General features: G+C 43.2%; 6 protein-coding genes and 1 pseudogene across 6 annotated transcripts; 3 read left to right on the forward strand and 4 right to left on the reverse strand.

The window, feature by feature from the left end:
* Nucleotides 1-5,018: 5,018 nt before the first annotated feature.
* On the reverse strand, nucleotides 5,019-10,358 carry Defb116 (defensin beta 116). The gene is made up of 2 exons (XM_046433036.1): nucleotides 10,292-10,358; nucleotides 5,019-5,236 (listed from the first exon to the last, which is right to left on the reverse strand). Exons 1-2 carry the CDS (start codon nucleotides 10,356-10,358, stop codon nucleotides 5,019-5,021), a joined length of 285 nt encoding a protein of 94 aa, XP_046288992.1.
* A 14,458-nt stretch (nucleotides 10,359-24,816) lies between these two features.
* Nucleotides 24,817-27,355, forward strand: LOC131423788 (endogenous retrovirus group K member 113 Gag polyprotein-like). The gene is made up of 2 exons (XM_058575577.1): nucleotides 24,817-26,762; nucleotides 27,170-27,355. The coding sequence occupies exon 1, from the start codon at nucleotides 25,050-25,052 to the stop codon at nucleotides 25,992-25,994; it is 945 nt and encodes a 314-aa protein (XP_058431560.1). The 5' UTR covers nucleotides 24,817-25,049; the 3' UTR covers nucleotides 25,995-26,762; nucleotides 27,170-27,355.
* A 14,211-nt stretch (nucleotides 27,356-41,566) lies between these two features.
* On the forward strand, nucleotides 41,567-45,801 carry Defb118 (defensin beta 118). The gene is made up of 2 exons (XM_046433037.2): nucleotides 41,567-41,624; nucleotides 45,298-45,801. Exons 1-2 carry the CDS (start codon nucleotides 41,567-41,569, stop codon nucleotides 45,477-45,479), a joined length of 240 nt encoding a protein of 79 aa, XP_046288993.1. The 3' UTR covers nucleotides 45,480-45,801.
* Nucleotides 45,802-55,944: 10,143 nt separating this feature from the next.
* LOC124085387 (beta-defensin 119) lies at nucleotides 55,945-63,035 on the reverse strand. The gene is made up of 3 exons (XM_058575441.1): nucleotides 62,920-63,035; nucleotides 61,900-61,955; nucleotides 55,945-56,207 (listed from the first exon to the last, which is right to left on the reverse strand). Exons 1-3 carry the CDS (start codon nucleotides 63,033-63,035, stop codon nucleotides 56,014-56,016), a joined length of 366 nt encoding a protein of 121 aa, XP_058431424.1. The 3' UTR covers nucleotides 55,945-56,013.
* Nucleotides 63,036-65,049: 2,014 nt separating this feature from the next.
* Defb119 (defensin beta 119) lies at nucleotides 65,050-81,139 on the reverse strand. The gene is made up of 8 exons (XM_046433835.2): nucleotides 81,111-81,139; nucleotides 79,386-79,469; nucleotides 70,366-70,493; nucleotides 69,356-69,431; nucleotides 67,982-68,088; nucleotides 66,820-67,832; nucleotides 66,423-66,605; nucleotides 65,050-65,324 (listed from the first exon to the last, which is right to left on the reverse strand). Exons 7-8 carry the CDS (start codon nucleotides 66,478-66,480, stop codon nucleotides 65,080-65,082), a joined length of 303 nt encoding a protein of 100 aa, XP_046289791.1. The 5' UTR covers nucleotides 66,481-66,605; nucleotides 66,820-67,832; nucleotides 67,982-68,088; nucleotides 69,356-69,431; nucleotides 70,366-70,493; nucleotides 79,386-79,469; nucleotides 81,111-81,139; the 3' UTR covers nucleotides 65,050-65,079.
* Defb121 (defensin beta 121) lies at nucleotides 79,221-81,228 on the reverse strand. Its single transcript, XM_046433834.1, has 2 exons — nucleotides 81,111-81,228; nucleotides 79,221-79,469 (listed from the first exon to the last, which is right to left on the reverse strand). The coding sequence occupies exons 1-2, from the start codon at nucleotides 81,226-81,228 to the stop codon at nucleotides 79,309-79,311; spliced, it is 279 nt and encodes a 92-aa protein (XP_046289790.1). The 3' UTR covers nucleotides 79,221-79,308.
* A 13,650-nt stretch (nucleotides 81,229-94,878) lies between these two features.
* Nucleotides 94,879-99,475, forward strand: LOC131423764 (palmitoyltransferase ZDHHC19-like; annotated as a pseudogene).
* Nucleotides 99,476-125,110: the final 25,635 nt, after the last annotated feature.

Below are 125,110 nucleotides of genomic sequence, written 5' to 3' on the forward strand. Positions count from 1 at the left end.
AGACGGATCAATCTGACTGTATTAATAGCAAAATGATCCATCCTATGAGGCGACCCTGACCTTAGGTTCCAATACTTCAGCGGTTCTTGATCTGTGACTTGCTTGTTTCAGGCCCAAATTATGATCTTACAGGCCCAAGCACTAGTCATCTAAAAACAGTTTATAGAATCTTATTTCAAACTAAGATATTTGCCATTTTTCTGCTTTTCTCGCAAAAAAGTTACCAGATCGAAAATATAAATTCTGCACATTTTATGCTTTTATTGTTACGTGTCTTTACTGTGATGAAGTATAAAGTATAAATCATAATATGAAGATGCTAACATAAAAAAGTGACACATGAAAATATTAAATAAACAAAGGGCAATAATTGCATTAAACTCATGAATGATGAAGAAGCCAGTAAGATATTCTGACTGTTTTTCAGAGGAGAAGTGATGATATAAATGATCAAAAGGATTCTGGGACCAATTTGCAAACCGATGTAAACCTGTTTAACATCCCAAAGGACAAGGACATGCAAAGATACTGTCCTGCCAGATGGAAAACGAGGGGATTCAACTGCATTGATTCCACCGTGTCCCTGTGCAGCGTTAAGTATGGGGACAGTTTGCACGCTCTTCAGACTTTTTTTAAGACATCAGTTTTTTAACTTGTAATCTACCTATAGAAACTTTCAAAATAGCCTAGTGAGTGTCAAATTGCTCAAAGGTGTGCAGCCCTAGTGGAATAATATAATCCTAGGAAGATCGCTAGAATTTGTCCAGCATTCTATTAAAAAGACACCTAACTATCTTTTATTTATATTTTTAACTTATTTTCAAATTTGGGGTTCTTTTTCTTAGCAATTGTTTACTAGGACTGGTCCCTTTCCAAACATCATTTTAGTTAAAAACTTAGAATGCATACTTAATGCTTTTATTTGGGGATGATGCTTTATTGTATAGATAAAGGAATAAATCCCTTTAAATAAATAAAGATGTATAAATAAAGATAGATAAAGGGATTTATTGTGAAAACAAAACCAAATTTTATCTATAGAATAAAGATTACCTGACATGTTAACACAGAATTTCTTAATGTTGCAAGTATTTAATGTTAGAGCTTGTTAGAGATAATAAATAATCAGTCAAAATAAAATAAATTCCTCTTATTTCCTTACCATTTCTAATCCTAAAGATAATCTGAGGGGAGAATTCTCTACTGTTCTATTTTATGTTTTGGTCAGCAGAAGAGGCTTTTTTTTTTTTTTGCGGTGCCAGGGATTGAATCCAGAGCCTAGAACAGCTAGACAAATGCTCTACCACTGAGCTACATCCTCAGACCTTTTAATTTTGAGACAGGGTCTCACTAAGTCACCTGGGTCTGGCCTTGAACTTGCAATCCTTCTGCCTCCACCTCCTACGTAGCTGGGATTACCAGTGTACAAGACAATGCCTGGGTTAATTTCTATAGAGTTCATTTGGTGAAATGTCATTGGTATATTTGACCCAAGTAGAATAGCTTGTATTTATTATTATTTCTAGGGTGTGTTCTTTTATACACTAAGAAATTTTAAAAAGAATGCTTTCAGGGCTCACTCTTATATTGAGGCAATTTAATAGACTTTATAGAATCTCCATTAAAAAAAATTGGAGGTATACAAAACTCTGGGACCAGGTTGGTTTTCAATTGTGAAAACAAAACCAAATGTTTTTCTTCTTTCTCTGTCTCTCTCTTTCTTCTGTTCTCCCCTCCCTCCCTTTTGCTCTCCCACCTCCCTCTCCCTCCCTCTCTTTCTTTCTAGTGGGCTGTAAAACCCACTATCTGAAAAGGCTTTGAGGGTCTTTTTTTCCCTTTGAGGTTCATTAATGTTTTTTCAATCTCTCAAAGGCTTACCTGCAAAGGAGAGATAGAATTTTTATTTTCTTTGTGAGTCTCTTTTTTCCCCCATAAATATCATGACTGCTTTCTGGCCCAAGAGGTAGATTTCTAGATTTTTCTTTTAAATATTTTGGGACATCCTACCCTCAGGATAAAGCAGGAAATCATACCACTAGTTGGGGGGTTATCGCTGGTCACCAATTACAAATCTTATCAGGTGATACCACAGGAGTCTAAAATAAGCCAAGCAGATGTGACTTTTTTTTTCTTGACCATTTGACAAGATGCCACAGAGTTTGGTGTAATTCAACAAAAGTGACCTGATTTTCCTCAGGTGTAAGTGATCGGCCTCAGTTACTAATCTCTACTGAGGTGCAAGGGTTGCTGAGCTTGAGGGTGGGGTTAGGCTCTCCCTGGGGAGTAGAAGGTGGCCACAGAAGAGGATCTGAAAGCAAAGCCATGTGTGAACTCGGTTCACATCCTGTACTCCACCTCCATCTTCCCAGCCTCTCACAAACTATGCCAAATCGTTTTGCAAGACTGATCAGACTCAAACTTTGTAAACATACATTTGCCATTTAGTAGAACTGTTTTTTCAGGAAGGAAGGAGAAGATGCCCATCAGCCAGGAACTGAGAACCAATTTATTTCTATTGCTTAACACACCCAAATCAAAGGATTTATATGACTTAACATGCCCTCAAATCTCTGTGGAATTTGTACTGAGCCATGCGTGGTGGTGCCTGTGATCCAGCAACTCAGGAGGCTAAGGCAGGAGGATCTCAAGTTCAAGGCTAGTCTCAGTAACTTAGTGAGATCCTGAGCAACTTGGTAAGACCCTGTCTCTAAATAAAGCATAAAAAGGGCTGGGGATGTGGCTCAGTGGTGAAGCGCCCCTGGGTTCCGTCTCTGGTGAAAAACAAAAGATTTGTGTTGGATGAGGCATGGAGAAAGTGAACTTGAGAAGGAAAAAGTGACGCTCCGTTGGAGAGAAGAAGATAGACCTTATGAAATAGCAAACCTCTAAGATGCTATTTGGTATAAGTTCTGATAGCAATCAAAATGTGTATTTTTTTTCAAAAGGGAATCACATGATTTGTTGAGGAGAACATGACATCAGCAGGTCCCTAAAGGAACAAAAATGTACATTTGAGGGAGTAAAACAATCAGCTGAGATTTTTCATGTTCTCTGGAGCGAGTCCTCTATTTTTAATCACACAAATGCCAATTGCATCATTAAGTTGAGATTAGTTTAAGAGGAGGGGCAAAAGCACATTTGATGGTTTTGCCTTGATGACATGAGGAAAGTTGGGGGGATACAAGTGACTTTCACAAGTGTCTGAACTGAGCCACAGGACAAACTGTAGATGCTAAATACTAGGGAAGAGAAGATGATAAAAGGCTGACGGAACAGATTTAGGGTTCAGGTGAGGCATTTTGTGTATGAGATGGCTAAGATATCCCAGAGAACATAATAAATACATAATTCAATACTTGAGTCTGGACCTCAAAGGTGCGATCTGGACTGAATAGAGGAAGACAGATTGTGCTCAAGATTGCAGAGCTGCTGGGCAGTGATTCAGGAGAGGGACAAATCCTTCCAACTCTATATTCACGGGTCTTCGTCTGACACGTGGATACCAGGGAAGTGGAATTTGTGCTTTAAACCTGGAGTCCCAGTCATCTTTCCTGACTGCTGTGCAGAACCCAGAACCAATATCTTATTCTCAATATTAAATCATATTTCTTTTTATCATGTGACTTGTGCCAGCAAATTTCTGTGTCCTGCCCTGAAACCCAGCTTCTGCTAAGCCCTCGCCCTCTGCCCCATCGGTGTGTCTGAATGTCAGTGAGTCTCAAAGATGTAAACAGAATTAAACTTTACCACCAGATTGCTAAACCACATGCAAAATAAAAGGCAACTGCGTATTCTGGTACATGTCCTTTGATCTGTTGGCTTGGACTGGGAATGTCCATTGTCTAATAATGAGCAATGTGAGGGTGAGGAAGGGAGAGAGAGAGGAAGAGAGAGAGAGAGAGAGAGAGAGAAACAATGACCGTAAATATCAAGGAGCAGATGGCAGAAGAAATTCTAAAAATAACTAAGAAAGAGCACCCAGAAGTCAAGGCAAATAAGAACTTAAGAAAGGACCAAGAAATGGTAGCAAAGTCAATGTTAAAATGCAAAGAATGGCCTTGGGATGTGGCTCAGCAGTAGAGCACTCGCCTCACACGTTCGAGACCCTGGGTTTGATCCTCAGCACCACATAAAAATAAATAAGTGAAATAAAGATATTGTGTCCAACTACTATTAAAAAATAAATATCAAAAAAATGCAAAGAATGCTTACATTTTTCAATATGGGAGGCAGTGGTAACCGAAACCAAGGCCATTTCAGTGGCGTGATCATCACAAAACCCAGATTTCTCTTAGTTGAGGCGAGCCTGAGGCGAGCCTGGGAATCTAGAACTTTGAGACCTTACTTAAGAACAACAGTTCTAGAAGTTCATAGTCAAAGAGATGGAAAATGCAACATTAGCTACAGAAGAAGAGCCACCTTGACAGTGGCATGTCACTCATGCAGGTGTGTGGGTGTGTATACAGTTTCTTTGCTGAAAAATACCCCCACAATTCCTGACACTTAACCAGAATTTAACACAGGGTGACTGGGTAAAAACCCATTTATTCTACTTTCGACAGCTGTAGCAGAAAGTTTTACCCTAATTTGCCCAACAGATTCCTGCAGTCGGTTCTATCCATCCATCCCGTTCGGTTCCTCTGGAGATCACTGCACCGTACCAAACACACCATGTTAGTTCTCTGGATACCAAAGGCACCTCTGTCCCCAGCTGATGTTTTCTCAGAGGATTTGAATTCATGGCCCATCTGTGCACTAGACTCAGTCCAGATGTCACCTCCCCTTTGCAACCTCAGCAGAGAGGAGACCCCTTTCTTTCTCAGCACCTCTGCACCCACCGAGCTGTCCCAGGGCCCCTTCCTCTCCTCATGTCTTCCCAGCTCCCAGCCTAACCTCTCCTGCCGGCCATAACTGCTCCCAGGTGAAAGACACACACGGGAAAGGGAATGCATTTTTATGGGCAGGGGTTGCAGGATGGGGGAGGAATGACTACAACAAGCGGGAGACGTTGTTGATCTTCAACTTGGAGCGGAGCTGGACGTGTTTGTAACTGGCGAGCTGGAGTTGGAGTCAGAATTGGTTAAATACGTAGAGATTTTCAGGCAGCACTTGAGGTCGGGGAGGCAGGAGAGGTACTGAATTTCGTCGTTGCCGCAGGCGTCTCTGCACTTGCCTCCTCGGTAAAGCTCACACGGATTCCAGTGCTCCTTCTTGTTGTTGGATCTGAACGGGCCGCCTGGGAAAGACAGCCACGGTCAGTTTCTGGGAAGCAGTGAGGAAACGTGAGCAAGAGAGAACAAGCCCTCAGCACATTAAGTCACAGGACTGGAGTCAAAACCACCTGCATCAACCAGGGGCTCAGCCACTTACTAGCGCCATCCTTGATGAGATAATAATAGAGCCAAGTTCCTAAAGCTTTTGTGATGGCTAAATTAGCAGATACAGAAAGCTCAGAAAGGCCTCTGGTATATAATAATTAGATATTAGGTGGTGTTGATAGGAATGTCTTTCCTGAGGGTCCAACGCTTCAGTGACTGTCACTGTGAGCCCATGTGGGACACATTCCAAAGTTCCTATAGGGATGAGATCTCTTTACACACAGCTCATCAGAGACACCAGGGTCAACTCAGAGACAGGACACACATATCTGAACCCTTAAGCATGCAGATCTTTACGCTTTGAAACACAGGCACAAACACGGTCCACACACGTCTCTTTTTCTATATTGGCCCCAAAGAAACAGGTCCTAGGCAACACAAGCAGGGCAGTAGTGCATACGGGATCCCAGGCACAAGTCAGCTCTTTCCACAGATTCAATTCACAAATAAATGAAGTGTTTACACATGTGTTTACCCTACAGACCTCTACCATGTGCCTTCCATATATGGCTACAGCACCAGGCTTGATGGCGCACGCCTGTAATCCCATCGGTTCGGGAGGCTGAGGCAGGAGGATCGCGAGTTCAAAGCCAGCCTCAGCAAAAGCAAGGCACTAAGTAACTCAGTGAGATCCTGTCTCTAAACAAAATACAAAATAGGGCTTTGGACATGACTCAGTGGTCTAGCCCCCTGAGTCCAATCCCCAGTACCCGCCCCCACCAAAAAAAGAAAAAGAAAATCCATATATGGCTAAAGCCCACCCTGACAGCAACATGTCACTCGTGCAGGTTGTGTGTGTGTGTGTGTGTGTATATACAGGTTCTTTGCTGAAAAATACCCACACAATTCCTGACACTTAACCAGAATTTAATAAATACTAGTCACCAATGGTATTAGTTAGCTCTTCTTTTCCAAAGACAAAGGAGCTATTAGAAAGTGATATTAACCATCTATTACGGTATGATACAGAATCTACTATGTATCGGATATTTTACAAATGATATCTCACTAAACCCACATAAAACCCTGCTATAATCTCCACTGTTTAGATAAAGACCCTAAGGTTCAAAGAGAGACTCTTTTCTGTCCATATTCCCACAGCTCATACTCGACCAAGCCAGTATTCAAGTCCCGGCCCACATGCATCAAGCCCAGGTCCTTTCCTTTGTGACACATTCCTTCTCTATGAGAGGATTTCATAGGTAGCGTCTCCCTGCGTCATGTCTCAAAGACCCGGGGCCTTCTACAGCTTGTTCAACAGACAATCCCAAATCCTCAGTTCAGTATTCAAGGACTCTTCCAAACATCCCCCCATCTGTCACCCCCACAGCCATCATCAACACTGACTCTGTGCCAGGCCACCCCATTTCTAACCACACTGAGGGCTCCAGTTAATAAATAAATTGATTCACTATTAACATTTAAAAAAGTGGGACAGAGAAAGTTTGATGTTATTACCTGCATGGAAAGAGGAGCCCTGTGCCAATGTTTTCAAATTCAGGGGAAGTTGGAGAACAGGAAGGGAAATAAAGAAGAAAAGAAAAATGCCTTGGTGGTGCCATAACATTTGGGTGCTGGTATATATATATAAACTGCCCCCCAAATCCAGAGGAGGCACTGGATTATTACATCAGCAGCCCACTGGTTAATCAGAGGGAATAAAAAATGGCACCCGTCACTCCTTCTCCACCATCAGGGTACCTCTGTGTGTCCCACCTTGATCCTCGCCCCCATTATGGGGCCTGCTCTTTGTGTCCCCCTCTCTTTGTTCACAGGAAAAGATCTGCAAGGGTCCTTCTTAGAGTGACACCCATGTTCTTCTGGCTGCCACCTGACCTGGGGGACTTCCCCCATCTCCCAAAGACACAGACTGGAAGTGAGGACACACAAGATCTCCTCTATGAGGTTACCAGAGGGACAGGTAGGGACACTGAAGATCTGGCAAGCTACCCTTCCCTTAACCCCTCCACATGGCAGTCCCCAGAGGATTATATCTACAGTGGTATAAAAAAAACTTTTTAAATAAAGTTTTTGTCATAAAATTGTATCACTTCTCACTCCTATGTCATTTCTAACCCATTTCTACATTGTCCTGCATGGCCACAGATTTCAACACCCACGTGGTAGTAACAGCACCTTGGTGATCCCTTCATCTTCAGATGGAGGTCACAGGAGACCTGTCTCACATCCCAGCATGGTCCCTGCTCCTCTGTCCCATGTTCAGTTTTAGCTCCCTGAACTCAGTATCCCCGTGTGAGGAAGGGGAAAGGGAGAGTTCGCACCAGATCAGAAAATCTCAGCTGTGTTTGAGAAGGAGGGGGTCAATACTTGGTGCTGTGTGATGATCTAGGGAATTTTTAAGGATACTCACACGGTGTCTCTAGAATTTCTGATTCAGTCAGCCTTCGAAGAGGCCAGAGTAAGGCTGCTTTGCAAGAGGTCCTCAGAAAACACTCTGGGCTTCTGCTTGAACGAGAGCCACATCCTGCGGGGCCTTCTTACATTCAGCCATAGACATTGCCCAGTGGAAGTGTTTTAGTAGCAAATTAAACTATCATAAACCAACCAACCAAACAAACAAACAAACAAAAGATATGCCCTGGGCCTTCCTAACTACTCTGTCTGGGCCCCTGACCAATGTGAGACATCATTTCTGTGCTCCCTGGGCACCCAGACATGATCCTGCCCCATCCATGTATGTTTGTGAAGCCATCTATATATCCACTCATTTAATAGACATTCATTAAAATTAACTCTATAAAAAGCATTCCACTCAATATGGGGAATACATCGATTTAAAGGACAGAAATTTGGCATTCAATCAATTCAATTTCATATGCATATGTTTGGGCTGATGAAAGGGGGGGAAAATGACTTTGATTGCCCTGGTAGAAAAGATTGTCCAGAACAGTGCCTGCCCATAAATTCTACCAGGTGATAGTCGTATGTAGTTATTAAGGAAGCGACACCGTGTTCCGCTTTTGAAGTGTGGAACACTGCCTTCATTTTTGTGGTGTTTTTTTTTTTTCAGATCCACCTGTGGTATCTACACTCGTCCAACGTGGAACTGAGTTTACTGAGCCTGAGAATAAGTGTCCCTCCATAAGGGGATGGGAGAAGGCGAGACCTGTGTGGGGAGGAGGACACAAAGCAGGAGGAAGGAGGAAGGTTGAGGGAGAAGAAAGTGGAGGAGTTTAAAAAAAGAAGGAAAGAAAAAGAAAACCTCTGAACTCACTTCAGGAAAGCAGCAGCCTGGGTTTCCCCAGGGCAGGGCTGAGGCTGCTCCCATACCTTCCTCTACATGCCACGGTTGGAGAGGACACTGGAGGACATTGCAGCTACTTGATTTCACTTATCTTCACTTCCTACAGTTGTTCTTCAGTTTCCCCCGGAAATCACACTGGAGAAACTTCCTCAGAATTAGAAAATAATGCTGGATAGTTTCCATCCAGAGTTTACACTTCCTATTTATTTTTTAAAGAAATGTTTTATTGGGCGTGGTGATGCACACCTGTAATCCCAGCCAATCAGGAGGCTGAGGCAGGAGGATCACAAGTTCCAGGCCAGCCTCAGCAACTTCGAAAAACCCTATCTCAAAATAAAAATTTAAAATGGCCGGGAATGTGGCTCAGTGATTAAGTGTCTCTGGGTTCAATCCCTCATGCCAAAAAAATTTTTTTTATTGAAGTGCAATTGATATGCCAAAAAATATCTGTGCAGATTTAATTTATACATCTTGATGAGTTTGGAGATAAATATTCACCCACGAAACCATCTTCACTATCTAATACCATAAACCCATCCATCACTTCCAAATGTTTTCTCTTGTCCTCTTATTTATTATTTTTTGTTCACCAAATCTTGTGTTAAGATCTACTCTCTTGGGAAATTTTAAACATACCGTACAGTACTGTCAACTATAAAGCTATGTTGTACAGTAGATTCTGAGCACATATACACAAAAGCCACCCTCCCCAATGAGTGCTGTAGGGATATCTACCAAATTGGCCCCTTATCTTATACCACACACAAAAATCAACTTGAAATATATCAGACTTATAAGACCGGAAACTCTAAGAAGAAAACATAAAGGAAAAGCTTCCTGACATTGGTCTCAGATGATTTCTTGGATATGACCTTAAAAGCACAGGCAACAAAGATAAACGGGATAAATAGGATATATATATATATATATATATATATATATATATCTTCTGCACACCCAAGGAAATTATACAAAAAGGAAAAAAAAAGCAGCCTCAAAATGGGAGAAAATATTTGCAAATTATGTATCTGATAAAGATACATAATATTCTCCCCATTTTGATAGCCATAGACCTGCTAAGATGAATTCAACTTTCTTACTCAAGCTAAACCACCCCAAAACCCAGGATAAGCAGCCCCGACCAAGATCAGCCCCGCAGAGACCCTGCCTAAGACACTTGTATCAAACACCCAACTTCAATTCCAGCCTTTCTCTTCTGATGACACCCAAGGCCCAATGACAAAACATAACACAAACACAACACCATGAAAACCACTCAATGCCAAGCCACTCTCCACTCTCCACCTGCCCTTCGTCCCTCCCACAGCTCCCCAGCTTGTACCCCATCTCTCACGCCTAGACCACGAATCAAGCTCCATCCCAATGACAGCTCTACCTAAAGTGACCCATGCTTTGATTCTCCACTGGGCCGAGAACACCAGGAACCACCACCCCCTAGATCTGCCTTGGCCGAGAAGAACCAGAGGAGACGTCAACACGTGATGAGCCTTGGGGACAACACCTGCAACCTGAGGCCAGAGAAGCCTTAAGTGGTACCTACTACACGTGAGTTGGAGTCACCTCAGAGGCCACCAAGATGCCAACACTACAGGCAAGACCCCAGAACCTTTGAGCAGGTCTGAGTTACCTGGAGACTTTTGAACCAGAGTAAAAAGGATGGCAATGGTCATTAAATAGGGCTTCATGACTGACATGTCCCAGGAAAACAGAGGGCAGCGTTGCAGGTGACTGAATAGGAATCACTGTAGCTGGACAGTGTTCTGTCTTTATTAGTTTTGGAAAAGGGCCAGGATTGTGTGCAGTGAACTAAAAGGGATAGAGACAGTCAGTCAGTCAAGCAGAAGGACGACATGGGTCACACATCTCAGCTGCACACACTTTTTTTTTATTAGAGCCTTATAGTTATATGTAGTAGTTGGCTTTTTCCCAACAGACTCATGCATGCATGGGGTTCGATTTCAGTTCATGACCCTCCCCTTTTCCCTCCCCCTCCCATTCTCCTTCCTCTACTCCACTTGACTTCCTTTTCTCATCTATTAAATTATATTTGTTTGATTCTTTATATTATCCTATCTTTCCCTCTCCATCTCCTTTATTTTACTCTAACTTGCACATATGAAAGAAAAGATTTGACCTTTGATTTTTGTGAGTCTGGCTTATTTCACTTAGCATGATGTCTTTCATTTCCATCCATTTACCAGCAAATGCCATAATTTCATTCTTTTTTATGGCTTAATCCATAAAAAAAAGAATGAAATCAATCCATTCATCTATTAATGGGCATCTGGTTCGAATTCAAAATCTAGCTATTATGAATTGTGCTGCTGTAAACATTGAGGTAGCTACATCACTGTAGTATGCTGATTTTAAATCTTTGGGGAAAGTACCAAGGAGGGGGATAGCTGTGTCATGTGGTGATTCTATCCCTGTTGTTTTGAGGACTCTCCATACTGCTTTCCAGAGTGGTTGGACTAGTCTGCAGTCCCACCAACAATGTACGAGTGCACGTTTTCTCCCACAACCTCTCCAGCATTTATTATAGTTCATATTCTTGATTATTGCCATTCTGACTGGAGTGAGATAAAATCTTAGTGTAGTTTTGATTTGCATTTCCCTGGTTGCTAAAGCTGTTGAACATTTTTTTTTCATATATGTGTTAGTCACTTGTGTTTCTTATTTTGAGAAGTTTCTGTTTAGTTCTTTGTTCATTGATTGAGATTGATTTCGTTATTTGTTTTTGATTTTGTTTGTTTGTTTGTTTGTTTTTGGTGTTTTTTGAGTTCTTTGTGTATTTTGGATATTAATCTCCTCTCAGAGGAGGAACTGGCCAAGGTTTTTCTCCCATTCTGTAGACTCTCTTCATGCTCTTAATTGTTTCCTTTGCTGTGCAGAAGCTTTTTAGTTTGGTGCATTTCACTTATTGATTCTTGGTTTTATTTCTTGCCCTTTGGGGGTCTTGTTAAGGAAGTCAGTGCCTGCACCTTTATAATGGAGTGTTGAGCTACATGATGGTTGTTCTTCTAGCAGTTGTAAAGATCCTGGCCTAGCTCCTAAGTCTTTGATCCACTTCATTTGACTTTCATGCAGGGTGACAGAGAGGGGTCTAATATAATTTTTCTATACATAGCTATTCAGTTTTCCCAGTCAGCTGCACACTCCGAATTGCGGAGATTTCCCAGCAACACAGGGGCCAAAGTAGGCCTGCCCTCCCAGGGAGAACCAGAGGCAAGTTACCACCAGTTGGCACTTTGTGTGACATAAATCTGAATGAATGCATGATTCAGCAAGCAAGCAATGAGAAAATTAGTGACATAAGGAAAAGGATGACATAAAAACATGAGAAAGTCGAACAATCCTTCGTGGAGCAGACACACAAAAGAAAAAGAAAAAAAGAACCAAGCCTTATCAATATAAACCAAAAAAAACCACAAAGGTAAACAAAAATAAAAGAAATAAAGGATATGGGATACAACCAGGAAAATTTTACCAAAATAATAGGAGTAAGACCTTACCTATTAATAATGCCCTTGGGTGTAAATGAATTAAATTCCTCAATTAAAAGATTTACCCTGGCTGAATGTATTTAAGAAAAAATAAGACCCGATATTACAAGGAACTGGTTTCAGCAATAAAGACACACAAAGACTTCAGGTGAAAGAACAGAAAAAGATATTCCACATAAAGAGAAGCCAAAAGTGAGCAAGAGTAGCTGTGCTTATCTCGGGTCAAATAGACTTCAGGTCAAACACTGTCAAAAGAGAGGTCATTATATAATGATAAAGAAATCAATTCAACAAGAGGAAGTAACAATTTAAAATATATGTGCACTCAATGCCAGGGCCCCCAATTATATAAAGAAACATTATTAGACCTAAAGGGAGAGATAGACCTCAAAACAACCTACTTGGAAATTTAAATGCCCCACTTTCAGAAATTGATAGTGAATCCAGACAGAAAATCAACAAAGAAACACAGAATTAAACTATACTAGACCAAATGGACCCTACATTTACAGAACATTTCATCCAACAGTTACAGATTTTACATTCTCATCAGCAAGTGGAACATTCCTCAAGACAGACCATATTGTAGGACATAAATAAGTCTCAGTGAATTTTACAAAATAAAAATCATGGCATGCATCTTTTCTGACCACAATGGACTAAAACTAAAAATAAAGAAGAGGAATTTTAGAAACTACAAAAACATAGAAATTAAATGTTGCTGATGACCAATGAGTCAAAGAATAAATCAAAAGGGAAATTAAGGAATTTCTTGAAACAAATGAAATAAAACATGGAAATAAAACATGCTAAAACCTATGGGATAGGGTAAAAGCCATATTTAGAAGGAATTTATAGCAATAAGTACCTACATTTTAAAAAGGAAGAAAGAGAAAAAGAGCAGCATTGAATGCCCAGAAATAACTTGACACATCTCTCCCATCTGATTTCTGTCAAAGATGCTAAGAACATTCACTGGAAAAAGGACAGTCTTTAAAACAATTGACTAGGAAGAAAGAGTGTTCATATGCAGAAAAGTAAAGCTAGCTTCTATCTCTCACAAATTAAAAAAGTCAAATGGATGAAACACTTAACACCTGAGACTATAAAACTACTAGAAGAAAACAGTGAAAATACTTCAGGATATTGGAATGGGCAAGGATAATATAAAACCCCAAAAGCTCTGGAAACAAAGCCAAAAATAGACAAATGGAATTACATCAAAGGAGACAATCACCAGAGTAGAGAGATACTGTACAGAATGGCAGAGGATATTTTTAAACTATATATTTTTACAGGATTAATATTCAGACTCGAAAAGGAACTCAAAAAACAATAGCAAATGAAAAAGAAGAACAAAAGATAAAAAAAAACCACCCAAACCCAATTTAAATATGGGCTAAACAGATATTTCTCAAAAGAAGTCATATAAATGGCAAGAGATAGGTGGAAAAACTGCTGAACATCACTAATCATCAGGGAAATGCAAATTGAAACCACAATCAGCTATGACATCATTGCAGTAAGAATGGTTATTATCAAAATCACCAAAGATAACAAGTACTGATGAGGATGTGGAGAAAAGGGAACAGTTTCACCCTGTTGGTAGAAATGTACATTAGTACAGTTATTATGGAAAATAATATAGAGGTGCCTCAAAACATTAAAAATAAAACCATTATCCAGGAATCCCTCTACTACTGGGTATATGGCCAAAAAAAAAAAAAAAAAGCATAATGCTGAAGAGACATCTGCACTCCATGTTTATTGTAGCACTAAGCATACTAGCAAAGAAATGGAATCAACCTAAGTGTCCACTAACAGATAAATGGATAAAGAAAATGTGGTTCATATACACAATGGAATACTATGTAGCCATTAAAAGAAATGAAATCCTGTCGATTGCAACAATGTGGATGGAACTAGAGATCATTACATTAAGAAAAATAAGCCAGACACACAAAGAAAAGTAACATATGATCTCACTTATATATAGAAAATAGAAAAAAGTGATCTCATAGGAGTTGAGAATAGAATGGTGGTTACCTGAGGCAGGAGAGAGTAGTGGGGAGGAAGGGATGGGGAAAGGATGATCAGTGGGTACTAAATCACAGTTACTTAGGAGTAGGATGCTCTGGTTTGGTATTACACCTGCAGCAGGGTGACTACAAATAACCATCATGTCCAGCGTCTCAAAAGTCTAGAAGAAATGATTTTGAACATTTTCATCATGATAGATTGTTGAGGAGACACATATGGTTAACCTGATTGAAACATTACACAATGTGGACATGTACTGAAACATTGCATGGTACCCTATGGACATGTATCACTTTTAGATGTCAGTTAAAATCAGTAATAAATATATATTTAAAATACTGTATTCTATGTTTGAATTTTGTTAAGAACATAGACTTAAGGGTTCCCACCACCACCCACACAGACACACTCACAAAATGATAACCAATGTGAGGGAATGAGTATGTTAATTAGCTTGGTTTCAGCGATAATTTCAATATATATAAATATATATAATATAGAGAGAAATATATTATATATAATATTTATATATATTATATATAGCATATATATCAAACCATCAGTTTAAATGTATTATATATCTTTGTGTCTCCTAAATATTTTCAATTTCTATTATTGAATTATACCTCAAGAAAGCTAGGTGTGGAAATGGGCAAAGAACTTGAACAGACATTTCCCCAAAGATAAATACATGAGAAAATCTAACAACTTAATCCTCTACCTGAATAGATGAGAAGACTCCTATGATGACCTCAAATGATACAAGCTTAGAGATTTCAAAACCAGTAATAGCAGAATATCTTAACTAATTGAGAAGAGAAAAGAACTTAGCAAACACACCAAAATCTTGTGGTGAATGTTACATTTGTTCAAGGAACTTTATATTCCCCTTGAAATTGGAAAGAAGCTCTTTTTTGGTTTCAAGATGGCAAAATTGGGGCTGGGGCTGGGGCTCAGCGGTAGAGCACTTGCCTAGCACGTGTGAGGCCCTGGGTTCGATCCTCAGCACCACATAAAAACAAATAAACGAAATAAAGGTATTGTGTCCAACTACAACTGAAAAATAAATATACCTTTTTTAAAAGATGGCAAAATAGAGGAGGTCACTTTCCTACCTGCATCATGGGGGACCTTACTGGGAATTAATTCTGGACATTCAAGACAGATGGGGACTCAGAAGGTTGGATACTATACAATAAGGAAGAAATGCCAGCACCACCGCAGCCAGCACCAGCCAAAGCGTCCCTCCACCAGCAGAGTGGACAGATAAGGGAACCCGCATTTTTAGGAGGCCTGTGGCACGTGTAGGTATGGAGAGATCAGAGATCCACAACACTGCCTGACTAACCTGAAAGGCGGCTGCCCACTACCCTTGGGTGGAAAGAAGGCTCATCTCTCACAGCAGCCGGGAGGAGAGAGGAAGGGACCATTCTGCAGCTGTGCCCTGGCCGCCAGCAGCTGTGGGAGCTGATCCCCGGCCAACCTGAGCAGGGCCCAACACACAGGTCAGACAAACCCACACTGCATGACAGAGAGAGTGCCTGAGTGACAAGGAGAACATCAAACGCAGAGGAGGGTTTGCCACGTGGTTGTGGAAACCCACCTGGCTCCCCCCTTCCCCTTGAGTCTGGTGGCTCCAAGCGCCAGCTGGGAGATACATGAAAGGGCGGGGTCAGGAGTGATTGAGTTTTGGAGACTGAGCCCCACAGACCAGGAAATGTGGGGTTCATGAGTGACAGAGAGGACACAGGATTGGTTCCTCTTCTGCACAAGTGGAACCCATGGCAGGTTCCTGGGGTGCAGTCCCCCAGTGTGGACCTGCAAATGCTGGGCCCTGGAGGTGCTCTGATTTAAATCTTTAGAACAATCCCCATTCAACAAAGAACCTGGAGCCTATCTAGGCCTAAACCTCCAGGAGCCCCGCCCCTCCAGGAGCCCCGCCCCTCCAGGAGCCCCGCCCCCAAGGAGCCCCACCCCACCTCCTCCCATACTCCAGCGACCCCACCCTCAGGGTGGAGGAAGACACCACACTCAAGCCCACCCCACCAAACACTGCTGAGAAGAGAAGTTTGTGAACTCCAGTAGAAGCAATTCTTTTTTCCTCCTGTGTAATTGTGACCTTAATGGGTCATGGACACTTATATATGTTTGTTTCTTTTTTAATCATTTCTGGCACTTTTTGAAGTCAGTTATTTTTCGTGTGTCAGTATTTGAGGGCTTGGGTTTTGATTAGGATATTTTGGTTTGGTTTTATATTATTTTATTATTATTGTTTATTTTAAAAATTGTATTTATTTGTTTATTTGTTAATTTTTATTTTACCTATTTTTTCTCTCGCTTATTTCCCTTGATTCAAATTCTCTCTTCACTTCTGTTGACAACTAAAGTGTACTGTTCTCTTTTTCACTCTTCCTTTAATTTTTTACTTCTATTTTCTCTCCTCCTCCCTCATAATCATTACACCCTACATCTCTCTGTTCTCTCCTGTAAACCATTCAAGATTGCTAACCTTTGCCAACTTATTGATTTACTTTGGGCAGTAACTAAAAACATCATTTCTGTTTATTGTGACAATTAACATTGTATAGTCATAGCAGGAACTACTTGGCTTAATACTATATACTTTTTGCATTGATTGTTATTATTTGTCTCCCCCTAAACAATGGGGTACTGGAAACCCTCAGGGATACTACAAGTACATAGTGTAGAAACACTATTGCTTCAGACCCATATGGTTAGATGGGTGGACACACAAACAACATGAAAAAGCAAGGGAACAATCCACTCCAAACAAACCAAAATACTTCAACAACAGAATCCACCGATACCACAGTGGGAGAAATGTCAGAGAAGGTGTTTAGAAAGGGCATAGTTAAACTGATCTGTGAGGTAAAGGATGGTGTAAGGGGTCAAATCAGAAAGAAAATACAGAAAGTGAAAGACACTTCAATAAAGAGAGAGGGATTCTGAAAAAAAACCCCATCAAATGGAAATCTTCAAAATGAAAGAATCAGTAAACCAAATTAATAATTCAATGGAGAGCATCACCAACAGACTAGAGCAGCTGAAAAATAGTTTCAGGCAGCAAAGACAAAATATATAATCTTGAAAATAATGTTGACCATGGAGAAAAAAATGTAAAAAGACCATAAAGAGAACTTCAAAGAAACAAATATAAGATAACATGAAAAGACCAAATTTAAGATTTATCTAGATAGATGAAGGCTTGGAGATACAAACCAAAGGAATGCACAATCTTTTCAACGAAATAATATATAGAAAATTTACCAAGCTTTAGGAATGAAATGGAAAATCAAATACAGGACCCCAAATATACAAAATTACAATAGACCCACACCAAGGCACATTATTGTGAAAATGCCAACATACAAAATAAATATAAAATTTTAAATGCTGCCAGAGATAGATGACAGGCCATATTTAGAGGGAAACCAATCCATATCTCAGCTGATTTCTCAACTCAGACCCTAAAAGTTTGGAGGTCTCAGAATAATATATACTAGGGGCTGGGGATGTGGCTCAAGTGGTAGCGTGCTCGCCTGGCATGCATGCAGCCCGGGTTCGATCCTCAGCACCACATACAAACAAAGATGTTGTGTCCACCAAAAAATAAATAAATAAATATTAAAAAAAAGAATAATATATACTAACCTCTGAAAGAAAATGGATGTGAACCAAGAATACTATATCCAGCAAAATTAAACTTCAGAATTGATGATGAAGTAAAAACCTTCCATGATAAACAAAGGTTGAAAGAATTCACAACTAGAAAGCCTTCACTTTAAAACATAATCAGTAAAATATTTCATGAAAAAGAAAAAATTTTTAAAAAATTTAAAAATTTAAAAATTTTTTTGAAAATTATAATTTCAACCAGCAAAGGGAGGAACTATACAGGAAGAATAGTCAATTAAAGGGTAAACTAAGTTAAAAAAATAGAAATAAATCAAAATGGCAGGGAATAAAAGTCATTTCTTAATAATAACATTGAACGTAAATGGTCTAAACTCATCAATCGAAAGACATAGACTGGCAGATTGGATTTAAAACTAAGACCCAATCATATGCTGTCTCTAAGAGACTCACCTCATAGGCAGAGATATTTACAGAACAAAAATGAAAGGATGAGAAAAAAACATATTATTCACATGAATCTTATAAATAAGCAGGGATTTCTATTCTCATATCAGATCAAGTGGACTTCAAGCCAAAGTTAATCAGAAGAGACAAAGAAGGTCATTTCATACTGCTCAAGGGAATTATACATCAACAAGATATAAGAATCATAAATATTTATGCTGCAAACATAAATATTTATGCTGCAAACATAAATTCTTCTCAATTTTAAGAATAAAATAGACCACAACACAATAATACTGGGTGGCTTTAACATACCTCTCTCATCACTGGGTAGATCTTCCAAACAAAAACTAAATAAAGAAGCCATAGAACTAAAAAATACAATTAATAATTTAGACTTAACAGACATGTATATAATATTTCATCCATCAATGACTAAATACCCTTTCTTCTCAGCAGTAAATGGATCATTTTCTTTTTTAGAAATTTGTGCATTTATTCTAATTTGTTATACATGATAGCAGAATGCATTTTGATTCATAGTACACATATAGAGCACAATTTTTCATGTCTCTGGTTGTACACAAAGTAGAGTCACACCCTTCATGTCTTCATACGTGTACTTAGAGTAATGATGTCCTTTTCACTCCATCATTTTTCTACCCCCACACCCCCTCCCCATGGATCATTTTCTAAAATAAGCCATATCCTAGGCCACAAAGTAACTCCTAGCAAATAAAAAAAATAGAGATAATACCTTGCATTCTGTCCAATCATAATGGAATGAAATTAGAAATCAATGATAAAATGAAAAATAGAAGTTATTATAACACTCAATACTAAATAATATGCTATTGAGTGGCCAATGGATAGCAGAAGAAATCAGGGATGAAGTAAAAAAAAATAGTTACAGGTAACTGAAAACAGTGACAGAACATATCAAATTCTCTGGGACACTACTAAGGCAGTTATAAGAGGAAAGTTCATAGCATTGAGCTCATTCATTAAAAGAACAGAAAGTCATGAAATAAATTACCTAACATTACATCTCCAAGTCCTAGAAAAAGAAGAACAAATCAATACCCAAAACAGTAGGAGACAGGAAATAATTAAAACCAGAGCTGAAATAAATGAAATTGAAACAAAAATTTAAAAATTTAAAAATCAACAAAAAGTTGGTTCTTTAAAAAAATGTATAAAATTGATAAATCCCTAGCCAATCTAAATAAGCAAAAAAGGGAAAAAAAACTCAAATTACTAAAATCCTTTGTGAAAAAGGAAATAACCATGATGAACTGAAATACAGGCAATAATCTAATAAAATAGAAAATCTTGAAGACATCAACAAATTTCAAGAACTTGAAGACAGAGCCTACAGAATGGGAGAAAATCTGTGCTACCTGCACCTCAGATAGAGCATTAGTGTCCAGGATATATAAAGAACTCAAAAAACCTAACACCAATAAAACAAATAACCCAATCAATAAATGGGCAAAGGAACTGAACAGGCATTTCATAGAAGAAATATGAATGATCAATCAATGTATAAAAAATTCAGCATCTCTAGCAATTCGAGCAATGCAAATTAAAACCACACTGAGATTCCATCTCTAGTCAGAATGGCAATTATCAAGAATAAAAGTAACAATAGATGTTGGCGAGGATGTGGGGGGAAAAGATACACTCTACATTGCCGATGTGACTGCAAATTGGTGCAGGTAATATGGAAAGCAGTATGGAGATTCCTTGGAAAACTTGGAATGGAACCACCATTGGACCTAGTTATCCCACTCCTCAGTATATACCCAAAGAACTTAAAATCAGCATACTACAGGACCACATCAATGTTCATGGCAGCTCAATTCACAATAGCTAAGCTATGGAACCAACCTAGGTGCATATCAACAGAAGAATGGATGAAGAAAATGTGGTACATATGTGCAATGCTGAGTAATGTTCCACTGTGTATGTGGTATGTATATACATGTGCAGCCATAAAGAAAAATCAAATTATGGCATTGCTGGTAAATGGATGGACCTGAGAGACTATCAGGCTAAGTGAAGTAAGCCATTCCCCAAAAAACAAATGCCAAATGTTCTCTTTGATATGTGGATGCTAACACACAACAAGGGGGGATAGGAAGAACAGAAGTTCATTGGAGTGGACAAAGAGGAATGAAAGGAGGGGAGTGGGTGGGAATAGGATAGACAGTAGAATGAACTGGACATAACTCTCCTATGTTTGTGTATGAATACATGACCAGTGAAGCACATTATATATGTACAACCCCAAGAAAGGGACCCTAATTAGAATGTTATACTCCATGAATATTTAATATGTCAAAATACACTCTACTGTCATGTATATCTAAAAAGAACAAATTTTTAAAAGAAAGAAGTTGAAGGAAAACGAGGATTCCCACTAACAGTGCAAATATCCCCTCTAATATTGCAGTGAGAGCCTGGCCCGCTCCATTAGCATAGCACAAGTTGGTTCTTTAGCTCTTTCAAAATTGACCAGGTAATTGAAAGATTTATGGAAACAAATGGACAAAGAACAGCTAAGACATTTAATTTTTTTTTTTTACTTTTCACCTTTTATTGGTGCATTACACATAATGGTGGAATTTGTTGTTACATATTCATAGCGCACACAACATAACAATATAATTTGGACACTATCACTCCCCAGCACTTCCACCCGCCCTCCGCAACCCCCACCCCCTGCTCCCCATTCTCTACTGACCGCCCTTTGATGCCAAGATCATTTTGAAGAACAAAATTATAGAAGTTAAATTTCTGAATACTGAGATTTATCAGAAAGTTATAGTGATTAGGAAGATGTGCTTCTGATGCAAAGATCAGTAAACCAAGAGAACAAAATAGTCTGAAAACAGGACTAGTCCTTCATGATTACGTGAGACCAGAAGCACATGGAGTAGAAGGAGAAAGAGTGATTTTTTCAATAAATGGTTCTTTGTCAGTTGAGTTACAGCAACTGTCTCCTTGAATGACAGGCACCCATCTAGCCTATTTGTTCCATGTCGGTATAGAAGAACACTTATATCCTTCACCCAGTAATACCAATGTTCAGAGTTCATATCTATGCTAGAGTCACCTTTTTAATATATCTTCCTTGAACTTTTTCCTACTACCCTGCCCAACACCTAATTCAGATACAAAGGGCTTGCTTCCCTGGGCTCCTTCCGCCATCGTGTGGCCAGACTATGGAACAACACCCTTGGGAAGGCGTCTTACCAGGCTGATATCCAGGCAGTTTCCATAGCGTCGCGCTGGGTGGTCATCATGCTGGGTGGTCATCATGCTGGGATGGCCCTTACTACTCATAACTCACACCAGCATCAAACTGAAGGAGCGACAATACAGAACACACACTTCACACACGGACCAGCACCAGTGACTGATGGCTGTAGGTCCTGTTGAAGTTACAGTCTACAGACCACAGCTTGGAATTGTAGGCTAAGGCTGAAGTCTGTGGGCCTGATGGCAATATAAATGGACAGCTGTTACTTTCTTTTTAGGTATCTTGACCATTAAACTTAATATTTTATTTTGTTTCAGTTAAAATGACGGCTTATAATTGTATTCCTCCTTTTAAAAATAACTGTCTCACTCTCATGGAATTTTATACTGTCAATTATCTCAAATATGGAGAAGAGGCTTCAGAAATCCTTTTACCTACTTGTCTCTAATACTTCAGACCTACTGATTGGGTGGTTTAAATTTAAATAAAATGGAAAATTTCAAATATTCCCACAGACAGAAATCAATATTACCCAAATATTAAATAAAGTGACTTGAAATGTTACCTACCATTGGAAGAAATTGTTAATTAATCAAACCGAACCTGATTATGCTTAAATTGCATCCTTAAGATTCCAAATGCCCTTTTTTTCTTTTGTACCACTGAGCCACATCCCCAGCCCTTGTTTTATGTTTTATTTGGAGACAGGGTCTCACTAAGTCCTTAGGGCTGCATGAAGTTGGTGAGGCTGGTCTCAAACTTGCAATCCTCCTGCCTCACTCTCCTGAGTTGCTGGGATTATAAGTGTGTGCCACTGTGCCCAGCATCCATTATCTTTTATAGCTGTCAGGGCCTGGTTTAATAAAACTAAAAATAGATGTAAAGATAAGGAAGAAATATCCAAGCCTAAACAGTGGGAGTGGTTTCTCCAAAAATACAAATTATATTGTCCCATTAAAATGAGTCCATCCTGTTTATAAATTAAGAATCCACAGCTTAAGGTCCCTACAAGAGTTAAATGACTCACATCTTTTAGTATAACTACTGTTAACTTGAGTTGATTTTCCTTGTGCACAATGAGCTTTACCATTATGGAGAATTTTTTAAAATATTTTTTTAGTTGTCGATGGACTGTTATTTATTTATATGCAGTTCTGAGGATTGAACCCAATGCCTCACACATTCTAGGCAAGTGCTCCACCACTGAGCCACAACCCCAGCCCCGCCCCCCTTATGGAGAATTTTTACTGAGGGAACAAACTAAGGTCATGGCTGAACTGAGAGAGACATTAACTCTTACATTAGGAGGGCTCAGAAACAAGGCTACACGTATTAACTCTTCTGATTTAGAAATGCTGACAGACCGTGCTTTGAAGCAATTGCAGAAACATATAATTCATATAAAATCAAAATTAGAATTAAATTGGGGGATAATTTGGAACTAAATACCTAAAAATTTTGTTGTAACAAAATATAGATGAAAAATTGCCATAAGCCCTCACCTCTGTACACTAAGGAGAAGTAGCCATTGGACAGGTACAGGATACACTCACTAGTACCAAACCATGGGATGGAACCTAGTTATGGGAAAAATTCAGTACTGGGCATGGAACCATCTATGGAAAAGTTAAAGGCAGTTTTACCTATATAAGGGATGACTCCACTGTAGCTGTGCAATCTGAACACTGGTGTTACAGACTGAAACTCCTGGTGACTGAACCCATATAGCAAACTTGACTGAAGGATGGAAGTGTTCTCCCATACCCACATGGAGCAGATAGGCTAGAGGGTGCCTGTCATTCAGGAGACAGGTGCACAGGTGCTGCGACTCACCTGATGAAGGACCGTTATTGAGAAACCCCTGTTGTGCCCCTGGTCCCCCACTGTGCTCCTTGACTCCTGTAAGCATGAAGAGCTAGTTCTGTTTCCAGACTCCCTTTTTTTCTGATTTATTGATCTTTGTATCAGAAGCACATCTTCCTAATCAATAGGGTTTGCTAATAAATCTCAGTATTGACAAATGTAACGTCTATAATTTTGTTCTTCCAAATGGTCTTGGCTCTTCTTCACCCACTTGTTTCCATAAACCCTTGAGCTAGCGTGTCCATCTCCCCTTCACTGGAGAATCAGCTCTGCTTGCTAATGGCACGGGCCAGGCCCTCTGCTGCGATATTAGTGGGACTCCTTGTTGAAAGGGAGCACCCAGTTCCTTTAATATCTATAACCGTCACCACAAACTTTTGGCATTTAATTTGCAGCATGTGTGGTGAGCTCTTGCCTTTTCTCAATTAGCTATTTGCTATAACTGGTTTTTGAAATTTCTAGGTTTGTCTGTATCATTTGAGGCCACCATAGGAGTCTTTTCATCTGTTCAGGTAGAGAGTTACATTGTTCGATTTTATGGTATAATATCATCTTCGCAGTGTTCTATAATGTATGTTAGCTTAATCTTATTCATTAGTGTTTACTGATATCATCTATCAAAATGGCGTTTTAGAATCTCCCACTTGAATTGTAGGTCCATCTATTCCTTTGTTTATTTCTGACACACTCTCTCTCTCTCTCTCTCTCTCTCTCTCTCTCTATATATATATATATATATATATATATATATATATATATATATATATATTCTATGCTCTGTTGTTAGGTATAAAAATATACTTAGAAACATATTTTTGTAATTAGTTAAACATTTTATCACAATGAATTGATCCATTTGTGGGGGGAACTGAATCCAGAGGTGTTTTATCCCTGAGCTATAACCCCAGAACGGTTTATTTTTCATCTTGAGCCAGGGTCTTACTAAGTTGGCCAGGAACTTGTGCTCCTCCTGCCTCAGGCTCCCAAAGAGCTGGGATTACAAGCAGGCAGGTCTAGAGGTGTGGTGAGCCACTTCTGCCGTTTCTGCAGACTATGGTCGCCATTACAAGATGGCGCTGGCTCAGCTGTGGTCTGTGACAAACAACTCCTTATTTGGGAGAGTTGGCGCATGGTTTTTCACCACCCTATGAGAAAGCTCCACGTGGCAGCTTCGCATTGGAGCTTGAGATGCTTTATTAAGGCTGGGAGGGGCATCCGAGAAGGAGAAGAAGAAATATCAAGGGCCTGAATAAACTGCTGAAAGAAGATTCCTGAGTTGCGTCTTCCTTGCGGGCAAGGGGTCGCGACAAGTGGTGCCGAAACCCGGGAACCAGAACTTTCAGCAGTCAGGGGTGGTGCACCGGTTAGTCCCAGGTAAGTGGGATCCGCGATCAAAGCGGGGTTAGTCCCAGGTAAGTGGGATCCGCGACCAAAGCGGGGCAGCTCCTCTGTAAAGAAAGAGAGAGCATTACATTTTATTGCAGCTGCACTGTGTACTTTCGCTTTTGTTTTCTGTGTTTCTTTTGTTGTTGTGACGACAGGGATGCTCCCCTGTAAAAGGAAGAGAGCGGGGACTTTTGTACTTTCACTTTCTTTATAGCTCTAAAAACATTATGGGCGTTGCTTCTTCAAGCCCTATTTTGTTGGCCCTAGATGTGTTGTTACATTCAAAAGGACTTAAGATAAAGCAGAGTACTTTGCAGATGTTTTTAAGAGAAGCTGATATAGCGGCTCCTTGGTTTGCTTTTTCAGGGAGTCTTATGGTTCCCAGCTGGGACAAATTAGGGAAAGATCTAAATTTCGCTCATGAGCAAGGTACCTTGCAGGGTGGCATTATACCACTTTGGAAGTTAGTTAGAGGATGTATAACAGATGGTAAATGCCAGGAAGCTGTGAGTGAGGGTCAAGCTATTCTTGAGCAACTGCATGAGGAAAAATCTGAAGGATCATGTAGTGAAGTGGCAGAGAGTATTAAAAGTAACAGTAGTGAGAAGGCAAAAGAGCCTGAAGATAAAAATAGGAGAAGGCTCTACCCAGACTTGACCGAATTAAAAACGCCTGAGAACACAAGCGACTCAGAGAGTTCTGAGGACCTTGATATATTGTTACAACAACTACATAAGATAAAAATGAAAAAGAAGAAAAAGGAGACACAGGGCACGCAGGCCTACTGTAAGAAGGGGAAGGGAGTTAACATCGGTCAACAAAACTCTGAGGAGGAGGAGGTAGAATATCTAGAAGAAGATATGGTGCCGATTGCCCCACCTCCGTATGTGGGGGGGAGCCAAGGTTCCGGGAGATCTTTTCATGCACAAGTTTGGAGGACAGTTAATACAGATATGGGACTTGCATACCCTGTATTTCAGGACAATAACAGGGAAAGATATCATGAGCCTTTAGACTTTAAGATAATTAAAACCTTGGCAGAATCTGTCCGCACTTATGGCATAGATGCCGCTTTCACTCTCACTCAGGTGGAGGGACTTACTAGATTTTGCATGACTCCCTCAGATTGGGCTAGTCTAGTCCGCGCTTGTGTTTCCCCAGGGAAATATTAGGAGTCCAAAGTTGGCTGTTTAATGTTTCTGGCAGTACCCAAGACTCAGAGCGAGGTAGGAGGCTTAAAATTTCTACAAATAATTCACAATTATCTAATGCTACATTACCCTCTGCAACAGTCTGTCTCCAATCTCCGTTCCTGTTTCTTTTGGCTAATGATACATTACAGGGGATGCTTAATTGCTCTAATATTACCTGTTATTTGTCTGAGTGTTGGAATGGATCCTGGCCTATGGCAGTGGTTATGAAAATTCCAACTTTTGTCCCGATCCCGGTTACTGCAGATCCAGAGTCATTTCCTATTGTTGAACTGATTAGAGCCCATAGAGATTTTGGAATTACGGCAGCTATAGTGACAGCTATGGCGGTATCTGCTGCTGCAGCAGTTACAGCTGGAGTAGCCATGGCCAGCCAGGTTCAAACTGCTGCCACTATTAATCAGGTTATTCAACAAACATCCACCATACTTAAATCTCAAAGTAAAATTAATCAACACATTTTATCTGGGATTCTGGCTGCTAATCAAAGGATAGATCTACTTCAAGCTCAAGTTGAGGAATTGTCTGATCTAGTACATTTGGGTTGTATTGATCAACGTGCACATTTATGTATAACCTCTGTCAGATTTTATGATTCCAGAAATGCCTCCCGCATCATCGGGGAGTATCTATCCGGAACCTGGTCCATGGAAGCAGAAAACTTGATCCAGTCTCAACTAACTCAGATTGCTGTTTTGAACAGTACCCGTGTCGATCCCGTGACTTTGGGTCAGTTCACCGATTGGATATCTTCTGCTTTTTCCTTCTTCAAAGAGTGGGTGGGGGTAGGCATTTTTGGTGCAATGTGTTGCTTCGGTATGTTTCTCTGTTTGTGGTTTCTCTGTTGCCTTAAGGCCCGCAGTGCTCACGATAAGGCTATGATCATACAAGCTCTTGCAGCTTTAGAAAATGGCAACTCGCCTCAAGTCTGGCTTGCGCATCTTAAACAGTAAACCTTTGACATGGTCGTTACACCCCAAGTTATTATAACATTGCACTGGGATCGACATGACTTTCCTTGTTATTATCTTAGTGTTGGAAAGCCCTTGCACTCTGCGGTCTTACTGCCATTGCACGCAGATGGGTTTCCACACTAGTGCTTTTCTATCGCCTTAAAGTCCGTGCCTTTCTTTCAGGGTGCTGTCAACTTGTTTGTCGTTATAAACAGCCACAGTTCAGCCTCAGCTATCCCCCTTCGTCCACCATCGTCACGATACAGGATGCGAGGCAAGGCACTACACTTGAGTGATCCTTGACGTGGACCTCAAGGAGAGCATGTCCTATTGCATGCGGGTTAGACGCGTCCACGCCCCGCCCCACAAAAAAAGGCGTCGGCTGATATGGCCTCAGGTCTAGGGAAGGGCCCTCCTTAGGACTGAGCCATACTATGCAGCCACTTCTGCACAGTGGGATAGGACCTCTACTCTCGCCTGTATTGTTTTAAGAAAACAGAAAGGGGGAACTGTGGTGAGCCGCTTCTGCCGTTTCTGCAGACTATGGTCGCCATTACAAGATGGCGCTGGCTCAGCTGTGGTCTGTGACAAACAACTCCTTATTTGGGAGAGTTGGCGCATGGTTTTTCACCACCCTATGAGAAAGCTCCACGTGGCAGCTTTGCATTGGGGCTTGAGATGCTTTATTAAGGCTGGGAGGGGCATCCGAGAAGGAGAAAAAAAAAATATCAAGGGCCTGAATAAACTGCTGAAAGAAGATTCCTGAGTTGCGTCTTCCTTGCGGACAAGGGGTCGCGACAGAGAGGCACACCAGGTCTAGAGGCAATGATGCTTTTTCTCTGAAAGTCTATTTTGTCTGGTATTAAATAAAGTAAAGAAAATGGTGTAAGCTGATGGGTATGTTAATTACCTTGATTATGGTAATCATTCCACTATATATATATATGTGTGTGTGTGTGTGTGTGTGTGTGTTTCAAAACATCAATTCATGCAACTTAAATATATATTTTGCTAATTACACCTTAGTAAAGCTGAAAAAATAGATTTCATCATTATTATTCAAAAAATCCATTTGTCTTTTTTGTGTGAAACACAAATGGAATAATGGACAGTTTGGGGGTGATTTACTTTTTAACTGATACATAAAAACATACAAATTGTCCATATTGATGGGTACCATGTGAAGTTCCCATAATGTATATACCATGTTTAAATCAGGGTGAACATATCTGACTTCTCAAACTTCAACATTTCCTTCTGGTGAAAACATTCAAAATCCTTTCTTCTTTTTGAAATATATAGATTATTGTTAAAGAAAAACAGTAAAGGGCTGGGGTAATCATGCTCAAGCCCCAGCACCAAATAAAAATAAAATAAAGGTATTGTGTCCACCTACAACTGAAAAATAAATGTTTAAAGAACAAAGAAAAACATTAAAAATAATCCACTGCCCCTGTTCTCCTGTGGGGAAGGAGTCAGGAAGAACCTCCCACACCTTCAGCTGCGCCAGGCACTGTTGAGACAGAGAAGCCAACAGGTGGGAACAAGAACTGGGGGCAGAAGAAAGGCAGGAAAGCAACGTGGGAAATGACCTGTGTCCACCTCTATGCTAAATAACGGCATGTACAGCAGTTACAGATAGAGCGGTAGAAGGGGAGGTTCGGGAAGGAATAGTGCTGACTCTCCCAAGGTCATGCAGCTCCTGAGAACATGGGAGGGAACAGATCTATCTGAAATCTCGAGCAGAGTCTGTTTTCTTCACAAAGATGGGGTGTAAAATGATACGGTTGTGTCCATATTTTCTTCATGGCCATCATTAATTCAAAGGAGTCCAACATTTGGATTAGATAACAAACTGCTGGGGTCATTTCACTTGATTAGTTCTTGGGAGGAGTGGAAAGGATCCATGATCCCTTTCTGACTTTCTGATCTTTGAGACGAGATAGAAGAGACTGGTGTAATAGATACGACAACCAATCGCAATCACTACTCATCGTGGAAGGGAAGGTTGATTTCACAGGACACCTCGACGGCATCTTCATGAGAATAGTTTTATCACCCTGAATAGTATCTGCTTTTCTAACAGACTGCATAGGAGGAGGGAATGTTTTACTGCTGTTGAGATTTGTTTCACTCACAGTGAGTAGGATGTGTATCTCAAGGAACAATACTGGGATACCAATGATTACTAAGAGTGGGAGGGAGACACAAGTTTAAAATTTATAACACAGTAGAAAAAAAGAGAGAGATTTTAACAAATAAAATATAGGGCAGGTAATTTCATCAGCATTGCATGTGTTCAGAAAGAGGGCAGCTGAGTCTCACCCTGAGAATCAATTTCTGCCATTAGTCTTCTTCCAGCCTCCCAGACAGCACAAGTTTTGGCCACTCTTGCTACCCACAGTTTTCCCCGATGTCCACTGGATCAGAGTGCTCAGCATTGGGTGCTTCCAGAAAAGCCTCAGACTCTCTATCTCACGCTGCACATGGGGGTGCACTTCCTGGAAGCCTTCCCCCAGCTGCTGGAACTGCTGGCAATTCCCAGAGGGAATCGTACTAAAAGAGGCTGCTTATGGGAGGAGAGAAAGAAAGAAAGAAAATTTTTTTAAAAAATAGCAGATAAAGATGCTATTATCAGCCAGGTGCAGTGGTGTGTGCCAGTAATCCCAGCAACTCGGGAGGCTGAGGCAGGAGGATCACAAGTTCAAGGCAGCCTCGCCAACTTAGTGAGGCCCTAAGTAACTTAGCAAGACCCTGTCTCAAAATTAAAAAACAAAAATTGGGCTGGGAATGTGGCTCAGTGGTAAAGCACCTCTGGGTTTCAATCCCCAGTCAAGAAAGAAAGGAAGGAAGGAAGGAAGAAATTATTATCAGAAGAATTTAAAAATAAAAGAAAAAGACTGCCAGATTCATGTGTCAGCCTTGCCCCAGGAGTAACCCTGTACCCAGTGTCTGCTCAAAGAAGGGGTGTGAAGTCTGCCTCCTTGCTTCCACTGGGGAGAACCCCAAACTAGCTGAGGCTTCTGCTGCAATTGGACTCCAATTTCACTTCTCCCTCTGCCCAATCCTGCTTCCTGTGTGCACTGTGGATGCTGGATGATCCTCCCTGTGCAGATCTCAGCCTGTTTTCAGAGACATATCTCTTGGGAAAACGTCTCAGTGGTTCAGAAGGTCAAGAAGCAGCTGTCAGAGAAATGTTCTCAAAGCCCAAAGGCAATGGCAAAGGTCAAGGTGATCAATCAGACAAAGTGGAGAGGAGGGAATAGCCAGGGCATCGGGAGAGGCAAGGAGGGGGTCCTCCAGAACTGGGCCGTGGCACACACCACTGAGATGCTTCACTCTTCCAAGTGTTTGGCCAAACTCCTTTGGCTGAATTATATGGTAGGATCTTGTGGGTTGCTAATGGATTCACCAGGCTGTGTTGGGGGATATGTCTCAAGTATGGGTTTATTTCCTGATGAGAAAATTGTTAGCAGAAAGTGACTATATAGTTACAGGAGAAGGATGGGAAATTGCAATGTAAATTTTTAGGAACAGACAAGAGAAGTCTAAAGCAAGGTCAACAGGGACACTGAATGCTCTCCCACTGGGAGCTTCAGGAGTTGGTTCAGTTGTAGCCGGTGTAGAAGTTGTTAGAAAACTTTGGCATTTTAGTGGCAAGGGAGTCAAGGGGATGGCGAGTCTGCAGCTGTCCACGTAACTTTTTTTTTTTTCTGTACCAGGGATTGAACTCCGGGGCACTCGACCACTGAGCCACATCCCCAGCTTTATTTAGAGACAGGGTCTTACTGAGTTGCTGAGTGCCTCGCTGTTGCTGAGGCTGGCTTTGAACTTGAGATCCTCCTGCCTCAGCCTCCTGAGCCTCTGGGATTGCAGGGGTGCGCCACTGCGTTGCTGTGCCCAGCTGTCCAGCTAATTTTAAGAGGCTACTGGGAACTTCCTTGAACTGCCATCACTAAGATGTGGGATATTTCTCCCTGTGCCTAAGAGAAGAATGCAAATTAAGAACAAGATGTTGTTAAATAGATAAAGCACACACTTTCTGACAGTGGGAGGCAGATATCTGAAATAGACCATCCTGGGCCAGACGCCATAATTAGAATTAGCTCTTGGGGAGGCACCTCCCTGTGAAGTTCAGATCAAAATCGAGTGAGGAAATTATGTGAAATTCACGGCCAGGTGTATCCAATGGCATGTCCGCCCGTGTCCGCTGGAGGGCTTGTGATTGTGAAGAAGCCCGGATATATTTCTTTAGAACTTTGAAATAATTTTGCTCAAGACTCTCTGCCACCAGGATTCCTCTTCTCCAGGAGTGGAGAAGTTTAACCACTAATACCTCCTGGGAAAGGCAGGAAAGCATTGTTGGGGGCCAGCTACCTTCAAGAGATGAGAGTATTATGGAAGTCCTTCTGCACACAGCGACTGCACCTGTCTGTCCATGAGGGCATGATGCCACCCTTCTGAAGTACACAGAGTCAACCCGACATTTAGCTGGACCACAGTTTACACGTTCAGAGATCTATCTAAGTAGCTACAAAGGGCCTCTCAATGGAGGTATGGGCCTCTTTCTTCACCTGGACACACTAAAATGAAACTGCTTTTATAATACTGTTGAGTGACACTGAAAGATTCTGAAAAACACTCGGCAAGAATAATTATTACTAAAATGGTCTTTCCTTGTTTCTCTGTGAGTTACATAATCTGTTGATGGCTGTAACTTCTCTAGCTTGGATTAATTAATTTTAATTAATTTGAAGATCAAAATAGTTTGTATCAATAAGAATACATAAGATAAATATCTCTAATCTTTGCCATAATGTCGAATTGTTCTGAAGATCACAGAACAACAATGAGTTTTAGAAAATATATTTGCACTAACTTAAAAGGATAATGAAACCACAGTTCATATACAACACTTTGATAGAGAAACAAGGACATCATATCATATTATGTTCATATGATATAAATGGTGAAACTAACAATCCGTGTCAATGAAGTATTGCCTGGAGTTTACAAGAACCAAATTTATAAAACACCATATATTTAAATTATGACTCAGTTGAAGAGCTATGTTTATATTTACATGTTTCTGCTATAATTACTAGGAATGTGTAAGGAAGGGTAAGGGATTTTTAACTATTTTATAAAACAATAAATAAAAGCCATAGACCCATTAAAAATCTCATATTTATATTTTTACTTCCCACTGAGGTAAATTCAGAGAGTACGTGCAGACTTTAGCTCAAAACTTCATCAAAAAATAGAAATGAAATGTCTCCCCTGCATGGGAGTATTAATGAGAACATGATATAACTACAAAAGTTCTTTCTCAACCAAATAATATCAGAAACTTTACAGAGGAGTTAATAAGCCCTTTTTATGGTTACTCTATAAGCCTAGAGATCATTTGCATCTCTTTTCTTCCTCTTATTGTACTCAGCAGGAACTCTAAGGTCATTTAATTAAAATTAGATTTTCTCTTTTGTCATCCAAAATATATTTTTTTAAAATTTTTGGCTGGAAATGGGAAGTCTGAACAATTCTCTAACTATAAGCAAATAAGATGCTGGAAGTCTCAGACTAATAGTCAACTATTCTGTTTTTATACTCATCCCATGTAGTGTCACACTGGTGAATGCCTTTTATAATTGTAATATTTTTAAGTGGAAAGTATTCATAATAGAAAACAGGAATACAATTAAAATGACTTTTAAGATCTTTGTGAATTTGACAGGTTCTTTATACATTTGTTACTTACGTACATTTTATTTTACTCCCCAAAGAGTATAACATCCCTTCTTCTAATCTTTTGGGGTGTCATTTTCAGCTTACTGCATCACCTATATAATTTTTTTAATTGTATATATTTACACAGTACCCTGTGATGTCTTGATACATTATACTGAAAGAGTATAATAAGATTTCAAAGATTTTTTTAATTCAGTACTTTAATTTCTTCACTTGCAACGAATCTTTTCAAGGAGAAAGATTATATCTCTGAAGCTTATTGAATTTGCATAGTATGTTACAAAATTTGATTCCTGGCTCAGTTCCTCAAGTGCTTGCCACTTCCTAGGCTGGAGAGTTATTTCAATCCCTTTCTTCCAAGAAAAAGAAAGAAAAATAAACTGTTCAGAGAACACACCGGCTGCTCTGAGCTCAGGAATAGAAACTCGACCTCTAGGGGGCAGCAGTTCCCTGACACGGAGCTTGGGTGGTACTTGGAGGCTTTAGTCTCTGGGATCTTTTTGCAGGTCAATACTTGTTCCCAAAGAGTGGAGGCACATTCTGACAGAGGAAGAAATCTCATCTGCCTTGAAGCAGATAAAATTCGAGACTCTTCAACAGTCCAACCCCAAACAGTCATTACAAGAGGACAAAAACAGGTTCCCTTCTCTGACGCCATTACCAGGGCTTCCCAAGTAAAACTCCACCCATACACCTGTGAACGTGCATCAGGCAAAAGCTGCAAATTCACAATCAAAAACTACAACAGTTTAAAAAACAAAAACAAAAAAAAAACCTCAATAACTGTAGATTCCTGGGGAAATTGCTCTTTAGAAGTGTTTGTAAATCCCAAAAGGGAAATAAAACTTACCTCTCTCAACAGCTCAGATTTCTCAGCTCCAAATTCTCTGCTTGGTTTAGCCAGTCTACTGGACAGCATTGTTTAAGAGTTAAAGTCTCTCAACACTTCGTTGAAATAAAAACCAGAAAAATCATCTTATTTGTTTCCTCCATTCGTATGGAAAAATAGAGAAATGCCAATAATTTTCTTCCTCTATAAACAAAGAAAAAAAACATCAGATTTATATCATTGAGAAAACATTTGTCATTTCAGACATTAGGAAGCCAGCTTCTGAAATTTAATGGAATCGAAACAAAAGGACTCAGGAGCCAGCTCCAAGGGCATATACTATCCAAAGCTATGACAATTTGAGCATCAAAAAAGAATATTGATGCTTTGGGTACCAACCAAACTAAAGAAAATCGACTGCAACTTGTCTCTGCCTCTGATTAAAATCCTTAACTCTGGACAAAATACAAGAAGCTGCTGCCTGAGAAACAGAGAAGTGTTAAAAATAGTGTTAGGAATGAAAGCCAAAATCTAAACGATGCCTTTAGAAGGATTTTTCTCAGGATATTTTCCCCCTTTTATCCCCCGGCTTTGATTTAGAGGCAGCCGCAATACAAATTGGACAGGCAACTGGGGACTTCCACTTTTTCTCTGCTCCTGCCCAACCCCAAAGCAGCCCCAGGTGTGAGGCTGCAGGGCAGCTGTGGTAACAAAGGTGCACTCACCTAAGACCCTAATTCTAAAGGCTCATCTTTCTGGGCGAAAGAACCACAGAAAAGAAGATTCTGTGATCCAATAAATAAGGAAGTTCGGGTATTTTTTCTCACCATGTTGCCCCAAAGGTGGCCTAAGTCGTTCATAACTGTGCAGTGGCATAGACAGCTAAAACTTGAAAAACTTTCTAGCCAGAAGACCACCAGGGATCCTTGGGACACATCTAATAGTAGGAGAAATCCCAGAGTGAAGAAATGTTGCGAGCCATCCATGGGCTGTGTGTGAGCTAGGAGCATTTGAGCTAGGAGGGACTGGTCTGCTGTTGCACACTGATTGGGCTGTGCACGCCTTTCCTCTCACTCTGCCCATGATCCCACACAGCACCTGAGATGGTGACTTGCCAAGATGTCAATCAATCTGCTGACCACAAGACATCACCAAGCAAGATTCCACCCTTGAAACCCTATTCCCTGGCTTATTTGGTGGAAAACATTATGTGGAACCTCCTTTGTGTATGTCCCCACTATAAAATAAAAAGAATCTGGGTGCACGCTCTCTTTTCCAGCACTGCCCAGCATGGAGCTGACCCTTGAGGTCACTAAGCAGTCCCACCCTCGACCTTAGAAACTCATGTTCGCATTTTGCTGCATCCAGCTCCTTTGAACTCAGCATCTCGCCAGCCCAGCCAGTTGGCAACGAAGAAACTTGGATAAGAGGATTTGCCAGCACTGTACACGAATTTGCACAAATCCCAGGCTTGCCCACACGCCAAACATATGCAGAAGAGGCCAACGCAGAATAACAAAGTCTTGAAAAGGGCATTTTCCTATAAAGCACTACCCAGTTCCTAGATTAACCTCCACGAAGTGCACATGCAGGACAGATGACCAAAGCAAAGGCTTTGAAAATGGAACTGACCTGGAAGCCATCACCACAGAGGGAAAGACAGGATGTGCAGTTGGAACCCAGGCAGGATGGTTGCCTGTGAAAACAAACAACAACAAAAAAAAAAGATGAAGATTCTCTGGGGAGTTTTAACAGGACCCAGAGTCTCACAATATAGTATTTAAATGCCTACCATGTAATCAAAACTTACCGTCCACACAAAGAACTAGAAAAATGAGAACTATTCTCAAAAGAAACGAGATTACTCAGATGTTGAAATTCTCAGGCAAATATTTTCAAGTATAACCAGGCTCATAAATCTTACAAATGAATGGAAAGATGAACGTTCTCAGAGAAATAAAAAGTATTTTAAATGTAAAGTTTGGAGATGAAAAAAATACATCTGAAGTTAAACATTCTCTGGATAACGAAAATAGAAGAAGGAAAGGGCAGAGGAAACAGTCAATGCATTTAAGAACAGAGCAGTAGAAATTGTCCCGTCTGTGAAACAAATGAGACGGAGAACCGTGGACAGAGCCGCAGGGAGCTGTGGGACAACAGAAAAAGGGCCAACATTCTTGTCATTGGAGGCCTATAAGAACGGAGAAAGTGAATGCTCACAATACATATTTGGAATTTCTCTTGTTCCTGCAAATGCTAATCAAGGTTTAGAGTTGTTGTTTGATTTTCCCGCGGTGTGAAATGATTTGCTGTGTGATGTTGTGACGCATAGATTATCCCCCCCAAACCTATAAATCCTCACTGAACTAAGGGTCAGGACTCACCCCCTGGTTCCGCTGCATCAGAAACAGTTGTGAGCCAGGCTCGAGCTTGCAATAAAGACTCTGTGTGATTGCATTGGATTTGGCTCCTGGAGGTCTACTGGGGGTAGAACCTGGCACGAATCTGGCATTTCAGTATGACAGAGACCTTTCCCTTGGAACCAACAGGAGTTGGTTCATTAAGAAGGGAGGTGGTCTGTAATCCCAGCAGCTCAGGAGGCTGAGGCAGGAGGATTGCGAGTTCAAATCAGCCTGGGGGGAGGGGGGAAGCAAGGCACTAAGCAACTCAGTGAGACTCTGTGTCTAAATAAAATTTTTAAAAAAATAAAGCTGGGGATGTGGCTCAGTGGTCGAGTGCCCAAGTTCAATTCCTAGTACCAACCGCCCCCCCTAAAAAAAAAGAAGGAAGTTGGACATGTGCAGAGGGAGTTAGCCATGTTTGTGTTCCCCAAACTCACTTAGGTCATTTCACCTCGGGGTCTTGGTTCTTGACTTTTTCACTCCCCTTTGTCAGATTTTCATGCGAAGAGGAACGGAGACCTTCTACCAACATTCAACACCAGCTGGTTTGCCTTGTAAAAGAAGAATCTCCAGCTCCAGGTGGGGCTCGAGGAACCTGCAGCTGCAGCTGATGCCAACGGCAGGCTCAGGAGAGACCACGGCCAGAATCACCCAGCTCAGCCCTCAACACCCGACCCACAGAAAAAAACGGAGATATGAGTATCCACTGTCATTTTAAGAAACTAAGATATTGGGGTTAGTTATTATGCAGCAGCGAATGACTGATACACTTGTCGTACCCTGGATATTAGGAGCCTCCGTTTGTAAACCTCAAGCGGAAGGAGAAGGTGCTCCCTGGTGACCCACTGCCATGACTCTGAGAGGAATTTGGCAGGGAGCAGTGATCTTTAGAATCTGCCCATAAACTGGAAGTTAGCACCAGTGCTCTCGTAACTATGCTTGTAACTGATCTTTGCCTCCATAATGGAAAACACTTGTATCTTTGATCATTTATGGAACAATTCTTGTGATTAATCCTCACAGTGAAATAATTATGTGGTTCAGCAAGGAGATGACTGACTCCATGTCACACTGTGGTTAAGGGAAAGTACTCTGGACTCCTCAGAGCCCAGACAAGGGCAGTGAGCAGACAAGGAACTCGCCCTGGGTGGGGGAGGGGGGGGACCCAGTCTCTACTTCAAAAAGTTGAAGGTACAAAGTAGGGAGAGGTGGACCAAGGGCCCAGCAGAAGCAGAAGGTGATGGTGTCAGGAGACCAAGGGGGAATATTGCCTTGGGGAAAAAAATGAAGTTTCTCTTTTCTTTAAAAGGATGAGTATTCCACAGAAAGTACATCACAGTGATTAAGACCAAAGTTGATGTCGCACAGACTTGGGTCTGAATCTGGCTCTGCCACTTCTTAACTAAGGATCAGTTGTGGTCATTCATCTGCTTTAGATGCCCCAAATGTGCATCAATTTATGTTTGAGTGAACCCCTTTATGAGACTGAGTAAGAGAGCATATCTCCCTCTCTGAAGACAGAAAGACCATAATTTTGCTTCCCAGACTCACTAGGACAAGGACATGTGACCTGCAGTCCCAGGGTTTTCTCTGCTCAAGATCCCAGTTCCAGGATCAACTCGCCCATGGCTCATGGGCCCTCATCAGTATTTGTGGAGTTATTTTCTGTGGTTAGCAGTTCCCCCAAAGGGTCATGGAGTACAGACAAAAACAATTTTACTCCTACTACATCCTCTTTGAAGTGAAACTAATAGAAGAATCAGATGAAAATTTAAATTTTTGTCATAAGACTTTCAAGGAAGTAAAATTGGAACACACAAAAAAGACTTTCTGGAACTCAAAGCAGTATGATCAGTTTAAAATTGTATTCAGGAAATGAACAAAAGATTATCTGTAATAACAACTAAATTGATGATCAATCAGATGAAATGGAAGAGATATTTCATCATGGGAAAGAAAAGACAACGAAATGAGAACTGTTTGCTAGGAGACTATTTCCTGCTCTTTCCTCACACTCTGATGAGAGGACTTCTGCACACCCCAAGAAGAAAAAGTATTTTCAAGAATGCTGCCACACCACCTCTCAAATAATGAGCTCAAGAATTCGAAAAGAAACATGCAACGTTGCAATTAGAGACACACTAGAAGAAAAATTCTCAGAACTGAAAAAAAGCGTGTTTTAGATGGAAAGGATTCACCAAAATCCAGGCATACCCATGAGAAAAAGCACATATCCAGACACCAATCAGTTTTCAAAAAAATTTACATTCCCTGAATAAAAAGGCAATATCAGGATTTCCAGGAACATGACCAAAGAGGTGAATCGATCTCAGCAATGAAAACAATAAAACACTGATGAAAGAAATTGAAGAGGACACACACACACACACACACAATGGACTTTCCACGTTTATGGAATGGAAGAATCAATATTGCTAAAATGGATGTGTTGGGGGATCTCATGAAGAGGGAAGGGAGACCAAGAGAGTAGAGGAAAGGGACTGGGGAAGGGAGGGAAATATTGTTAAAATGTCTATACTACCCAAAAATCAAAATTTCAATGACATTCTTCACAGAAAAAGAAAGAAAAAAATCTAAAATTTATATGGAAACACGCACACACACACACACACACACAAAATCAAAGCAATCTTGAGTGAAAAGAGCCAAGCAGGAGACGTGAAGCTGCCTGACTTGAAAGCATACTACAAATTTATAGTAATCAAAACAGCATGACACCCACATCAAAACAGACATATAGACCAAGGGAACAGAGCAGGGAGCTCAGGAATAAACCCACCCACCACACTCAACCGATCCTCCCCAAGGTGCTATGAACACAGGCTGGTTAGGGTCAGTGATGGGAAAATTGGATAAGCACAGTGCAGAAGAATGAAAATAGACCCCTGCAGATCACAAAGTACAAGAATATGAACTCCAAATGCATCAAAGGCTTCGATATAAGACCCGAACTATGAAAGTACTAGAAGAAAACAGGAGAAGAAGAGAGTCTGGAGGTTGAAAGTGAAGGATAGAATGTTGCGTGAGTTGATCTGGCACAAAAGGATCTCACTCATATGTGGAGTATAAAATAGTTGATCTCATAGAAGTTAAGAGTAAAATCGTTTCCAGAAGCAGGGGAGCTTAGCAGGCAGGGAGGGGTGATGACAGGTTGGTCAAAGGATACTCAGTTACAGTTAGATAAAAGTAAGCAAGTGTTGGTGTTCAGGTGCACAGGAGTGGGGCTACAGATAACAATAATGTACCCTACACTTCAAAAAGGTGAGAAGAAAGGACTTTGAATACTTTTACCACAAAAATAAATGAAATGGTAAATGTTTGAGGAAGTAGATATGCTTGCCCTGATTTGAAATTTACATATATATATATATATATATATATATATATATATATACACACACACACACACACACACACATACTAAAGCATCATGTGCACTCCAGAAATACATATAATTTTATGTGATTAAAAATTTTCCTAGGGCTGGGATTGTGGCTCAGCAGTAGAGAGCTCGCCTACCACTTGCAAGGCCCTGGGTTCGATCCTCAGCACCACATAAAAATAAATAAAATAAGATATTGTGTCCAACTACAACTAAGAAAAATTTTTTAAAAAAATTTAATTCCTAAAATATAGAAGAAACATAAAAGAAACTTACAGTCAAAAGATACAAGACACTAATAAAGGAAAGAGGATCCAACCGGCATCAGACTCCTCATCTGCAATTCTGACAGTTGGAAGTCCAGTACAATAATTTGTATAGACTATTGAAAGGGCTGCCAATGTTGGGACAGATTCGGAGCCAGAGAACAACTCCTCTGTTAACCAACACTGAGAGTGGAAGTGGGACTCAAGGGGAAGACAAGTGGAATGTTAGGTAAAATCATATGTCAAAATCCACACAGAGGGCTGGGGCTGTAGCTCAGTGGCAGAGCGCTTGCCTAGCATGTGTGAGGCCCTGGATTTGATCCTCAGTGCCACCTAAAAATAAATAAAATAAAGGCATTCTGTCCATCTACAAGTACAAAAAAAAATGGCTGGTGTCACCTACATCTAGGTGGTAACACAAAAATTTTAAAAAATGCACAAAGAAACCTCAACAGTCATAAAAATTATGCACTGCAAAATAAATCAACAAAATAAGCGTGTAAATAAAAACTACTAGAAAGAAATACAAGGAGAACTGGATTAGCTATGTAATCCTATCTGGGGAATTTTAACACAGCTCTCTGAATAGTTCATACTTCAAATAAATAGAAAATAAATGATACTATTGGGATTTAATTAAAAGGATGAAAAAGCTTAATTGAATAGAAGACTTTTGTCCCAGATCATATCAAAGGTCCTGATTCTTTGGTAAAAAGAAAGGATTACTAAATTCCCCAAACTAAAGGCGAACAGGTCCTAGTTTTTTGTTTGTTTGTTTGTACCAGGGTCATACCCAGGAGCTCTTAACCCCTGAACCACATCCCCATCCCTTTCTATGTTTCATTTTAAGACAGGGTCTCACTAAGTTACTTAGGGTCTCACTAGGTTGCTGAGGCTGGCGTTGAACTTGTGATCTCCTGTCTCAGCCTGGTTGTGATTACAGGCGTGAGTCACTGTGCCCAGCAAGGTCCTAGAATTTGATAGTCATCCATTAATACTAGAAACTAACCATGAAATGAGAAATCAATCAATCAATCACCTAGAAACTTCTCCAGAACAAGAAAATTGGGCACTTCCTCTACAGCTGTATTAGTACTTCTGAGGCCAAGAAGGATGTGGGCAGAGGTTGTGTGGCTCGTTCTGCAAGGGCTGATCACAGGGTGAACAGGGAGCCAGGGAGAGGCAAGACTGAGGTAGACCGAAGTGACCTCGGGTCCAGAGTCGGTCCTGTGTGTGGGTGGCTCCTCTACTGGCTATGCCCTCTCCCTGGATGCCTTTTGTTGAGCAGCAACGCTGTTATACTTCTCTACCCTGGGAGGTGGGCATTTCTGATGGTATCTGTCCCCAACTCTCCTGCCTGCTAGTCCTTCCCCTTCTTTCGACCTAGGGTTCTCATCTATAAAACAAGGTCTGACCTACTTAATTCCAAAGACCCTGATTATAAGAGTCCCCAGGATTATGCATTGTATAAAAAAATGTGTTCATTCTCTTCATTGAAATATTTCTTCTTGAGCCCCATAAGTTTAACCTCCTAGCCCTTGAAACAGTCGAGAGACTGTTTCTGCCCCCCTACCCCACCAGGAGTCTTCAGTTGGTCCCAAAGCAGCGTGAGAAGTGTTAGGACAGAGAGGAAGGGGTCTTGAGCAGAATGATCTCAACACACCCATGGGGGCAAGGAGGGGGCAGGAAGCCTTCCTAACATTGCAGGTGCTCTGTACACACTAGGAGAGAGCTAGAATAGCGTGCTGAGCGGTGAATCATCAGTTAGTGCTACTGGCCAAAGGACCCACATTCCTTTATACCTCTCTGCATTGCTCATTACCCATGGCTACCCTCTGGACTCCACCCCCTAGAACAAATAAAAACCTGAGTCCAGAGCGCCACTGCAGAAGGTTCTGGACTTCTGCATCTGCCGCATCCTTCTCCAAGACCATGAAATGCGGGCTGCTGACTCTTATTGTGGTTTTGGTCCTGTTCCAGATGTTCCCAGGTAAACAGAACCAAGGAAGCCAGAAAAGAGAACAGGTTGGGGAGCTTCATATCTTTCCACTGCTTAGACGGGGTTTGCTGGGGTGGCTGAAGTCGGCATGATCATAGCAGAATGCTTTCCTCTCAGGACAGACCCGAGTCCCTATGTTGGGAGTACATCTGGCCCACAGACCTGGAGCCATGGAATAGGGCAGTGTTTTCTGAGAAATCCCTTTGGTATCTGACTGCTTCCCTTGGTACTTGGCATCAGTCAGTGTCCCAGTGACCCAACTGAGAGGCTGCTCTACCTCAGCAGGTTTTCGATCTCTACCAGATGGTGAGCCCTGAGCCTTTCTTAGACATTAAGTTCTGTTATTGCTTCCTACAAAACCCCCATTCTCCTATTCTGGGATGAAAGTATCTTCGGGACAGTCATGTGGAAGAAAGTACAGACTTTTCTGTTCCTCTCTAATCAAAAAAAGTCTGTGATTTTGTTAATGATTTATAATAAGATTTCATAAACAAATTGTCAGAGCTTTGAAACTGTTTATAAAGACCTAAAGACCTCTATGATTTTTTAAACAAGGTATTATTCCCCTACTTCTGAAATCTAAAACCTTTTCTTTATGTATATATAAATCCATATAAACATGTATATACCTATAGTTTTAACCAAAAATAAAAGGTAATTATACTTTATGTTCAAAAGGTTTTTAATTCAGCAGTTATGTGCTTGACATCTTCCTTGTCAGTACATAGAAATCTGCCTCATTGCTTCTAGAAGTCATTTGCTATTCTATTAGATAGGTAGATCATAATTTATATATCTAATATCCACTTAAGGTAAAATGGGACCTTTCCAACTTGCACACTTGGGCAAAAATTTCTAAATAAGTTCATAGAAGTCAACTTGTTAGGAAAAGAGTAAGATTGTAATTTTGGTTTTCATAAGCATCTTTTCTAAGTGTCCTTTGAGTCATACATACCTGGAAGAAATCAATTGCTTTCCAGAGCAAATGAGCTTTAGAAAACTCAAATGAACATTTGTTTATACAAACTCAAAAGCATCTGGGTTATGTCAACTTCTCAACTATAATATTATTGTGAAAGGGAAAAAAATACTTTGAATGGTGAAGGAAAAGAACTTTGAAGCTAGAATGTTATATCCATCACACTGCTTTTTAAATATAGGGACATAACAAAAATATTCTCAAGCATATAACATCTCTAAGGTTTGTCACACAAAGATCCATTTTGTAAACTTTCATGGAGAAAGAACTCAGATCAAAAGAGAAAAAAAATCCAGAAGGCTGCTGGAAAAGGTGTGATGGGTAAGAATTATCAATTATTTCTAATTTTATAGTTGACTTTAAATCTAGGCTAGAGGGCTAGAGATGCAGTTTAGTGGTGAAGTAATAGAGGGCAAGGGGTAGTGTGGAAGGGCCCAGCACCACAAAAAGAACAAAAAACACAACCAAACATACACACACACACACAACACTAAACTAGACTAGAAAGAAGGATAAATGATTCCATAATTGCTCATAAGTTTCAGATAATCAACATGGTCAGAAGAGAATGATCAAGACTCACTGAAGAGAAAGCCAACAATATGACCACCACTGCTCAAGTAGTTTGTGAAGGGGTGAGATGTAATCATGGAAAAGTTTCAGAAATCAGTCATAGCCCAGGGCTTTGCACAATTGCTTATGGTATAAAAATAAAAATAAAATCAGTACACTTTAAGCCAATCAAGGGAACCCTTATTCAGCTAATTGAAAGTAGTAAACAAGTAAATAAAATTATAATAGAAGACAAAATTACAGAAATAAGTATTTTTAATTTTAATTTTAATTACAATAAATATAATCGAGTTAAGTTTACCAATAAAAGCTCACACTCTTTAATGAGCTAAAGAAAGCTCAAATTATATGCTGCTTAAAAGACACAGACATATTTGATATTTAAAAACTATGGAAATATTAAAATAGTAAAGTGCCATTTTAGGCAAATATTATCTAATAGAAATCTGGAGTATCATTTCCCAGTGTATTTATTTCACATTTCTTTAATTAAAGGACACGCCTTTACAAAATTCATTCTGTGCAGTTTTGATTTGCGTTTCTCTAATTGTCAGAGATGTTGAACATTTTTTCATATATTTGTTGACCGATTATTTCTTCTGTGAAGTGTCTGTTCAGTTCTTCAGCCCCATTTATTGATTCGGTTATTTGGGGGTTTTTGTGTTAAGTTTTTTGAGTTCTTTATGTATTCTGGAGATTAGTGCTCCATCTGAGGTGCAGGTGGCAAAGATTTTCTCCCATTCTGTAGGCTCTCTCTTCACACTCTGGATTGTTTGCTTCTTTTTTTGTGTGTGTGTGTGTTTGTGTGTGTGTGTGTGTTGCTGGGGATTGAACCCAGGGCCTTGTGCATGCGAGGCAAGCACTCTACCAACTGAGCTACATCCCCAGCCCCTGAATTATTTTCTTTGCCGTGAAGAAGTGTTTTAGTTTGGTACTATCCCATTTACTGAGTCTTGATTTTATTTCTTGCGCTCTAGGAGTCTTGTTAAGGAAGTTGGTTTCTCAGCTGACATGATGGAGAGTTGGCCTACATTTTCTAGTCCTGTCTATCTAAGAGAAAACAAACAAAAAAATTTCATATCAAAATCAACAGCCACATGGAGATAGATAGATGGTTGCTGGACACTTAAGTAATGAAGCCTTTAAAAGTAAAACTTGTTGGTTGCCCTGACTCCATATTATGACTTACTCATAGGTTTTCTGTAAAATTACCCAAACATCTTTCACAAATCTTTCTCAAAAATGAAACAAAACATATCCAGCTACTCATGGGGATGTTTCCTCCTCAGATTCTTTCAACTAATTGGTTGAGAGTTTATTAATGAGTAGATATCATCTAAAGATATTCCAGGCTTTATTTATGAGGCACTGATTGTCCCAACCAGCAACATCAGCACCCTCTGGGATCCCATTAGCAAAGTTAATTTCCACATCTACTGAATTAGAAACTCTGGGGCTGGAACTCCGTGATTTGTATTTTAACAAGCTCACCGGAGAGGCTCTCATGCTTGTTCAGGGATGAGAACCAGTAAATAATCCACTATAGCTGTGTTTCTGAAGTCTGTAGCTAAAAAACAGAACCCCCCCCCAAAAAAAAACACTTTTTTTTTAGAATTATAATTGATACACAAAACGCTGTATATAGTTAGTGTATAAGACTGGGTGAGTCTGGAGAGAAGTATTCACACATAACTATTACAAGTTATGCCATCTACCTGTCCATGTCCTCTAGAAGATTCCTCCTGCGTAGACCAATTGCTCTAAGTATATTTTAAGTGAAAATTGTAGGCCCAACTTAAATTGAAATCCCTGGGTCTGTGGTTCAGCAAATGCAAAGAACTCAGCTGAGATGAAATTGAATGAGCCTATTTTGAACAACTAATTTGACGTGATCATTATCACTTCTCACCCAATAACCCAAGTTCCCTGTTAGCTAGCAAGTTTCTTTCGACAATGATGGTGAGATGTTTGGAGATGCGCCAGACCTTCCTTCATTCACATAATCTCCCTTAACCAGCAAGCACAGGGCTGTTGGGAGTATGGTCACCCCAACATCACGATGATGAGCACCAACAGCTTGAGCTAATTCACTGCCTCTGTTGCTCTTCTCAGTCCACAGGAGCCAAAAATCTTGCTGGGTCATAAAAGGACACTGCAGGAAAAACTGCAGATCTGGTGAACAGGTGAAGAAGCCATGTAAACATGGTAACTATTGCTGTGTTCCCAGCAAGACAGATTCTCAACTGCACAGACCCACCAAGGAGACCCCACCCATGGTGCTGATGATTTCGTAGTAACTATCCAAGATGAGTAGAGAAGGAAGTAAACAACTAGGGTTAGTCTTTCAAACAGTTTGTCTGTAAAAGGAAGAAGAGGGTTGAGATGTCAAAGAGGGCCACGAGTGTGCCACCATCTGCATGACTTTGGGTGACTTGAGGAAAGATAACACGTTTCCAAGGACAAAAAGACTTAAATGTTGTTAAATTCAGTCCTGTCTAATGCAAATCATCTTTGCACAAGTATCACCACTCCTGTGGACAAACTCTGTAAGTAGATTATGCGGGGGCTGCAGAAAGAAGACCAATCATTTAACTGCGTATCTGTGTTGAAAACCTCATGTGGCCCACCTTAACGACCTGTGATAAAAATGAATGAGGAAGAAAAGAACCATCCCTGCTCCCACATCTTGAATCCCAGACCCATGTTTTTTACTATGGGGGAAAAAAAACAAAAACACCATACATTAGAATCTAGACCTGAACATATCTTCAGGTTATGCTTATTAAAAGTAGCAAAGTCTTGAAATTATTTGGGGGTGTAAATTATGTCTTCATAGGTCTGGCTTTGTAACTGTCACTCTGGGGCATGTTGAAATCTGACTCTAGAGGAATTTAGCAGCAAACTCAGGGCAGACTACATTAGGGTCTGCAGGCAACGGAAAGCTACTCAGACATAAGAGACGGGCTCCTAAACAATAAAGATTCTAAATTATCAGTTCCATCTGATTCCACACATTTGTCAAGTGTCAGGACCCAGTCCTTCCTAATCAATACTTTAATTTTGACATGATCAAATGTGTAAGTCTGTGAACTAACCTGAAGTTGAAATCTACAAACTGCACAATTAATTGCGGAGTCTGATTTTCAACGAGCCTGAAATGAAAGTTTTTGATTATGACTTCTGTTGAGAGATTAAAGCCTTGATTTTGTTGGGTTTATTCTGTGAGTTCTCTCCATTGTTTCCAAACACCATCACACCCCAGGGGCTTGGGAGTCATCTTTCCTACCATAACTATCCAGTTCTGGACTCTGTTTGGACCCCAAGAACTTGTGTTAGTAACTCAGTCTCAAGCAACAACAATAGTGATTGAATTAATTATGATACCATTGCATGCCATGAATTACCAATGTATCACTTGTCCATTGGAAGGTAACACAAACCTCACATGTGAGGGTCTATTCCCATTATCACTCCTGATACCAAGTTATTACACAGTCAGAACCCCCCCACAGACACACACACAAGGCATTTTGACCAAGATTTTATACATTGGTTTATCAGCTGTTGGAGGACAAACAGAGCAAAAGAGAACCCCCAGGTAGCCCAAGAAGACAAATGCAGGGAGTAGCTACCACCTCAGAGTTGACAGGAGGAGTTTGAAGTCACCATGACCTAGGAGCTCAGAGGACAGAGGCTGCAAAGGTGGGCCTCTTCTTTCAGACAAGGGGTGATCCTCGCATGTTACAGATTCTTTTTTTAATATTTATTTTTTAGGTGTAGATGGACACAATGCCTTTATTTTATTTATTTATATGTGGTGCTGAGCATTGAACCAGGGCCCCACACACGCTAGGCAAGTGCTCCACCGCTGAGCCTCAATCCCAGCCCTGTTACAGATTCTTATAAAGAGGCACCAGGGTGGAAATTTATTCGAGTATTAAAACAACAACAACAACAACAACTAGAGACTAAAAGTATTTGCTGCTCCTGGGGCAAACAGCCACCCTGAGACAAAGTTCCAGTGCTGGAGTGATAGAAGGACACAGGGTATAGGAGGGCAGTGAGCTCTCCCTTCCTGATCCACCCCTGGTGCCTCTCATAGAACAGAAGGCCAGATGGCAGAGTGCCTGGGAGATGTGTGCAGAGTCCTAGCCCCGGAACCCAGAAGGAAGAAGTTGAGAGATGGTGGGTAAATGATCAGCCTGTGTGCCCACAAGACGGGGCCACATCTAGAGGAAAGCATTTGGAATGGAAAAGCAATTAAACCTGTGCAACTGCTATAGTCTCCATGGTCCACTGAATTCATGGTCAAATCTCCCAGTAATGAACAACCATGAAGGCCCCGGGGCCAAGAGAAATTCATTTCACACAGATTGAAGTCCCTACCAGCCACAAAACCTGAACCTTCCATCAGCTATTGGGCGCCTTCCTTGAGGTGAACCAAGGGTGGCGTTCCATGGAATAAGATCAACCTGCACCTGAGACTGAATTCACACCTGCGCTGCAGCCCGAGGCAAATTCTGCCAACCACCGACATCCTGTCAGGACAAGGAGTTGTTGTAGTTCTTGGTGGCACACATTAGGGCACACGTCCATGAAAAGTCTGAGCGATCCTGATTCAAGATGGCAGATCGGAGGCACCCAGCACTTGTCTAAGCAGGTGCCTCTCTTCTCCATGAGATAGAATCCAAACCACTGGAACGTCACACCTGGTTCACCTGAAGCTAGACACCCAATCGCTGAGAATCCCAGGCAGTGGGGTCTCCATAAGGGAACAGAGGAAGCTTCCCCTTTGAAAACCTGTGGTTGGGGGAGTCTGCAGTGGGGTTGTGGGTGATTGAGCAGTCCTTTGTGATTTTGCCTGGGAGTTCTCACAACCAGAGTTGTGGGTGGGGGGTTGTGCAGGGCCTGTTGCCACCACTGCCACTACCCCAGCACAGAGAGTCACGACTTCCTAGCCTCTCCCCATCCTCAGAGTGAGCAGCACAAAAGATGACAGAATCCTTGACCCATCACAGCTCCCCTTCCCCACGTCAGTGGCCTTAGAGTGCACAGCACAAAGGGCCCCAGAGGGAGCTCATGCCACACAATTGCATGCCATGTAGCTTGGTGACACACTGCAGTGTCTGTGTCTCCTGGGATCTTGGAGTACACAGCCCAAATAACTGAGCCAATCTTTGCCTGGTGTCATAGTTTGGATACGAGGTGTCCCCCAAAACCTCCTGTGTGAATGCACAAATGACCAGAGGTGAAAGGATTAGCTGTGAGAGTTGTACCCTACTTAGTGGATTAATCCATTGGATGGATTAACAATTTGAAAGGACAAGTGTACTAGGTGGTAACTGTAGGCAGGTGGGGCGTGGCTGGAGGAAGGAGGTCTCCAGGAATGTGTCTGTCCACCTGGCTCCTCCTCTGTCTGCTTCCTGGCTGCCGGGAGAGGAGCCACTTTCCTCCACCTTGCCCTCTCCCCACTGCAGGCAAAGAGCAATGGAGTCAGCTGACCATGCAGAACCCCAGCCTCTGCTCTCCCCAAAGGATGCACTGTCTAAGCAGATATGGAAAGAAGCTCTCATTGGCTTAGGGTGCAAACATCCAGCCTCACCTGCACAATTGAGCACCTTGGTAGCCAGGACGTTTTTATTTCTAATAATACTTTTTTCATTATTGCTGTTTTTATTTGCATATATGTTTCCCCCCTCCTCCTCCTTTTTATATTTTTCTATTAAATGACTTTTTAATTAATCAATTGTAATTAATCATCTGTGCAATTTTATTAACCTATGTTTATTTGCTGTTTATTCCAAAATTTCCAGAAGAATACTTATGTATATCCAGACAAAATTCTTTTTTTGTTTTGTTTTGTTTTAGAAGTTTTATTGAGAGCTGGTAAGTAAAATTGTGTAACTTTATTTCGTTTTTTTTTAATGTTTCTGATTATATTTAATTTTGTTTTCTTTTTCCTTCTTTTTTTCTGCTTTACCTTCTCCTTCTTTCTGACTTTTTTATTCTTTTCTTAATTTTTAATTTTTTTATTCTTTATTTTTCCTGGTTTTACTTATTTTATTTTATTTTGGTAGTGGAGATTGAACTCAGAGGCACTCAACCCCTAAGCCACATCCCCAGCCCTACTTTGTATTTTATTTAGAGACAGGATCTCACTGAGTTGCTTACCACCTCTCTGTTGCTGAGGCTGGCTTTAAACTTGTGATCCTCCTGTCTCAGCCTCCAGAGCCACTGGGATTACAGATGTGTGCCACCATGCCCAGCTACTCATTTTATTTTTATTATTATCATTTTTTAACCTTTTAGTTTATTCTGCATTGTTTTTATCCCTTCCTTTTCTGTTGTTGATGTTGTGGTAATTGTGTTGTTGTTATTGTTGTTGTTGTTGAACATGGACACAATATCTTTATTGTACTTATTTATTTATTTTATGTGGTGCTGAGGACTGAACCCAGTGCCTCATGAGTGCAAGGCAAGCACTCTACCACTGAGCCACAACCCCTGTGATTGTGGGTTTTATTTGATTTTTTAACAAGTTTTTTTTTTAACAAGTTTTAAAACATTTTTCTATTCTTTTTTAATTTTTTCTTTTTAGTTGTACATGACAGTATTTTTTGGTTTTTATTTTATTCCTTTATCTGGCTTTTTGTTGTTGTTGTTGCTGTCATTGCCAGTTTTCTTCTTTCTGTGTGGTGATGGGGATGGAGCCCAGCACTTCAAGCACATTGGGTGGGTGCTCTGCCAACGGAGCTCCATTTCCAGGACAGCTCAGAGACTGCACCTGATTTCAGCCATAACCAGCACCACTCAAACTTTGGTGGATACTTTAATTTAAAGAATACAGGAGATAAAAGCCTTCAATCACTGACCCTTGCCCGAGTAAGCACGGTTGGAAGGAATCCTGTAGTCCTAATACTGAACATTCACCCCCATAGCACCAACAGAAAGAAATAATAAACTGGTCATGGATACCACATCTCTGAGGACCTCAATAGGTGGTTCCATTCCCTACCAGACTGTACATTACGGACAAGATTGAAGGAGTAATCACAAAGGGTATAGCCCATGTGTCCTGCTGTTTACATCTGCCTGAATTGCCAGAGGGACCCCACTCTCTGAAGACCTGCAGAGAACTCAGGTCCATTAGGCTCCAACACAGTATGCATTGTGTCAAAACCCACTAATCACAACCAAAGCAGTCACAGGAAAACATTACGAAGTCCAATTGTAATTAGCCTCAATAATGCACAACGAACTATGTCCAGGGCACATCAACAAGAGAAGACTGCGTACTAAAAGGCCCTCACGTAAGAGTGGAAAAGCTATCCATCCTAACAGGTGTGAAAATCTTAACAAAGAAATACAAAAAATGAGGCAAATGCTATGAACATTGATGTGGCTATGTCAGTATAGTATGCTGATTTTAAGTCCTTTGGGTCTATGCTGAGGAGTGGGGTAACAGGATCAAATGGTGGTTCCATTCCAAGTTTTCTGAGGAATCTCCACACTGCTTTCCATATTGGCTGCACCAATTTGCAGTCCCACCAGCAATGTATGAGTGTGCCTTTTCCCCACATCCTCACCAACACTTATTGTTACTTGCATTCTTGATCATTGCCATTCTGACTGGAGCGAGATGAAATCTCCATGTAGTTTTAATTTGCCTTTCTCTAATTGCTAGTGACATTGAACCTTTTCTCATACTATTTGCTGACCATTCGTATTTCTTCTTCTGTGCCCGTGCCAGCACAGACTACTTTGAAGTAAGCATCAAAGACGGAGTGGGTGAAGAATCTGACAGAAGACTGGGAACTCAAGACCCCGTCCCAAAAGTTCATCCTCCCCCATGACTTTTCAGATGTCACCCACACATCTTCAGAACCATGGACGGTGTCATGTACAGAAGGCATTGAAAACACCAGGTATCCACCCTCAGCCCAACCCAGGTGTAATTCCAGATGAACACATCTGTGCAAAGAAGCTGATTTCCAATTATAAATTCTTCAATATTCTTCTTGAATTATTGAGTAATTTCCACAAGAAGATTTAGCCCATCTCTAGCGTTTGCTGCTGACTTATCTATAGCCTTAATCACTTAGTTAAGTTCTGACACTGACATTTCCATGTGTCCTCTGTCCTTCCAACAAGTGTTTTGGGACACCAGGGCACATTCCTTGTGTTAGTCTTATCATCCAAAGGGATGATGGCATAAGTGGTCAGAATTTTTATCAGAATTCTAAGTCTTTGCATTTATGAGAACAGCCACCAGGATGCCAAAAGCTTTCTTTACCGAGCAGCAGATATTTCAACATGAAAGCATCCAATTCCTACTAACCTTGGCCTTGAAGCCCTGTTTTTTCTCTCGCTGTAGGAAATTGGCTGCCCTGGGTATAAGCTATAAGATTTCCTTTATTAGCCCCAGTTGCTTCAAGATTGGAATAGAAGCAATTGAAAGGCTGGCTCCCTGGGCCCATTTCCTTGACCAATCCTTGGTCACACATGGACATCCAAGGGTACCAAGGGCCCCCAATTGTGGGTGGACGGGTGAGTGATTTGCCAGCTCATTATTTAGAGCTTATTTGTCCCCTTCTGATAGCCTGCAAATATCCTCCCATCTGCCCCCTTTCAGAGAGGTCCACGCATATAACTATCCAAGCCTCACTGCTACAGACCCTCTAACCTTGCTCTCTCCAAGTTCCTAGACAACCCTGCCACCCACGTCCTCTCCTGTGAATCAACCACAGAGCCATGCTCAAGTTCTCCCTCCTTCGATGGAAGGATCTCCTCACTGACTCTCTGGGCCACCTCCACACCAGGTTGTCACACAGCAAAAACAAACCTGATTTTTTTTTTTGGTGGGGGTGGTGGGGACCAGAGATTGAACTCAGGGCCACTTAACCACGGAGCCACATCCCCAGCCCTACTTTATATTTTGTTTAGAGACAGGGTCTCCCTGAGTTGCTTAACGCCTTGTCATTGCTGAGGCTGGCTTTGAACTTGCAATCCTCCCATCTCAGCCTCCTGAGCCTCTGGGATTACAGGCATGCGTCACATTGCCAGGCTTACTTTTTTCAGTGTCAACAAACCTGACATTTATTTTCCTCTTCTGTTAGCTAACCTTAGAAATTCCTCAGGACGTCATTGGTGTGTGGCAAAGCAGGTACAATTAAAGCAGGAAATGGTCCCATGGGTCACTGAACCAGCCACTTCTGCAGTCCATGTTTTCTAGGCCTGCTAAGTCCCAGTTTTGAACATAACATTTCCACCTCAGGTTGGAGTGCTTCTTTGCAACTCTGACTTTAGTATTCAAGAGGTTAGATAGGAATTCATGATGGAAGACTCAGGTCTCATGAATTTAGGTTTTTGAACTTGTCTCTTATAACTGGTAATTCTGATACTTGAAAGTCCTTGGAAGTCTCCGTCCCTGGTCTATGGTTCCTGCTGCCTTAACTCATGGTGCCCTTTCCTTATGTGCTTTGTCATTTGGGGTCCTGATTTGCTCATTTTCCCTGGAACTTTGTACAATTAACTTGACTGAGTCTTGGGTTCAATGTCTACTCTTTCATTTGCTTCTGTAGGACATCTTTGAGGCTATGAGTCCTGGGACAAGTTAAGCTAAATTATAAACCACTCAGGTGAGGACTGGGGTTGTGGTCAGTGATACAGCACTTGTCGAGCACGTGTGAGGCACTGGGTTCGATCCTCAGCACCACACAAAAATAAATAAAGGTATGTGTCCATTTAAAAAAAATGTTTAAAGATATATGATAATATATCTTGTTTTTAAATTGCTAGATTACAAGAATTACAATTCTTAATTATAATACTCAATTGCTGCCTAATTTTCAACAGATAAATATATCCAAAACTTAATTAGGCATCATTAGACATTTAGTTTACTTCTGATTTTTTCCCTATGATGTTTCTTCTTCTTCTCTTTTGGGGATGGGTGCTGGGGTCTGACCCCAGGGCCTCACACATGCTACGCATGAGCTCTGCCACTGAGCTACACCCGCAATCCAAATAAGTACACTTTAAAAATCAGTTCTAAAGTGGAATTTTCAAGCAGTCTTCAGTATTTAAAAGAAACTGATCACTTCAGGAGCTGAATTTTCAGAGTACATAATTAGGGTATAATTTTCTATACTAGCCATTATTTATATCTCACTTCTGATGTTATCATTAAGTAGTTCCCAATTTAGTGGCTCCAAATCCCTAGTAGCTTTCAAAATTGTTGCCGTGCCCCAGTGAACAATCACACAGCCACCATGCACAGACTACAGGATGGATAACCATATGTCCCCTATATCATGTACCTCTAGGCTGCAAATTTCTGAAGATACTGTGGTGATTATTAAAATATAAATAACTTGTCACTCTGTAGGTTTTCCACCAATACAAAAAGTACAACTGTTATTGTGTAAACATCAGTTAAAAAGGGTGTGGGGCGCAGGGTAAATAGAAAATACTGCTGATAATGGTGAGAAAACCAAATGTGGAGAGGTTAAACTTTATTCCCATTTTATTTTATTAACAAAATAATCTATTCAGATATAATTCCAATGACAAAATTTTAACTTATTTGAAGTATACAATTCAGTAGTTTTTAGGGTATTCACAAGGATGTACAACCATTACCACAGTCTAATTTTAGAATATTTCATTCCCATAAAAGAAACCCCATTAGCAGTAATTTTATACTCCTTTCCCAATTTGGCCCCTATCAACCTCTAATCTACTTTCTATTCCTATGGATTTGCCTATTTCAGATATTTCACATAAATAGAATCACACAATATGTATTCTTTTGTGACTGGCTTCTTGGCATAACGCTTTCAAGGTTTGTCCATGTCACAACATCTATCTATCAGTACTTCATTTCTTTTTATGGTTGACTAATATTCTACTGTATGGATATACCACATTTTGTTCATTCATTCACCTCTAATTGTTCATTTGGCTATTATGAAAGATGCTTACATAAATACTTCTGTACAGGTGAAAAAATAAATAAACCACTTAAGTACCAAAACTTCTAGCTGAGACTACATGAGGACAGGTTTAAGGTTGTAAATTTTCAATGGAGTTTTTCTTTTTTTTAAACTGTATACCCAGCACCAAATTCAAAGCCAGATAACATCTTGTAAAGAAGGACCATGTAGCTGGTTTATCCTTTCACAGCAGATGTAACACTTTCAGGACTGAGACCTATGTCAGAGTCTCCTACTAGACACATTTTTTTCAAACCCCAGGCAACATCTCCTTTCCGGTGCCCTCACCTCCCTGCTCAAAGTCCAAACCTCAGGTTCACCTGATGCACCAAATGCCTCCAAGACAAAGTTGGGATTCAGGGACTGCCTTCAGAAGAGTGCCTGCCTTCACCTGGCCTTAATATTCTTCATCTTGTTTTCTTGCAAGGTCAAGATGCTCAAGAAGTTTTATTGTATATTTAACCAGTTTTATTGTATATTTTATTTTATCGTAAGTTTTATCATATATTTTAAATTGTTTTCAGTGAGAAGTTCAGCCCAGGTTCTTAGACCTACATTTTCCCCCACACAGATTCGGAACTAGCATCTTTCTCCAGATCCTAAGCTTTGTTGGGTGAAGTTCTGGGTGGCAGCATCAAAGGAAGGAGAAAAGGAGGTAATCCTCAAAGGATGAACCCACCACTCAATGTCTAAACCCAAGATGCTGAAACGGCCACTTCCTTAAATACAGGAGAACGGTGCTGGCCAGGCACAAGCTCTGTTTGCAGAGCACGGTGTTGAGCTTACGTCGCATTTGGAAGGAGCATTTGGGGGACCTGTATTGGTTACAGATGTGAAAATGGGTTGGTGACACTGTGTACCCTGAAGCGAGCTCTACTGATTGCAAAGTCATTTCAAAACATAATACTGCCGGGCGCAGGGGACAGGGTTTGGGGCGGGGAGCACACCTGTAATCCCAGTGGCTTGGGAGGCTGAAGAAGGAGGACTGCGAGTTCAAAACCAGCCTCAGGAATAGTGAGGTGCTAAACAGCTCAGTGAGACCCTGTCTCTAAAAACAATTCAAAATAGGGCAGGAGATGTGGCTCAGTGGTTGAGTGCCCCTGAGTTCAATCCCCAGTACCTTCCCCACCCCCCGCAAAAAAAAAAAAAGCGATTGTGATGAATTCTGAAGAATCAGAAAAGTAGAGAAAGATAATGAGCGAAGTGTGGCTTTGAAAATGTAGAACTCAACAGGAAGAAAGAAAGAAGATTAGTGGAAGATAAGACTTAAAAAGCAAAATTAGAACTTTTGGTTGAAACGCTAACATTGGTTGTCACGGTGGGTAATAGCCTCCTAGATTTTTTAGGACTTAAAGGATTTCCGCAGTCACCAATGACAACCGCATGTAATATTCAAATTCCTCAGTGATAACCAACAAACAAACCCCCAACCTCACAACCTGAAACTTTGACAGGACAGTTTATCCCACATTACATTGGCTCTCTCTTAGTTCCATAAACTGAGCCCAAATTTGTCCACGAGATTTCCACCTACTGCCTTACCACCCATCCCACGAGTCCCAGTGCCCTCTGAGTCCTGGCTCGGCTGCACCCTTCAACCGTCCCTTATTGATCTCAGCTTCATTCTCCCCCTCCCCCTGCCCACCTTCACTACCTGGTCCAGGTGCTATCTCACAGAGCTGAGTCCAGAAGGGACAGACAGCTCACCACACAAAGCTCAAGTCCCTTGCTGAGAATTCCCACGGAGGAAAGACAGACCACGGTGGCAGGTGCATGAATTTTAATGAAGGGGAATGATGGCAGGTCTGAGTTTGAGGAGGGTGATCACCAACATTCAGGGTATCTTGGGCCAGTGCTTTGCGTAGGACAAAACACCAGGTTCGTCTTTGCCAGCCACATTTATCCTCATGAAGGACTGGAGACAGCACGACTGGTAATTTCTGCAGTAGAAGTAGGTATGCTCTATCTTCCTGCAAGCGGTCCTGCAGACGCCCATGCTACCCATGCATCGAAGGAGGGAATGTCTTCCTGGACAAAATATAAAATAACATGACAGTGATAATTAATTTCCACTTGGCAGTGACATAGATCTGATGGGTCCGGGAGCATCATAAAAACCTAAAGGTTGACAGAGACTTCCACTTCCAGAAAAACAGTGCCAAAGTCATTTTCTCTACTTGTCTTCTTAAAACCCTGGGCATTATACATAAATATAAGAATCCTCTGAAAGGTAAAGAGAAGAAGTCAAGCCAGGCAGGGACCTCAAGATCTGAGGAACGATCTCTTAGGTTTGATTTTGCCTCTTATATTCTAGGATGGTGCTGGAGAAGCTGGCAATCTGGAAATACATGTGGGTGCAGAGATTTTTTTAAAAAGAAGAAGAAGAAGTCCCTAAGAAAATTCTGCTCTTTCTAGTCCAAAGACCAGGAAAAGGGCAGCCTAGCAAAACAGAACGTTTTAGACAGTAGCCTCTTTGCTCAAAAAACACAGAAAAGTCTACAGCCCCATTCATACCTCTAGTAAATATGGCCAAGTGGAGAGCTTAGACTTCCGCCCTTTCTAGAGTGAAAAGAAGCGCTGCCTCCGAGGATGGTAGCTGAGAAACCTGAGTGACAGCCTGGACCTTGACCCCTGCTGTGCAGTAACCTCCACCACCACCAGTGTCAACAGAAATCATGTGGGGGAGTCTCAACTTCCCCTGCCAAGTGGGAAGAGGGCATCCTGTCTTGCATCAGGCAACAGTTACAGGGCCACCAGCCCCTGCGATGTCACAGGCAGGCCATGTGGGGAACCAGGGTGATGTCAGAGGAGGCACACCTGGGAGCTGGAACTGGCGGTGGCAGCCTGCAGTAATGAGGAGCCACCTCACCCCACCTACCTCCGTGTCAGAGGAAGCAGGGTGCAGACACTGGACTTCTATCCCTCCTGGAATAATGGAGGCCGTCCTGCTCGCCTGGCCACAGCAGTGACAGAGCAGGAGGGCTAGCACAGCTCGGATCCTTGGAATAGGACCCAGAATCCCAGAGCCTCATACTCAAGGTGTCCAGATTTCCATTAGAAATTATTCATTCTACTAAAAACCAGGAGCATCTCAACTAGAATGGACAAAAGACAATCGACCAAACTGGGGCACCCTCCAAGCTGTCTACCACTAGTTCACCCCTTTTAATTCTCAGTAATACTCCATAGTATGCACGGTGCAAGTTTATTACAGAGGGGCGTTTTGATTGGTTGTTTCATTTTGCTTTTGTTTGTTGTTTGTCTGTTTGTTTGTTAGCAGTGCAAGGCTTGAGTCCAGGGTCTTATGCCTGCTGGGCAAGCAACTGTTCCTCCAAGGTACCCTCTCCTAGCCTCCAGGTTTTTACTAGTAAAAAATAAAACTGCTATGAACATTCACCTACCAGCTTTGGTGTGGATGTAAATTTTCATTTTTTAAAAATGAAAGATTATGTTCATCAAGTAGTATGATCAGAGTTTATTTTATTTTATTTTTTTAAGAAATGGCAAGGGGCTCAGGATGTGGCTCAGTGGTAGAGCATTTACCTAGCACACACGAAGCCCTGGATTCAATCCCCAGCACTTTCAAAAAATGAGAAACAGCTAGACTATTTTCCAGAGTGCTGGACCATTTAACATTATTACCAGAACTGTATGAGAGACACAGTTTCTCTGTAAACCCGATGGCATTTGGTACTATCACTGTTTTTAATTTTCGCTGTTTTATAGTTACGTAGTAGAATCTGTTCCTAGTCTTAATTTGCATTTCCCTAATGGTTAATGAGGTTGAACATCTTTCCATATGCTAATTTGCCATCTGTATAACCTTTTCAGGGACATGACTTTTCATGTTTTTTGTCCAGTTTATTATTAGATTTTTTTAACTGTTCATTTTGAGAACTGTCTCTGAAGTCTAGTATAAATTCATTGTCAAATATGCAGTTTGCCAATATTCTCACCCAAATGTAATTTATCTTTTCATGAGGTCTTTTGTAGAATGAAGGCTTTAAATTGTAAGTCAAATTTATTATTTTTTTTATTTTATAGATTGTGCTTTTTTGTATCTAAGAACTCCTCACCAAGACCTAAATCTGAAGGTTTTTTTCCCCATGTATTCTTCTAGAAGTTATATAATTTTGTATTTTATGCTAAAAGCTACAATCCATTTTTTTAATATTTATTTTTTAGTTATTGGTGGACACAACATCTTTGTTTGTATGTGGTGCTGAGGATCGAACCCAGGCCGCACGCATGCCAGGCGAGCGCTCTACCGCTTGAGCCACATCCCCAGCCCCAAAGCTACAATCCATTTTGAGTTCATTTTTATATAAGGTGTCAGACAAAGTTTATGTCAAGGCAAGTTTCTTTTGCTTTATTTTCTTTTTTCCCCTATATTTTTTGGGGTGGTTTTCACCTGTAGATGTCCAATTACTCCTGTGCCATTAGTTTAAAAAAAAAAACTTTCTTCCATTGAGTTACTTATGTACCTTTATCAAAAAATTATTTGTTGCTTTATAGATACACATACAGGTGAAACGCACTGTGGTGTATTCATATAATTTGGTCAATTTCATTCATTCAGTTCCTCCCTTTTCCCATCCCTCCTCTCTCCCCTCTAACCTCTTCCTCTCCTTCGTAATTAGCCCTCGGTTCATGGAATCCCCCACTTTTCCCCTTATTTTCCTCTAGTCTCCAAATATGAGAGAAAACATCCAACCCTTGACTTTCTGAGTCTGGCTTATTTCACTTAGCAAGCACCAAAACTTTAAAAAACAAAACAAAACAACAACAAAAAAAAACCTACAAATAAATAGAAAGAAGACCAATAGAGTGGAGGAAGGGAAGGGCGGGGGGGACACAGGGGACTGAAATGGAGCCAGTTGTATTCCATGTATGTATGATTATGTCAAAAAGAACACGACTATTATGTGCAACTATAATGCACTAATAAAAACATTTCTAAAAATCAGTTGGCAGTACTAGTGTTGGGACTGCCTCTGGATTTCTGGGTTCCCTGTTCTGTTCCATTGATCCATGTGCCCGTCTCCCCAACAATACCACAGCCTTGAGTACTACACATATAGTAAATCTTGAAATCTGGTAGAATGATTCTTGCAACTTTAATCTTTTTCAACTTTATTTTAGTTATTCTCATTCCTTTGCAAATTTATCCTCAGACAAAATAATTGAATAATCTTGTCTATGTCTATAAAAAAAATCTTACTGGAAATGTGATAGGAATTATGATAAATGTATGTACCAATTTAAGGAGAATGGACATGTTTGTTAGTTGAATCTTACAACATATAAACATTATCTCTTCGTTTATTTTGATCTTTATTTCTTTTGTCAGAGTTCTGTGGTTTTTCTGCACACTTTTTTTTCCAATATACATCTAAAAATTTTATTTTTCTGGAGTGATGTATTGTATTTGTGTATTGTATATAATGGTATTGTATTTTTAATTTCAGTGTCCACATGTTCATTGCTATGATACAGAAATACAATTGATTTTCATATGTTTATCTTGTATCCTGCTACCTTGCTGAATTATTAGTTCTACATATTTTCATTTTTGTAGATTCCTTGAGTCTTTCTACACAAACCATGATGATATCTACAAAAGAAACAGTGTTATTTCTTTTTTATTTCTTTCTCTTGCTCCTTTTGTTTGTTTGTTTGGGGGTGGTGCTGGGATGGAACCCAGGGCCTTGTGCATGCTGGGCAGGCGCTCTACCACTGAGCTACATCCCCGGCCCCTTTGCTTTTTCGTACGTTGTACGAGACAGGGTCTCACAAAGTTGCTTGGGCTGGCCTCTGAACTCACTGTCCTGCTATTCAGGTTTTTTCCCACAGAAAATTATTTTGTCAAAATCACCAATAAACTTTACATTGCTAAATTCAAAAACCAATTACCGTTGGTCATTTACCCCTTCTCAAGTAGCTGAGATTACAAGTATGTGCCACCACACTGGGCAAGACAGTTTTATTTCTTTTTTTTTCCTAATCTCTATGCCTTTTATTTTCTTTTTTGCTTTCAGAATTTTGCTGTCTAGAATTTCTCAGAAGTCAAAGGAACAAATTTGATACAGTTTGTTGCATTAAAAAAAATCTCAGAAGTTCACATATGATTCTATTTTACAACAGCCTTAAAAAGATGAAACTATAAAGAGGGGGCTGGAGGTTTAGCTCAGTGGTACACCACATTCTAGGCATGTGCTGGTCCTGGGTTTGAACCTCAGCACAGAAAGGAAAGAAGCAGAAGCAGAAGGAGAAGAAGTGGGGGTGGGGAGAGGGGAATGAGGAGGAGGAGGAGGAGGAGGAGGAGGAGAAGGAGGAGGAGGGAGGAGGAGAAGAAATTCATAGTTATGAGGAGTTAAATTTAGTGGCAGGACCAGGGAGTAAAGTCAGTGGGACTACAAAGGCCTATGGGAAGTCCCATGTCTTGATCATGGGGCCGGGGGTGGGGGAGGGGTGCACCTGTGACAAAATAGCGTAGAAATTTATACACACGTTGTACCAATATCAGATTCTTGGGTTTTATTGTAGTTACATAAAATAGAACTATAAGAGGAAACTGGGCAAAGGGCACACAGGATCTCTCTCTCTTGCAACTTCCTGCAAATCTATTTCTGTCCCTCTCTCTCTCTTACCCTTTTCTCGTCTCTACCATGTAAACTATAAAAGTATTTAACTCCTAGAACCGTAAGGATTAATGACAGTAAATGGAAAGCAATTAGGGACTAGCACAGAGTAAGAACTAAGCCAGTGTGACGTGTTATTGTTGTTCTTGTTATGAGATGAAGGGTCTTTCCTGGAAGATTCATTTTTTCCTAGACTTCAATTATGAACACAGTTTGAAAAGATTCCCGTGAAGGCTGGAAGTGTAGCTCAGTGGTAGAGCACTTTGTACAAGACCCCCCACTCAATCCCCAGCACAGGAGAGAGAGAGTATTCAATGAATTTAGACAGACCATAGTCCCTTAGTGATAGCCAGAGATTCTAGGGTGAGACTGAGCCCATGGAAGAAACAGACGAGGTTCCTGCTCTGCAGTAGACACTGGAGAAATGTTAGCCATTAACATTATTATTATGCCCCCCTTGGGGTTGAGTCCTCCAAAACACAAATGATCCTTCATTGAAAAGAAAATTGAAATAATGACCATTACCATTTACTGAGCATCTACTATGAGCCACTGGATCTATGCCAACTCATTGAATCCCTCCAACAACCTTATGAAGCACATTTCTTCATTTTATTTTCTTGCATTCTGAAATCAAGACTCAGAGAGAGGCAATGTTCTGGCAAAGGCTCCACAGCTCTTAGAAGCAGAGCAAGGACTCCTGTACACAAAGCCCATACTCTTTCTAATGCGCAGTGCTTCCCGTCTGCATGTTAGGCCCTGGCTGCATTGGTTGGTGACAGCTGAGGTCATGGTCCTGGGTTTCTTCAGTGTCAAAGCCAAACTTCTGAACCCGGTATTCAAGGATCTTTCACTCATTCCACGAACAGTTGTCAGCACCTGGGATTTGCAGGCCTTAAACTTGGCATTTGGCACACAAGGGCCCTATGTCCCAACAGATTTAATATACACAGCAGACGCTGAATTGAGCTTCGGCCTCCTTAGCAGGCCTGCTGGTCACTCCCAGGGAGGTTACAATGCAGAGGCCTGGTCTTCCCTGCTTTAAGATAATCATTCTGGGACTGCCCCTCAACCCTCACCCCAGGTGGGCCGCTCTCTGCTGGCAATGTCCCATCCATCCTCGTCACCCCTCTGCCTACAAGGGAGGCAAAGGGAGATTCAAGGAAGCCTTACAAAAGCAAAATCCCCTTCTATCACATCCTCTGGAGATAAGGTCCTTCCCTTCTCCCTTGAGGACGAGGTTCCAACTGCATCCAAAGGTGCGGCGAGCAGAACTGAGCATTTGAGAGGATGGCGCAGACCAGCCAGCCTGCTCTGTGATTTCCCTCTGAAGAGAGGCCACAGCAGCCCCAGGCGGGGATTCGAGAGTGAAGACATTGGTCAGGGGCTTTGCCACTGCTGAACGCATCCACCCTTTGACTCTGTGACTCTTTAGGTCTCTACTCACTGATTACCCACAACTGCTGCATGCCACCCTCCATTCACCTCCCTCTTGCCAGAAGTCAAAGAAGCTGCTTCATTAATCTCAGCATTGTCTCCAACTTACATAGGAGCCTCGGCCACTTCCTCCCCACCCCGCCCCCGGGCCTGTGTTCCCATCTGTGAAATGGGAAAATAAGGAAAGGTTGCCTGGGAGTCCCCCAGTTTTGAGGGCTATAAAGAATGTAGGAGGTGTAACAGGAGAACTGAGGGGTGACACCTTATCTCCCAAAGGAAGAATCAGAGGGAATTTCTAAAATTCCACATGCCCAAATCCCAAATCCAGACATTCAGGCCCAGGGTTGACTGTCATCTAAAAACTTCCTGGGGCTCCATGGTGACATCTGAGCCTTCTGTCACTCCCTGGGGTCACCTCTGTTTTCCCAGTATTAAGCTCAGAGGAGGCACCAAGGAATGATTCAATGAATGAATTTGGTGGAGGCTGAATGGTCACACATGGACAGGTTACTGCCAGGCCCCAGATATTGAGGAACCTTGTACCATCCCTGGCCACCTTCCATACTGTGAAGTCTGTGTTTCAAGAGCAAACCAGCTGAGAAATAATACGAAGCCCAGGAACTCCTCCACGTCCTAACAGTCCTGGCCAGAGTCATATCTACCTGATGCAGTGGTCCTCTGCCCGACAAGGATCCCAATGGGTTCCTGGAACCCGACACCAGCGATTTGTGCTCCCTCCAAACGTGCTCAAGCTTTCGCTTGTAAATTCGCTGTTCATCTATTCAATCTGTCAAGAAACACTCATAATGGCATCCTTGCTGAGCCCTGGGCTGCACGATAGGTGCAAATAAAATGTCCCAGCCAAGTTTTGGGGATTGGTGGGAAGACACGGTGATTCAAATAATTACACAATAATGGGACACATGCTGTAGCTTCTTAAGAGTGACCATTTGGGAAGCCAATCAGAACTCAATCTGAACCCACCTACAGAGGTGAGATAAAAACCTGGGGTAAGAAGCTGGGAGCGGTGGCACATGAATGTAATCCCAGTGACTCGGAAGGCTGAGGCAGGAGGATTGCAAGTTCAAATCTAGCCTCAGCAACTTAGCAAGGCGCTGAACAACTCAACAAGACCCTGTCTCTAATAAAACATAAAAAAAAGGCTGGGGATGTGACTGGGTGGTTAAGCGCCCTTGGGTTTACTCCCTGGTACAAATATATATATATGGTAAGAAGACAAATGGAGGCTCATGTATCATATGTCTGAATGCTTCAAAGTTATGAATTGAGTTAATGAAAGAAAAATGAAAAGTATTCTGTCCCCTTTTATGAAATAGTCCTTTGTAATGACCTGAAATGTCAGACTTGGATTTAGATTCTTGGCTTTCTCAGAGTTTCGTGCCCACACAAGGCATGAGGGCAGCCCACCCCCCTTCTACCACATGCCAGCCCTGCTCCCCACCATGAAGACCCTCACACACGTGGACATGGGGCTCCAGCTGGGCCCTCCACACTCTGCCCAGGGCCCCTGCAAACAGGAGTGCATGTGGCATTCCCTTGCCTGGGCTGCACCTTGGGAACAGGCTCTTGCTGCCCCTGGAAGCAGGCACAAGAGTTCTGCAGGCACTTGAAGCCCAGTCCAGAAGTGGGTGGACGTGCCCCTCTTGCCCCAGTAGGTTCCCATCCCACTGGGAGGACCTCATTTGGAAGCCCAGAATAGGACCAGAATCAGGGGAGGGGTTTTTCTTTCCAGGGTCTAAGAATAGAAATATTGAACTAAAGGCAAATGATCTTCCTACATCAGAGAGAATTTCTTCTCTCTGTCTCTAGGTCATGTCCCATGTTTCAGAGCACTCCAGGTCCCAACGTCGGCCAGCAGGGAACAACCGTGTGGATAAATGAGGCCCTGATCATAGAATCTGAGATAATAACATCTGGGAAGACACCCAGGTCTGCTAGGTTCCCAGTCAGGATTCTTAAGTATTCCCCCTAGGTGAGTCTCCCTGGGGCTAAATTATCCATTCAAATGAGACAGGCTCTGCCTCCCCCAGTCTAACAGCAGTTGAAGAGCAGGCAGCACGTGTGTTCCGTGAATGCCTAAATAAATCAAGGAACGATGGCAACAGCTAGCATTTTTCGAGGACTCGTGATGCATGGGTCCTTGTACATGACCCCGTGTCATCTCTACCATGACCCTGAGACGGATCATTATTCTAACCTCCCTTTGGGGAAACTGAAATTGTGAGAGGGTTGGATACACCGTCTGCTAGTGCTGAGTGGCAGACCTCACCTGAACGAATGAGCAAGTAAATGCATGGAAGAATATTTTTAAAAATTGAATAATGAACAAATTCATATGTAAATGAGTAAATTCAGGTACTTTATCATTTTTTAGTACTTGGGAACCTTCTAACCCCTGGGGCTGCGAACTCTTGAGCATCCCCAAGGCCTCTGAGCTGACATTCCTAGAAACCCAAGGATTGGGGCTCCACCTAGCCCCTGACTACCTCCTCCCCTCTCCCCTTCAAGGTGGACCAACTCTTCCGGCCTGAGGGTTGTCCCACTTTACAGACACCTGAGGTGCCTTTAAATCTCTTGCCCTCTCCCACACCTGATGCTACACCCCCTCCTGGGGCCACCAGATAAGGAACCATCTTCAAAGCTACGATCATCACCATTTGCTCTGACCCAGCCCTGATGACTCTCTCTCCTAACTCCCGCCCCTTCCTGCCATTTCCCCTGCCTCCATCCGTTTGGGGGACCCCTCCTTTTGACTGACAGACACAAGCAGCCCATGTGTGAGTTTTAATGAAGCGCGGAAACTAAGAAGTCTGAAGCAAAATCACCCCTGGCCGTGTTTTTTTGTTTTTCTTCCTTTTACGGACGGTCGTGGGGACGGTTGTGGGCACGGTTGGCGTGGTCCAGTCAAGGACGTAATCGATCGTTATTGGTTTCATTGTCACATAGCGACTAGGGACACAGCACCGTTTGCGATTTGCACAGCGTAAGACATGATCCTCGTCATCGTTGCACACCAAGAGGCAGTGTCCGTGACTCCAACACTCTGCTTCTGGGCACGGGAACAACCAGGAAGCAGATGTTAGTATTGCTAAGAGAGAGACCGAGGTGGAGGAGGAACCGAGGGAGGGGGAGAAGGCCAGAGAGAGGGCTGAGTAAGCCCTGCTGGATCCGCTCCCAGGGAGGGCGAGAGGAGACCTTGGGAGAGCAAGGAACTGAGCGATGATTCCAACTGGGAACTCCAGAGCTTTCAGGAGGACAGTTTCCAGACTTCCCACCCTGGGTCCCCCGACCCCTAACTTCCTACTTCTTACTTAGGGATCAGTTGATACAAATGAAGGGAACAACGCAAGGGAACGTTGGGAACAGGACAATGTCCACCTCTGACACTCGGGGATGGAGATGCTCTCACATGAAGCAATCCCAGCTCCTCATCCACAGCCTGGCCCTGTAACAGAGCCCAGAAAAACTCAGCTCCAGCCACAACCCAATGTCCAATCCTCTGAGCCCAGATTCACCCAGTTCAAACTCAAATGCAGTCGACACGCAGCCTTACCCTGCTCAGTGCCCACTGAGCCCCAGCTGCAAACCATACCCAAATCTAATCAAGCCACCAACCGCAACTCCCAGCAGATGCCCATCACCAAGCCAAACCCAAGCACCCTGCACCCTGGGGCACTGACTCCCAGCCTCAGGTCAAGCCCAGCCAGATGCCCAGCACCAGCGCCACTCAAGCCAAAATCCGTTCCCTCTCCAACTCCCCCAGACCATGGGGAAGTCCCAGGCCCCCTCTTCCAGGTCATCCTAATATTCCCTTTGCCACTGCAAGCCCACAGGTCTCCCTTACCGGGACTCACCCCCAGCCTTCATCCTAATCTCCCAGAGCCCCCGACCTGCACCTTCCAGCCTCAGCTCTATCCCCAGCTCCTACCAGAAGGCCATCCTGCCTTGAAGCACCTGATGCTCTAAACAGCTCTCATCCCCCCATTCAGCATCGTGGGGAGATATAAACACGAGAGGATCCTGGGAAACCCTCCCAAAGCGCCAGGAAATGAGGAGAGACTCGGGGGCTGCCCACAGTGAGAAGAGAGCAAAAGGGGACAAGCCCATGCCCAAGATCCCAGGCCCTCGAGAGAGCCCCAGTTACCTGACATCAGGGGTTCCACAGCCAGAAAGATGGCCAGGAACAGGAGAAGCAGCTTCATGGCTGTCAGGCCCCGGGAGAAGGTGGTGGCTGAGCTGCAGGGGACACAGACGGAGCTCTCCGCAGCAGAGATGAGATTCTTTTTATCACCAGGGCCACGGGCAGTGAATCAGAACAGGAGGGAATCTGTCCGAGGTCAGCCGGGCCAAAGGACAGTGTGTAGCAGATGTCTCAGCACATCACAAATAAGAGCGTGGGACTCAGGCCAGCACCGTGCCAGGAGTGGTGAGGAGGCAGGTGAATTAAAGCCATCTGGCCTTTCGAGACCCACGGAGGAATCCATTGACTAATTGATATACGAATACACGTCAAGAAACATTTAATTTGAAAAAAGACTTACCCAGCTCTCTAACAGAAGGACATAGGTGTCCATGTCTTCCTGGACCTTGAACTTGCCAATCTCATTTCCAGTTCAGGGGAACGGGGTTTGTCACTTGTGGTCCATATAAAGTTCTTCCTCTGATCTTCCCACGGATGGCTCCTGCTTGTCATTTGATCTCATCTCAATGTCACCCCTTTGGAGAGGCTTTCACTGGTCACCCTAGAAGACGGTACTCACACCCTTCGTTGTTCTGGTTCACAATAGCTTGTTTGTGACCTGCCTGGATTTGCCTGGGTGGTTTTATTTGCTTTACATGGTTAACCTTTGTTTCTCTCATTAGAATCCGAAACCTGGCTTGAGTGAGGGGGATGTGATCTGAGTGTGTTCCCTGAAATCTTCACATGCTGGAAGCTTGATGCCCAGTACGGCTGGGCTGAGAAGTGGTAGAATATTTAAGAGGTAGAGCCTGGTGCAAGGTAGTTAGGTCATGGGGTACCATCACCCTTAGAAGAGATCTCAAGGGACCCTCGTTAGTTCCCAGAGAGTGGATTGTTATAAAAAAAAGTGAGCTTGACCCCTAAATCTCTCTGGCCTCTCCCATTGCCGTGTGATCTCTTCCTCGTGTACTCTACCATCAGAATACCATCTATCATGAGACCAAGGGTGGAACATATGGAGCTGCCTGATCTTGGAATTTCCACCTCCAAAATACAAGATAAATTAACCTCTTTTCTTTACAAAATACACAGCCTTGGGTGTTTTGTTATAACAAAATGGACTGATACAGCTTATAATCCTAGTATCCACAACATCACCTGGTGTAGTGAGGTATTAATTCAGCTGTCTTAACAGATATTGCTCCCAAACAATGGTGCCAAAATACATCCAGTGATTTCTCTTTCATGTAAAAGTCTGTGTGTGTACTTAATTGTAGCAGCTTCACAATCCAGCAGGGAGCTAGGCTCCTTTTGACTTCATGGTCCATCTTCAATAGGCAGCTTCATTTGATGACCCAAGGGCTATTCCAGTTCCTACCATCAAGTCCCCATTTCAGCCATCAGGAAGGAGGGAGAGAAGGAAACAAAGTGTAACAGTGTTTTCTTTAGGGACACCATTCGGAGGTGGTACACATTGTTTCCACCCCAGTCCAATGGCCAGAGCTCATTCCCAGCACACCTACCTGTTGGACATGTTCTCTTTATTCTGGACAATGATGGCTAGTTCAGGGGCTGCCCAATCAGGATGGGAGGTCCAACACCAGGGAAGAGAGAGCCTTCTCTGACATTCCTGACATGAAATATAAAATAATATTTAATCACATAACAAATATGAGTAGATAATAAATACTAAATGTCCATCATTGCAGTAAATAATTGTAGACAATAAATAACTTAGACTGAGTAAAAAGTGACATAATGGGGACACAACCCCAGTCCTGTCAGAGAATACGTGGGATGGGGGTGTGGCGCAGTGGTGGAGCGTTTGTCCAGCATGTTCAGGGCCCTGGGTTCCATCCCCAGCACCATAAAAACAGAGAGAGAGAGAGGACACGTGGACTGTGTCCCTCCAGCCAAGTGTCTGGAGAATCTGGATAAGGGGGCATATTTTGGGCAGAACTAAACTAGAGACTATGAAGGTGGATAAGGGAAGAAGAAAATCCATTAAATACTTGCTGCGTGCCAGGCTTGAAGCACAGGTTTGGTTTAGCACAGACTTAGACTGTGCTCGGCCCTGACTCTCGCTACCTGGAGACCTTGAGGAAGTTAAATGTTCTGATCCTCCTGTAATTAAAAACAAGTCATAACTGCACCTAATTTAATTAACTGGGGTCATTTCTGTCAATTGCTTAGCCAAGTCCCCAGCACAAGAGAGGTGCGGAATAATTATTAACTACTCTTATAATTGTTTTGGATTCTCGTTATTATTGTCATCATCGTTGACCATCAGTATTATCTTCAGACCAGAGCTGAGAAGTGGATGTGGTTCACCCCAACGTGTTTGTGACAAAATCGAGACTCAGTTGGGTGCGGAGACCTGCTCAAGGGATTTCAAGGGATTTCCAGGAGAGATGAAGAGCAGGAAAAAAGGAAAGCAGATTTCCATGGAAAAGGATGGAAGAAATGGTCAGCCAATAGCTGTGATTGTGAAGGTTTGAGCCAGGAGGGGAGACATAGGAGGAGGTGAGATTGCATAACCAGATCACCACATGGGGACTTAAAGCCATGCTCGGGGCTCAAAGGTCCATCTCATAAATGATGGGGTGTTATAAGATTTTTTTAGAGAGGACCCTGATGGCATGTTAGAATTATTTATATATTTATAAAAATCTGACGACCCACATTGAAGATAATCCCTGGGGCAGAGGCAAGGGAGGGAAGATTAGTCAGGAAGGTATTTCAAGTCCCCAGGATGAAATGACAAGGCCTGAGAGGGGTTGGGAGGGGGGCACACATAAAGGATGTGAGAGAAGAAAACCCGTCACCGACCGCTGGAAACTCCCAGGGCCTCCCACCAGGCTGTGGAAGAAGCCCTGTCTCAGCTGCTGGGCACTGACCCTCTGCTGGGCTTGGTGACCGGTGTTTCGTCCCTGTCATTCTCATTTCCTCCTCCTCCTAGGTTTTTCCTCTGCACTGGTAAGAAAACAAAAATCCTTAAGGGCAAATATCTGGCTCAGGTAATAATAAGGGGGAACCCAGGATCTGAACCCAGGTCTTGCTGGCTCCCAAATGTAAAGCTTTTAATGATGACTTTTCAACTGGGACCCAACAAGTGAGGAGGCCAGTTGGAAAGATTCTTGCTGAGAAGGATTTAAGAAGTTTCCGCAGCATTGAGGAGGGGGCTAGATCAGAGAAATAATCGTCAGTGGCCTTCATTTCTCTATAACATTTTTAGTGAAGTATTATTTACATATGATAAAATCTCCTCATTAAATGTAAGTTCAATTATTTTGGGTAAATTTACAGAATGGTACCACCATGGCAACAGTCTAACTTTAGAACATTTCCATCATCCCCACCCCGAATATCCCTTGTGCCCACTGACCATCCCTGGTCATTCCCACCCAGGGGTGGATGGAACTGATGTTTATAATATCATCAACTTCGCTTCCTTTTGGGGGGCTGTTCCCTCACAAGGAGGTATCTGTGACAAAGGAAGAAGCTGTGGCCTTCAGAGATGGCGTGAGGAGCCAGAGCCACACCCATGGGCAGGACTCGAACTCAGAGCACTCTCCAAAGGAGCCCGGGAGCAGGTCCAGAGGAAGTGGATTTGAAAAGACATGGGACTTGTAAGTAACCCCTAGGCTGAGGGAAAGACATCGCGGTATAAATCTAAACGTTCAGAGACACTGAAAACCTCAGTGAGGGGTTTGTGGATGGAGGTTTTGAAAGTCCAAGAGAAGAAGAAGGACATGGAGTCAAGAACTCGGAGGAAATGATGAACTTCAACAGGGAGGAGCTTCTCTTTGGAAAGGAAGGGTTTTTACAGAATGACTGCACAGCCTTGTCCTTGAATCCTCACGTTGTGTCAACAGAGCTGCCAGGGAAACCCGTGGGCACCTGTTACCTGTGTGGGCACCGGGCGTGTTGGGCTTGGTCTGTGGGTTTGGGTTGGCGCTTGTCCACCTTCTTCATCCACTTTTCTGTCTGGAGAAGGGGTCCTAGAAAGAGGCGGTGCTGCCTTCCACCCTAAAACTGGAAAAGTTCAAATGTCACCTGAAGCAGGTTGTGAGCATACGGCCCCGGCCCAGCCACCCAGGGGACCCCACCCTAACCTTTGAACCAGGTACCCAGGATCCCAGGAAGGGGATCAGTGGAGTATTTACCTTAGCAAAGGCGCCAGAGTGAGGCCAGTGTCCAGGGGCAAATGAGGACAGGGATCAGTACAGTGTTACCGTACCCTCCCTGGACGGGGCATACAGGTGATTTTTCACTCTGCTTTGTTTCCCCTACCTCCCTGTCTCCCACCGCTATGCTGAGCCTAGCTCTGGGATTTCTCTGAACTTCAGCCAAAGGATTTCCTTGGCTAAAAATCCTAATTGAGCCAGGTGTGGTAGTGCATGCCTTAATCCCAGTGGCTTAGGAGGCTGAGACGGGAGGATCGCAAGTTTGAGGCCAGCCAGTTTGAGGGAGACCCTGTTCTCACAATAAAAACATAAAAAGGACTGGGGGTATCCCTCAGTGGTAAATCCTCAGTATCCAAGGGGGAGGGAAATATGAATAGAGGCCGTGACCCTGAGCAAGTAGATTAGCCCATTTGAAGAAGATGATAATGTGTGTCTCATACTGTGACTTTCAAGTGATAAAAAGTGTCCACCGCAGTACTGGCAGGAGGTAGCCAATACATTGTAGTTATGATTTCTGTGTTTTGGGTTGAGGGAGGAGGCCAGGCCTTGAACTGTCTTAGGGAAAATGCAGCTGGTTCTTCTGCGGGGTAGGGGTTTAGAGCTGGAAAAGAGGGGGGAGGTCTAGTGGGGGTGAGAGAGGAGCACTGGACTTGGAGCTACCAAGGTGGGACCTGTGAGTAGGGCTGGAGGCCCCAGGAGGGAGCCTGAGCACATGCACAGGCCACCAGCAAGGTGGGGGCCAAAAACACAGTCAGAAAATCTAAAGCACCCCTTGAACTTCAGCTTAGAGGAATGGTGTATACCGCTTCCCAGGAGCAAACTTTTATTTCAGAGTTGGGTGTTCTTAAGTGGAGCTCAGCTTGGTAGGAGGTCACTACAGGTAGTGGAGAGGATGTGTTTGGTGTACAGTGGAGCTGACCAGCTCCAGGAGTCCGAGGGAGACACCATCCAGAAATGAGAACATGAAGGTGTCTGATTGAGTCCAAGACTGAGCAACTTACCCTGTGTCCTTCCACATGTCATTCAACATCTGCAGGACTCCGTACGGATTGAGACAACACAGAGAGTGACCACAAGCCTATATTCTGAAGTTAGCCTCCTGGCTCTGTCGCCTTATAAAAGTTACTTAACTTCTCTGAACCTGTTTTTCATGGGAGGCTTTTTACCTAACCTTTATGAACCTGTTATAAAATGGGAATAACGATACTTTGAAGAGCTGATGTGAGGATTAAATGAGTGAAAGCACATAAAGCACTTGGGACACCTGATTCTTGGAAGCTGTAATATAGTGTGTGTGGCTGTTATGCTAGATCAGAATCCCCCATCTGGAGATTCCAGGCATTCCTGCCCACAGCTTTTCAATATTTCTTACACCCTCTGTGTTCACACAGGTCTGCACAGAGAGCACCATGATGATTCAAAAAAAATGACCTTGACTGATAGAAGAAACCAAAAAAAGATGATTTGTTGAGGAGCATTTATATGGGGGTGTCTGGGTTTATATTTGAATTATATTTTGTTCCTATGTCCTTGGTATGTGTGTGTGTATATATATAATTTTATGCACAGATGTGCATGCTCAAATTTTGTGTTTTCTGTGAATTTGTGTGTGTTGTGTACATGTGTTTTGTGTGAGTCTGTGAGTGCACACCTGTTTATCCTTTCATGCAGTTTGTGTGTAGACCCACAACCAGCATGCGAGTGTGTGCACTAGTACCTATGTGCACACGTCTCTGCTCTCAGATCTTCTAATGCTGCAGGGAAGAGCTCTGTCCAGCCCCCCACCACTCCCCACAGACTTCTGCACCCGGTGACCCCGGGAACATGGATTCCCTTATGGAGCTGGGAGATCTGGGCCAAGGCTAAGGGAAGTGGCCAAAGAAAGTGTGGGCAGCAGGGGCCAGGAGATAGGGAAGGAAGTGAGCTTTAGCCAGAGAGCCAACTCGTCCTGTCACGGTGTCTCTGGGACCCGCCAAGATGAGGACAGACTGCAGCCTCAGACTTTGTAATGTCTCCCACACTGGTACAGCCTGGCCCGGCCGGGTCTGAAGGCGTGCACCACCCTTACCCTCAGATCTGAGCAGCTGTCTTTTTTAATTGTTGGAAAGCCTCCCTCCCCAGCCTACAGCCTCCAGGGCAGGGGAGGGGATGTCAGCTAGCCTGCTCTCAGGATGCTCCCAGCGAGTCAGCACCCCGGCCTTATTTCACGGATTCCTCCTGCTAATCCATCAGGTTAGAAATATGGCAAGAAGCTCCGCACCGTGGCGTGGCGCATGCCTGTGACCCCAGCAGCTGGAGAGGCTGGGGCAGTAGGATCGCAAGTTCAAAGCCAGCCTCAGTAATGGCGGAGGTGCTAAGCAACTCAGGGAGACCCTGTCTCTAAATAAAATACAAAATAGGACTGAGGGTGTGGCTCAGTGGTTGAGTGTCCCTGAGTTCAATTCCAGATATATATATATGAATATGACAAGAAGGTAAAAGGAATAACTAAAATCACAGCCTCCTGCGGACTTCTGAGTATCACATCATCTCCTCGCTTCCTAGGTAGGGTCTGGGGCTCAGGGAAGCAAACATGAAGCCCAGGTAACCTAAAGGTGTGGCAAGGACACTACAGAGGGGCTGGACGGTGGACCAGCATGTCCCCCCTGCAGCCTGTTCCAGGCACTCCCCAAGAAATAAACAGAGGGGGGATATTTTCTCTAGGATTCTTTAAAATATTAAGGGAAATATGAAAAGTAACCACCACACCCAAATCTCAGGAAATGCTGCATTTATTTGTTAGTTTAAAGCCCGGCTCCAAGACACCACTCGCAGAAGCTGGTGAGATGTCCGATGTCCGTTATTTTGGGGTCTCGTGCCTGATCCCACAGGACCTCATGTTCTAGGAAACGAGGAAGGACCTGGTCCTATCAATAATGATGGCCTTTGTTTCCCTGGCTTCTCATGGTCAGGACGCTGCTGATGAATTCCGTCAGCTGTTCACTGTGCAGTTCTGAAGGCTAGAGGATGGCTCTTCACCACGGTCGTCTCCACCCACCAGACCAGCCGTGGAGGCCTCTGCTGCTTCTCTTCTCCACAGTGGTTACCCTCCAGGTTACCCACCCACATACCTGCCCCCTTGGGGTGCTTCATCAAACACCCTGCGAACCAAACCCCTATTTCCTCTCCCATTCCAAGGAGATCTGACCCCCACCCCCCAGATGCCACGACCTTCCTCTCTCCTGTCCTTGAAGAAAAAGAAAACCCTCCTTCTCCTCCCAAGACAAGTTTAAATAGCCTCCTTGGTCCCAGGTTTTCCTAGCAAAAATTGGATAGCAGTCAGGGTTGGCTCCAGGAAAGCTCCCAAACACGTCTGCACCTGCTTTGAATTCTGCAGCAGGAAAAGAAGGCCAGGCTCAAAATGGAAAGTCCCGGCTTCCCCTCCAAAAACAGCACAGATAAATCTTTTTTTTTCTTTTTTTTTTTTGCTGATGCTTATTCAAGTAAAATGGAAAAAAAAATATATATATATATATATATATATATATATATATATATATATATCAAGCAATTAATTGCTACATTAAATTCTTGATACATCACCTTCCCACAAATTTTGTGTAAAAAATAAACTTACTACTTTATGTAGCTGACCCTATTAGTATATCCTATCTTGCTCTTAAGAATACCAGACAGCCAGGTGTGGTGGCGTACACCTGTAATCCCAGCGGCTCAGGAGACTGAGAAAGGAGGATCACAAGTTCAAAGCCAGCCTCTACAACAGCAAGGTGCTAAGAAACTCAGTGAGATCCTGTCTTTAAATAAAACACAAAACAGGGCTAAGGATGTGGCTCAGCCTGAGTTCAAACCCAATACCAAAAAAAAAAACCCACCGGACAGTGAAAGAAGACATCACCTGATTCCCAAGAGCATGCCCTTTAGCCTCCTTATTAACAATGGAAGTACTAACTCGTGACCATCGACCTTTGCAGCAATGGATAAGACTCCCACTCCCCCACCTCACCCCATCCCCACTGTCTTGTCCTTTCATTTCAATCTGTATTTTAGTAGCTCTGGCATTTATTACATATCAAACACTTTTACTATTCCCATGGGAATGTATACCTACAAAGAGGAACTTTCTTATAAGATCATTTTTGCTATTTTAAGCCAGATTTTTATCTCCTTAAGTCAATTACTCAACAAATACTGATTGAACACCAATATTTGCACCAAGGCTGTTCTGAGTACAGAAAATAAATCAGTCATCTTCATGAAGATTGTCAGGAAGACAGACACTGAGCAAATTTGCCCTTTTGTTTATTGGAGACGGGGTCTCACTATGTGACCCAGTCTGGTCTCCAACTCCTGGGCTCCAGTGATCCTCCCACCTCAGCCTCCCGAGGAGCTGGAGCTGCAAGGTGCTCAGCATTGCACCCTCCTGGACAGGTATTAAGTACAGGTGGCTGGGTGCTGCCAAGAAGTGCAGAATGCAGCTGGCAGGGTCGGGATAAGGGGGAGGTGAGACTGCCTGAGGAGTGACAGTTAAGGACACAACCCTGAGAGTGAGCGCCTCATTTGTGTGTGGCATCCCAGGCACCCCCTCTCTTGGCAATCAGAAGGGTCAAAGTGGGAGGGAAAACACTCTGCAGGAAGGCGAAGGCTCTGGGTGACATTCCCTCTAGTGGTCACGTGCTGTGTCTTTGGACACTTGGCCTCATTCCATCTAGGAGTTACTCTCTGTTCTGTGGGTCTTGGTGGAAGAGAGGGCTGACCCTCCACCACAGGGAGCTCTGAAGGTGAATACTCTCTGCGGGGAGTTAGCAAACAAGTGTGTGCTCCTGGCTCAGCCAACGGGATGTTCCAGCCAAGGACTGAGTCTCAAAGAGCTCAACCCAAATCTCAGGGGAACTGGGAAAGTACAGCAGCAACGGCAAGAGCCCAGGTGGGATGATGCCCGTGCCCAGGGCCAAGGTAGCAAAGCTTGCTATAGGACCTCTTCAGGCTAATACTTCTGCCCACTCTCCCTCAGTTCTTCCAATCATCTAGACTTCCAGTCAATTCTATGAGGCACACCATATCCTTCTAAGAAATATCCTTTCTGCTTAGGTTGGTCCCTGATGAACTCTAATGTCACAAGCAATAAAAAGTCAAGATGTTTCATTGTCAACTATGTTGCAGGAATGTTGCTGAATTCCAAAAGGATTGAAGGCTAGAAAGAGGGACCACCTAGCAGGGACATTAGGGGAACAGCAGCAAAACTCAGGGAAGGCCAGGACAGGAAAGGAGGAGAGGGGATGCTAGTGAGGGACAGAGAAGCCCCCAAACAGCAAGGCTTGCACAAAAACAGAGAAAGAGTCAAGGGGCCTTAGGGGATGGGAGAAAACAAGAGGAAAGCATCAAAAGTCTCAGGCGTCGGGATGGGGTAGAGCTGCCATAAATTCTTGAATGGCTACCAAAGGACAGACGAACCTTCTCTGGGTCAATTAGTTGGAAAGAAGTCGATGTTTGAGAAGTCTTTTAAAGATGGAGCCGCGGGACTTGCTGATAGATTGAATTCAGTGAGCCCAAGTGAGGAGTCCAGGAAGCCATCTAGGTTTGGAGAAACTGGGCCCGTGTTGGTACCACTTATCAAGACAGGAAGAAGAAAGGAGGTAACAAGGCTTGATGAGGTGAGGTCCCCACCGGGAGTTCCGTTCTGGCTATGTCAGGAGGCACCAAATGGAGATGTCATTCAGGGAGCAGATACGCCCGTCCAGGGGTGATAGCTTGGCAGGGGAGATATGAATGTGAAAGTGATCGGTCTATAGAGAGTACTCGAGGTATCTACTAAAAAAAAAGGAGTAGGCAGAGAAAAGAAAAGACATATAAACAGGCCTGGCATTTGGGAGGGAAGGCTGAAAAGCAATAGCCACATATCAAAACGGAGGATGTAGTACCTTAGAATCAACAGAAGAAAGCATTTGAATGAGGAGATTGTGGTCCACACGTCAAGCACTTGCTCAGAATCAATTAGAGGAAAACGAGGGACCCTTCTGGGATTGGCAATGCCGGAGACGGCTGGGAAGCTTCATGGAAGAAATTTCAGTGTCACATGAAACCCAGCTGGGTCAAGCTGAAGAAATGATTGAGAAATTTAAAATGGATAAAGCAAAGACACGCCTTTTAAGGTTTTCTTTGAAGGTCTACAAAGAAGTGAGGCTCTGTCCGGGGAAAAATGTGGGATTGGGAGATGTTTTAAAGGAGGGAGTATTAGTTTTGTTTTTGTTTTTGTTTTGTTTTGGTATGAGTGAAATGGTCTGGCACAGAAGAGAAAAATGAAGAGGATCATAGAAGGTGAGGTGGTGGACCCAGCCTAATTCCATTTTAAGATCTCATCACAAAGTCATGAAAAGTTAATTTCTATTTTACTATAAATTACTGTGATTTCTGAACTTGTTTGGAATTCCTGCCCGTGCCTTGAACTCACCCATGCCTGGCTCCCCCTGACCAGAAAACAACCCTCTCTGAAACCTCAGCGGTGCCTCCTAAATTCTGATGTTGGGATCTGAATTTACTCCCCACCTTGAACTATTCAAGCCATGTAGATCATTAACCTGCTACCTGCCTTTATATTATGCTTGTCAAAATCCTGTTATCTGTAAGTTCTCAAGACACCCTCCTTTGCAACTTTTTGTGCTATAAAGCCCTGTCCCTGGAAAGCTGGGGGACTGATCTCTAGCCCGGGATTTCGGGTGAGACAGTCGCTGGCCAGCCTTTGTGTACACAAATACAAGCTTGCTTTAATTTGATTTAACATTGGGGTTGGTGATCTTTTCTTAGTGTCAGTGTTCAACAGAGGTCCTGGAGTAGGAAGGGGAGATGGGGTGTGGGCTTGTTTCTCGGGATAGACGTTCTTTAGTTGGAAACAAAAGGGAGACAGGAGTTACAGACAGATGCAGGGGAGCATAGGCTTAGTAAAGAGAATATGCATTTGCTTCTGGTGATATTTTAGAGGGAGAGAGTGATAGAAGATTGAGAAGAGGGGAAAATCATAGAATAGCCATTTCAGAAAGTGAGAAATGAAGCTTAAGGAGAAGCAGGAGACTGGTCGGGCAGAGTTGAGGCCCCCAACTTGAAGGCAAGGGGGGCTATTCTTTCATGGTTAGGAATTTGAGATTGACACCATGCAGCGAGGGGAGAGGCCACAAAGCAGATTGTGATATGGAAGCCGGAAGCCGGGTGGGGCAAAATGGAGTCAGGAGGGTGAGATAATTAGAGGAAAAGTGTGGGGTCAGGGCCCTCAGCTCAATTCTAAGAGGGATTGATTGTGGAAAGTAAGAGTTGGAAGCAAAATAGGAAGGAGGATCTTAATTTTTTATAGGCAGAAAACTGCTAGGATAGGGCCTGAAAGGATAAACCTAGATTCAATTTGCATTTATCAACAACTGTAGGTAGCTGGATACAGTGGTGCATGCCTGAAATCCCAACAAGTTGGAGGCTAAAGCAGGAGGATCACAAGTTTGAGGCCAGCCTCAGCAACTTAGTAAGCCCCTGTCTCAAAATAAAAGGGATTGAGGATGTCATTTACTGGATAGGAGAGGGGTGTTCAGGATGAAACTTCCTGGCCCACGGTGAGGAATCCTGTTCTTTCTGGTTGGTCTGATAAAGGTTGGAGATACTGGGGCCATGATGACCCAGATCATGGGGTGAAAAGTGGCCAAATCCCTGTTTTATTATTTTTTTTTTAGTTCAGGATCAATCCTGGTCCAGTGTCTGGTGACCCAGCTAGAGGAAAAAAAAATGATGGAGCCCAGGACCTGGTCCCAGCTCCCTCCAAGGTGAGGAGATGTGTCAGAGGCGTGATTTTGGAGTCCCTGGAGGGCAGAATTGCCCATATGATCAGGAGAAAAGTGAGGCCGTTGTTGGAGAAGCAGAGAGAAGCAGCGGGCCAAGAATGAGTTCTGGGGCTGGGGCTGGGGCTGGGGCTCAGAGGTAGAGCGCCTGCCTACCATGCGGGAGGCACTGGGCTCGATCCTCAGCACCACATAAAAATAAAATGAAGATATTGTGTCCACCTATAGCTAAAAAAATTAATATTTTTTTAAATTAGTTCTGTGTTCACCCTGGATTCTTGCTTGCCTCTTTGACTCCCCTGAAATACCCAGGGATTGGGGTCTACAGCCTGCCTCAGCCTAACGTCTCTAGACTCTAACCACATGTAGCTATATATTTAAACTTAGATTACATTAAATTAACTTAAAAATTCAGTCCCCCAGTCATACTACCATATTTCAAGTGCTCAGTAGCTACATGCAGCTGACTAGTACCTATCATATTGGACAACCAAACCTGGGACATTTTCATCATTTAGAAGGTTCTATGGGTGTTAGTCTAGAAGAAAAAAAAGAATTAAATGAATATGATAAATATTCCTTATTAATATCCTGTGGACCAACTAGGGGCTGGCAGGTTGGGAATTATTGCCAAAGGATAAGGCTATTACCACGTACTGCTTCATCCTGTTCTTCCCAACACACACACACACACACACACACACACGCACACATTTTCCTTCTCTGTCTCCAAGTTGAACTAGATGGAACTGTCAATCAGAAACAGGGAACAGCCATGAATGATTTAATAGAACTGTGGTTTCCAATGCTCCTGAGACTCAAGGTCGGAAGAGAGTCAGTCTGCAGAAGTTAATTTTTGGTTCCCAACTGGTTCTTTAAGGTCTTCGGTTTAAATCGGACATACTTGGGGTCCACACAGCACTTACCCTCTTCTTTGCACAATAGATAGAATACTTCATTCTCTTTACAGTTCTCTCTGCACCTGCCAAATGTGCCCCAACACTTCTTGACTGAAAGCCAAAGGGAAAGAGGGAGCAGGGTTAGTCCTGAAGAAAGCAAAGGGTTGGAGAGGGAGAAGGTAAATTCCAGGACAGGAAAGAGCACTGAGGGGTAGCGGCACCCACTCCTCCTCAGAAAATCTTCTCTGAGCTTCTCCAAAAACCTTCACTATAACTGATCTTCGGACTATCAGCCAAGAGTCTCTACAAAAGAGTTCAGTGTAATTAAACTTCCTATTTCCTGTCGCTCTGTCTTACTTGGCCGCCATTCTGGAAGAGATCAGCACCCAGGTGCTGAAGGCCCCTTTCCTAGTGTAGTAGTTTGCAGAACTGTGTTTGCAAATCCAGAGAGTGATAGGAAAAATAGATTCTTTTAACTAGGTCTCTGACCTTGGACCTGAGCTTCAGAGATGTTTACATTTCAAAGAGGAGAAGAGGTTGCCAATTGGGCTCAGTGGTAACAGCTGGCAGTGGGAGGGAAGAAAGGGGAGAAGAAGCTCTCTCCCTCTCCAGCGCTGTCCTTGAAGGGTTAACTTGCCCAGAATAGCGAAAGAAAAAGCTGCTTTTGTGTGAACTTCTACAGACTGTGAACTTCTGAGCCCCTCCACCTACAAGCCAGGTATAAAGTTCTAAAACTGCCTGATCTCGGGGTTTGCGGGGATTTATTGATTACAGCAAAATCTTTGCCCTCTGAACCTGGCTATAGCCAAATAAACCTGATTCATGTTCATGGTGTCTTGCCTCATCTGTCCCCTGTAACAAGAAAAATAAGATCTGTGGGGTAGAAGCCCATATGAAAATCCCAAGGTTTAAGTGAGATCATAGACCCCGGTCCGTCCCTTCTCCACTCTGTCCTCTCCAATCCCTTTCCACTCAGGCTTCCCCTCCTTGGACAGCTCCCTTGGGAGAGGCAAGAGGACCCCTTTTCTCCAGGGTTTTATCTCCCCCATATTATACGATTCCCAGTTACCTAATATCAAATAGCCACATTCACCCTCTGCCCTTTGGCACCTCCGCTGCTTGTACTAATGAAAAGGAACAGGAATCTGAGACGAACCCAGTGGAACAAATATAAGCCCTCTCTGACATCCATAAAACTCCCGAGAATTTCTCACTCCCTTCTCTACAACATCCTGGGACTTCTCACTGGCCTTAACCAGTCAAGAGAATTAGGAACCACTTTTGGGAGAAACCAACAACCTAAAGTAGCCTGGACAATTTGGACCTGCATGAAAAAGTAGAATCAGAATCTTCAAATACTTAGAATTTAGGAGACAACAACTTAGAATGTTGTTCATGGAGACAACAGTAAATCAAAATTCAGATCCTCTGAAAGAATGTTTTGGGAAAGCAGCACGTTCTCTATACCCCATACCTACGTCTCTCTCTTTGACCCCAACCATATCCCTGGGTCATCAAGTTCAACTTATTCAGAGCCAATCAGAGAAAGGTGGTCAGGGGGGTCAAATAATGAAAGATGGAAAAATTATTTGGTGCCAAAGAACGAAAACTTCCCTTAACTAAAGAGACTGTCCAACAGCCTCCTCGGAGCCTGCTAGACCATGCTCCGGGCCTCAGCTTTCAGAGCCCCCAAGGTTCCCTGAATATGCATCAGGTCCCCGACACACACCCCCTGGGAGAGAGCCTAATTACCTCGGGCGCCCTGGGCCAGGAGCACCATGACAGAAACAGGAAGAGGAGCTGCATGAGTGGCAGGAGCTGCAGAAGGGATAGAAGCTTCTAGACTGGCAGAGCAAGCAGAAGTCTCCATTCTGGGCAGTCCAGGCTGGTATTTATTGCCCTGAAGAGTGTGGCAGATCCATGATCAGTGAACCAAAAAAAGGAACAGTCATTAGAGACCAGACGGGCCAGGCAAGCGATCAATCACACTCTCCTGGCAGGCCAGGAGAGAGGGCAGGGAGGTTAACGAGAGGGCAACTTAGCCTCTGAAGAGTTTTATAATACAGCTCAGAAGAATGAGAAGGGCACAAATGGTTTTGTTCTTTTGGGTACCAGGGATTGAACTCAGGGCCACTTGAACACTGAGCCACATCCCCAGCCCTGTTTTGTATTTTATTTAGAGACAGGGTCTTACTGAGTTGCTTAGAGCCTCACTTTTGCTGAGGCTGACTTTGAACTCACGATCCTCCTGCCTCAGGCTCTAGAGCTGCTGGGATTACAAGCGTGCACCACGGCTCCTGGCCCAAATGTTGTCATTATTAATTAATTCTGATTAATGAAGAGAGAAACACCAAGTAAGACTGAAAAGAAGTGAGACTTCTGTGTGCCTTGGGTTCTTTTCAGTAAAGCAGACATCTTTAGCTGTCCCATATGTTGGTGGCTCATTGTAAGGATATAAAAGGAAGGACAGAAGCAAAAGAAAGTACCTTGATAGCTCTGGGGCTGTCACCAATGGAAAAGAGACTGTCAGCATTCACAGAATGCAATGAACAAGAAAGCCACAGCCTTGCCTTCAACAGAGCATGTTTAATAGGAACAGGTAGCATCCTCCTGATGGCAAAGAAAATAACATGACAACCACCACATTTCTAAATCCACGTACAGTGGATTGCAATGTTGACCCCAATTCTTCAGTCATGCTTGAATCCACACCCGGGAGGAATGTATTTCACTATCCTTTTACTAGAGTCTTTGCATATGACCTGCTTTGCCCACCAGAGGGCCCAAGGGACAGTAGTTCTGAGCCCAGCCGCTAACAAGTGATGTTCTCAGTAGCCCTTCTGTGCCTCTGCGGTCAATGTGAGAGAAGCCCGTGTCTGAAGAGGATGCATGGGGCAGAGCCTCTCCAATGGCCCACAGATTGACACAGAGAGAGAGAGCTGCCCTGGCCAAGCCAGCCTCAAAGAGCAAGCCAGCCAAACCCCTGCTACCTGCTGACACTTAGTGACAGTAAAGGATCACTATTTTAAGCCTCTGAGTTTGGGAGTGAAATGTAGTATTACATGGTAATAATGGCTAGCTACTACCTAAGGCTGGCAGAGAGATCAGAAAAGAGTCGAGTGCCTTTTAGCAAAATAGTGGCAATGTCTATCATTTCCAAGACATGTACCAAGAGAAATACCTTCTTCCTGGCATGGAGTAAGATTGATGTCTCCAAGAAAAATTAATGCTATAGACTGAAGATTGTCAGATTTTTTTTTTTTTGTCAAGGGCCGATGACATGCTTCAGGGTTTGCAGACCATATTGTCTGTCTCACCTGTGCAGTGGTGGCACCAAAGCAGCTATAGACGGTGTATAAACAAAAGGCTGAGAATTAATCCCAATAAAACTTGAGTAATAGACAGTGAAATTTGAATTTCATATAATTTATGCATATCACTAACTATTATTTTCTTATGTTTTTCAACTACTTAAAAATGTACAAACCATACACAATGGAATATTACTCAGTGATAAAAGAGAATAAAATCATGGCATTTGCAGGTAAATGGATGGAGTTAGGGAAGATAATGCTAAGTGAAGTAAGCCAATCCCAAATAACAAAATGCTGAATGTTTTCGTGGATATAAGGAGGCTGATTCATAGTGGGGTAGGGATAGGGAACATGGAAGGAATAGACGAACTCTAGATAGGGCTGAGGGGTGGGAGGGGAAGGGAGGGGGCATGGGGTTAGAAATGATGGTGGAACGTGATGATTATTATTATCCAGATACATGTATGAAGACACGAATTGGTGTGAGTATACTTTGTATACAACCAGAGATATGAAAAATTGTGCTCTATATGTGTCATAAGAATTGTCATGCATTCTGCTGTCATATATAAATTTTAAAAAAGAAACTAAAAAATATACAAACCATTGTTAACTCAGGAATCACACAAACTCAGGTGTCAGGATGATCTAGACTGGCACACTTTAGAAACGTGAAAACTGTCAAATATTTGGTCATAACATCAAATGACATTATTCTAAGAATAGTCAGACACTGCAGGTGGAGTGTGGATCAGAGCTGCGTGGACTGTGACTCTCATGAGGGTTCAGGGCTCCTCCGTGGCTGGGAGTTTAAGAATGCTCTAAGTAGGGAGAAGAACCAGATTGTAGCCAGGAGCCTCTAGCAAGAAAGCAGTTCAGGGAGACTACCTAGGGAGAGCCCAGTAATACCTCGTGAATTCTCATTTTTTCCTAAATACATTATTCACTTTTGTACCTAATTCTGTATTCTTCTTTAAAAAGAATCTAAACATGATGATTGTGTCAGACACCAGGATCTTCCTCTGAGAGGGAGGTATGCTTTGGGGAAGAATCTAATGACACTTAGTCCAATTTAGGTGAGCATTTTATTCTGATTCAAAGTTCCACTTTGAGTATATATACCAAAGAAATCCCCATGTGTCCTAGGGAAATGTTATACATTTAGACATCTTATAGGTGTCTGTTAAGTTGGGGGCTGTGGGGCAAACCTGTCAACCCAGCAACTTGGGAGGTTGAGGCAGGAGGATTACAAATTCAAGGTCAGCATGGGCAAGTTAGTGAGACCGTGTCTCAAAATAAAAAACAAAAAGTGGTAGGAATATAGATCAGTGTGTGTGTGTGTGTGTGTGTGTGTGTATATGTAATTTTTTAATGTCTGTTAAAGCAAAGTTCATAGTGTCAGGGAATTGAAGATGACCTAGATTTCATCTGCAAATTGGAAGATAAATTGTGATGGATGCAGTTGGGTAAGGTAGCACACACCTTTGATCCCAGCAACTCAGGAGGCTGAGGCAGGAGGATTGCAAGTTCAAGGACAGCCTAGGAAACTTAGTGAGACCCTGTCTCAAAAATAATAAAGGGCTGGGGATGTAGCTGAGTGGTAGAGCAGCCCTGGGTTAAATCCCCAGTACCACACACACACAAATAATAATAATAATAATAATAATAATAATAATAATAATAATAATAAGTGTTGCATACACACATCATGGAGTGTTCTGCAGCATCAACAAGCTGGAGAATTTGATGTACATGAAAACATAGATCGACATTAACAGCTATTGCTGACTGCAATGGTATGACCATGCAGGAAAACAGCTAGATGGTTTGGTATAAAGTTAAACATAGGTCTACCATACAGCCCAGGAATTTGTTCGAATGCATTTATCCAAGAGAATGAAGACCTCTGTCCACACCAAAACTTAAGTTTCCATTGCAGCTGTATTCTTCATAAATGGAAACAACCTAAATATCCATCAACTAATAAGCAAATAGGTCGTGGTGTAGCCATCATGCAATAAAATAATATCCAGCAAAACAGGAATCAACTATTGCTTCACTCTATATAAATGGCTCTAAAAGCATTAGACTGAGTGAAAGAAGCCAGACCAAAAGAGAACATGTGGAATGGGTCCGTTTACATGAACCTTTATAAAATACCATTCTGATTCACAGTGACAAAACCTTAACCGTGCCTGCCTGGGGCCAGTGGGAGGGGATGGGCATTGACTGAGGAGGGTCCAGTGATGAAAGTGCTTTCTTGGTATCCAGGGATCAAAGTCCATCATCATTTGCACGGTTAAAATGTTATTTTATGTAAATCACATCTCAAGAAAGTTGACTAGGTAAAAGCTTGTGCTGATAAACATATGATATAGGGTACACGTTACAACATCCAAAGAGGTGTCTGTGGAAGACTCATGAGGGTTGATAATGAGTGGAGAGCTGCCGCAGTCTGGCTGGGCACAAATCACGAGCCACTGAAGCAGGAACAAACTTTATTTTTGAACTGCAGGAAAACACTTCACACAGCTCCTGGGGAATCCTCCCGAACGCCACGCAGCTCATCCAGGAACCCCCAGCCGGAAATATCTCTCCCGGAAATCCCTCCTCCTGCACTTCCCCAACCAATGGGAACTCTCGGGGAATCCCTGGAAATCCCCACGAGAACTCCAAAATAGTGTGAGAACTCAAAAGTTGCGGCAGAGGCGGATAGTAATGCCTCGCCTGTCAATCAATACTGTTGGCAAAATGCCAGGGGCCATACAGACTCGGCTGTGGATCTCAGCATCTCCCCCTTTTTGTTTAATTAAACAACAAGCAATGTGGCTTAGGGACCGTGCCTGTTAGGCAGTCCAATTCAACATATGGTCCTTACCCATCATCGGATGAACTGACCTCTAGGCGTCAGCCTCCTGTCTTAGGTTGGTACCACTGCAATTGGATCATACCCGTCACTGACTACCGGTCCAGCATACAGCCATACTTGTGGATAGGCCTTTGCACCAGTGGGGGGGTGAGGTTCTTTGCCTCACCTCTGTTGGCCCCCAAATTTTAGACCATCACTAGTAGAAGGGAGGAGGATGCAAAATGCCATGACACTAAGCCAATTGAGGGCTCCTTTGAAAAACTGTACCACCGGTGACATCATCAGCAAAAATACTCCAGCACTACCACAATTCGCTGTACCAACAGATAGTTCACAATGCATACAAGTGATACATAGTCCAGGCAAGTTCTGCAAGCAGTTCAAAGCAGAGGAATCTGTCAATATGTCCATTTCCTCCCAAAGTAAATCAACTCCTTAATTGAGCATTACTTGTTGAGTTATTATTCATTGATGCATCAGTTTATACAGTTTGTTGTGATAACTATCGAAGAAGCGGTAGTTTGGTTTTATCTTTGTCTTCACCGGCACTGGGATGAAGATAGGAATTCTGGCAATGATTCTAAGAAAAAAATTATGTAACATTCCAACAGGCACTAAGAAAACAATTTTTTGAACAATTTACATTATGCTGAACAGAATTATTAAATATAATGAGAAGGAAAGGTGAAAGTAAACAAACAGATCTGTTAACCTCCTTATTTGTTCACATATTAAAACAATTTTCAACAGCTGTTTACCCAATCTAAATTAAACCATTAAAATCACGTGAATAAAAAAATTCGGATCCATTTATTCATGAGCGCTCCTCATATATGATATATGGACATACGCACATACAGACATACAACACAAAACAGAAGTGTGCACACATAACATACAACACATAAGACAATAGTAAAGGCCTTGTAGCTTTACCTAGGTGAAATCTCCATTGCAATGCTTAAAAACTCCACAGTAAAAAAATAAAACTGATCAGAAAAACATTAACCTAGGTCTGTATGAGCTCAAAAATAAAATAGAACTTTATGATGTGGAAAAAGGCAAATAATAAAATAAATATTGAAAAAAGCATCCTGGTTAATCACTGTCGCAGATGTAAGAATAGCCAAACTGGAGTTCTGGATATCAGCTGTTATGGATTTGAGTCAAATCATCTTCCTTTTGGCCTGTAGAAATTGTTTTAGTTAATCTCTCTGGAATCCAAATCGGCTGCTGTTCTCCCTGTGGAAAAACACAAACAGAACCCCGACTCCAGACAATCACTGGGTCAGGACCTTTCCATTGTCCTGTTAGAATATCCTTCCAAAGTCCCTTAGGCTTATGTACATTTTTCGGACACATATGCCTTTCCGCAGCACTAAGCCCTGAGGAATCCAAATTTAAAAAGTTTAGAGTAAAAAGGGTTATTTTAAGTTTATCTTTGGGTGACATATACCCCTTTCCAATTCCCTCTTTTTGCTTTAGTAAGTACATTTTAATAGTTTGATGAGCTCTTTCAACTATGCCTTGTCCCTGTGGATTGTATGGAATTCCTGTTATATGAGTAATGCCAAATGATGAGCAAAATTGTTTAAAAGAGGTAGAAGTATAACCAGGACCATTATCTGTTTTTAACTGTTTTGGAACGCCCACAGTGGCAAAATTTTGTAAGCAATGAGCTATAACATCTTTAGTTTTTTCTCCAGAATGAAGGGAGCCCATCAAAAATCCGGAAGAAGTATCAACTGTAACATGCAAATATTTTAATTTTCCAAATTGTGGCAAGTGTGTGACGTCCATCTGCCAAATATGGTCAGGTATCAGTCCTCTAGGATTGACTCCAAGATTAACTTGTGGTAAAAAGGTCACACAATTTTGACATTGTTTTATTATTTGTCTAGCTTGTTCCTTAGTTATTTTAAAACGCTTTTGTAAAGTATTAGCATTGACATGGAACCTTTTATGAAAATGTGTAGCTTCTTCTAGTGTAGAGAAAATATGTATGTCATGTGTAGTTTTATCTGCTAAATCGTTGCCCAAACTAAGGGCTCCAGGCAATCCTGTATGTGCTCTGATATGTCCTATAAAGAATGGATCTTTTCTGTCCCAGATTAGACTTTGTATAGCAGAAAACAAAGAGAAAATAGTAGAGGAAGGGGAAATCCTGCCAGCATCTTCAAGGGATACTATAGCATTAACTATATACTGACTATCAGAAAATAAATTAAATACAGAATCGTTAAACATCACAAAAGCTGGTAAAACTGCATTAAGCTCTACCTTTTGAGCTGATTGTTTGGGTACTAAAAATGTAAAAGTTTGATCAGGGGTAACTACTGCTGCTGTACCATTATTTGACCCATCAGTGAATACATTTGGAGCATTCATGATAGGGGTTTTTCTTGTCATTTTTGGAAAAACTACAGGATGCGAAGACCAAAAAGACAACAAAGGATTAGATGGTAAGTGATTATCAAATGAAACATTAGATTTACACATGATTATTGTCCAAGTATTTAACTCATTAGCCAACTCATCAATTTGATCCATAGTATATGGAGTAATAATTTTATTGGGAGAAATTCCAAACACTCCCTTTGCTGCTTTTATTCCTTTGAGTATTAATTGTCCTACAGCCTCAGGATACCTAGTAAGAATAGTGTTAGGAGAATAAGATAAATGTATCCACAATAATGGACCTTCTTGCCAAAATACTCCTGTAGGAATATTTTTGTTGGTATTACAATAAATAATAAAGGCAAAGTTATATCAATTCTATCCAAATGCATATTTTCCATATATGTCTCAATAATTTTTAATGCCTTTCTTGCTTCAGGCGTTAACATGCGGGGTGAATTTGGATCTGATGGACCTTTTAAGATATCAAATAAAGGTCCCAACTCTCCTGTTGGTATGCCTAGATAAGGCCTTATCCAATTTATGTCTCCTAATAACTTTTGAAAGTCGTTAAGTGATTTGAGTTGATCTATTCGTATTTGAATTTTTGGTGGACGGACCATGGTTGAGGATAATAGAACTCCTAAATAATTAATTGGAAAATTTAATTGTACTTTATCTATTGCTATCTCTAGATTATAATTTTTTAATAAATTTGTAAGTGTGGCATAACATTCTAGCAATGTGTTTTTATCTTTGTGTGCTAACAATACATCATCCATATAGTGAAATATTTGTAGTTTAGGATTTTGATTTCTAAGTGGCTGGATTGCTTTGTTAACATAAATTTGACACATAGTTGGGCTGTTAGCCATCCCTTGAGGGAGTACTTTCCATTCATATCTCTGATCAGGACCTTCATGATTCAGTGCAGGGATAGTAAATGCAAAATGTGGACTATCCTCAGGATGAATTGGAATTGAAAAAAAACAATCTTTAATATCTATAGCTAAAACGTACCAGGTTTTTGGCAAAGCAGACAATTGAGGAATCCCCGATTGAGCAGGTCCCATAATAACCATCTCATTATTAATGGCTCTTAAATCTTGCAATAATCTCCATTTACCAGATTTCTTTTTAATGACAAAAATGGGAGTATTGTAAGGAGATACGGAAGGTTGTATATGTCCCTCCGCTAATTGTTGTTTGACCAGGTCATGGGCTGCTTGTATCTTTTCTTTAGTCAGGGGCCACTGAGGAACCCATACTGGTCTATCTGATTTCCAAGTAATTTTTATTGCCTCAGTGACCCCTTCTGAAAACCCAGTCCATGTCTATTTATTCCCTGATCTATTTGAATTGGTGCTGCTATGCCTTGTTCTCCTAATCTTTTTTCTTTCCTGAAACCTTGTCTAGCCCTAATAGTGGGCGCATTTGGATTGATGTTATTTGTTAATGTCAAACCTAATTGATCTAGGACATCTCGTCCCCATGAATTTATAGGAAGATGATCCAATACATATGGCTGTATAGTTCCTTCACATCCTTCAGGATCCTTCCAATCTAATACCATTGCACTTCTATGGGGATTAGTTGCCACTCCTAGGCCTCAAGCGTTTGAGTGGCTTGTGTAACGGCCAATGTTTTGGCCATTCTTGACGAGATATGATGCTAAGGTCTGCACCTGTATCCAGTAGCCCATTAAATTCATGTCCTTGAATATTTAGTTTTAGCATGGGGCGAGAATCTAAATTTAAAGACAGCATAGCCCAATCTACACCTGTGGAGCCTAATCCCCTGGAACCTCTTTCTATAGTACTACTGGAAAATTTATCATGTAGGCTGGGTATTATTAATAACTGTGCTATTCTATCTCCTGGTGAAATTACTGATATACCCTTTGGAGAACTAGCTATAATTTTTATTTCACCTTCATAATCGGGATCAATTACCCTGGGACTTATCATAAGTCCTTTTAGCATAGAAGAACTGCATCCTAACAATAAGCCTACTGTTCCTTGGGGAAGAGGTCCTTTTACTCCTGTGGGAATGATTTGAACTCCCATCTCTGGAGTTAGTACTGCTCTGGTGGAGGCACAGATGTCCAACCCTGCGCTCCCTCTGGTTCGTCTGATGAGAGATCTGATGGATAATGTGTCCTGGGCACTACCCTGATGGTGTTGCTGGGTTCCTCCATGGTATTTCTGGGTTCCTCCAGTGCCCCGTACATTTGTGGTCGTGGGCCCCGGAGCATTGGGCCCCCCTGTCCGTTTTTTGACAATGGAGCCCGATGCCTTTCTCCACGATATCGTGGGTAAACACTTGGTCCTTGTCTGTTTTTTGATAACGGAATACCCTCTATGGTGGTTTGAGAACGGCATTCATTAGCCCAATGTTTCCCTCTACGGCATCGTGGGCGAATACCCGGTATTCTATTCCTTTGATACCTAGCTTTGTTAAACCCTCCTCCTATGGGGCAACTCCTTTTAAAATGTCCTGTTTGATCACAATTATAGCATTTTTTGGCCTGGCATCTAAAGCCTGTTGTACTGCTGCTAAGACTTGCCCTTGTTCATTAATGTCTCTACATAATTTAATATATGTGTTTAAATCTTCATGTCTCCATGGTCTAATGACCTCTCTGCAACAACGATTTGCTTGGTCATAAGCCAGTTGTTTTATAAATGGCATTGCCTGTTCTGTATCCCCAAAAATTCTGGAAGCTGCTTGAATAAGCCTATCTACAAATTCAGCGTAAGGTTCATTAGTTCCTTGTATTACCTTAGATAATTGACCTTGTAAATCTCCATGCCCCTGTAAAGTTTTCCATGCCCTAACCGCATCTACAGCAATTTGTGCGTATATGTCAGGATCATATTCAATTTGTTGCCGTTGACCCTCATAAGGTCCTTTTCCTAACAACATATCTAGATTTCTTTGAGGGTAACCGGCTGCTGCATTTCGCCTAGCTGTCTCCCTGCAAAATTCCTCATTGGCAACCTTTCATAACAAATATTGTCCTCCATTTAGCACAGATTTACACATACTAGCCCAATCTGCTGGCATCATGTCCAAGTTGGTAATGGATTCAACCATGCTTACAGTGAATGGTGCTTGAGGAACATAGGTTGTTACAGCCTCCTTTAACTGCTTCACTGTTTTGAAATCTAAAGCACGGTGAATTCGCTGCCCTCCTGCCTGCTCAAGTACAGGGCATGCTAATCTTTGAGGTCCTGTCTCAGGATCCCATCTATCAACTACGGGGTTTGAGGGCCACTCAGATATCTCCATTGGGGGAGCTGTTGGTTGAATTACGCCCTCTGGTGATAGAACGGTGTTAGTAGCAGCCTCCTGTTGGAGCTTTTACCCTAATAGCTGTTTCTCCTCTAAGCTTTCTTCCTTTAAATTTTCTTCCTCTGTCCGACTAGCTTGAGAGACCTTCTCTTTTGCTTGATCTAAAATGTCTTTCTCCATGGTCTGAACCTCTAACAATTTACTTAACGATCTTTCAGTTTGTTTTTTACTAATTTCTGATCTGTTATAAAGATAACGCAACCCAATAAGATAACACAAAACAAAACCGAAACAGAATGAAACAAAAACAGAACAAAAAATCGTTGTATCAATTTTCCTATTTTCTTGATATGTGCATTTGTGGTCTATTTCTATCTCTTCCTCAGGGGCGAACAACTTCAAACCTTTAGCCAACCATTTTTCCCAATCTGCCTGAGAAAATTCTAGGGATAGGCAGCTTGAAACAAACACAAAACAAATCAAAACAAGAACACATTGTTTTTTAAAATGGTCACCCATTCTCTCGCCTTCCCTTAGGGGCAAGCAATTTCACTTACCCCGAAGCTTCAGACGTTCCCCGTACAGGCCACCAAATGCCGCAGTCTGGCTGGGCACAAATCACGAGCCACTGAAGCAGGAACAAACTTTATTTTTGAACTGCAGGAAAACACTTCACACAGCTCCAGGGGAATCCTCCCAAACGCCACGTGGCTCGTCCAGGAACCCCCAGCCGGAAATATCTCTCCCGGAAATTCCTCCTCCTGCACTTCCCCAACCAATGGGAACTCTCGGGGAATCCCCGGAAATCCCCACGAGAACTCCAAAATAGTGTGCGAGAACTCAAAAGTTGAGGCAGAGGCGGATAGTAATGCCTCGCCTGTCAATCAATACTGTTGGCAAAATGCCAGGGGCCATACAGACTCGGCTGTGGCTCTCAGCAGAGAGCCAATAAATCAGTTAAGTAAAACAACAGGAGGACCTTGCACAACACCAATATGATAAATTTGCCATAGATAATTAACTCACCCCTCTACATCAGAGGACACAAGAGAGAAAAAGTGTTCTATTGACAAGAGACTCACTTCTTAGGATGAATAGGGAGGAAATCAGCCCCCTGGAATGGAACCTTCCAGAAAAGGCTGCAGAGAAGCTGAGATACCCTTGGAAGGAAGGAAGGAAAGAAGAGGAGAGGGAGGAAGGGAGGTCGGAGGGAAGGAGGGATGGAGGAATGGAGCCTCGGGAAGGAAGGAGGGCAGAAGAGACGAGAAGGAGGGAGGGAGGGAGATTGAAGAGCCCTATCATAAGCCCTTGCATTTGTTCTAGAGGTGCTGACTAGCAAAATAAGCTTCCAAAATAAAAGAATGACCAGAATCCCCTGTGTTTATCACTGATGGGAATCCACAGCAGTGTTCAGCAGTACAGAGGATGCTCTTAAAATACCCTCTCCCTCTCTGGCACAAGAGACTATGAGACAAAATGTCCTGATGACTCCGCAGACCAAAGAGAGACTCCCCTACGCGTGAATTATATCCATCTGCTTCTCTCAGGTATCTGCCACTCTTAATGGTCCAAGAGATGGGACCTCCTGACTTGGCAGTGGTAGATCCAAAACCCATCAGTGAGGGCAAACACACAGGCAAGGCTTTAATGGAAGCCGGCAGAGGCAGGGGAGTTCTCCTAGAGGAGAAGGGGATAAATCAGGTTGGTCCCCATAAATGAAGGGGGGATACTCTTGCCCCTCCCAGGCACACTGTGCCCAGAGTTTTGAGTCTTTCTTTCACTTTCATTTTAAATAAAATTCCTACCTGCTTGCTTAAAAAAAAAAAAAAAAGAGGAGGAGGAGAGCTTCTACCCATGTTCAGGGGATTGCAAGGGTGGGATCTTTCCACTGGTCGGGCATTGTGCACCGTCCTGGCCTTGAAGAGTGGACGGTTAGTCGGTGCCAGGAACTGTTGAATTCTCTCTATGCATGCCACTGTCCCACACTAACATCCTAGCCTGGGATAAGGGGTGGGAGAAAACGCATACCATGCTTTGAACCAGTGATGGGTGAAGGGTAGTCCCCACCATTCTTACCTCGTTTATTCTTGGAGATTTTATGGTAAAGCCATCTGGCTTTCATGATGCACCTCGTGTCTGGTGGATAAGATTGATGAGGGGCCTGGGGAGGGGCGTGCATGCCATACTCCTAGTGGGTAATAGATCATGAATTAAGACCTTGGGAGTGTACCTGCCCTTTGTCCTCATAACAGTCCCTGTCCCTTTAAAGTTCATCTTCTCTTCTTACTATACAGAAATGGCTCGGAGTGGGATTTTAAATCTTTGTGTTAGTGACTAGAATACACTTGTATTTGAATTATTTTTATATTTGAATCAGAGAGCTTCTTGTTCTAAGTAATAACTCCTAAGTTATTGGAACTAAGGACAAAATAGCTTATTATTGTTATCTGTGGTAACACTTTGTTTTCCAGATTCATGAGAAGGACACAGTGGATTTTCTTTGTCATTTATTAATATCACAGAAGATGAATATGAAGATTGCTATATAAGAATAGTAGCCAGGTGCAGGCACACACCTGTAATTCCAGCAGCTCGGGAGGCTGAGGCAGGAGGCTTGTGGGTTCAAAGTGAGACCCTGTCTCTAAATAAATACAAAATAGGGGTGGGGATGTGACTCAGTGATTGAGGGCCCCTGAGTTCAATCCCTGGTACCCCTCCCCCACCCTCCAAAAAAGAATAGTAGACTATGTCTGAGGTTTTACAAAGGAATTTGGCTAAAATAATAAGTGCAATTTATTCAGCTGTGTTTCTGTACAGTAAGTGCTGTACTACAGTAGGGAAGAAAAACTTGGATTGAAACCCCTGTTCTGCTACGTGTCAGCTATATGGGCTTGGATGTGTGATTCAAATTTTATAAGCTTCGTTTTCTTCTATATTAAAAAACCCCAAGCCAGTGCAATGGCACATGCCTGTAATTCCAGCAGCTCGGGAGGCTGAGGCAGGAGGACCACAAGTTCGAGGCCAGTAGCCTGGCTCTGGGGCCAATCCAATATGCATCGCCCATTCTGCAGTGGCTTGGTCCCCCCTCTCAACACTGTTTCCCAGCTCTGGCCTAGGAGAAGAGAAGGTGGTCCCTGAGATCCAGACTTAGAGGCATGACTGACCTCTCCTGCCACTAGAAACTTCCAAATATGACAACCTATGGTGCACAGAGAAAACAATGGGGACAAGCCCTACAGGCTAGTAAAGGCTCAGTGTGTGAACGAAGGGAACCAGGCATTCCTTTACCAGCCATTCCATGTAAAATGTCTCTCAACCGTGGCTAGAGCCTGACAGGGAGGGGAGGGGAGTGTGGGAGAATGAATGCGGGGATAAAGTCCAGCTCCTCCTGAGGTGTGTGTCACTAGGGCTTTTGCACAGCGCCTTTTCATCCACAGTCACCAAAGGACACCCCATAAGGGCAGTCGGGAAAGGAGTCAGGGAGAAACCTTTGAGGTTCCCAGGGAGTGGCCCCCGCCAGACTCTTACAGTAGTTCCACCTTCTGTCTCCACACGTCCAAAGGCAGACTGGGATTAGAGACGCTGCACACTCCTGCTGGACACGCTTCAAGCCAGGGTAGGACAGATGACCTTGGCTGAACCCACCATGCCTGACCCGCAGGACAGGTGAGTAGGAGGCACCTAGGCTGTGAATCCTGTCACCCGAGTCTTGGAGAATGACAACTTGCACCAGCTGTTTAATTGGCCAATGGGTGCCCATTAATGTCCTCCATAAAGGCCGAAAGGTGCACCTCAGAAAGATGTGGGTGCAGAGGAGCTTACCCCTGTGACAATCCCTGAAGAGCTCCCATCTGAGAATCCTGAAAATCAGGATTGGGTCCCATTCTCCCAGTGTTAAAGATTGAATACCCAAGAAATGCTGAGGCAAGAGCAAAGTTTTATTTAAAGATTGGAGAGAGAGAGACTCCTCTGGAAAGGAGGGTGTCCAGAGCTGGTATCTAAGGGAGTAGGGGTGTCCTGCACCTTTCATAGATTTCAGGTTTCCTTTCTTCTCATGTCCCCTCCTCCCATCCTGCCTATGTAGCCAAAAGGCAGGAAGGGAGCAGCCCAAAGGGTGCTCACTAACAGCTCTTAGCTGGGAGGAACAATTCCCTGGAGGCAGGTAACCTTAGCAACAGTTTGGAGGAGGGGGAAGTGCTCTGGAAGTATTAGCATTTTATTTCCTTTTGAATCAGTCCCCATCTTCCTGACCCAATCCTTCATTATCTACACTGACTGTCCTTTTACCCCCATCTCAATGCCATCAGTCCTGATCTATTTTTAATCAATTTCATTTCCTCGGCCAGTGCAGTGATGCATGCCTGTAATCCCAGTGGCTTGGGAGGCTGAGGCAGGAGGATCGCAAAGTTCAAAGCCAGCCTCAGCAACTAAGTGAGACCCTGTCCCAAAATAAAAGAGGGCTCAGTGCCCCTGAGTTCAATCCCTAGTCCAAAAAAAGGTGTTGGCGGGGGGGGACTTCATATGAGCATTGGACATCTGGGCAGTTGCTGCATCTCAGTACAGATTTCTCAGTCAGTCAATGGTAGCAGTTCTAGAGTGAAATTAGTGTCACCTGAAACAGGCCTCCGTAATCACTGCAAGAGAAGCCACACGTATTTGGCTGTTTTCAACTCCAATTGGGATGGGGAAATGGTTTCTTCCCTTCACCAAGACTTACAGTGGGAAGAATCTGACACAGAGGGTTTCAGGCGCTCAGTGGACAATACAATGACTCATGTCAGGATAATAGAAACCCAGTTATTTTCTCATAATATGCAGCTCAAGGGGAGGCAGTTGAGGGATAGGATTTTACGACAATGTCACAAGTTGTGTCTGGGTAGCATGACTTATTACCTAAAGGATCCCAGGTCATACCCCACCCAGCAGAACTAGCTTCAAGACAGAAAGAAGGGGGACGGAGCTCTGCCAAATGCATCATCTTTCCTTTTATTGAAAAGGCAAAAACTTTCCCAGAAATCCTCAATGGACACTAGCACACATCTCTTTAACTAGAATTGTGTCACAAAGCCCACCCTGGAAATTCAGGAAACTGGGAAGCTATTTAGTCGGGTAGATTGCTACCTCCTTCCCCAAACTAGGACTCTGTACAACAAAAAGAAGTGGAGCTAGGATGAGCAATGAGCACTGCCTGCTTCAGTCAGCACTGGGCCTAGAAGGGTAAGAATCAGCCAACGTCTCCCCATCGTCTCCCCAGAGACCATATTATATGATCTCTGTATTAGCCTGCTTTCTGTTGCTCTAACAAAATACCTGAGAATGGGTACTTTATAAAGAGATGAGGTTTATTGAGCTCAGAGTCCAAGATTTGGTGATTGACTTCTTGCTCTTTTTATACCAACCCACTCTCACAGGAACAAACTGGGGCCCATGAGAAGTATATTACTTCCTCCAAGGGCCTCATCCCCAGGGACTGAATTACCTCACATGAGGCCCCACTTCTCACAGGTTTTACCACCTCAACACTGCCACACTGAGGACCCAGCCAACGGCCTATGAACCTTTGGGGGACAAACCACATCACATCGTCACAAGCTCCAACAAAGCCAACATCGTAAGAGGAGGATGTCCCAGTCTACAACATGTGTGTATGTGGGGGTAGGGGAGGGTCCTTGGAAGCAGCCAGAGCCCCCATTCCGGAACCTCTGTGATGTCACACTTGATACTTCTTTCCTTCCCTGCTGTGGTCACGGCACTCTGGGTGCCAATCCAAAAAAAAGGAAACTGGTGGCTCTCATTTCTCTGAGAACAGGAAGCCTAGCCATGCTGTTCTCAAAGGACGTCATGTCCAGCCCAGCCTCCGGTCAGACACTCTGGTTTCTCCCAAGTCTCTTTGCTGCTTCAATGTGGTGCTGCTGGTCACTTTTAGTGGCCTCTTCTTTGCTTTTCCATGAGTCTCCTGTGCAAGGAGTCAGGTTTCTTACAAAGAGATAGAAGGAGAATAGACAGTGACGTGCATGTGCAGAGGGAGTGACAGCGAGAGAGAAGCCCATGCGCCAGCACAGACGTCTAGGGTGCCTGGTGCATTTAGGGAATTGCCGGTGGCTGGTAATGCTGGTGACATTTGGTGGCGTCTCCGTGGTCTGTCTCTAGCCTGGATATTTAAATCTGCCCTTAAGGTCTGTGAGTCCTACCTGAGGTGAGCCAGGCCTTGTGGGGAGCTCTGGTTGCCCCAGACTAGAACTGAGTCTGGCTCTGGTGTCAGATGCAGATGGCTGGCCCAGAACAGGGAGGGGGCCTCTCCCATGGTGACCGGCCTTCTGTTTCTCATCATCTTCTGCAGTCTGGTTTCTCTCAATTTGTCAGACCCTGGTATCTTACATCGAGGTAAGGCCTCAGACCCCGGGAGGAGGAGGGGGCACCCAAAGGGCTGATGCCTTCAGGGGTGATTTCTAAAGTGCTAACCCACCTATGGCTCAGGATCCCTTCTCTCCATGTCGTCATTACTTAGACTGGGGGCACTTCATGTCCCAAGCCACTGAGGTGTGAAAAAACAGAATCCTGGACGTTTTCCAGTTGCTTTAGAAGGGAGGACGGGGCAGGCTGGTGAGAGAGGTCAGCAGGCTCTTCCAAACCATGCAGTTCACTCTTCCTCCTTCCCATTCACACACGATTTCAAGCACTGATCACTATTGTGAAGGGTGGAGCTCCTCTGGCTGGAAACCCCCTTCTCTTTGACTGCCCCCCATCAGAGTGGTCAGCTTGCTCAAAGGGACCAGGATTCCCCTGCCCAGCTCCTCCCTGACCTTCCTGTTGCCCAGTGATGCTATGGGGCTGCCCAGAGCATCAGAGTGATGGAAAGACCTCCTGCCAATGCCAAACCTCTTCCCATGCCAGGCTCCTTCAAACAGGACCCCAAGACACCATATGTGGCACGGATGTACTGCAGGGCTTTCCAAATGCCATGGTACCCAAAATGCTATTTCCACTACCCACTCTGGACCTTCCACTGTCCCTCATGCAACATCTGTGTGGAGGTGAGTAGTACTCCTCCCTGTCCATTCACCAACCCATCACCAGGTACATGGCCAGGACCAGGAACCTCACATCATAGGCGGGGGCCAGGGGTGGGTTTGAGACCATCTTCCCAGACTGCTAAAAGTGACTCTCAGCCACTCTTGGTCACTTACATATGTTATCGCCTCTGTGTCTGCACCTGTCCTGAGAGACTGGCCTTGATTGCACAGGTGCTGACTTGCAAAGGGCATCACATCCGTGCAGAGCCTAGTAGAGTCAGGGGGAGAAAAGCCAGCACCTGCCCCATCCCCTGGCTTGCTGATACTATATGCCCAGACCCTTAGGCTGGCTGCTGCCCCGTTCTGGAGATCTTTGCTTGTCCGCCTCTGGGTGTCCAAGTTAGAGGGTTTCCTGGGTTCTGAGTGCTCTTCTCACATGTGCACACCCTGCACAGGTTTCCAGGTGCAGAAGGCTGGCTGGGCAAGGGTGTTCTTTTCATCTTTATCCAGTATCTGAGAAAATAGAGGCCCAGAGTTATTCCATCTCCTCCAAGTGACACCAGGCAGGTCTTGTCTCTAAAGACCTCACTCATAACAGGGTGGGGGGGACCTGATGAGCCATGGAGTCCTGTGCTCTAACAATGGAAATGCCAGGTTCTCCCTGAGATGGGAGCCTGTGTGTAGGGCCAAGAGCAGGCGGCCTAGAGGGCCGGGTTGGGGAAGGCCTCAGTATTTGGAGGTGATGGAGGCCAGGCCAGATAGAGCCTTGAGGCCTGCTTCCTCTCCCCTAGGAGTCTGACCATCCCTGCAAGTGGGTCAATAACTGCATCTGTCATTGTAACTTCCGCATCTTCCCGGCTGTGGCTCGTGTCCCTTTGCCTCTATGCGGGTGCCCTGCTGGTTACCTGCATGATATTCCTCCTGCGCACAAGACACACGTCCTTCTCCCTGGACAAAACCATGACGTATCCACACAGTCCCAAGGGTCCGCAATGGGACCAGCCCCGGTTGTGGAGAGGATGGGGCGGGGTAACTGAGGGCAGGGTTGACGTGGGCGTGGCTAGAGGGAGAAGTCACTTGGGAGGACCTGTGAAGGACAAGTCAAAAGCACCAAGTGGAGTCAGAGAGATGGGCAAGGTAGGACGGACGGTGGAGTTAAAAATCTACCGGAGCCACGGAGTGGGACGCCAGCGCGGCCGAGTGAGGTTTCTCTTGGGTGTACTGGGCTAACGGTCAGTTCAGGGAGGAAGAGTCTATGGGCGGGGCTGTTTGGGGGCGGGGCTATGAGGGCGGAGCCAGACTGTGGGCGGGGCCAGGGAGGTGGGGGCGGGTCGAGGGGCGGGGCCACGGAGAAATTGGCCCTTGGGTTTGGCTTCTTTGCCAGGGCGCGTGAGGGCTGTATCCACCTCGGGCCTCCTGCTGCGGCTCACTCGGCTGCTGCAGATCCAGGCAGCACCGGTGAGCACTGCCCAGCGCCCCTCTGAGGGCCAGGTACCCTGGGCCGCAATACCCAGCTGTGCAGAGGCAACTTGCACTTCAGCGACTCCACTCTGCGTTTTCTGCACTGCCCTTCGCCCTGAGGGTTCCGCATTCCTTAGTCCTCCCAGACCCACCTCTTAAGCTGCAGCTCAGCTCTCTCCTCCCCCTGGAGCTCCGTGGTCATCCTCCCACAGGATGCATCGCCTAGAGAGCCCACTGGGGCTAGGCTGCGTGTTATTTGAAGGATGGGTATGGAGGTGAGTAAGTATAGCCCGCACTTGTGCCACCTGCAATCAGAATACCGCCCGCAGAGACCCAGGAACACTCTGAGAGGGGATCGGTCCTGAGTGGTGTAGCAGACTGGAAGAAACAAGAGTTTGGACAGGCCCGCACTGTAGATTAGGACCAGCCACACTACCAGGCTGTTAATGGAATGATGAGGAAAGGGCTCTAATGCAAACACAAGGTGGCATGGGCAATGAAGTTGACCCCATGGGGTCAACATTAAAAAGGCCCAGAAAGTCAAGCGTGGAATTCAGTTTTGATGAAGTGGAAACCTGGGAGCCATGGTAGGATTTTTTTTAAGTCGATTATTGAGGAATCATTGACAAACAGTAAATCCAATCTTTTTAGTCTACAGTTAGGGATTTTGACAAATGGATACCATCGTACGTTCTCCATCATGATCAAGGTTAGATCAGTTTTATTACCCCAGAAAATTCTTTTGTTCATCTTTTTTGTTGTCACTTTCTCTCCCTATGTCCTTCTGATTTTTTTATTTTCCAGGATCACATATAAATGGAGCCCTTCCGTTTTAGTCTGGCTTCATTTCATTTAGCACAATGCATCTGAGATTCATCCATGTTGTTGCTCATATCGGTGGTTTATCTCTTTTTCTGTCTTTTTTTTTTTTTTTTTGCTGTGTAGTATTGTATGGATGCCCTACAGATATATATATATATATATATATATATATATATATATATATATATATATATATTCACCAACTGAAGGATTTTTATGTTATATCTAGTTTTGGGTAGTATTTTTGTTTGTTTTGTTTTGTTGTACCAGAGATTGAACCCAGGGATGCTTAACCACTGAGTTGTATTCCCAGCATCCCCCACCCCATCCCCTTTATTTTTTTTATGATTTTTTTTGAGACAGGGTCTCACTAATTAGCTTCAGGCCTTGCTAAGTTGCTGAGGCTGACTTTGAACTTGCAATCCTCTTGCCTCGGCCTCCCAAGCCACTGAGATTACAGGCATGGGCCACTGTGCCCAGCTAGTTTGGGGCAGTTATAAATAAAACTGCTACAAACATTGGTGTACAGGCATGTGAACCTAAGTTTTCATTTCTGTTGGGTAAATTCTTAGGGGTGGCATTGCTGAGTCATAAGGTAACCATGTGTGGAGCTTTATAGGAAATTGCCAAATTTGTCTTCCAAAACAACTGTACCATTTCTAATTTCTACCAGCAATGTATGAGAATTCCTGTTGTTCTATATCCTCACCAATATTTGACACTGTCATTTTTTGTTTTTTAATTGTATCCTAATAAATGAGTAGTGGTATCTCATTAAGGCTCCAGTTTGTGTATTCATAATGAGCAATGTTGTTGAACATATTTTTTAAAATACTTTTTAGTTTTAGTTGTACACAATACCTTTATTTTGCTTATTTTTATGTGGCACTGAGGATCGAACCCAGGGCCTCGCACGTGCTAGGCGGGCACTCTACTGCTGAGCCGCAACCCCAGCCCCAACGTTGAGCATATTTTAATGTTTTCTTGGCCATTGGTATGTCTTTGGTTAAAGTGTTTGCTCCAATCTTTTGCCCATTAAAAAAAAGCGGGGGGATTGTTTTATTGAGTTTTAAGAGTTCTCTATCAGATCTGTGAATTGAGAATCTCTTCTTGCGATCCATGGCTTGTCTCCTCCTTTTCTTCCCAGCACCTTCCAGAGAGCAGGAGTTCTAAGTGTTGCTGTTTTACCAGTTCTGGGGATTGAATCCGGGTGCTCCCCGGCTGAGTGCTGTTGTTCACGCTACATGGAAATTCATGTCCTCTGCAAAGAACACTTTTGATACTTTCTTTCCAATCTTTGTGTCTTTATTTCTTTCTTCTTAGTGTTGAATAGGAATGATAAGAGTGGGCATCTTTGCCATGGGATTCCTTTAGTACAACAATAACTTGACTAAAGGCTCTTTCAGGAAGACTGTTGGGCAGCATCAATGGGGGAGGGGGAGGGGAGGCTGCTGAACAGACAGAGGAGCCTCTCTGCTCATCACCTCCCACCCTTTCAGTCACTGCCATATCTGGTTCTCTCCCACCTGGGACTCCTCTGCTTGGCCCTTCTTCCTCAGCCCTGTGGTTGCCTGTCTTCTCCTCTCTCCAGCTTCACTCCATCACTGAGTTTGCCTGGCAGCCTTTTCCCTTCCTCTGTCCTGTGGTTCTTCCAGCCCCAGGTCAGGCCATAGGCCACTGCCCTTCCTCCCATGCTCAGAATGAGGCCCTCCACATCCAGGATCCAAGATGTGGTCTGCCTTCTGGGATTCACCAGACAGGGCTCCTTTCCGTTACTTGCAGCAGCCACGACAGGCATTGATTCCTTGCTCCAACTTTCATTCCCTCCCTACTCCGTTCCCTGACTGCAACTCCTCCTGGAGTCACTTGCTTGGTGGCTGGTGGCAAGGACTCTGGAACCAGACCACATAAGTCCAAATCACAGCTCCACAAATTACCAGCAGGGGGACATTGTGTGTGCTACTTAGCCACCTGGTTGCTCAGTGCCCTATCTGTGAAACAGAGAAGCGTGAGTGAATTCTCAAAAGACACATAGAACAGTGGCTGGTACCAGAAAGTGCCCTATGGGCTGCTCTTACACTCACTACCTTTCCTTCCCGGGGTCATCTACACATTTGTGCCTCATCCTCAAAGCCAAGCAACCCCCACCCTTAATGTCCCAAGCCCCCACTCCACCTGTTGTACCCTCTGTGCCTTATTCCCTGAAAGAGCTGACCATGCTCACTAGCCCCACCCTTCACTTCCTGGCCCACTCAACCCAGCCCCTGCCCTTACTGTCACGATGATGCTCTCATTGCTGGCCAAAGCCAACAGACATTCTTCAGACTACTCTCTCCAGACTAGACACAGCCTCTGAAACCGGAAGTAGCTGGAATCGCCCTCTTCAGGGTCTTAGCACTTAAGGCTCTGGGCCTCTTCTCTGCATGTGCCTGGGTGCTGTGGGCTGGGTTGTCTACCCTCTTCTGTCTGTGCCACCCTGGCCACTGCCCATGGTGCTCAAGGCCTCGTGTTGCAGCTGCCCTCACCACCCTGAAAGTAGGCTGGCCGGGCTGTTTACAGTGCTTTCAACCCCAGTGCGGTACTGGATTTTAACTTTTTGTATTGAACCCAGGGGCACTGTAGCACTGAGCTACATCCCCAGGGTTTTCAAACAGGGTCTCACTAAGTTGCTGAGGCTGATCTCGAACTTGCAATCCTTCTGCCTCAGTGTCCCAGGTCGCAGGGATTTCGGGAGTGCACCACCATACCCGGCTTGACTGAGGCATCTTTGATGCCCTGAAATATTTCCGGCTGGGAGTGTATCTGTGTGGTTGATCGTTGCTGCGCATGTGCAAGGCCCTGGGTCTTCCATCCCCAGCACACAGAGAAATCTGAGTAAATGAGTGAACCAACAAACAAAAGAATCAACATTTGGGGGATAGAAGAAAAAAGAGAGGAACAGAGAGAAGCCTGGTGCCCTGATCCCCTGGGATAAGGGGAAGAAGGAGAGGCAACAGGAACTTGGGCAGAAGATGGGGCAATTGATTTGGGTTGGCCCCATGGAGTGTGAGCGCGTTGAGACGCAGACTTGCAGCAGGAGCCCAGGAGTGGAGCCAGTGAGAGAGGCTGGTCTGGGTGCCTCAGAGCTGTTGGATTCTATTCGTGTCGGATAGAGATCCACGTGGGGAGAGGAAGGTATTCAAATGTACTGCTCAGTTCTTAAAAATTTATTAATTATCATACCTTAAAGCATTTTTCTATAACTTACATATAATCAACCTTTTCTATACTTTATACATATCTAACCAAAAATTTTTCCTGTAAATTTAAAAATTCTGTAAATTTTTTAATACTCTGCCATTAATTAATTTATTTTTTTCTGATACCAGAGATTGAACCCAAGGGTGCTTCACCATTGAAGCTGCAGCCCTAAACCTTGTGATGTTTTGTTTTGAGAGAGGGTCTCACTAAGTTGCTAAGGGCCTTGCTAAGTTGCTGAAGCTGGACTTGAACTTGTGATCCTCCTGCCTTAGCCTCCCAAGTCACTGGGACTACAGGCGTGCACCACTGCACCTGGTAGGATACTAGTTTCTTAAGTGCTGTAGCACCTTAAAGGAGGCAGAACCTTGCTGCAGTCAGGCTGCAGCAAAGTAGCTGGGGGGTGATGAACAACTTCTGTAGATTGATACAGCAGGAGTGGAAGCCGTTTATTGCAGGACAGGAGCGGTATTTATACATTCCATATAGCTTATCTAATTAGCATAAACTAGATACATCAGTCAACCAATAAGGAATCTCCACATTTAATGGCTCGCTGGTGTTACTTCATAAACCATTCCCTCTGGCAAAATGCCAGGCGCCATCCAGACTTGTTTACAGACTCTAACATTTCTCTAGCAAAATGCCAGGAGCCATCCTGACTTGTTTACAGACTCTAACATTTCTCCCTTTTGTTTGATTTAAATAACGACCATAGTGGTTTTTACAGAAACACCATAAATAATGAAAAGTATTTAGTAATAGCCTTTTGCTGCAACTTTTTTCCTGATAATCCTTCCTCTTCTGAACTTTCTTTTTCTTTCTGACTAGAGTTCCTGGGCTCTTATCAACACATGCCCTAATTGCTCTTGGTTCCACTGGGGTGCCTCTTTCCCTTATCAATTTACTCTTTACCCCTTCCATATTTTCATCACAAAGACAATACAATACACTGAGACAAAACAAGACACAAACATACTGTATTAATCTCCCTCGAAATGGTCATTTTTCTTTTCGCCCTATCTGCCTAGGGACGAGCAGATTTGCTCTTGTCCTATCTATGGACGGGCAGCTTTTTTCGTCATTTACCCCCGAGTGTCTCAGGGCTCCCCGTACAGGCCACCATCTCTTCAGCTGAGAAACAGACGAAACTTCAGATCAAGCTAGCTGCCTGCAGAACTTACCTGGACTATGATTTTAGCTAGCTGCCTACAGAACTTACCTGGACTGTGATTCACCTGGACTGTGAGTTAATCTATTGAGACACTGCTTTATCTGGACTGAGACAACAAACTGTAATCTACAACAAATAGTAACTCGGTATCTTTACTAACGGTGTCATTGCTGGTATAATTTTTCCAAGGGCTTCTTGCATGGAGCCATCAATTGGCTTGGTATTTTGGCATTTTGTATCCTCCCCTTCTGCTTGTAGCAGATTATTTATGGTGTTTATGTAAAAACCGCTATGGTCGTTATTTAAATTAAACAAAAGGGGAAAATATTAGAGTCTGTAAACAAGTCAGAATGGCGCCTGGAAAATGTTAGAGTCTGTAAACAAGTCTGGATGGCGCCTGGCAAAATGCCAGAGGGAATAATTTGTGAAGTAACTCCAGCGAGCCATTAAATGTGAAGATTCCTTATTGGTTGACTGATGTATCTAGTTTATGCTAATTAAGATAAGCTGTGTGGAATGTATAAATACCTCTGTTGTCCTACAATAAATGGCTCCCACTCCTGCTGTATCAATCTACACAAGTTGTTCGTCACCCCCCGGTTATTTTGCTGCAGCTGGACTGCAGCAGAACCTCATAGAGTCCAATGGTTCATGTTGCTTTTTGGACATGGTGGCATATACCAGCGCTGTCCTGATGTGGAATACTAGTTCCTTCTGGTGGAGAATAGGGTTGAAGATCAAGGTTTTCATGCATGGACCCTGGGAGAGTTGTGGGTGGACAGAGGTGCTGCTGGGCCACTTCCCATCATTACAGAATGTTTGCTAGCTAAAGCTCTTGAAGTTGTGCTGAGACTCATCTTGGTCTGGGAGGAGGAGGGGATGAGGATGGAGTGGGGGGAAGGAGAAAGTGGCATAAGGGAGGGGAGAGGCCAGTCAGTGTCCAGGGGAGGACTTGACCTTTGAGCTTGACCTTTACTGCTTTGAAGGTCTTCAGCCCAGATTTTCCTGGACCATGTGATTTTTGACTAGGAAAATATGATTGGGCATCCCCACTGCCACTGTCCTCCCAGGTAGGGAAATTCAATTAAGGCACATTTTTAGAAAAAAAAAAATGTGGGAAAGTGAAGTGGGAGAGGGGTGGTGACACTGTCTTTGGAGCAGCTGAACAGCACAAGGAAGCTCTTGGGAGGTGTCAGGCAGGACATGGCAGGAGGACGTGTGTGGCCAATGGAGACAGAGCAGGGGTGTTGCACAGGGAGGGACAAGGTGATGAGGAGCCCTGAGAAGGCAGGGCGGAGGGGTGCCAGGTCAGCACTCATCTGGGGAGAGCTGCTCACAAGTGGGTGGCTGGAGCTCACTCTTCCTGGGAGCCTGGGGAGACAGGAGGCCCTGGGTCACTCTAGGGCTTCCCTGCCCCAGGAGTCTTGCTCCAGGCCTGGGTTGAGCCCTGGCTTAGCTGACCAACTTAAGCAGGGTCCCTGGAAGATGGCCTTGCGCAGTCCTGCTCATTCTGAGCTCCTCTTCCCATGCCCACCTCCTCTAGGGGACAGCCTTCAGGGGGACAACCCCTTCAACCAGGGCTGTGCCAGGACCCAAGTGAGTTGGTAAAGCAGAGGCTCAAGTGGTGGACCCTGGGGCTGGTGGGTGGGGCGAAGCTGGATCCTCTTCCCTGGTCCCTTCCCCAGCTCCCGGGCCCTGACACTCACTGTTCCTTTCCTTTGGGGTTTTCTCCAGTGCACTCTGGGAGCCTCTGGAAACTTCCCTCTGCCTTGCTAGGTTCTTACCCCGAGAAATGAGGTAGAGGGAAACCGCAGCCTGGCTGAGAGCCCTGGGGTCTGTGCTCCAAGCTGAGGGGTGAGGGGGTGGCCAGGGACACCAGGCCAAGGTGGGTAGTGACCCCTTGCATTTGGCCTGTCACTCCCCAGGTGAATGGCTATAGAGAGGAAGGAGCAAAGTGGGATCCCATGCAGGGGCTGCACTCACCAAGGTACTCCCCCACACACCGCCCCCCAGACCTTCCTGGCCCAGGTCTCAAACTATGGGTTTCAACACAGGTGGGGAGGGCCCCCCAAGGAGTGGCCAGGCTGCGGCTTCCTAGGAGGTGAGGAGTAGCGGGGTACATTAGGAGAGGGGTGTCTGAGGGGGTGCATTAGGAGAGGGGTGTCCGTGGGTTGCACACATGTTGGGGAAGCTCCTAGGGTTGGGCTGGCCCTGAGGCTGGAGCCCTTGGAGCTTAAGGAGAGGGATTATGGACCTGGAGGGTGCAGGGTCCAGGACCCAGGACTTCAGAGTACACCCCCGTGTCCTGGATAGACAAAGAGAAAAGACGGCACCGCTAACTTACTGTTGGCCTTGGGCCAGTCCCTTACCTTCCTGAGCCTCAATTTCCTCAGCTATTAATGAGGACTAGACGAGTCCAGTAGTTTATAATGTTTTAAAGGAGATTCTTTTTTTAATTTTTTAATGGAAATTTTCACTTGAAGTCCCATGTGAAGCATACAGAGTGGAGCATTAGGAGTGCAGTGGGGGAGTAACCCCAGGGCCCCCCAGGGCCCCAGCAGTGACTTGTGGTACCACCCCTGTCCTTTGTCCTGCCTCCAGGGGCCCAGGGACTTGACTGGGAGCTGCATGGTGGAGGTCAGGGAGAGCCCGGGTGGCCTAACGGTGTTTAGCTTCTGATCAGCCCCGTGCTGCAGCGGGAGGCCCCCAGAGGAGGCTCAGCCTCCCATCTACCCCTTCCCACCCAGTGATGGGAATGCAAGCCCCCCATGCCTGTTATGTACTCTTAAGTACTCATAAATATTTTTTGCTGCTTCCTACGGCTGCTGTGCCTGTCTGTTCTGTATTCAGAGAAGCATGTTTCCTGGGAGTGTGGGGAGGCTCCGGGGGGCTGGGACCAATGCCTCCTGGAAGGGAGGAGCCTCGCTCTCTGGAGACCCACAGTGTCTGGCTCTTTGACCTTAAGAAAGACACTTAGCATTTCTGTCATCTTTAAAATGTGGCAACAGTAATAATCACAGCAACTGACCTGGCTGGCTTCCTGGCCAGAGCTGGAGAGGAGAGGAGAGAAAACCCCAGCCTGGATAACACCAAGTGCACCTCAAACTATTCCATAAAATAGAAAGGGAACTTACTTATTATTAGTTCTAATTTTGCTTGTACACGTGTGTGTATTCTTTAGGATTCTCGTGTGTGTTTGTGTGTGTGTGTGTGTGTGTGTGTGTAAGAGAGAGGGAGGGAGGGAGAGGGAGGGATGGAGAGATTGTGTGTGCTACTGGGGAATCAAATCAAAGCCAGGGCCTTAGGCATGGTAGGCAAGCACTCTACCACTGAGCTACCACCCTAGCCCTTTTTTACTTTGGGACATGATCTCACTAATTGACCAGGCTGGCCTCCAACTTGGGATCCTCCTGTCTCAGCCTCTCACATAGCCTCCCAAGTTGGTACACAAGTTCACTGCCATAACTAGCTTAGGGTTTTCTATATGTAAGATCTTGCCATCTGCAGATAAATAGTTTTTCTTTTTCTTTCTCAAGTGAACACTTTAAAATTTCTTTTTCTTGCTTAATTTCTGTGGTTATAATTTTTAATAAATATGATGTTAGTTTTATTTTTTTTAATAAATGCCCTTTAACAGGTCAAGAGAGTTTCCTTTTATCTTTGTTCTATGAGTGTGTATATTTTCCTTTTTTAATCATGGAAAGGTATTAATTTTATCAAATGCTTTTTCTGCATCAAATGATCATGTTGATTTTTTTCCTTCATTATTAATGTGGTATGCTACATGATTGACCTTATTCCAAGCTTTAGTGTTTAATAATTAACAGCATCAGGGCTGGGTTGTGGCTCAGTGGTAGATCGCTTGCCTAGCAGGTGTGAGGCACTGGGTTCAATTCTTAGCACCACATAAAAATATATAAAATAAAGATCTGTTGATGAATAAAAAATATTTTTAAAATAATAATAATTAATAGCATGACTGTTCAGATCCAAGATAATACTATGTTCAAGAAACTGAGGGGGAGGGATCATTCTACAAATTAGCTACATAGTATGTGATAAGAATGCTCACTATAGTATAAAACCTTCTACACATAGTAGCCAGCTGCAAGAAACCACTCTTTTTTTTTTTTTGTAATATTTATTTATTTATTTATTTATTTTGAGAGAGAGAGAGAATTATTTTGAGAGAGAGAGAGAGAATTTTTTTTAATATTTATTTATTCATTGTAGTTTTCGGCGGACACAACATCTTTGTTGGTATGTGGTGCTGAGGATCGAACCCGGGCCCCACGCATGCCAGGCAAGCACGCTACCACTTGAGCCACATCCCCAGCCCAAGAAAGCTCAGAAAATGGTGCTCCAGATGTTGGTGTTTCAATTTGCAGTCCCACCAGCAATGGATGAGTGGGACCTTTTTTCCCACATCCTCGGTAACATTTATTGTTACTCTTATTCTCGATAATTGAGTAGGCAGTGTTAAATCAAAATTTATGCACACACACACACATACAGATATAACAGTAGGGCAGATCATGGGATCACCAAAGGCCAGACTAGCCAAGGGTCCATGAAGGAAGGCCTTTTCTAAGCCCTTGAAGGAGAATAGATTTCAGAGGAACAGTGGAGAAGGGGAGTGTGTAAGAAAGTGTGCCCAGGCTGGGGGAACACAGGCTGGGGGACACGTGTGAAGGAAGAGTAGAGGCAGGAAAGCTCAGGAGCCGTCTAAAAACAACGAAGAGGCTGCCTGGCAGAGCTGCCGCTCCCTGTATCATGTAGAGAGGGGAAACTATGTAGAAATAAGATTTTTAAGATCTTGAGTGCAAATGGAAGAAACTCAGACTTGGGTTTGGGTCAAAATCGGGGACCTGGAGGAGTCAAAGAAAAAGGCAGGGCTGTGCACCCCGGTTCCACTTAAGCTGATCTGTTTGATATACTGAGTTTCATGTAGGTTTTTGGTCTTAAAAAGTTTTCTGCTCCTCTGATTATTTTCTGTACAGAGCAGGAAACCTTCCTTATCTGATACATTATATGCACGCATTGAGTTATACCACCATTTCCTATAAATAAATAAAAATAGTGTGTGTCAATTAAAATTCATTAAAAGGTAAAAAGGCAGCTTTATAATTTTCAAAAAAGTTTGTAAACCACTTATTCAGGAAATAGCAGGTTTGGGAAACACAGAGCCATTTTTGTCTTGGAGTTTTTGAGCACTGATTCTTAGAATTAGAGGTTGTTGTATCTGGTATGCATCCAAAGAATCTCCTCTGAACAAGCTTTGCCTTCTCTCCTAGAACACTTCTAGAAATGGAAAATCAGTACATGTCCACATAGGACCCTCCACCATTGGGCCCCTCTAATGTTTAAGAAGGGGTTTCTGTTGGGCCAGAATTTCCCTTTCTGTCACATCTACTCATCATCCTCATTTCTGTCCTTTAACAACTACAGAGAATGAGTCCAAAAGCAATTCAGTGTCACATGCTTGAAGACAAAGTCTGTTTGGTCTTTTCTTCTTCAGATTAATCATCCCACGTTGTTCTCCCCACTTTCAAAGTAGAGCAGCTTGTTCTCTTGTCATTCTGATGGCCCCTCGACATGCCCCATTTATCCTTCTCTTCCTTTCTGAAACCAGAGAGATGGCTTCCAAGTAAACACCTAAAAGGAGGTGTGTTCAAAACAATGCCTCGTTGATTGTCTATCTAGAGCTTCTTTCAAATCAGAAAAGAAACATCAGAAGTCATGAAAAGCACAAAGACAAAATTTCCAGAAATTAGGAGAAAATGTAAGAAAACTGGAGAATCAGCTGGGGAGTCCAATATCTGAAAAATGAGAACTCCAGAAATGGGGAACTGGGAAAACAAGAGCAGGGATTGTCCAAGAAATAAGCCAGGGAAAAAAATAGCCCTAGAATTGAAAGACATCAGTGTCTGGAGGGAGAGGACGCACTGTGTGCTCAGAAAAACTAATTTAAATAACTCCACGTGGAATGTTTAAAACTCAGAGACAAAGAGAACATCTTAAACGTTTACATAGAAAAATAACAGGTCACACACAAGAAGAACCGTGACATCAGAAATTGAAAAACAATGGGTAATGCCTTCAAAAGATTATTTCCAATATGGAATGATCAACCAGACCAGTCAGTGTGAAGTTCATACCTAGAAATCAGACATCTTCAGGAAGCCCCCAGGAAAGGCACTACCCAAAGACTGGAGTAAGTCAAGAAAGAATGAGGATTAAAGAAAGCAGGGCATTGGTCTCAGAAGGAAATCAAAGAGATCCACAAAAGGTTATAAATGGGACTCAGGATAACACCTTTAAATTTTAATTTTAACTTAAAGGTCCAAATGCCCAGGGGGCCAGGTATCTGGGAAGATAAAATTGGTAAAATACCTCATGATTCTGAATATAGTCAAGGGGGCGAAATACACTATATCCTAATTTTTCATAGCGGGTTCAATAAAAAAATAAGCAAAACTGAAAAATTAAGAAGCAACAATATAATCATATTAATTAATGCTATTGGAAAAGATGGAATGATGATGGAAGAGATGAAATTCAAAGAAGCAACCAAAAGAGCATCAAATGAAGAAAGGGAAGTGAGTGGCTTCTGTATCTTATTATAATCTCTTATCCAAAGGTGATTCTTAAAATTAGGTGGATATGTGGTTTGATGAAAATGTAAACTAAATATGAAAATTAAAATAACATACAAGGATTGTTTTTTTTTTTAAAAAAAAAAAAAGCATTTTTGCAGTTATAATTCCCTGGTAACTAGGTCACTCTTTAAATTTGTAATAAAAATTTGTAATAAAAATTCAAAAAATAACATACAGAAAGAGAAAGAAAGGGGGTAAGAACTCAAAGTTGTTTCCTGCTTAACTCCTCAGCTCCAATGAGAACTTCAGAAAGTAAGACCTAACATGCCGTAACACTGTCTACCCCAGATTTTCATTTGAGAGATTCAAATTAAATACAAGGAACACTTCCATTTACATCACTGATGGTCTAGGGGACAAGGAGCTAACTGCAAGTTTACATCCTCTACCATCTCCTTTGTGTCACAGAGACCAGCATTAGATCCTGACCACTCTTCATGTTGGTTATGTGGGTGGCACTGAGTGAAGCTCTTCACTAGCCTGAGCCTCAGTTTCCCCATCCGTAACTAAAAGCAATGACAATAACTACCTCTCAGTTAGACGCAAAGGAATAGGTGAACAATTAACTATTCAAAAAAGAATATTTAATCCCATTTATAATAACATGAAAAAAGACTAATGAGTCAGGCACAGTGGCACATGCAGCTATTCAAGAGGTAGAGGCAGGGGGACCACTTGGGTTCAGGAGTTCAAGACCAGCCTGGCCAACACTGTGAGATCAGGTATGAAAAAAATAATCAAATAAATAATGAATTTAATAAAGTTGCAAGGACAACATACAAAACAGTATGTTTCTACACATTAACAATGAATTGTCCAAAAAAAAAAAAAAGAAAAGAAAAGAAATCAAGTGGTGCTCTCCTGTAATCCCAGTGGCTAGAATTTTCAACAAAAGTGCCAAGAACATGCAATGAGGAAAAGACAGTCTCTTCGGAAAATGCTATTGGAAAAACTGTATATCTACGTGCAGAAGAATGAAATTAGACCCTAGTTCTCACCATATTCAAAAATCATGCAAACTCCATGCAATTTGTACAGCCAATGCTTTCTTTTTTATATACATGACCCCAAAAGTACAGGCAACCAAAAGCAAAAATAGACAAGTGGGATTACAACAAACTAATAAGTTTCTGCATAACCAAGGGAGTGAAAAGGAAACCTTGAGAATGGGGTAAAATAGTTGCAATCCATACATCTGATAAGGGGTTAATAACCAAAATAAACAAGGGCCCAAGCAACTCCATAGAAAGAAAACAAAGAATCTGATTTTAAAAGGAGCAAAGAATCTGAATAGACATTTCTCCAAAGAAGACAAACAAGCAACTAACAGATATAAGAAAAATACTCAGAATTACTGGTCATCAGAGAAAAGCCTATTAAAGCCACAATGACCTCAGCAATTTTTTTTTTAAAGTGAAGGACTTGTCCATTGTTTGTTTGTTTAATATTTATTTTTTAGTTTTTGGCCGACACAACATCTTTGTATGTGGTGCTGAGGATCGAACCCGGGCCGCACGCATCGCTACCGCTTGAGCCACATCCCCAGCCCTGACCTCAGCAATTTAGGGAGCCCCTGTGTAGCTTAGTGAGATCCTGTCTCAAAATAAAAAAAAAAAATTAAAAATGTGGCTCAGGATGTGACTCAATGGTTGAGCACCCCCAAATTCATTACCCATTACCCCCCACACACACACACACACACAGCAACAACCAAAAAAAAAATGAGGTATCACTTTGCACAAAGTATCTTTTTTTTTGGGGGGGGGGTATCAGGGATTAAACCAGGGGTACCTAACAACTGAGCCACATTCCCTTGCCTTTTTATATTTTATTTAGAGACACGGGGTCTCTAAGCTGCTCAGGACCTCGCCAAGTTGCAGAGGTTGGCTTTGAACTCACAAACCTCCTGCCTCAACCTCCCAAGTCACTGGATTACAGGCGTGCGCCACCATGCCTGGCAAGGTATCATTCTTATCAGAAGGACTATTATCAAAGGTGAAAAGCAGGTGCTAGAGAGGACGTGAAGAAAAGGGAACTCTCTACACAGTCAATGAGGAGGTAAGTCAGCTCAGCCATTATGGAAATAATATCAGTGTTCCTCGAGACATTAAAATAGAGCTACCACATGGCCACAATCCCACTCAGGTATATGTCCAAAGGAAACGAAAGCCATATGTTGAAGAGCATGTGTCGGAATTCTCACACTCGCTGTAGCATTGTCCCCAACAGTCCAGATATCTAGGGACCTGGTTGCGCGTGGTTGGACCTCGCGTGCACGCTGCGCAGCCCCAGGGTGGGGTGCACCTGGGCAGTGTGCCTCGCAGCCTAGTTGTCCCCCAGAGTTGCTCCGACAGGGCTCGGGCCGCCAGCACCGTGAAGATCTGGACCTCGGAGCTCGTCTTCGACCCGCCGGGAAACCGTCGCAGCAGCTGCGAAGCACAAATACCCAGGACCTATACCCCCGAGGGGGTCGGAGTGGATGCGCTGAGCAGCACACGGAGCCCTGGGAAAGCTTGAGATGAAGTGTTGACATGACTTTTGGTGAAGACAAACATTCAAACCACTACAGAGACTACAGTTAACAATACTGTATTGCATATTTTGTGCTTTAGTCAGCTTTTTTCTGCTGGGACTAGAAGATCTGATAGGAGCAATTCGAGTGGGGCTCACGGTTGCAGAAGTGTCAGTCCATAGACGGCTGACTGCATTGCTCAGGTCTCCAGGTAGGTGCAACCTCACGGCGGAACGGTGTGACAGAGAAAGAGCTAAGGACATCACACCAGGGAGCAGAGAGATTCCCCTCACCACAGACAAAACATATACCCCAAAGTCCCTCGCCCAGGGACCCACCTCCTCTTGCCACACCCTACCTGCCTTCAGTTACTACTCAGTTAATCCCTATCAGGGGAAGATTAATCCACTGATTGGGTTAAGACTCTCATAACCCAATCATTTCGCCTCTGAACCTTCTTGAACTGTCTCACACGTGAGCTTTTGTAGTCTGCACATGTCCAAGACAGACACAATTCGCCAAATATTTTCCATTAGCAGATGGTTGATTCCACTGAAACACAACCCACAGACATGGCGGACCAACAGTCCTTCCTTACCCACACCTCTTCCCCTTGAGCAAGACTCTACCATGAGACAAACACAGAAATCAGAAAAATGGTTTTTAATAAAGTTCAGGAATCTAGTGAGGTTAGACTTAGGGATGGCTTATTTTCTTCTACATGGCCTTGAACTTCGAAGAACTAATTCAATGCCTTGACCACTCTGGCATATCCAAGAGCTTCACACAGCACAATTTGCCACTCGGGCAGAAAATGTAGACCCTCTCATTCTTGATGCATTTTTCACGGCAGGAGCCACGTTGACTCCAACATCTTTCAGTACCACCTAATACAAAGAATAAAAATAAAAGAATTTTTATCAGTCATGAGGGAAAACAGGCCTTGGGTTGAGAAGAGAGAGTCAGGTGGTAAGAGTGTAATGGTCAAAAGAAGAGTCAGTTCTAGATATCCAGGGTGGTGATGAAGTCTCCCATGCTCACTGGACACCCCATCTCAATCCCAGTCCTTCACGAATGTTCCTCTCTGCAATTCAGTGGATCACAATGGTCAACAACATGGACCACGGAAGCCCACAGACCTGACTGAAATCTGTCTGTATCACCAGCCAACACTTTGAGTAGCTTACTAACTGTCTCAGAGCATCAATTTCCTCTTTTCTACAAAGAAGGTATAACACCTATCTCAAGAGTTGTTTTAGGGATTAAATTAAAAAGTGATAAAAAAAAGATAGTGTTAAATAAATTTAGATATAAAATGATACTCTCAGAAAGGATTCAAAAATTTTTAAAAATTATTTCACAAGTAAGAACTAGAAGGAACACATCAGTAAATACCAACCACAACAGATAAAAAACTTTGAAAAATAACAGCAGATGAGATGTTTAATCAAAAAGAAAGGAAGAAAGAAATTTGGAAAGTAACAAATACTGATGATGGGAAGAAATGCAATATTTAAAAAAAAAATGGAATCACCAAAGAAAAAAAATAAGGAAACAGAGCAAACACTACAAACTATATTCAATAAAATTTCCTGAAATAGAAAAACATTTGAAAACACATACTAAATGCCTGAGAGCCCTGGCCCAAAATAAGATACATTCTAGTTTTAAAAAAAAAAAATGCTTTGGACATTCAGGACACACACAAAAAAGCAAGTGACATAAGGGGAAGAAAGTCAGACAATGATGCTTTGTGCCAAAAAAAAAAAATAATGTCACATATTTAAGATATACAAGGAAAGAAAAAGTAAGCCAATAATGTTCCATCCCACAAAACTGACTTCCAAGGACAAAGGACAAAAACTGTCATCAACACCGAGACTTGCGGAATATTGTTACCATGTACCTTTCCTAAGGAATTTAGCAAGGAAAGCACTTTGGTGTTGTAAGATTTTTAGTTCTTTCTCTTTGTGGTACTGGAGATTGAACCCAGGGCTTAGTGCATGCTGGGAAAGTACTCTACCACTGAGCTACATCCCCAGCCCAAGGAAAGCACTTTAGACAAGCAAATGAGGTGGGCATTGGCCCAGGGCTAAATATTAAAGACAGAACTACTTGTAGAAATAAAATGAAATGAGGATTTAAGCTGGGCACAGTAGCACACTCCTGTAATCCCAGAGACTTGGGAGGCTCGGGCAGGAGGATCACAAGTTCAAGGCCAGCCTCAGCCTCTTAGTGAAGCCCTAAACAACTTAGCAAGACCCTGTCTGAAAATAAAAAAAACAAAAATGGCTGGAGACATGGTTCCGGTGGTTCAGCATCCCCCAGTTCAATCCCTAGTACCAAAAAATGAATTTAAAATAAGGGCCAAGAATATGGTATAGAACAATATAAAATGGGAGAATAATGGTGAGAACAAATGCAAAAATTTTAACTAGTTTGAATAATATGCTACGGTGGTAACATTGGAATTCTTATACTGACACTATTGTATATGTGATGAGAGATAAATGACTTATTATAGGATGTTTTGATTTGATCATCCTCTGTGAACTTGAGAACTAGAATTCTCAGTATTAAAATATATATCAAAGTGATATAAGAATTGGCTCTTCATCTGAGTTCTGAATTTGAACTGAAATATTGCAATGAACTCATGAGTGTATTTTATTTTTAGATAGAAACAAGAATGATTGCTATTTTTCCAGCTCTGGTCTATAAAAAAGTCTTCACCAACCAATAGAGATTAGTATCCCTAACCCCTACATTGTAGTCTTTAATATTATCTCCCACAAAAGTAAATGATACTAGTGCTGGGAGATATGGCTAAGTCCAGTTCTGGGGCAGGAAATTATAAAACAAGTCCAAAATGTTCTGTTATACCAGATACCAGGGAAGCTATCAAAGACTATAAGAATATTCTCTCTGATATGTGGATGCTGACTCCCAACAAGGGAGGGGAAGATTAGAAGCTCATTGGCCTAGACGAAGAGGAATGGTGATAGGAAAGACAGTGGAATGAACCAGACATTTCTTTCCTATCCTCATATATAAATAAATATATGACCAATGTCACTCCCCATCACATACGACCACAATACTGGGATCCTAATTGGAACAAGTTATTCTATAATATTTCAAAATATATTGTGTTTTCATGTAAAAAATAATAATAAGTGGTGGGGGAAAAAGACTCAAATTGAAGAGTCCCTCAATGACCAAGAAGAGGACACTTTCTACTTCAATAGGGACAATGAGTGCAGCAGACTGAACTCATGGCCTCGAACCCTGAATTTTCAATAAACAATACTGAGCAAAAATGAATTGTTCACCCTCAGAGGTTGATAGAAAATTAATAACTTATCTGAATTATCAGTAAATTACACTTGCAGCAAGCAGTTTAGCTCGTAAGTGGTCACTGTTCCCAACATGTGTGCGGGGCTCAACCATCTCAGCCCTTTCAAATCTTTGTTGGGTGTCACCTCGTACAGGGGAGCATTTCCTTAATGCCCCTTTCCAAATTGCAAACTCCCTTTTCCTGGTACTGTTACCCCCTTCTTCTCTATTTTGCTCATTGCTTTCTCCAGTAGAATTGTAAGCTCCAAAAAGATGGGGATTTGGGTTGGGGGTTGGGGGTGGGGCTGGGTTCACGGCTCTATTTCCAGCACCTGTCCCAGTGCCCAGCACATAGAATCCACCGGACAATATTTACCAAATGGATTATTTAGCTAAGTGATGGTGTATCCACTCTCTCCTCCATCCAGCTGCCATTGTGGGAAGAAGAGGGTGGGGTGAAATTAGAAAATACTGAAAGACTCAACAGTTATTCAAATCAGATTGAATAGATCTAAGAAGCTGTTTTAAATTTTAAAATACAGATAGAATTGTCTCCTGGCTTTCTGAATGGCCCCTGTGCCCTCTCCAACCCCAACTTTTGCTATCAGCACATGGGAATTCCTGGGAACATTCAGATGAATTATTGAAAATAGTGCCGGGGATGGAACTCGGTGGTAGAGCGCATGCCTAGTAAGGGCAAGATCCTGGGTTCAATCCCCAGCACTGAGTTTGTGGGGAGGGTAATTATAGAAAATAAAGAAGCTACTTCTATTGCACACCAACATTTCAGCACGTCAAGTGTTGACCCCTCAACTTAAGTAGTTATTTAAAATCAAGAAGAGTAAGTTGATACTCAAAGGAGCCAAATGGTTTTCTGGGGGTGGCACGGAGCTAACCAATGTTGGCACAGGTTCTAACACAGGATCCGAGGGCTCATCCTGTCCTCTTGCCACCTGCCTGGCCAGCCTCCCAGGCCCCAAGGTGTTGTGACCAAAAGTCACTCCACAGCCCCTCCCACACCTGAAGAGGTCTAGGTTACCTGGAGTGATCTGGGTCAAGAGCAGCAACACAGCCAGAGTTAGCATGAAAATCTTCATGACTCCACGTGGCCCACAGAGCCGGCCCAGGGGAGAGGTGACAGCGCAGTGGGTGAGGGCTCTGGACGCTGCGCCCACTAAGAGACTGGGTCACATGCCACCGCTATGTGCCTCAGCCTCCCACATGTGCCGTCTCCCCCAAACATCTGCCTTCCTAATATCGTGTTCCCAGGTTTAAAGGGAACTGTATCCACTTTGTCCTTTAGTAATCACACAGATATCATTTTAAAAAGAATGTCAGCCCTTGTTCAAACCAAGCTTAAAATCCTCCAGAACACAGCAGTCTTCACTCTGCCCCACAGAGCCCTACATTACCTGGGCCAGACGTCCACCCTGGACGTGAAACTTGATTTAAACAAACTTCTTTTTTCAAATGCACTTTCCCAGGCTGGGAGCTGGGACAAGGAAGGGAGGACACCATTAGACTTTCACTCCGCACAATGTGTCTACTTCTAAGAGAAAGAGCTCCATGGCCCCGAAGGCTCAGTGTTAGGAAGGATTTGGGCATTGAGGGCAAGTCAGGGAAGAGAAGAAAATATTCGGCTCCGGTCCTGGCTGGCCTGCTTAGTCACCTTGGGAGAGTCATTTCCCCTTTCTAGGATTCAGTCTCACCGGTGAGCAGACTGAAGCAGATGGGATGTAAAAATTAACCCAATCCTCATATACCGCGGCTCTCTGGGGGCTGGGCAGGCACAGGACATGTGATCCTGCAGGACTCGGGTTGCATTTACACCTGAGGAGTCTAACTGAGGACTGTGACTGTCCGTCTCCACTGTCTCACCCATGGGGTCCACGGCCTCTTCCCCTGACACACCCAATATGCTCTGTGGCCGTTGCTAACCACAACCCCCCTTTAAGCCTCTTTCTCAAATAGTCAAAGCACAAAGACTTGCTCTGATTGTTACAAAAGGCTTAATAGTCTCTCCAGGGACCTTGGCAGGTCTTATCACCTGCATGTATGGGATCAGCTAAGGAACGCACCTGTGACTTCCCTCCATGTGCTTGACCTGCGTTGCAGGGCGGGAGGGCTTCCTCTGTGCTATCGCAGGGGCCAAGAGTGAGTGTCCAACCAACCACAGGAGGTGCTCTGACTTTTTATGACCAAGCCCTGGAAGCATCCCTTCTGCTGCACTCTGTTAGTGAAAACCCAAGATGCCTGGATTCCAGGGAAGGGAAACTCTTTTCCTCAATGAGGCATTTCAGATTTTCAGTTGTGATCCAAAACTGCCTCAGACCTGATAGACGTTCAGTTCTCTGAGAGAAGATAGATAGATAGAGAGAGAGAGAGAGAGAGAGAGAGAGAGAGAGAGAGAGAGAGAACTTCTCACCTGTTTTGTTTTTTGAGGCAAGGTCTTGCCACATTTTTTTGTGGGCTGGCCTCGAATGCCTGGGCTCAAGAGATCCTCCTGCCTCAGCCTCCTGAGTAGATGAGAGGTCAGGTACGCATCACTAGGCCTGGCTCCCCACTTGTTTTTGAGGCTGGTATAATTTGACTCTAAAGCCTGAAGAGGATAGGATTAGAAAGACCAATCTCACTTAGGAACACAGATGTGTAGATCTTAGACACAATATCGGCATAGGAAATCCGGGAATACGTAAAAATGTTAATAGTTTGAGACAGGTTGAGTTTTTCTTCAGAATGCAGGTTTGATTTGAAGTTATAAAACCAGTTAATATAATCTGTCATATGAATGATCTCTGGTTAAAAAGATCAAATATAAAAAAAGTTAATAGCATTTTAAATTAGAGCTTGATAGTAAGTTAATAGCATATTTAAGGCATCAGGAATAAAATGAAAATATGGACTAGGGAGGTGGCTCGGTGGTAGAGTGCTTGCCTAGCACATGCTGGGCCCTGGATTAAACCCCCAGTATAGCACTAAATAAATAAATAATAATATGTAATGTGACATATACAGATATCAGATATCGCCTTATTGGATATTTGGGTAAACATGGTGGATTGAACATAAATCCCTTTAGTTATTCAAACCCCAAATCCCACTTAAACTATAGCAACTACAGGGATTTAAAAGGACCTCATAAACCAATAAATCAGAGAAAATGAAATAGAGAACACAATAATTTGGAAGCCAGAGAGCAGACTGACGAGTGGGAAATGAATTAGCAGATCCAAGGAACCGGGACGACAGCTGGCAACGGGGAAGACAGGGATCCACTCATTTCAAACCACAGAATAAACAAGCTTAGAGTCTGGAGGTACCATAAACACCTAGGCACAAAGAGAGATGCGTGGGAGGTAAAATAAGGAGGTGGGGAAACGAGGGTCTCTGACTTGAAGGGTCCCAAGCATCCCTGAGGACAGACTTGGTAAGTAGAAACCAGAAGGTCATGCAGAAGCCTGGCCCTGGCTGCTGGGAAACTCCTTAATCTCCAGCCTTCGTTCCCCATGTACCTCCCTGCTGGCAGCTGGAAGTTTGCTGGCAGCTGGAAGTTTGCTGGGGCCCCTTTGGGGCAAGGTCTTGCCACATTTTTTTGTGGGCTGGCCTCGAATGCCTGGGCTCAAGAGATCCTCCTGCCTCAGCCTCCTGAGTAGATGAGAGGTCAGGTACGCAGAGGTCAGTTCCTCATGAACTAAAGGCCCCTTTGGCTGTGGGGCCCCAGCAAACTTCCAGCTGCCAGCAAACTTCCAGCTGCCAGCACCTCCCAGAATTCCTAGAGGGAGATTAGTAGAGAAGGAGCCAAAATCTGAACATATAGACATCGGGTTTCTCACTAAATGCCACTGACCAATCAGGCTCATTGTCAGTCCCACCAATGTACTTAATCAGCATTTTAGCCCCTCATGCTTAAATATTAACAAATAAATGTTATCGTCAGTTATCTCTTATGAAAATTAAGAGAACAAAACCCCACAGAACAAAAGTATTCATGGAGTTTCTGAGCTTTTCAGTGGCACACAAATATGAGTAAGCAGTTCGGGATCATTAGCCCTATGATTGTTGATTAGAGGCAAACATCTAACATAAAACACACGAACCAACCAAACAGTACAGGAATTAGATTATGCAGAAAGGGAAATATCATTAAAGGCTTCAGAGAAATCACAAATGCAACTGTGAAACAAGAATAGGGTGCCATAAAAAAAGGAAAAGTCAGGAAATAAGTAAATTAAAAAGATGAAAGCAGAACATGGAAAAGGAGGAGCAATAGATAGCTTAGAAGATAAATTTGTTAAAAATTCCTCATGAACTAAAGGGAAAAAGGGGACAATGGAATGAAAATCAGGAGGAAAAAAGTTGAAAAAAAAATTAGAGATTTTCAATGCATGGGGCCCAACACCTGAAAAATAAGAATTGTAGAAACTGGGGGCAGGGCTATCGCTCAGCAGTAGAGTGCTTTCCTCACACATGCGAGGCACTGGGTTCCATCTTCAGCACCACATAAAAATAAATAAAGACATTGTGTCCGTCTACAACTAAAAATAAATTTTTAAAAAAGAATTCTAGAAATTGATAATAGAAAAACAAAGTGAGGGGAAAGAGATTATAATGAGTGGAAATAATCAGGAGGAATACTTCAGGTAAAGGGAATCTCAAACACAATGCCCTGAGGTAGGAGGGAGTTTAGTGTGTTCTGTTGAAATAAAGCAAGCTGGCACGGCCGAGGAGTGGTGGGTGAGGAGAAATTGGTATGAGTCAAGGTCAGAGAGATGTTCCAACCAGATGAGGGAAGCCAGGGAGAAGAGTTGGAATTTCACCATAAGTGCAAAAGGTAGTCATCAGATAAATCAGATATATTAATTTTTTTTGGTACCAAGGACTAAAGCCAAAAGTGCTTAACCACTGAACCACATCCCCAGCTATGTTTATTTTATATTTTGAGACAGGATCTTGCTAAGTTGCTTAGGACCTCACTAATTTGCTGAGGCTGGCCTCTAACTTGCAGTCCTCCTGCCTCAGCCTCCCAAGCCACTGGGGAGGATGCGCCACTGCACCCAGCTCATTCAGATTTTTAAAAGATAAGTCCAATGAAAAACGGAGAGTCCAAAAGCAAGATGAGAAGCCCTACCTGAATCTTTTGAGCTGAGAGCAAAGGAGGTCCAGCACCCTAAAGGAAAATCCAAGGACTGCCACTAGAAAAAAGGAAACAACTGCCAATCATGTGGAGGCTGCTACCCGGTTGTAGAAGCAAGGCTGCTGGGTTGTAGAGCAGCTCTGTTTTCGAGATTCAGGTATTGGCAACCACCCTCCAAAAACGATGCCCCCGTTTACATTTCCAAGATCAGGGTACTGCTTTTTCCCATAGCCTACATATTCTAGCCCATTTGATTGGACAAAAGATACCTCACTGTCTTTCAAATTTATTCTTCTTTGATTCCTGATCAAGCTGAGAAACTGGCCTTCTAACTCTCCATGAATAAGCTGCGACGTTGAGACACGCACAGGAAGGGTCCCACTCTGCCTCCTCTCCAAGCCCCTTGTCCCCTGTAACTAAGACAGCCCCTGGCGATGACACCTATTATGGGTGCTCAGGAGAATAAAAAAGGCTTCAAAGGCAAAGTTAGTGCATTGAAAACGCAAGGAGCAGCCCCCACCGTGTGCCCAGGAGCCACACAGTTTATTTGGGAGCTGGAGTCAAGGGCTGAGAGTTGTGATCTAGGTGTTTCAGAGACTCCGTGGCTGATGAGGGGAGCCCCGAGAACCCAGAGGTGAAAATCCAGACACCCTGCCTTATTTTGGTAGCCTGGACTCTTGCATCCTTTCCCCTCTGTGTCTTTTCATCACCAAAAGAACCACGTAAGTTGGTGGATCGTGGATCCCCACCGCCCAGGTGCTCCGAATCCTTGATTGAAGAGAGTGAGACCCAGAAAACAGTGATTCTCCCAAGGTCACATAGAAAGTGAGTAGCAGAGTCAGCACTTGTCACTGGATCATCCCAGCTCCTCCTCTCTGTCCCTGGATACAGAAACCCTCCATGAGCTGGGCACTGAGCAGTGAGGGTGTCTTCTCTCTGGGAGAAGAGAATCCAACAGGTTCCTTCTCCCTAAGAGACGCTGAGTGCCTGCCTGCCCCCAGCCCCGACTCCAGTATTATTTTGTGGAACTCTACATTTTTCAACTTCCTTCCCCGGATGGAGTTAGTGAGGGTTTGTGGCCAGCTTTTCTTTTTTCAATTCATGAGATCTGAGACAGAGAAATGAAGCCGTGGTCGCCATGCTCTAAGGTTGGCACTGGGTGGAGGTGATGAGGGACAGACGCGGGGTATCTGCGGGCTGGGGTTGATCCTCACTAGTCCCTGATCCATGACAGCTCTCCTCCCCAGCTGCCAGCCCTCCTGATCAAAAGGACCCCCCAGGAGATGATATTGGTCAAATCATATTGTTCCATTGTGTGCACGTACAAACATGGGGCAGCAAATCCACCATTATGTACAACTATAATGCATCAATTTTAAAAATATGGGGAGGGGGCTGGGGTCCTGGCTCAGCGGTAGAGCATTACCTCGCATGTGTGAGGCACTGGGTTCCACCCTCAGCAACCACATAAAAATAAAGAGAGAAAGAAAAGATATTGTATCCACCTTTAAAAATATATACATGGGAAAAAAATGACCCCAGGGTCCAGGTTCACCCCTGAACATTTTTCTATGAACTTAACAGTACACAGTAGCCTCAAAGGGCTGGAAATCGTCACAAACTTGCACACCAGCTCCCTTATTGGTCCCGCTTCAAATGCATATGTGTTTTGTGTCCTTGGCCCATTTGCCTGTGTGAGGTTGGTTGGTGACTGTTCTCTGATCCTTTTCAAATCTTTGCTTTCACAGCTCCTCCCACGACTGAATTGATACTATTTTTTTTACAATAAATTCCTTATTCTATAAAACTAATAGTGGTTCTGCTTATCCAGTGGAGCCTTAACTAATGCACATTTGAACAACGAGGGTCCTTAACAGAAACGAACTTGATCTTGTCAACTCTATGTAAGTTTTCACTCTCGTAGTTTTGGTTTGGCTTGGGGTTTTGGTTTTCTTTGTTTTATTTTTTTGTTTGGTTTTGTTTTTTGTTGTTGTTGTTTTTGATGTTGTTGTTGTTGTTTGGTTTTCTTTGGATTGAAGGGGGCGTAACTACTGAGCTATATCTCAAGCCCTTTTTATTTTTTATTTTGAGGCAGGGTGTCCCAAAGTTGGGGAGGCTAGCCTCCTGCCTCAGCCTCCCCAGCCATAGGATTACAGGCACGCCCCATGGTCCCCAGCCACACTTGACCTCTGTATCAAGCAGGGTCCAGCCAGGAAAGAGAAGGCACATAAATAGGTGAAACCCAAGATTTTAGTAGAGGCAATGGTTACAACTTGTTTGCTGAAAGTTTGAAAGAACACAAACAGGACCCCCAGGCGACACATTAGTAACTACAGGATGCAGCCCCTCCCACCCAAGGGCTAGGGACCAGAGGAAACCCCGTGAGTTTTCACACCCTGGATCCAGAGGAGGCAGCCGGAATCGCGGGTTCTTGGGTCTCTGAGGAAAGCGCAGGACCTGGCACCCAGAGGACGGCCTTGGCAGTGGGCTCGGTGGGCAGGGGCGGTGCTCGGAGCCTCCTCTCTCACTG

This window comes from Marmota monax, unplaced genomic scaffold (genome assembly GCF_021218885.2).
Source record: "Marmota monax isolate L192 unplaced genomic scaffold, Marmota_monax_Labrador192_F-V1.1 WCK01_AAM20220418_F8-fsc00014, whole genome shotgun sequence".
In the NCBI taxonomy this organism is placed as follows: domain Eukaryota; kingdom Metazoa; phylum Chordata; class Mammalia; order Rodentia; family Sciuridae; genus Marmota; species Marmota monax.

Excerpts from the sequence above, each read along its gene's own strand:
- Defb116 (XM_046433036.1), bottom strand. The coding sequence starts at position 10,358 with ATGTCAGTCATGAAGCCCTATTTAATGACCATTGCCATCCTTTTTACT. Across the intron at positions 5,237-10,291 it reads TCTGGTTCAAAAGTCTCCAG|GCGGCCCGTTCAGATCCAAC; the intron begins GTAACTCAGACC and ends TGTCTTTCCCAG.
- LOC131423788 (XM_058575577.1), top strand. The coding sequence starts at position 25,050 with ATGGGCGTTGCTTCTTCAAGCCCTATTTTGTTGGCCCTAGATGTGTTG.
- Defb118 (XM_046433037.2), top strand. The coding sequence starts at position 41,567 with ATGAAATGCGGGCTGCTGACTCTTATTGTGGTTTTGGTCCTGTTCCAG. Across the intron at positions 41,625-45,297 it reads CCTGTTCCAGATGTTCCCAG|TCCACAGGAGCCAAAAATCT; the intron begins GTAAACAGAACC and ends TGCTCTTCTCAG.
- LOC124085387 (XM_058575441.1), bottom strand. The coding sequence starts at position 63,035 with ATGAACAGCGAATTTACAAGCGAAAGCTTGAGCACGTTTGGAGGGAGC. Across the intron at positions 61,956-62,919 it reads GCAGAGGACCACTGCATCAG|GCAGAGGGGTGACGAGGATG; the intron begins GTAGATATGACT and ends CCTCCCTTGTAG. Across the intron at positions 56,208-61,899 it reads CAGAGAGCGGCCCACCTGGG|GAAGACATTCCCTCCTTCGA; the intron begins GTGAGGGTTGAG and ends TATTTTGTCCAG.
- Defb119 (XM_046433835.2), bottom strand. The coding sequence starts at position 66,480 with ATGAAGCTGCTTCTCCTGTTCCTGGCCATCTTTCTGGCTGTGGAACCC. Across the intron at positions 65,325-66,422 it reads TGTGGAACCCCTGATGTCAG|CAGAGTGTTGGAGTCACGGA; the intron begins GTAACTGGGGCT and ends CGTGCCCAGAAG.
- Defb121 (XM_046433834.1), bottom strand. The coding sequence starts at position 81,228 with ATGGAGACTTCTGCTTGCTCTGCCAGTCTAGAAGCTTCTATCCCTTCT. Across the intron at positions 79,470-81,110 it reads CCTGGCCCAGGGCGCCCGAG|TCAAGAAGTGTTGGGGCACA; the intron begins GTAATTAGGCTC and ends TTTGGCTTTCAG.